Below are 114,834 nucleotides of genomic sequence, written 5' to 3' on the forward strand. Positions count from 1 at the left end.
AATTGGTCATCAAATTTGATCTGATCTTCATTTAGGTCACAACAGTAGACAAACACAGTCTGCTTAAACTAATAACACAAACAATTATACCTTCTCATGTCTTTTCTGAACACACTATGTAAACATTCACAGTGTAGGGTGGGAAAAGTATGTGAACCCTTGGATTTAATAACTGGTTGACCCTCATTTAACAGAAATAACCTCAACCAAATGTTTCTGTAGTTGTGGATCAGACCTGCACAACGGTCAGGAGGAATTCTGGACCATTGCTCTTCACAAAACTGTTTCAGTTCAGCAATATTCTTGCGATGTCTGGTGTGAACTGCTCTCTTGAGGTCATGCCACAGCATCTCAATCAGGTTAGATCAGGACTGGGCCACTAAAAAAGGCATATTTTATTCTGTTGTTGATTTACTTCTATGTTTTGGGTCGTTGTCCTGTTGCATCACCCAACTTCTGATGAGCTTCAAATGGGGGACAGATAGCCTAATATTCCCCTGCAAAATGTCTTGATAAACTTGGGAATTCATTTTTCTGTCGATGATAGCAAGCTGTCCAGGCCCTGAGGCAGCAAAGCAGCCCCAAACCATGATGCTCACTCCACCATACTTTACAGTTGGGATGAGGTTTTGATGTTGGTGTGCTTTTTTTGTCCACACAAAGTGTTGGGTGTTCCTTCCAAACAACTCAAATGTAGTTTCATCTGTTCAGAGAATATTTTGCCAGTGGAACATCCAGGTGCACTTTTGTAAACTTCAGATGTGCAGCAATATTTTGTTTGGACAGCAGTGGCTTCTTCCGTGGTGTCCTCCCATGAACACCATTCTTGTTTACATATCTTAGACTTGTCAACAGAGATGTTAGCATATTCCAGAGATTTCTATAAGTCTTTAGCTGACTCTAGGATTCTTCTTAACCTCATTGAGCATTCTGCGCTGTGCTCTTACAATCATCTTTGCAGGACGTCCACTCCTAGGGAGAGTAGCAACAGTGCTGAACTTTCTCCATTTATAGACAATTTGTCTTACCGTGGACTGATGAACATCAAGGCTTTTAGAGATACTTTTGTAACCCTTTCCAGTTTTATGCAAGTCAACAATTCTTAGGTCTTCTGAGATCTCTTTTGTTCGAGGCATGGTTCACATCAGGCAATGCTTCTTATGAATAGCAAACTCAAATTTTGTGAGTGTTTTTTTATCGGGCAAGGCAGCACTAACCAACATCTCCAATCTCGTCTCATTGATTTGACTCCAGGTTAGCTGACTCCTGACTCCAATTAGCTTTTGGAGAAGTCATTAGCCTAGGGGTTCACATACTTTTTCCAACCTACACTGTGAATGATTAAATGATGTATTGAATATAGACAAGAAAAACACAATAATTTGTGTGTTATTAGATTAAGAACACTATGTTTGTCTATTGTTGTGACTTCAGATCAAATTTGATGACCAATTTATGCAGAAATCCAGGTAATTCCAAAGGATTCACATACTTTTCCCACTGTATATCACCACCACTGTCTGCTGTGCTGGTCTGATGCAGTCAGGTGACTCCATTCCTATCACTCATTAACCCTAATGATAATGGGTTACTAGTGTAAACTGGCTCTAACTAAACTGGGTTACATTCAGACGCTGTGTGTGACGCAAGCACTATGGCCTGAGGTTTTCAACATTTGCGAGAAAAAGGATACAGTTGAGTCACAGTGACTGTCCCTTGTATTTTAGTGACCCTGCTCTGATGACTACCACACAACAAACTGTGTGAAATGCCAATACTATTAGCAGAGTTGTAATGTCCTAACTTAACCTGTGTGGTTGCTACAATACGAACATTGGTACAACTATGCCCCAATCACCTGAGCTATTATCATAATTTGTCATTAATAAATGGCGGTAGCACAAACCTGCAATTTGTGTGCACCTTGAATAACTTTCCTGCGAAGGTCAGTACAGTTAATTGACCAATATGATGACAATTATTAAAGATACACTATGCAAAAATCACTCCACTATTTCCTGGTTGCAAAAATTCTAATAGTTTGCCTAATTTCAGTTTGTTATATATATAAAAATTTTAAAAAAGCAGTCATTGTGGAGGGAATCATTGTACCATCTAAACTACTTTGAAATATATTGTCTATACCCAAAAACATTGTTTTTTCAGCTGTTTGAATCTGGTGTACAAAACTAAAAGTAAAAGACACAAAAACTCAACTTAAGAACGGAAGCATATTGTAGAAATAGAATAGATCTACCCTGTCTTAGACTTGCTTTCAATGATAATGAAATATATATAACTCACATTTCAATGTGAATTTGGTTGGGGTGCCCAAAAAGTTACATGTTGTAGCTTTACCTTTATTGACATTTGCAGGAGTTTATGGTAAATGGGAGTGGTAAACTAAGCCATAACCTACTGACCATTGCTGTCCTATCTTTCTGTCTCTATAACAACCTGTTTTATGGTATAGATATGAACCAATGAGGAAATTATCACATTTTAGAGACTGTCATAAACTTCTGTCATAAACTATACCACACACACTTCTCAACTGGTCTGGGAAAAGTATGATTCCATATAAAGTTATACTGAAAAAATATACCATACACTGATTAAGTTTACGACCTCCCCTTGCGGCTAGACCGCCCTATCATATCACACGATTTCAACTGTTGTGTAATTCCTAATGGCTGTTACAGTCGCTCACATGCAGCAACCAGCCTTCTGACATTCTCGGCCCGAAATAAAGAGCAACGGTGTCCACACGATCCCTCTATGCAAGCCAGTAGGGGAGACTTTGGCCAGCATTAAAGTAAGGATAATGATCATTTTTAATATTCAACTGCATATGTGTATGTGTTGAGATTTGCTATCTCGAGATTGCACAGTGCACACTGTTCTACAATTTGACGTTTGTTTCTGGGTCGCGCGCCTAGCTTTACGTATGTGACATCGTTGTGTTTATACATTACTTTATAAAGGTTTGCAACGTTGCCAACCTGCAAGGTAGCTTGCTTACACTGTAATAAACTCATATGACGCTGTCAGAAAAGTTATCACTTTGTGGTGTAGCAACTTTCATTTGTGTTTTCTATCGGAGAGTTTATTGCAAAAGTGAAACTTCACAGTGCATCATTAAAAATGTATTCAAAGATTTGTTTCGGCACACTTTTCATTGTAGGGAAGATATATTTAGGCTTTTTGCACGTAGAAGTCTAGTGTACTGTAGAGCTTCGTCGATTCTATTGGCCAATCCTCCATAGGCAGGGATCTGCTCTGCAACGTGATTGGTTGAAATAAGTGCGACCCCAAGGTATAAAATATGGAGAAAAAATACACCTTTTGAGTGAAAGTCATTGAGCGTGTTCAAGCGGATCACTTTTGCCCAGCCGGTGACCATCGTTGGAAAAGTGTGTTGCATTATTGCATTATTGGGAATAAAAAAATAATCTGATTTGCATCTACATGTCGACTGTATGAACTTTACAAAAATCCTGTGTTCACAGGTCATGCAGTTTTGATTGCAGTCGACTGCAAGTTTCTGCAGTTGCTATTCACCAAGTTAATCCTGCAACCATGGCCTGCATTGTGGGAGGCTCTAATAATTAGGCTGTTTTGTTTGACCCATGCAAACGTGATAAAAGACATGACTGAAACAAGAACCAACTTTGTCACAATTTGTGTATACAAATGCAGTAGATATACATATAAATGAATGTGATATGAGTCTTTCTCTCATTAACTGATTGTACAACATACACACATATATGTTCAGTTTGTGAGTGTGATATGGGGGTTGGAGAACAGCTTGTATTAATAATGGCAACACTGACATATTGATCTGAGCCTTGCTGTTGGAAAACCACATCAGTGTCTGACCTTCGGCTGTCGCAGTTGAACCTCTAACAAATTGAATCCTCGACATTCGTATACAGTCGGTTGCTTGAGCCTTACCATTCAAACGTGCCCACTGTCAACCACTTGTCATGACCTTACTAACAAATGGATCTGATATTTGCTGATCAATTTGCCTGATTTTACACAAAGGAAAATGGAAAACTTCTGGATAACATAAATATCATTAGGTTATTTTGAAATTGATCATATTCAAATGCTTCTGTTATAAATCTCGAGAAGTGCTTGAGGAAAGTAAAATGCTCTTTTGCTGTTTTTCTGTGGTGTTGCCTTTTTGTGCCAGTAGTTTGTGATCGCTCATGATGAGGATAGCTGTGATTGGTCAGAGTGTTTTTGGCCTGGAGGTGTACAAGGAGTTGAGGAAGGAGGGCCACACCATCGTTGGAGTGTTCACTATACCTGACAAGGATGGCAAAGCCGACCCTCTAGGTGAGCAGGCATGACAGCACCTTTTTTCCTCAGCAATAACTACACTGCTATAATGCAAAATTAATTTGCATATGAAACACAAAAGAGATATTCTCATAGTGGTGGGAGTCTTACTTTTTACCGAAGGACATTTGACTTGGATATCAAGAACCCGCTCGAAGCCTTTGGATAAACAGTATGCATATTGAATTTTCTACCCTTTTCTATCATATATAATAATATATGCCATTTAGCAGACGCTTTTATCCAAAGCGACTTACAGTCATGTGTGCATACATTCTACGTATGGGTGGTCCCGGGGATCGAACCCACTACCCTGGCATTACAAGCGCCATGCTCTACCAACTGAGCTACAGAAGGACCTATCAGGTTTTGTCCTCACACCAGAGTACATAAAGTAAACCAAAGAGTACACAGAGAACACATATTGTGAAGGCAAACATAATATAATCTTTTTAATGTCAAGGGAAGTTTGAACTCGCACATTATCAGTCAAAGAACAGCCCTGTCCCAAACTATAAGAGAAAATCAATGGATTCTTCTTAAAATGTTGAAAGGAAACAGGGTCCTTGACCATGTCAACTGAACACTGATAAAAGTTGTGCCTGTTGTTCACCCCAGACCAAAGTAGACATTAGATACATTCCACTAGGCGCACACTGGTTGTATCAACGTTGTTTCCACGTAATTTTGATGAAATTACGTTGAACCAACGTGGAAGAGACGTTGTGCCCAGTGGGATCACATCAATCCTTTCCCCCCATGTCCTCTGTCCTCAATGCATTTTCATAATCAACATAAACAAGTATAAACATACAGCCCATGGTAATTACCATTTACATTTGGCTCTATTGAAAATGTTGATGCCTACAGCCAACCTGTGAAATTCCCCCTACCTAAAAGGAGCGAAGGGCCCAGTTTGAATATATTAAATACGTGTCCCTTGATGTAGCTTGATCTGACATGATTGACTTTGTGAACTCTATTCAGTGGCACACTTACTTTTACCCAAACAAACTGAACCAGAACCTGGGCTTGAGGAGATGATGAATATGACGGGATCTCCTCTGACACCAAGGATCCATCAATTCAAAGTCCTATTAAGCAGCTCTGCAAACGTTATAATGTAAATATGGAGTTTCGCAGAGCAACTACAGTCATTACTGCCATTACTCATGGTATGTACTTCCAAAGAAAAGTCTAAATAAAAGAAATGATATTTCGGGATACTGTAATGCTGGATAAGCCGACCTGTGCATGGCAGTAATGAGTGGTTTTATTGGAGGTGCTCATGCACACTTGGTTAAAAATAATAGATCATTGTTATTTAGATCTTTTTTGGAAGTACACACTGTGTGTAACGGCAGTAAGGATGACAGTTGCTTACAAAGAACTTACAAAGGGCCAAGGACAAAGGGTAATTCCATGGTAACGGAATTACGCTGCGACTCTGATTTTTCACTTTAAACAAAAAAACAACATTGATTTCAAAGTTTAACAAACCATACAACTCTATGCAAAATGACTACTTTGAACAATAAAAAAAAGATAATTAATGCCACCAAACTTTGTATCTGCACAGTTCTTCCTAAAAATGTGTTTTTGTAAAATGTTCTGTGGACATTGTTAAAACTAGTACTTGTGCATAGAGTTGTATTGTTTGGTTAATGATGGAATCAATGTTTTTCTTTGTTTGGTATACATTTTAAAGTGAAAAATATATGTCTTGGCGTAATTCCGTTTCCATGAAATTGGCACAAACAGCCCAGTACATCACTGGAGGTACATCACTGGGGCTGAGCTCCCTGCCATCCATGACCTCTATATCAGGCTGTGTGAAATCAATAAAGACCCCCACCACCCAAGCCAAGGAGTGTTATCTCTGCTTCCGCACGGCAAGTGGTACCGGTGCATCAAGTCTGACACCAACAGGCTACTGAACAGCTTCTATCCTCAAGCCATAAATAGCTAACAAAATGGCTACACAGACTTTCTGAGTTGGCCCTTGTATTTATATTCTCTATCCACACTCACATGACTACACACTCACGCACACTGACACTTCAACACACACATAACATGTACACACATTTATACTGACTCTATACACAACTCACATACAATCTTAATTTACACTGCTACTACTCTGATTATCATACATTCAGATGCCTAGTCACCTTACCCCTATACATATCACTCCAGTATCCCTGCACATTGTAAATATGGTACTGGAACTGATCCTGTATATAGTCACCTTACCCCTATACATATCACTCCAGTATCCCTGCACATTGTAAATATGGTACTGGAACTGATCCTGTATATAGTCACCTTACCCCTTATACATATCACTCCAGTATCCCTGCACATTGTAAATATGGTACTGGAACTGATCCTGTATATAGTCACCTTACCCCTATACATATCACTCCAGTATCCCTGCACATTGTAAATATGGTACTGGAACTGATCCTGTATATAGTCACCTTACCCCTATACATATCACTCCAGTATCCCTGCACATTGTAAATATGGTACTGGAACTGATCCTGTATATAGCTTCTTACTTTCCTGTGAATTTTTTTCTACCTTTTTATTGTTTTGTACTACATTGACATTGATCACTGCACTGTTGGTTTTAGAGCTTGCAAGAAAGGCATTTCACATTTGATATTAACTTGAAATCATGGAATTACTATAATGGTTGGGCAAGCCCCTTAGACCATGGCAATTCGACTTGAATTACATACGGTATATGGGAGAAACATCCCTCCTGTCTTCTCCCCTCTACACCCACAGGCGCGGAGGCTGAGAAGGATGGCGTGAACGTCTTCAAGTTCCCACGCTGGCGCCTGAAGGGGAAAGGCATCCCGGAGGTGGTGCAGGTCTACAAGGCCACAGGGGCCGAGCTCAACGTCATGCCCTTCTGCTCCCAATTCATCCCCATGGAGGTCATCGACCACCCGGCTCACGGTTCCATCATCTACCACCCCTCCCTGCTGCCCCGACACAGGGGGGCCTCCGCCATCAACTGGTGAGTCGAGTCGGTGGCTGCTTGGACAAACGGATGGATGTTGGTTGGGTGGATGGACAAACGGATGATTGGTTGATTGATGCGAGGCTTGCATGGGTAAACTAAAAAACGTCAAGTAGCTTGAGTGTGTTAGGCTTACTTTACCCTCTCCATGGGTTTGACAACAGGACCTTGATCCACGGGGACAAGAAAGGTGGGTTCACAGTGTTCTGGGCGGATGACGGACTCGACACTGGACCAATCCTGCTGCAGAGGGAGTGTGATGTGGAGCCTGATGACACTGTCAACACCATCTACAAGAGGTTCCTCTTCCCTGAGGGAGTGAAAGGCACAGTAAGTCAAAGAGATACAACAAGGCCACACTTAAGTACTCTGAGGAATGCAGAGTTTTCTCTGTCTGTCACATAGGGCCAGCCAAATCAACAAATATTGTTTGAAACAGAGTTTCATGTATGCAAAAATACAGTGCAGCATAGTACAACAACACATGGAGGCTGAGACCATTCCGTACTGTTGGGAATCTTTGAGCATGTTTGTCAAGATTACCTGATTCACAGGTGGATGCAGTGAGGCTGATCGCAGCAGGGAATGCCCCAAAGATCGTCCAGCCAGAGGAGGGAGCCACCTATGAGGGGATTCAGAAGAAAGACAATGCCAAGGTAGGCCAAGACCTTAACTAAATTCTCTACACACACTGCTCCTGCCATCTTGCTTCTAAACACAAGTTCAGTGGACCGCTCAAGCACTCCTGTAACACTATGTTTGAGATGACATATTACATAGGACCACATATTACATATTACATAGGACCACATATTTCATATTGAGATTACATATTACATAGGACCACATATTTCCTATTGTTTGATTCAGATATGCATGTCTATGTTGATTTCAGGTAATTAGTTATTATGATTTGTGTTTTTCTGTAGATTGACTGGAACCAGTCTGCACAGGTCCTACACAACTGGATCAGAGGAAATGACAAAGTGCCTGGAGCCTGGGCAGAGGTTAATGGACAGGTAAGAATATAAGGCTAGGCATAATACTGCCCCCTTTGGATGAATTGCGTGCCCATAGTAAACTAAAACTAAATCTGTCCAAAATTGCTAATATATGCATATAATAATTATTATTGGATAGAAAACACTCTAAAGCTTCTAAACCTGTTTAAGTATAGCAGAACTCACAGGGCAGGCAATCTCCCAAACTAGTTTTGGAAGCCTGAAACTTGGGGCAACTTTGACGTCATCGCCCCCACCCTTCCCAACCAGCTATGGATCTGGAGACACTTTCTATGTCTTCCACTAGATGTCCTCATTCAGTAGAGCATTTAATTGTGCAAATTCCGCAAGCTTTGACCCTTTCGGAGGCAAAACAGTGGGTGTCGTGAGAAAATACATGTGCGTTAGGGCACGAATTGGACACAGACCTTCCTCTGTTCCAGCTTGCCTGAGAAGAAGTATCATTGTCCGGTTGAATTGAGAATTGTTTTGTACGTTTATAACATCGTAAAGCTTGATTCTGCACTTAGTTTGACCAGTTTAGTCGACATATAATATGTAATTTTGAAGATTGTTCGGGACCAGAAGTCATTTTGGATGCATTTCTGCTGAAAGTGGTAGCAGATGCTACTATAAGGACACACGAACTGAAACAAAACAATGTATTGGGTAAGTATGACTCCTTCCACTACATTCTGATCGAAGACCATCAAAGGTAAGGGAATATTTATGTTGTAATTTTGTATTTCTGTTGACTCCAACATAGTGGAGAAATATTGCTTACGTCTGAGCGCCGTCTCAGGTTATTGCATAGTCAACTAATTCTGTAACGTTAAAAACAAATCTGACACAGCGGTTGCATTCAGAACCAGTGTATCTTTCTAACTATATGTAAAACATGTATCTTTAGTCAAAGTTTATGATGAGTATTTCTGTTATCTGGCATAGCTTTCCATAATTTCTCCGGACATTTTTGATAATTTTATGAACATGGCGTCAATGTAAACCGTGATTTATGGATATAAAATGCATATTATTGAACAAAACATAAATGTACTGTGTAACAAGTCATATGACTGTCATCTGATGAAGATTTTCAAAAGGTTATTGAATGAATTATTTTTTAATACTGCTTTTATAATTTTATATTTTCTGGGACAAAATGGCTGCCTCTTGTCTTTGTTTCGGTGGTGGTCTAATATAAATATGTGCTGTGTTTTCGCCGTAAAACATTTAACAAATCTGACATGCTGGGTATATGAACAAGGTCAATCATTTGGGGTATTGGACTTGTTAATGTGTGGAGGTTAAATATTTAGAAGAATATTTTTGCATTGCCTGCGCCACCGTTTCAGCTGAATGGGGGGGGGGGGGTGGCGGACCCTGAGAGGGACGCCTCGCTTAGTGTATTGATTGTTGGTTCAGTAATGCCACTGTCAGCCAGCCAAAAGAACATGCTGAGAAGGATAATCACCACAGCAAGCAGGGTACTTGAAGTCAAACTGACAGGCTTGATGAGATCTTCAAGGTCAGGACCCTCAGCAAGGCTCACAAAATAATTTTAGACCCAAGCTTTCACCTGTACCTGGACTTTGAACTATTCCCCTCTGGGTGCAGGTATAGGGCACCCCCCTGCAGTAAAAACTGCACTAAACAATCATTTTGACCAAATGCGATATCCCTTTGGGGGCGGCAGGTAGCCTGGCGGGTAGGAGCTTTGGGCAAGTAACCGAAAAGTTGCTTGATCGAATCTCCGAGCTGATATGGTAAAAATCTGTCGTTCTACTCCTGAGCAAGGCAGTTACCCCACAGTTCCTCGGGCGCCGATGATGTCGATTAAGGCAGCCCCCCGCACCTCTCTGATTCAGAAGGGTTGGGTTAAATGCGGAAGACACATTTCAGTTGAATTCATTCAGTTGTACAACTGACTAGGTATCCCCCTTTCCTTTCCTAAATAGCTCAAGCTAATGTCCCTATCCATTCACTGAGACCACTATCCATTCACTGAGACCACTATCCATTCACTGAGACCAGCAGGCTGGGCTTCTTACTGTATCTAGTGTGTATACATGTCATGAATGTGTATTGTCCTTTTCTTAAACAGCATTTTGAAACAAGTACGTGATACGGCAACACATTTTCCCCAAGGGTACAATAAAGACAGTAAAGTACATGCAGAGCCTGTGGTCTAACTGTAATGCTCCTACTCCCCCCGGAGACCGGTGTTCAAATCCCTGTGTCCACCCTTCCTGTTTCTAACTGTCTAATAAAATGTGAATCATATAGCCGTGTTCTCACCTGTTCAGTCACATCAGTGCAGATGAGGTATAGGAGAAAAGGAAAGGAGGCCAGTCTAGACTATTGAGCTCCACCCAAAGGCTGATTCCACTGCGGTCTCTCCTGTCTCTCCTCTAGAAGGTGACGTTCTACGGTTCCTCTCTGCTAGACAGTGGTGCCACTGCTATTGGTCAGCCCCTGGAGATCCCTGGTGCCAGTCAACCCGGTCTGGTCTCTAAGGCGGGCCTGATGCTGTTTGGCAACGACGGCAAAGCGGTAGGTCGTTTAATGTTACACAGACATCTTTTAAAGATTATAATTATATTACTACCACTACCAGGGATTCTTGATTGTTTTTAAAGCCTAATGTCATATTATCACAATTTCATAGGACCACAGCTTTTCCTTTGGTTGTAAGCTTTGGAAGACGAAACATTTGTTTCTAACTTTTGAGCTATATGTATGTAGCATCCCTGCATGCAGACATGCTATACTACCTGGCCTTCAGGTCAAGGCTTTTATAGCACAGTTTGTAGTATTTGTATGTGTATTTATTATGGATCCCCATTAGCTGCTGCTTTTCCTGGGGTCCAGCAAAATTAAGGCAGTTTATAAATTTTAAAACATTACAATACATTCACAGATTTCACAACACACTGTGTGCTATCAGGCCCCTACTCCTCCACTACCACATATCTACAGTACTAAATCCACGTGTATGTATAGTGCATATGTTATCGTGTGTCTGTGTATGCATGTGTCTGTGCCAATGTTTGTGTTGCTTCACAGTCACCACTGTTCCATAAGGTGTTTTTTGAATCTGTTTTTAAAATATAATTTTACTGCTTGCTTCAGTTACTTGATGTGGAATAGAGATCCATGTAGTCATGGCTCTATGTAGTACTGTGTCCCTCCCATAGACTGTTCTGGACTTGGGAACTGTGAAGAGAACTCTTGTGTCATGTCTTGTGAGGTATGCATGGGTTTCTAAGCTTTGCACCAGTAGTTCAGACAGCTCAGTGCATTCAACATGTCAATACCTCTCATAAATAAAAGTACTGATGAAGTCAATCTCTCCTCTACATTCAGCCAGGAGAGATTGACATGCATATGATTCATTTTAGCTCTCTGTGTACATCCAAGGCCCAGCCGTGGTGCCCTGTTCTGAGCCAATTGCAATTTTCCAAAGTCCTTTTTTGTGGCACCTGACCACACAACTGAACAGTAGTCAAGGTGTGACAAAACTAGGGCCTGTAGAACCTGCCTTGTTGATAGTGTTGTTAAGAAGGCAGAGCATCGCTTTACTATAGACAGACTTCTCCCCATCTTAGCCACTACTGCATCAATATGTTTTGACCATGACAGTTTACAATCTAGTGTTACTCCAAGCAGTTTAGTCATCTCAACTTGCTTGATTTACATATTATTTATTACAAGATGTAGTTGAGGTTTAGGGTAAAGTGAGTGTTATTTTCCAAATACAATGCTTTTAGTTTTAGAAATATTTCGGGCTAACTTATTCCTTGCCACCCACTCTGAAACTAACTGCAGCTCTTTGTTGTGTGTTGCAGTCATTTCAGTCATCATTGTAGAAGCTGACGTGCATAGTGTTGAGTCATCCGCATACAAAGAAACTCTGGCTTTACTCAAAGTCAGTGGCATGTCGTTAGTAAAAAAAATTAAAAAGCAAGGTGCCTAAACAGCTACCCTGGGGAATTCCTGATTCCAACTGGATTATATTTGATAGGCTTCCAATAAAGAACACCTTCTGTGTTCTGTTAGACAAGTAACTCTTTATCCACATTATAGCAGGGGGTGTAAAGCCATAACACATACATTTTTCCAGCAGTAGACAATGATCAATAATGTCAAAAGCTTCACTGTTTACTGTAAAATAGCATTGTATCTGATCAAACACATTTTTCCCCAGAAGTTTACTAAGAGTTGGTAACAGGCTGATTGGTCGGCTATTTGAGCCAGTAAAGGGGGCTTTACTATTCTTGGGTAGCGGAATGACTTTAGCTTCCCTCCAGGCCTGAGGGCACACGCTCTCTAGTAGGCTTAAATTGAAGATGTGGCAAATAGGAGTGACAATATCGTCTGCTATTATCCTCAGTAATTTTCCATCCAGATTGTCAGATCCTGGTGGCTTGTTATTGTTGATAGACAACAATCATTTTTCCCCTCTTCCACACAGACTTTATGGAATTCAAAAGTACAATTATTGTCTTTCATAATTCGGTCCTATATACTTGGATGTGTAGTGTTAGTGTTTGTTGCTGGCATGTCATCCCTAAGTTTGCTTAACTTGTCAATGAAAAAGTCATTAAAAGTAGTTTGCAATATCAGTGGGCTTTGTGATGAATGAGCCATCTGATTCAATAAATGAAGGAGCCGAGTTGGCTTTTCCCCAAACAATCTCATTTAAGGTGCCCCAAAGCTGTTTACTATCATTCTTTATATAATTTATTTGTTTCATAGTGTAGTTTCTTTTTATTTAGTTTAGTTTTGATTTCTTAATTTGCAGTACATTTGCCAATCGGTTGGGCTGCCAGACTTAATTGCCATACCTTTTGCCTTATCCCTCTCAACCATACAATTTTTCAATTCCTTATCAATCCAAGGGGATTTAACAGTTTTTACAGTTATTTTCTTAATGGGTATGTGCTTATTAGTAACAGGAATAAGTAGTTTCATAAATGCGTCAAGTGCAGCATCTGATTGCTCCTGATTACACACCACAGACCAGCAAATACTCTTTACATCATCACCATATGAATCACTACAAAACTTCTTGTATGACCTCTTATACACTATATTAGGCCCAGCCTTTGGAACTTTGGTTTTCCTAGATATGGCTATTATATTGTGATCACTACATCCTATGGATTTAGATACTGATTTAAAGCAAATATCTGCAGCGTTAGCAAAAATGTGATCAATACATGTTGATGATTTAATTCCTGTGCTGTAACTAGTTACAGTTTGACGTTTTTTCCTGAGTGGGCAGCTTGATGATTGCCAGTCAATATTTAAATCACCCAGAAAATATACTTCTCTATTGATATCACATACATTATTAAGAATTTCACACATATTATCCAGATACTGACTGTTAGCACTTGGTGGTCTATAGCAGCTTCCCACAATAATTCGCTTTAGGTGAGGCAGATGAGGTGAGGCAGATTGAGGCAGATGAGGTGAGGCAGATTAACCTGTCTGTTAACATTTACATTACATTTACATTTAAGTCATTTAGCAGACGCTCTTATCCAGAGCGACTTACAAATTGGTGCATTCACCTTATGACATCCAGTGGAACAGTCACTTTACAATAGTGCATCTAAATCTTAAAGGGGTGGGGGGATTACTTATCCTATCCTAGGTATTCCTTAAAGAGGTGGGGTTTCAGGTGTCTCCGGAAGGTGGTGATTGACTCCGCTGTCCTGGCGTCGTGAGGGAGTTTGTTCCACCATTGGGGGGCCAGAGCAGCGAACAGTTTTGACTGGGCTGAGCGGGAGCTGTACTTCCTCAGTGGTAGGGAGGCGAGCAGGCCAGAGGTGGATGAACGCAGTGCCCTTGTTTGGGTGTAGAGCCTGATCAGAGCCTGGAGGTACTGAGGTGCCGTTCCCCTCACAGCTCCGTAGGCAAGCACCATGGTCTTGTAGCGGATGCGAGCTTCAACTGGAAGCCAGTGGAGAGAGCGGAGGAGCGGGGTGACGTGAGAGAACATGGGAAGGTTGAACACCAGACGGGCTGCGGCGTTCTGGATGAGTTGTAGGGGTTTAATGGCACAGGCAGGGAGCCCAGCCAACAGCGAGTTGCAGTAATCCAGACGGGAGATGACAAGTGCCTGGATTAGGACCTGCGCCGCTTCCTGTGTGAGGCAGGGTCGTACTCTGCGGATGTTGTAGAGCATGAACCTACAGGAACGGGCCACCGCCTTGATGTTAGTTGAGAACGACAGGGTGTTGTCCAGGATCACGCCAAGGTTCTTAGCGCTCTGGGAGGAGGACACAATGGAGTTGTCAACCGTGATGGCGAGATCATGGAACGGGCAGTCCTTCCCCGGGAGGAAGAGCAGCTCCGTCTTGCCGAGGTTCAGCTTGAGGTGGTGATCCGTCATCCACACTGATATGTCTGCCAGACATGCAGAGATGCGATTCGCCACCTGGTCATCAGAAGGGGGAAAGGAGAAGATTAATTGTGTGTCGTCTGCATAGCAATGATAGGAGAGACCATGTGAGGTTATGACAGAGCCAAGTGACTTGGTGTATAGCGAGAATAGGAGAGGGCCTAGAACAGAGCCCTGGGGGACACCAGTGGTGAGAGCGCGTGGTGAGGAGACAGATTCTCGCCACGCCACCTGGTAGGAGCGACCTGTCAGGTAGGACGCAATCCAAGCGTGGGCCGCGCTGGAGATGCCCAACTCGGAGAGGGTGGAGAGGAGGATCTGATGGTTCACAGTATCGAAGGCAGCCGATAGATCTAGAAGGATGAGAGCAGAGGAGAGAGAGTTAGCTTTAGCAGTGCGGAGCGCCTCCGTGATACAGAGGAGAGCAGTCTCAGTTGAATGACTAGTCTTGAAACCTGACTGATTTGGATCAAGAAGGTCATTCAGAGAGAGATAGCGGGAGAGCTGGCCAAGGACGGCACGTTCAAGAGTTTTGGAGAGAAAAGAAAGAAGGGATACTGGTCTGTAGTCGTTGACATCGGAGGGATCGAGTGTAGGTTTTTTCAGAAGGGGTGCAACTCTCGCTCTCTTGAAGACGGAAGGGACGTAGCCAGCGGTCAGGGATGAGTTGATGAGCGAGGTGAGGTAAGGGAGAAGGTCTCCGGAAATGGTCTGGAGAAGAGAGGAGGGGATAGGGTCAAGCGGGCAGGTTGTTGGGCGGCCGGCCGTCACAAGACGCGAGATTTCATCTGGAGAGAGAGGGGAGAAAGAGGTCAGAGCACAGGGTAGGGCAGTGTGAGCAGAACCAGCGGTGTCGTTTGACTTAGCAAACGAGGATCGGATGTCGTCGACCTTCTTTTCAAAATGGTTGACGAAGTCATCTGCAGAGAGGGAGGAGGGGGGAGGAGGATTCAGGAGGGAGGAGAAGGTGGCAAAGAGCTTCCTAGGGTTAGAGGCAGATGCTTGGAATTTAGAGTGGTAGAAAGTGGCTTTAGCAGCAGAGACAGAGGAGGAAAATGTAGAGAGGAGGGAGTGAAAGGATGCCAGGTCCGCAGGGAGGCGAGTTTTCCTCCATTTCCGCTCGGCTGCCCGGAGCCCTGTTCTGTGAGCTCGCAATGAGTCATCGAGCCACGGAGCGGGAGGGGAGGACCGAGCCGGCCTGGAGGATAGGGGACATAGAGAGTCAAAGGATGCAGAGAGGGAGGAGAGGAGGGTTGAGGAGGCAGAATCAGTAGATAGGTTGGAGAAGGTTTGAGCAGAGGGAAGAGATGATAGGATGGAAGAAGAGAGAGTAGCGGGGGAGAGAGAGCGAAGGTTGGGACGGCGCGATACCATCCGAGTAGGGGCAGTGTGGGAGGTGTTGGATGAGAGCGAGAGGGAAAAGGATACAAGGTAGTGGTCGGAGACTTGGAGGGGAGTTGCAATGAGGTTAGTGGAAGAACAGCATCTAGTAAAGATGAGGTCGAGCGTATTGCCTGCCTTGTGAGTAGGGGGGGAAGGTGAGAGGGTGAGGTCAAAAGAGGAGAGGAGTGGAAAGAAGGAGGCAGAGAGGAATGAGTCAAAGGTAGACGTGGGGAGGTTAAAGTCGCCCAGAACTGTGAGAGGTGAGCCGTTAACCTGTAAAGCTTGTCTCTAAGCTTTACAGGAATGTGGTTCTGAATATAGACCGCAACACTGCCTCCGTTGGCATTTCTGTATTTTCTGTAGATGTTATAAGCATGTATTGCTACCACTATCATCAAAGGTATTATCTAAGTGAGTTTCAGAGATATGGATATGAATGTTATCTGTTACAAGCAAGTTATTGACTTCATGGACCTTGTTTCTTAGGCTACATATGTTAATATGGGCTATTTTTAGCACTTTTCTGTGTTGCTTGATTGTTTTTAATGATTTACTGGGGAGCTTATCAGAGGTAGACTTACTCATGTTATTTACATTGGAGCTGATAGTGCAGGGTGAGCTGCATAAAGTGGTGATCATACCCTGCCATCTCATGGTGACTGGCTGTTCCCCCTCATTAGCAGGGTAAATAACTGGTCTGTTAGTACTGTACTTATTTTTTGTCAGAGCTGGGCCAATGACCTTTGGCCTGCGCTGAAAAGCTCTTTGTGTGGTGTTATGTAATATGTAGGAGTAACAGAGATGGTAGACAGAGACTCTTCACTTTTAGTTTATTTCACTTTTGTTTATCCATTTCACTTGCTTTGGCAATGTAAAAATATGTTCCTGTGCCAATAAAGCTCCTTGAATTTTAATTGAGAGAGAGGATAGAGGGGTTTTGAGTGAGAGAGTGTGTTAGAGACTGACTGAATGAAAGAGAGAGTTGAGAGGCAGCCCAGTGTTAATGAATCATAGGGAGACTAATGTGTTTAGTAGCTCCATTGTCTTACCTCTTTTCAGTCAGCTCTATGGGCTGAATGCCATGGAATTACCAGGAAGATGAATTAGTTCCGGGGACTTCTCCTCAATCAGCTCTAAATTTGTTTGTTCCCCACGATCTCACATTACTTTGGGGGAAATAGTATAAGGACATACTGTATGTGTTTTACACGTTTACACATTCGGAATATATTTTTAAGCCCATATTTGTCATCATGTTATACTATTGGGTTGTAAATATGCATTCAGGGTATATATGCAGACGTAATGTATCGAAGCCCAGAATGAGTCCTGCAAAAAAGTGTTTTATTTGACCAATCTGGGTTGACCATAGACCGTATAGGATATGACCCGAGTCTACTATTACGGTGGATATTTCTCGTCCGCCTGCCGCTAACTCTAGCAGGCATGTGGCTAGTCAAACTCTTCATTGAGACAATGCTGAAACATCAATCCATGTCAGTGCTGAAATCAAAATGAAATAAACTTTTAACATTGCCATCTTTATTTTCTTACTTTGGTGTTATTAAGGCTGTGTAAGGGAGGCGAAGTCAGGTGCAGGAGAGCAGAGTAGAGTAAACAGGCGCACTTTTATTCCGTTCAACAATAGGCACAAAAAATGACATAAGTGCCCAAAAACATGGAACATAAACTATCATGCGTGAACATACACACAAAGACATGATGGGGAACAGAGGACTAAATACATGTAGATTGATTGGGGAATGAAAACCAGGTGTGAAAATCAAGACAAAACAAATGGACAGTTGAAAAATGGAAAGCCGGTGATGTCAATCGCGAACGCCGCCTGAACAAGGAGAGGAGCCGACTTCGGCGGAAGTCGTGACAGTAACCCCCCCCCTTGACGCGCGGCACCAGTGGCACACTGGCCTCGGGGAAGACCCGGGGGGTGAGGCGCAGGGCGATCCGGCTGGCAACGGTAAAACTCCCGCAGCAGTTCGGGATCCAAAACATCCTCAACCGGAACCCAGTACCTCTCCTCCGGACCGTACCCCTCCCACTCCATGATGTACTGAAGGCCCCCCGCCCATCGCCTCAAATCCAGGATGGAACAAACGATGTACGCCGGGGCCCCCTCGATGTCCAAAGGGGGCGGAGCTCAGATTCCTGGAGCGGACCAGCCACCACCGGCTTGAGGAGAGACACATGGAACGATGGGTTAATACGAAAATCAGAGGGAAGCTGTAATCTGTAACATACCTTGTTCACCCTCCTCAGGACTTTGAAGGGCCCCACAAACCGCGGACCCAGTTTCAGGCAGGGCAGGCGGAGTGGCAGGTTTTCAGGTCGAGAGCCAGACCCGGTCCCCTTGGTGTGTGCCCAGCCTTACACTGGGCACACACCGAGCAGGAGGAAACATAGATCCTCACGTCCTTAGGCAAGGTCGGCCACCAGTACTTCCCAGTCAGACAGATCCCCGGATGACGTGTGGGCCCAATAGATCAACTGGTCACGGACAGCAGACGGAACGTACATACGTCAGACCGGACACTGGATGGGAGCGGGTCTGTACGCAACGCCTTCTCAATGTCCGCGTCCAACTCCCACACGACTGGCGCTACCAGACAAGAGGCCGGGAGTACAGGAGTCTGATCCATGGGCCGCTCCTCTGTGTCACAGCCGGGACAGTGTGTCTGCCTTCGTATTCTGGGAACCTGGTCTGTAGGACAGGGTAAACACAAAACGGGTAAAGAACATGGCCCACCTTGCCTGATGAGGATTCAGTCTCCTCGCTGCCCGGATGTACTCTAGGTTGCGGTGGTCAGTCCAGATGAGGAAAGGGTGTTTAGTCAAGCCAATGTCTCCATGCCTTCAACGCTTTAAGCACAGCCAACAGCTCCCGGTCCCCCACATCATAGTTACGCTCCACTGGGCTGAGATCCTTCGAGAAGCACAGGAGCAGAGTTTTGGTGGCGTACCCGAGTGCTGAGAGAGCACGGCTCTTATCCCAGCCTCGGATGCGTCCTCCTCCACTATGAACGCTAGAGAGGGATCCGGATGGGCCAACACAGGAGCCGAGGTAAACAGAGCTCTTAGCTGCCCAAAAGCCCTGTCCACCTCAGCCGACCTCTGCAACCGTACCAGTCCCCCCTTCAGCAGTGAGGTAATGGGAGCAGCCACCTGGCCAAAACCCCGGATAAATCTCTGGTAGTAATTGGCAAACCCAAAAAATCGCTGCACCTACTTTACCGTGGTTGGAGTCGGACAATTACGCACGGCTGCAATGCAGTCACTCTCCATCTCCACCCCTGATGTGGAAATGCGATACCCTAGGAAGGAGATGGCATTCTGAAAGAACAGGCATTTCTCAGCCTTGACATACAGGTCATGCGCCAACAGTCGTCCATGTACCCTGCGTACAAAGGACACATGGTAATTGAGTCGCCGCCTTTTTTCAGAAGGCGAGAGCCAAAACGGCATATTCTGGGGGAATGCGCACGGTGGAGACCTGGTCTGAACTTTCCACCGTGGTAGCACCAATGGAAACCCCTACACACCTCCCCGAGCACTCTCGCGGCCACCCCGTGATAGCCCTCTGTTGCCAGGAAATAGTGGGGTTATGAAGAGCTAACCAAGGAAGGCCTAGTACCACGGGAAACACAGGACAGTCAATGAGAAAGAGACCTCGTGACCCCCCCTACGTCTCCATGGTAAGGGAGATGGTGGCTTCCCTGATTAGCCCGGACCCTAATGGTCAACTACCCAGAGCGTGAACCGGGAAAGGTCTAACTACAGGAATAATGGAGATCCCTAAACTAAGGGCGAACGCTCTGTTGATAAAATTCCCAGCTGCGCTTGAATCAACGAGCGCCTTATGCTGGGAATGTGGGGGGAAAAAATCAGGGAAACAAATGGATACAAACAGGTGATCAACAGAGGACTCTGGATGAGTGTGGTGCGAACTAACCTGGGGTGACACCAGAGTGCCCTGCCTGTTGCCTCGACTCCCAGAGGAACCAACACGGCACCGACCAGCAGTGTGCCCTCTTGGGCCACAGATGGTGCACGTGATGGCTCCTCCTCCAGTCTCCCTACGAGCAGCCCCTCCCAACTCCATGGGAACCGGAGCGGGGGTGCTGGAAGATGGCACCGACAGAGCCCCCTCTGGACGTCCGCGGGTGACCAGCAGAATCCTGGGCTCTCCTCGTCCCCTGCATTAAATGGAAGAGCCGTTCCTCAGCCGCTCTACCCTCGTGCGGATGGTCGAAGACCGCCCGGATGCGACGTGTGAACTCCTCGAAGTTGTCTAACGCTGCGTCTCCTTCTTCCCACACGGCGTTTGCCCACCAGAGCTCTTCCTGAGAGGCATGAGACGAGGGCAGAAACTCTCTCCCTACCCGAGGGAGCTGGATGCATAGTGGCCAGGTAGAGGTTCTGTTGTAATAGGAATCCCTGGCACTGTGCTGCCGTCCCATCATACTCCCTGGGAAGGGAGAGGCGTATCCGGATGGGACGGTTAGAGGGAACCCCGGTTGTGCTGGTCGAGGCACTGGGGAGACCTCCTGTCTCTCCCATCGGTCCATGGTCTGGACAACGCGATCCATCATGGCACCAAGATGATTTAACATAGCTGAATGTTCCTGGACGCGCTCCTCGACTCTAACTGGGGTACCTGCTCCTGCTGACTCCATCGTTTGGTGTGTAATTCTGTTAAATCTGTGTAATGGAGACGAAGTCAGGTGCAGGAGAGCAGAGTAGAGTAAACAGGCACACTTTTATTCCATTCAACAATAGGCACAGAAAATGACATAAGTGCCCAAAAACACAGAACTTTAACTATAAAAGTATCGCGCGTGAACATACACCGTTAACAATGAACAATTACACACAAATACATGATGGTGAACAGAGGACTAAATACATGTAGATTGATTGGGTAATGAAAACCTGGTGTGTATGGAACAAGACAAAACAAATGGACATATGAAAAATGGAGCGGTGATGGCTAGAGAGCCGGTGACGTCGATCGCAGCCCGAACAAGGAGAGGAGCCGACTTCGGCAGAAGTCGTATCAGGTGTGGTTATCAATGCACAATCAACTTATTTCCCACTCATATGATAAAAATAATTGTTAAGTCATATGTTTTACTGTGTATGAAGTTTCACATGCATTTGTAATTATTAAGTGTAATGTGCTAGGTATTTTAACATGACAATTTATTTTTTACAAATACAATATTTAATCAGTTGTCCTCAAATTATTGAATTGGTCTTCGATTTGCAGCTCAGACACTTCATTCAGAATAAATGTATTTAGCCTGCCCCGGAGGAGGTTACATCTGAAAGACTCAATGCCAAAGAAATTTACCAGGCTAAAATGTGAGCCACATTTGTGGTACTGGTTATCCCAAGTTGAACTCAGTATTGACCAAAGTTACCTCTCTAACCCCTCAAACTACATTTGTAGTATAGGGCTCAGGTCTAAAATCTACAGTATATGCCTCTGGCTTTAAAAAAACGTTATATACAGTATAATCACACTTTTTCCCCCTACCCTATCATCCCTACTCTGATTGGAGTAAATTAACGGACAACAATACTTCTACTGCTATTTACAGCTATTGTCGCTCACATCTACGTTACCTGTAGTTAAATCATTTTACATATATTCCTAATTTCCTCTGTCTTCAAGTGATGGATTTCCACCACAGTAGCCGATCCACCATTCATTAACTCCAACCCTGCGATGTCCACAGATTTGATTTATTTAACCTTTATTTAACTAGGCAAGTCAGTTAAGAAGAAAAATCTTATTTACATTGACGGCCTAGGAACAGTGGGTTAACTGCCTTGTTCAGGGGCAGAACGACAGATGTTTTACCTTATCAGCTCAGGGATTCGATCTAGCAATCTTTCGGTTACTGGCCAAACGCTCTAACCACTTGGCTGCTGCCCCAGATTTTTCCCAGTATGCCATTATGCTATTTATTTTTTGCATGAAATCCATCCATTTTACTGAATTACAAGGGTCCATAACTTCCCTATTTGTAACATTTCTACCAATAGTGTCCTAAATAATAATGATATTTCCCATTCACTGATCATGGTTTTTCAGATCCTCTAACAATACACAGTTTGCAGGTCCATCTGAACCCTGATATTATGATAGAACAATCATTCCTGGACCAGACTCCAAAAGCAAGCAACCGAGGAACAGTATCAGAAAATCTTTATTCTGTTTTCTCGTGGCAGAGTCTGCACAAGGCTGAATATTGAATGCCCCATATATTGAGCATTATTTTTGTAGCAAGTATTTTATATAATAGCTTAAATTGAAATGAATGAAATGTCTCAATTGTTGTGACACATGTTTTTGTTGTTTTGGCACTCTAGTCCAGCACTTTGGATTTGAAATGATACAATGACTGTCAGCTTTAATTTGAGGGTATTTTCATCCATATTGAGTGAACCGTTTAGAAATTACTGCACTTTTTGAACATAGTCCCATTGTAGGGGACCAAAAGTATTGGGACAAATTCACTTGTGTATTAAAGTGTCAAAAGTGTAGTATTTGGTCCCATATTGCTAGCATGCAATGATTACATCACGCTTGTGACTCTACAAACTTGTTTAATGTATTTTCTGTTTGTTTTGGTTGTGTTTCAGATCATTTTGTGCCCAATAGAAATGCAATGGTAAATATATTATTGTGTCATTTTGGAAATAAGAATAAAATGTTTCTAAACCCTTCGACATTCATTTGGATGCTACCATGATTACGCATAGTCCTGATTGAATTGTGAATAGTGATGAGTGAGAATGTTACACTCACAAATATCTCATCACCAAGACATTACAAGAATGGAAGGTTATAATTGTTTTGGGGGGAGTATGGTATTTGTGAAAGTGATGTTGTTTTCACGTATGATTTGAAAAAGGATTCTCCTGGAGTCAGTAGATCCAAGAATAAATATTTAAACTGCGATATCACTAGATAATTATTCAGGGTAATATTATTGTAAATGGATAGATTTTTCCCTTCACAGTTTCAAGATTCTGTTTTTTTAATCAAAATGAGTTGCTTAACTTTTCCAGGATATGCACACAGGCCCATTAGTATACTGCTTGTGGTGTCAAAGGTTGTTGAAAAGTGTGTAGCAAAACAACTGATTGCCCACCTCAACAACAGCCCCTTCACATTACACTCCATGCAGTTTGGCTTCAGAGCGAAATACTCCACATAAACGGCCAACTGCTTTCTTCTGGAAAATGTGAAGTCCAAGATGGACAAAGGTGGCGTTGTTGGGGCTGTGTTTCTGGACCTAAGGAAGGCTTTTGATACTGTTAACCATGAGATTCTCATCACAAAATTGTCCAAGTTCAACTTTTCCCTTGATGCCTTGAGATGGATGAAATCTTACCTTGAAGGCAGAACTCAGTGTGTCAGAGTGAGCAATGAGCTGTCGCCCACTCTTAGCTATGATGTGGGCGTGCCCCAAGGATCTCATTGTGAAAAAAACTGTTTGCATGTTCTTCACAAAGAGGGCAACAGATGCTACTGACCCAGATGTCTGTGTCAGGGGAGAAGCACCAGCTGGTATCGGATTTTAAGTACCATGGCATCATACTTGACTCCAACATCTCTTTTAAAAAGCATGTGAAAAAGGTCATTCAAATAACCAAATTCAAACTAGCTAATTTCCGATTTATACGAAATTGTTTGACTACAGAGGTAGCAAAAATGTACATCAAATCTGATACTCCTCCAATTAACATACGGCTTGACTAGTTGGGCCCAAGCTTGCTGTACAACATTAAAACCTATTCAGTCTGTCCACAAACAGGCTCTCAAAATGCTTGATAGGAAGCCCGATAGCCATCATTGTTACATCCTCAGAAAGTATGAGCTCCTGAGTTGGGAAAATCTTGTGCAATACACCGACATGTCTTGTATTCAAGATCCTAAATGGCCTGGCTCCCCCTCCACTCAGTATTTTTGTTAACAGAAAACCCAAACATATGGCAGCAGATCTACAAGGTCTGCCATGACCTTAGTTTCCTTAAGGAAAAGCACCTTTAGTAAATCCACTTTCTCTGTGAGAGCTTCCCATATCTGGAATACACTGCACCACATATCACACTTTCACAAAATGCATGAAGACATGGCTAAAGGTCAATCAGATGTATGATAATCCCCAGCTGTGTATTGCTGCTTTCCATGTTGTCTGTAGCTTGTGAGGTGTGGAAACACTTTGTTGCTTTTATGAATTTTGTCTTGCTGCTTTTTGCTCTATGTTGCTCTGTCTGTATGCTACGTATTGCTTGTCCTATGTTGTTCTGTGTGTGCTCACTGCTCAATGATTGTCTATATCGTAATGGTTTTTAATAACCTGCCCAGGGACTGCGGTTGAATATTAGCCGGCTGGCTAAAACCGGCAATTTTACTGAAACGTTGATTCATGTGCACTATCCCTGTAAAAATAAAATAAACTCAAACACCAAGCACATCAACTTCACCAACTGCCCATTTAATTGGGAGACCACAAAACAATTTAAAGTTTATTTTAGAGACCCAATCCATAATATAACACTTTTTAGTCCAGAGAAATTGGAGAAGTTATCCAGGTCCTCAACAAGGCCCTTCAAGGTTGAAGATTGAGGACTCAAGATAGCTTTAAAAGATAACATTAAGGGGCTAAAAATGAAGGAAATGGAGACGAGTATCAATAGGCCAATGATTAAAGTTAACAGTTCAATGGCCATATAAATAGTTATGGTGATAGAGGGCAACCTTGTTTTACACCTCTTGACAATTCAAAGTTCTCAGAAGTAACCATTTATTTATTAATTGTACATAAAGGATTGTTGTACATTACTTTTACCCATCTTATGATAGATTCTCCAAAATTGAGAATGTCTTCCACTCTCACAAAAACACATAGAAAGCTAACAGGAGGGGAGAAATGATATCCAAGATATACAGGATATTATTGATATTAGACACAGCCCACAAAATTGGTCACATACCTCTCAATCAGGGACTCAAAGTGCTCCACAAATATTTTGGGGTATATTTATACAATATGAGGCACCAGAGAACTACTTACATTGACAACTATTTCTCAAGGGACACAAACTTGCCAACCACCACATACAGACAACCACATAGGCTACATTTTTTCTGGAAACTCCCTCCCATTTATGAATTTTGACAAATATAGGAGATGCTCTCTCAAACCTTTATACATTCTTCCTTTGTTTGTTCAATAACACATTTGAATGGTCCTTATCATGGCTGAAAGTCTAAAACATCCTGGTCACCGAAGGCATCAAGGGAGTGAAAGTTACATCAAATTTGGGCCCAGAACAATTGGACCACAGCACACTGTCCTATGCACTTGCATCTCTCCCATCTGACTGAAGCTTTCGCCACAATCATGGCATCTGTATGGTTTCTCCTTGTGAGTCCCCCTCAAATGTCCTTTCATATGGGCGTCCTGCCTGAACGCTTTCCCACAGACTGGGCAGACAAAGGGTTTCTCTCCTGTGTGAACCCTGATATGCTCTTTCAGATGACTCTTCACTTTGAAACCTTTCCCACAGAGGTGACAGCTGTGTGGTCTCTCCCCTGTATGAGTTGTCATGTGGTCTCCCAGACCATTCCTTGCTGGGAACCCTTTTCCACAGACATGGCAACGAAATCGCTCATACAAAGCACGTCTCTTCTTAAGTTCAGACAGCGTTCCTATATGTCTGAATGGTCTTCCTGTCTTTGTTTTCCGTTGCAGAGGGCCTCCAATCTCTGTTCCATGCATGTTTTCACTCGGAGCTGCTGAACAGTGTGCGTTTACTGCAAACATGAGCTGTGGGTCACTCGTTAGTACTCCATAGTCCTCTCCATCAGGTTCTGTTTTAATGTGTTCCACTAGGGTGCCTGATAGATTATTCGTCTCATTGTCTTCCACAATTTGGGTTTGGAAAAGGTGTGAAGGCCAAGGGTCCTGGACAAAATCACCTTTCACACAAGGAGGAGTGAACCCGAACTCTATGTTATGACCATGAGTCTCAGGCCCTTGCATTTGCTCTTCTCCCAGATCGGTCCTGAGGTCCTGTTCCTCTGTACTTTGTGTGAGCTCTGAACTTTCCCTCCTCCACTCCTGCTCAAGGGGAACCTCTTCTTCAGAGTCATGGAGCTGCCTAGGGTCTGGAAGGAAGTACAGGCAAATACATGTTATTCAATCGATAGACATTCATATTTTCAATGTTTAAAGGCCAAGTGCGTTCAAAAATGTGATTTTCCTTTATTTTATATATACTGAGTGTACAAAACATTTAGGAACACCTTCCTAATATTGAGTTGCACTCCCCCTTTTGCCAATAGAACAGCCTCAATTCGTAGGGGAATGGATTCTACAAGGTGTCGAAAGCATTCCACAGGGATGCTGGCCCATGTTGACTTCAATGGTTGCCACAATTGTGCTAAGTTGGCTGGATGTATTTTGGGTGGTGGGCCATCCATGATACACACGGGAAACTGTTGAGCGTAGGGCTGGGCATTATGGACAAAATATCATATCATGGTATTTTTCAAATTTGACAATATTTGATGTTTTTGATTAATAATAAAAGTTCTACATTTGCTTTATGAGTAGTGCGTGACCCTGTGGTGGCAACACGTATTCTAATTTATTTCAATGGGTCTTTCTCCATTCTGATGGTTTTATACTGTTCAATTCAACTTCAACCTAAAATAATTTCCCGAATTTCCATCAATTTCTGCATTTCCTGTACTCATTTGAGATTATTTCCACACTGCCATGATATGGGCAAAAATACTAGGTGTTATTTTTAACCAAATGTTGCAATTGCAATTTAAATCAAAACACTTGGGCGAACTTTTGGAATCATGGAAATAGAATGTTTAGTCTAATTCTATAGTTAGAATATAAATAATAGTGGGCACTTTCAATACAGTCTTGTTTGAAAAAAATGCCTTGGATGAGTTATTGTGACAGGGTAGGAACCAAGGTGATGTACGGTGTTTCCTAGGGGACCCTATAATCTTTGGCTACATTAAATCTTTATTCATATAGCCAACATATTATTATACCTTTATTTCAACAAGGAACACAGACTGAGACTCTCTTTTACAGCTGGGCCCTGCGTATACATGTTTACACATACAGTTTAGGTACAATGATTAAGAAACTACACAAGACCAACAAAGCGATCACAAATAACACACAAAAATACAGAAGCAGATTACATTTACACATATGGGAATAACCTAACAGCACAAGACCTTGCATTACCCGAAACAGTTATAATCAATACAAAAATAAAATCCTCCAATAAATATTTAAAATGGGCGACAAGTTTAAGTTTAGTCTGCAGGCTATTCCATGGGCAAGGAGCGTAATAGGAAAAGGCAGCCATACACAACTCTGTTCATGCTTCGTCTATTCCTCTTTGATTTAGAAGATAGTTGCACAAACAACATGCTGATTTTAAGCCTCCACCAGTACTTGTATCAGGCTGTATTAGCTAGCTATGTTTGCTCTGACTCAGTACTTTTATTAGCTAGCCAGCTAACGAGCGATTAGCATTAGTGGCTAACACGAATTAGCTTAACTTGCTAAGAAAATACAAACTAATATTGTAATCATAGAACGCTTGTGGATTTATATTAAGATCAAAGTGGAAACAATATCATTGTCATCAACATTGTTGTATGTGCTGCATTGACCATGCAGAGATGAACGAAAGTGTCTCATGGTCAAGCAACAACAAATTCGCTCCTGGAGTGACAGGTCTGTGCGGAAAGCGGCATGGCGAGAGAGACCGGAGAGGGATGACTCAAGTACCGGAATAAACTATAAAAGTGGACATTACACACAGTGTATCACATTTAACAAACCAAACATTTCAATACCGTTATAGAAGGTAAAGTAAAAACCAATGCCGGTCCGTGCATAAATACCGGTATATAGTAAAATATTGTATACCGCCCAGCCCTAGTTGAGCGTGAAAAACTCAGCAGTATTGCAGTTCCTGACACAAACCACCGACTACCATACCCCGTTCAAAGGCACTTCAATATTGTGTCTTGCCCAGTCACCCCCTGAATGGCACACATACACAATCGGTTTGTGTCAAGAACTGCAATGATGCTGGATTTCACGGTCAATCGCTTCCCGTATGTATCAACAATGGTCCACCACCCAAAGGACATCCAGCCAACTTGACACAACTGTAGGAAGCATTGGTGTCAACATAGGTCAGCATCCCTGTGGAATGCTTTTGACACCTAGCTTTTGTCACCAGTTCCATGACCTGACGAATTGAGGCTGTTCTGAGGGGGGGGAGGGGTTAAGTGTATATTTCCACACTATGGCGTTGGAATAATACTGTGAAATTATGAAAATGATAAATACCTTCTAGCAAGTTGATTGACCGGTAACAGGGGACAAGTAAAGTGACAGACATTATAGGTTTGCAGCAAGCTCGCCATTACAAATACAGCCATTGTAAGTCGCTCTGGATAAGAGCGTCTGCTAAATGACTTAAATGTCATGTAAATGTAATTGTTACTGTTCCAGGTTGCTGATCGGTGTTATGAAGTAGGTTAAGCGTAGCACTGGATATTTTTGATGTATCTTTACTTGATGAGACTTCCCCAATTCCTTACTTGGAAGACAACATACAGTACCAGTCAAAAGTTTGGACACACCTACTCATTCCAGGGTTTTTCTTTATTTGTACTATTTTCTACATTGTAGAATAATAGTGAGGACATCAAAACTAAGAAATAACACATATGGAATCATGTAGTAATCAAAAAAAGTGTCAAACAAATCAAAATATATTTTATATTTGAGATTCTAGAAAGTAGCCAGCCTTTGACAGCTTTGCACTCTCTTGGCATTCTCTCAACCAGCTTCATGAAGTAGTCATCTGGAATGTAATTTCAATTAACAGGTGTACCTTGTTAAGTTAATTTGTGGAATTTCTTTCCTTAATGCGTTTGAGCCTATCAGTTGTGTTGTGACAATGTAGGAGGGTATTCACAGACGATAGCTCTATTTGGTAAAAACCAAGTCCATATTATGGCAAGAACAGCTCAAATTAGCAAAGAAAAATTACAGTCCATCATTACTTTAAGACACGAAGGTCAGTCAATCCAGAACATTTCTAGAACTTTGAAAGTTTCTTCAAATGTAGTCTCAAAAACCATCAAGCGCTATGATGAAACTGGCTCTCATGAGGACCGCCACAGGAAAGGAAGAGCCAGAGTTACCTCTGCTGCAGTTGATAAGTACATTAGAGTTAACTGCACCTCAGATTGCAGCCCAAATAAATGCTTCAGAGTTCAAGTCACAGACACATCTCAACTGTTAAGAGACGACCAAGAATGAGAGTGATGGAGTGCTGCAACAGATCACCCGACCTTAAACCAATTGAGATGGTTTGGGATGAGTTGAACCGCAGAGTGAAGGAAAAGCAGCCAACAAGACCTCAGCATATGTGGGAACTCCTTCAAGACTGTTGGAAAAGCATTCCTCATGAAGCTGGTTGAGAATGCCAAGTGTGTGCAACGCGGTCAAGACAAAAAAGGGTGGCTACTTTGAAGAATCTCAAATATTTTGATTTGTTTAATACTTTTTTGGTTACTATATGTTTCCATGTGTGTTATTTCATAGTTTGTTTTCACTATTCAACAATGTAGAAATTAGTAAAAAATGAGTAGGTGAGTAGGTGAGTCCAAACTTTTGACTGATACTGTATGTGTTCTAAACATCCATGTCTAGCTGCAGGAGTTTCGTTTGAACTTAGAAAACGCTCCATTATTAAACCAAAATTTGCTCCATGAAGTAATCCAACATTGTGGACTCTGCCATCTTGTCTATTTCAAATATTCTCTCACTGAGGGAGTTCTATTAACCTTGATTCATACGGGTGCACCGGCCTATGGCCAGTAACAAAAGTGGTGAGTGAGGAGCGCCCTTCTCAAATCAAACAGTAATCTAAGCTGCTCGGTCATGTTGTCACCAAGACACTATTGTTCATCGTCCACTCACATGCATCTCTAAATAGGGTAAAACAACGTTGGAGGCGGCTTATGGTAGAGAACTGAAAAGTACATTCTCTGCAAACACCTCTGGTGGTCATTCCTGCAGTCAGCATGCCAATTGCACACGCCTTCAAAATTTGAGACTTCTGTGGCATTGTGTTGTGTGACAAAACTAGACACGGCACATTTTAGAGTGGCTTTTTATTGTCCCCAGCACAAGGTGCAACTGTGTAATGATCATGCTGTTTAATCAGTTTCTTGATAATCTGTCCACCTGGGAAGTGTGGCATATCTTGGCTAATGAGAAATGCTCATTACTAGGGATGTAAACAAATTTATGCACTAAACTTGAGAGAAATACACTTTGTGCGTATGGAAATTTTCTGGGATCATGTATTTCAGCTCATGAAACATGGGACCAACACTTTACATGATGCGTTTTATATTTTTGTTCAGTGGATTATAAAGTCACCATTGTCCTCATGGTGAAATCCCTGAGCGGATTCCTTCCTCTCCGGCAACTGAGTTAGGAAGGAAACCTGTATCTTTGTAGTGACTGGGTGTTTGTACACCATCCAAAGTGTAATGAATAACTTCACCATGCTCAAAGGGATATTCAATGTTTTTTTTATATATTTTTTTTACCCATCTACCAATAGATGTCTTTCTTTGCAAGGCATTGGAAAACCTCCCTGGTGTTTGTAATTTAATCTGTGTTTGAAATTCACTACACAACTGAGGGACCTTACAGATAATTATATGTGTACGGTACAGAAATGAGGTAGTCAGTCAAACATCCTGTTAAGCACTATTATGTGTGAGTCCATGCAACTTGTGACTTGTAAAGCACATTTTTGCCTGTTAACTGAAGTATAATGTCCCGATAACAAAAGGGTTGAATACTTGTTGATTCAAGACATTTCAGCTTTTAAATGTTTTATTTGTAAAAATGTCTAAAAACATGATTCTGCTTTGACACTATGGGGTATTGTGTGTAGGCCAGTAACACAAAATGTTAATTTAATCCATTTTAAATTCAGGCTGTAAAACAACCAAATGTGTAAAAGGTCAAGGGGTGTTAATACATTCTGAAGGCACTGTTCCAGCCAGCTGGAACAATAATGTCTGACTAGGCCAGGGTTCCCCAACTGCCCTCCCGTGGGACGAATTTGGCCCGTAGGTGATTTTATTTCCCCCGCCCCCCGCACAAAAACGTACATTTTTTACAAATGTTGGACATTTGGGTTGAATTGGAATGCCGACTGCGAGCCAGGCCTAATCGCCCAACCTCACAAATGCTCTTGTGGCTGAATGGAAGGCCCTGCAGCAATGTTCCAACATCTAGTGGAAAGCCTTCCCAGAAGAGTGGGGGGACTAACTCCATATTAATGCTCATGATTTTGGAATGAGATGTTCGACGAGCAGGTGTCCACATACTTAGTCATGTAGTGTAGATATGATCGTACACAAATGTACAAAAGCAATGTTTGAAATGATTATGTTTTAGTCAAGTATTATCTGTTTGGGCTTCTTGCGGTTGAGTTGCAGTCTACAAATTATTTGTAATTAAGTTCCAGCCCCCTGACCAATAATCGGCCCGCGGCTGAATTCAGTTGATGATCCCTGACCCTGGGGACGATATTTTTAATCATAGCAAGCATCGCGAGGGCAGTGACATAGAGTAGACTAAAAGCCAGTCAAACAGTACATTGAAATAGTCGCCGTTACAAACCTGTTCTATGTAACTTGACATGAGGTTTAATGACCATATCCAACATTTTCTGTAAACGTTCGTTCTCTTCCTTCGAACGGGTGATTTCTTCTTGATACTCCACTATCGTCTTTTCAACTACTCCAAATATCTCAACAGCAGTCGCTGTCAATCTCTCGCGCAGAAACATATTGAGCAATTGCATTTTTGACATATTGTAAATACACTGTTGCTTGTATTTTATTAGCAAGGTAAATAAATGGAAAGCTTTTTATTTTATTTTAATCCTTGTGAAATGTGTCAGTCCGAGATCCCGGAAGTAAACACTGCTAACTCTACTATTTTACAGTGCGTGCACGGCAACCCAATACCGCACTATATCGCCACCTGTTGTCCGGAGCGGAAAATAAGTATTTTTATTTTTTATTTAACATTTAACTAGACAAGTCAGTTAACAATGACTGCCTACCAAAAGGCAAAAGGCATCCTGCGGGGATAGGGGCTTGGATTAAAAATAAAATATAAAATAGGACAAAACACACATCACGACAAGAGAGACACCACAACACTACATAAAGAGAGACCTAAGACAACAACATCGCATGGCAGCAACACATGGTAACACAGGATGGTAGCAACACGACAAGACAACTACATGGTAGCAACACAACATGGCAGCAGCACAACATGCTAGCAGCACAAAACATGGTACAAACATCGACAAGGTTTCTTCGACTTCCATTTCTCCTCCTGTCTTTGATCCTGCTCAATCTGCTTACACTTTTCTACCATTCTTCTTCAACTAAACCATCTCCCCTTTTTCTTTACCAATTCAGCCTCACCCTCTTCCTTCCTCTCTCTCTTCGACCTCCTCTGCCCAACTCTTTCTCTCCATTCCTTCTCCGTAATCCAAGTACACGCCTCCTTATCTTTTATTTTTGGCTCAAATGTTCAGCACAGACGGACTCTCAAATCGCAATTTCTTCCAAACCCACTACCCAGACATGAACTTGTGCTGCACTATGGCTATTGGTTAACATTATGGTAGCTCCAAAGACAGTAAGAACCTCTCTGGTCACTGTCCTAGTACTGCATGACTAGGTATCCCCCTTTCCCTAATGTGAAGCCAGCTGAATAGATAGTTGAATCCTGATTCAGTGTATTATAATGGCATGGACTGTTTGAAACAAACTAAACCAGTGCATGCAGACATGTTGAACAGCATGATGTCTGTCTGTCCAGTTGCTAGTGAAGAACCTGCAGTTTGAGGATGGGAAGATGATCGCGGCGGCAAGGTACTTCAGCTCTGGGAGCTGCGCTTCTGTGGAGCTCACTGAGGAGGAGAAGGCCTTTGCTGAGCAAATGAGGGTAAGAAGATAAAAAAGTACTAACTCTTTACTATTGAATCTATCTGTCTTACACTGATTTTTCAGCAAATGTGAACAAGGTTGTAAATGTAAATGTTTATCTCTCACCTTAACCCTTGATAAACTGACTCCAGACCAGTGTTTACAGTGTTGTCTTGTTCCATTGACAGGGTGTGTGGAAGAGCATCTTGACTAATGTGGATGCTATCGAGGACTCCACTGACTTCTTCAAGTCTGGGGCTGCTTCTATGGACGTGGTCAGGTAAACAACACACCAGCATCTAAAAGGTCAAAGGGTCAAAGGGTGCAAGTCAATGGGTTTTAGACAGTACACCAAGTGGGAAATGTTTTTTCTATCAATGATTACGATGAAAAGGGAAACACATTACAGAAGCTGGAGTTGAATGCCACCTCTTCCCCATTCCTCACTCCCTTCATCCCTACCTCACCTCTACCATCTCCTTCACCCCTACCACCTTCTTCATCCCTACCACCTCCTTCATCCCTACCTCACCTCTACCACCTCCTTCATCCCTACCTCACCCCTACCACCTTCTTCATCCCTACCACCTCCTTCATCCCCACCTCACCCCTACCACCTTCTTCATCCCTACCACCTCATTCATCCCTACCTCACCCCTACCACCGACCTCACCCCTAGCACCTTCTTCATCCCTGCCTCACCCCTACCACCTCCTTCACCCCTACCACCTCCTTCATCCCTGCCTCACCCCTACCATCTCCTACATCCCTACCTCACCCCTACCACCTCCTTCATCCCTGCCTCACCCCTACCAACTCCTTCATCCTTGCCTCACCCCTACCATCTCCTACATCCCTACCTCACCCCTACCACCTCCTTCATCCCTGCCTCACCCCTACCACCTCCTTCATCCCTGCCTCACCCCTACCACCTCCGTCATCCTTGCCTCACCCCTACCATCTCCTACATCCCTACCTCACCCCTACCACCTCCTTCATCCCTGCCTCACCCCTACCACCTCCTTCATCCCTGCCTCACCCCTACCACCTCCATCACCCCTACAATCTCCTACATCCCTACCTCACCCCTACCACCTCCTTCATCCCTGCCTCACCCCTACCACCTCCTTCATCCCTGCCTCACCCCTACCACCTCCTTCATCCTTGCCTCACCCCTACCATCTCCTACATCCCTACCTCACCCCTACCACCTCCTTCATCCCTGCCTCACCCCTACCACCTCCTTCATCCCTGCCTCACCCCTACCACCTCCTTCACCCATATCTCACCCCTACCACCTCCTTCAACCCTACCTCACCCCTACCATGTACTTCATCGCCACCTCACCCCTATCACCTCCTTCACCCCTACCTCACCCTTACAACCTCCATCCCTACCTCACCCTTACCACCTCCTTCATCCCTGCCTCACCCCTACCACCTCCTTCATCCCTGCCTCACCCCTTCCACCTCCTTCATCCCTGCCTCACCCCTACCATCTCCTACATCCCTACCTCACCCCTACCACCTCCTTCATCCCTACCTCACCCCGCCCACCTCCTTCATCACTATCTCACTCCTACCACCTCCTTCACCCCTACCACCTCCATCACCCCTATAAACCCCCTCCCCCTACCACCACCTTCACCCCTACCAACTCCTCCATCCCTACCTCACACTTACCACCTCCTTCATCCCTGCCTCACCCCTACCACCTCCTTCATCCCTGCCTCACCCCTACCACCTCCTTCATCAATACCTCACCCCTACCACCTCCTTCATCACTACCTCACCCCTACCACCTCCTTCATCCCTGCCTCACTCCTACCACCTCCTACATCCCTACCTCACCCCTACCCTCTCATTCATCCCTACCTCACCCCTAACACCTTCTTCCCTCCTACCTCACCCCTACCAACTCCTTCACCCCTATCAACTTCTTCATCCCTGCCTCACCCCTACCACCTCCTACATCCCTACCTCACCCCTACCATCTCCTTCATCACTACCTCACCCCTACAACCTCCTTCATCCCTGCCTCACTCCTACCACCTCCTACATCCCTACCTCACCCCTACCACCTCATTCATCCCTACCTCACCCCTACAAATTCATTCACCCATACCTCACCCCTAACACCTTCTTCCCTCCTACCTCACCCCTACCAACTCCTTCACCCCTATCAATTTCTTCATCCCTGCCTCACCCCTACCACCTCCTACATCCCTACCTCACCCCTACCAACTCCCTCACCCCTACCACCTCCTTCATCCCTGCTCACCCCTACCACCTCCTACATCCGTACCTCACCCTACCAACTCCCTCATCCCGACCACCTCCTTCATCCCTGCCTCACCCCTACAATCTCCTTCATCACTACCTCACCCCTACAACCTCCTTCATCCCTACCTCACCCTTACAACCTCCTTCATCTATACCTCACCCCTACCACCTCCTTCATCCCTACCTCACCCCTACAACCTCCTTCATCTATACCTCACCCTTACAACCTCCTTCATCCCCACCTCATCCCTACCACTCCCTTCATCCCGACCTCACCCCTACCACCTCATTCATCCCAACCTCACATCTACAACCTCCATCATCCCTACCACCTCATTCACACCTACCACCTCCTTCACCCCCTTCATCCCTACCTCACTCCTACCACCTCCTTCATCCCTGCCTCACCCCTACCACCTCCTTCACCCCTACCATCTCCTACATCCCTACCTCACCCCTACCACCTCCTTCATCCCTGCCTCACCCTTACAACCTCCATCCCTACCTCACCCTTACCACCTCCTTCATCCCTGCCTCACCCCTACCCACTCCTTCATCCCTGCCTCACCCCTATCTCCCACCTCACCCCTTCATCCCTTCCCTCACCCCTACCATCTCCTACATCCCTACCTCACCCCTACCACCTCCTTCATCCCTGCCTCACCCCTACCACCTCATTCATCCCTACCTCACCTCACACCTCCTTCATCACTATCTCATCCTACCACCTCCTTCATCTATACCTCACCCCTACCACCTCCTTCATCACTACCTCACCCCTACCACTCCCTTCATCCCTACCTCACCCCTACAACCTTCTTCATCCCTACCTCACCCCTACAACCTCCTTCACCCCTACCAGCTCCATCACCCCTATAAACCCCTCCTCCCCCTACCACCTCCTTCACCCATACCAACTCCTTCATCACTATCTCAACCCTACCACCTCCTTCATCTATACCTCACCCCTACCACCACCTTCATCACTACCTCACCCCTACCAACCCCTTCATCCCTGCCTCACTCCTACCACCTCCTACATCCCTACCTCACCCCTACCACCTCATTCATCCCTACCTCACCCCTACCAATTCATTCACCCATACCTCACCCCTAACTCCTTCTTCCCTCCTACCTTACCCCTACCAACTCCTTCACCCCTATCAATTTCTTCATCCCTGCCTCACCCCTACCACCTCCTACATCCCTACCTCACCCTACTAACTCCCTCATCCCTACCACCTCCTTCATCCCTGCCTCACCCCTACAACCTCCTTCATCACTACCTCACCCTTACAACCTCCTTCATCCCATACCTCACCCTTACAACCTCTTTCATCCCTACCTCACCCTTACAATCTCCTTCATCCCCACCTCACCCCTACCACTCCCTTCATCCCTACCTCACCCCTACAACCTTCTTCATCCCTACCTCACCCTTACAACCTCTTTCATCCCTACCCTCACCCTTACAACCTCCTTCATCTATACCTCACCCCTACCAACTCATCCCCCTTATCCTTCATCACTACCTCATCCCTACCTCCCTACCACCTCCTTCATCACTACCTCACCCCTACAACCTCCCTCATCCCTACCTCACCCTTACAACCTCCTTCATCTATACCTCACCCCTACCACCTCCTTTATCCCTACCTCACCCCTACAACCTCCTTCATCTATACCTCACCCTTACAACCTCCTTCATCTATACCTCACCCTTACAACCTCCTTCATCTATACCTCACCCCTACCACCTTCATCACTACCTCACCCCTACCACCTACATCACTACCTCACCTCTACCATCTCCTACATCCCTACCTCACACCTACCACCTCCTTCATCCCTGCCTCACCCCTACCCACTCCTTCATCCCTGCCTCACCCCTACCACCTCCTTCATCCCTGCCTCACCCCTACCATCTCCTACATCCCTACCTCACCCCTACCACCTCCTTCATCCCTGCCTCACCCCTACCACCTCATTCATCCCTACCTCACCCCGCCCACCTCCTTCATCACTATCTCACTCCTACCACCTCCTTCATCTATACCTCACCCCTACCACCTTCTTCATCACTACCTCACCCCTACCACTCCCTTCATCCCTACCTCACCCCTACAACCTTCTTCATCCCTACCTCACCCTTACAACCTCCTTCACCCCTACCAGCTCCATCACCCCTATAAATCCCCCTCCCCCTACCACCTCCTTCACCCATACCAACTCCTTCATCACTATCTCAACCCTACCACCTCCTTCATCTATACCTCACCCCTACCACCACCTTCATCACTACCTCAACTCCTTCCCCTACCAACCCCTTCATCCCTGCCTCACTCCTACCACCTCCTACATCCCTACCTCACCCCTACCACCTCATTCATCCCTACCTCACCCCTACCAATTCATTCACCCATACCTCACCCCTAACTCCTTCTTCCCTCCTACCTTACCCCTACCAACTCCTTCACCCCTATCAATTTCTTCATCCCTGCCTCACCCCTACCACCTCCTACATCCCTACCTCACCCTACTAACTCCCTCATCCCTACCACCTCCTTCATCCCTGCCTCACCCCTACAACCTCCTTCATCATTACCTCACCCTTACAACCTCCTTCATCCCTACCTCACCCTTACAACCTCCTTCATCTATACCTCACCCTTACAATCTCCTTCATCCCCACCTCACCCCTACCACTCCCTTCATCCCTACCTCACCCCTACAACCTTCTTCATCCCTACCTCACCCTTACAACCTCTTTCATCCCTACCTCACCCTTACAACCTCCTTCATCTATACCTCACCCCTACCAACTCCCTTATCCCTACCACCTCCTTCATCACTACCTCACCCCTACAACCTCCCTCATCCCTACCTCACCCTTACAACCTCCTTCATCTATACCTCACCCCTACCACCTCCTTCATCCCTACCTCACCCCTACAACCTCCTTCATCTATACCTCACCCTTACAACCTCCTTCATCTATACCTCACCCTTACAACCTCCTTCATCTATACCTCACCCCTACCACCTTCATCACTACCTCACCCCTACCACCTACATCACTACCTCACCTCTACCATCTCCTACATCCCTACCTCACACCTACCACCTCCTACATCCATACCTCAAACCTACCACCTCCTCCATCCCTACAACCTCCTTCATCCCTACCAACTCCTTCACCCCTATCAACTTATTTTTCCTACCACACCCCTATCAACTCCCTCACCCCTACCTCAACCCTACATCACATCCTCACATCTACCACCTCCTACATCTCTACCTCACCCCTACAACCTCCTTCATCCCTACCAACTCCTTCACCCCTATCAACTCCCTCACCCTTACCACCTCATTCATCCCTACCTCACACCTACCAACTCATTCATCCTTACCTCACCCCTACCACCTTCTTCCCTCCTACCTCACCACTACCAACTCCTTCACCCCTATCAACTTCTTTTTCCTACCTCACCCCTATCAACTCCCTCACCCCTACCTCAACCCTACATCCCTACCTCACACCTACCACCTCCTTCATCCCTGCTCACCCCTACCACCTCCTACATCCGTACCTCACCCTACCAACTCCCTCATCCCGACCACCTCCTTCATCCCTGCCTCACCCCTACAATCTCCTTCATCACTACCTCACCCCTACAACCTCCTTCATCCCTACCTCACCCTTACAACCTCCTTCATCTATACCTCACCCCTACCACCTCCTTCATCCCTACCTCACCCCTACAACCTCCTTCATCCCCACCTCATCCCTACCACTCCCTTCATCCCGACCTCACCCCTACCACCTCATTCATCCCAACCTCACATCTACAACCTCCATCATCCCTACCACCTCATTCACACCTACCACCTCCTTCACCCTCTTCATCCCTACCTCACTCCTACCACCTCCTTCATCCCTGCCTCACCCCTACCACCTCCTTCACCCCTACCATCTCCTACATCCCTACCTCACCCCTACCACCTCCTTCATCCCTGCCTCACCCTTACAACCTCCATCCCTACTTCACCCTTACCACCTCCTTCATCCCTGCCTCACCCCTACCCACTCCTTCATCCCTGCCTCACCCCTACCACCTCCTTCATCCCTGCCTCACCCCTACCACCTCCTTCATCCCTGCCTCACCCCTACCACCTCATTCATCCCTACCTCACCCCGCCCACCTCCTTCATCACTATCTCACTCCTACCACCTCCTTCATCTATACCTCACCCCTACCACCTCCTTCATCACTACCTCACCCCTACCACTCCCTTCATCCCTACCTCACCCCTACAACCTTCTTCATCCCTACCTCACCCTTACAACCTCCTTCACCCCTACCAGCTCCATCACCCCTATAAACCCCCTCCCCCCTACCACCTCCTTCACCCATACCAACTCCTTCATCACTATCTCAACCCTACCACCTCCTTCATCTATACCTCACCCCTACCACCTCCTTCATCACTACCTCACCCCTACCAACCCCTTCATCCCTGCCTCACTCCTACCACCTCCTACATCCCTACCTCACCCCTACCACCTCATTCATCCCTACCTCACCCCTACCAATTCATTCACCCATACCTCACCCCTAACTCCTTCTTCCCTCCTACCTCACCCCTACCAACTCCTTCACCCCTATCAATTTCTTCATCCCTGCCTCACCCCTACCACCTCCTACATCCCTACCTCACCCTACTAACTCCCTCATCCCTACCACCTCCTTCATCCCTGCCTCACCCCTACAACCTCCTTCATCACTACCTCACCCTTACAACCTCCTTCATCCCTACCTCACCCTTACAACCTCCTTCATCTATACCTCACCCTTACAATCTCCTTCATCCCCACCTCACCCCTACCACTCCCTTCATCCCTACCTCACCCCTACAACCTTCTTCATCCCTACCTCACCCTTACAACCTCTTTCATCCCTACCTCACCCTTACAACCTCCTTCATCTATACCTCACCCCTACCAACTCCCTTATCCCTACCACCTCCTTCATCACTACCTCACCCCTACAACCTCCCTCATCCCTACCTCACCCTTACAACCTCCTTCATCTATACCTCACCCCTACCACCTCCTTCATCCCTACCTCACCCCTACAACCTCCTTCATCTATACCTCACCCTTACAACCTCCTTCATCTATACCTCACCCTTACAACCTCCTTCATCTATACCTCACCCCTACCACCTTCATCACTACCTCACCCCTACCACCTACATCACTACCTCACCTCTACCATCTCCTACATCCCTACCTCACACCTACCACCTCCTACATCCATACCTCAAACCTACCACCTCCTCCATCCCTACAACCTCCTTCATCCCTACCAACTCCTTCACCCCTATCAACTTCTTTTTCCTACCACACCCCTATCAACTCCCTCACCCCTACCTCAACCCTACATCACATCCTCACATCTACCACCTCCTACATCTCTACCTCACCCCTACAACCTCCTTCATCCCTACCAACTCCTTCACCCCTATCAACTCCCTCACCCTTACCACCTCATTCATCCCTACCTCACACCTACCAACTCATTCATCCTTACCTCACCCCTACCACCTTCTTCCCTCCTACCTCACCACTACCAACTCCTTCACCCCTATCAACTTCTTTTTCCTACCTCACCCCTATCAACTCCCTCACCCCTACCTCACCCCTACCACCTCCTACATCCCTGCCTCACCCCTACCACCTCCTTACATCCCTACCTCACCCCTACCACCTCCTTTGTCCCTGCCTCATCCCTACCACCTCCTATTGTTATGCAGGTGAATGAGGACCCAAAAGCGACTTGGCGAAAACGGAGTCTTTATTCCAGTAAAGGAAATAGGCAATACTCCTAGACAAATCAGAGCAGAAAACAAAACATAAAAAACTAATTCCACTCGTAGTGACGAGGACAGACTGGAGACTCGACCATAAACTGTAGGTTGCCTCGGGAAGGCACCGACCGTAGCAGACTCAGACACCTGCTCACACGCAGCATCTGAGGGAAACAAGACACAGCACGGCGAACAATATACAAGGATCCGACAGGACAGAAACGGAAAACAAGGGGAGAAATAGGGACTCTAATCAGAGGACAAGATAGGGAACAGGTGTGGAAAGACTAAATGAGTGAGTAGGAGAATGAGGAACAGCTGGGAGCAGGAACGGAACGATAGAGAGAGGAGAGAGAGGGAGGGGGAGAGAGAGGGATAGAAAAAGGGAACGAACCTAACAAGACCAGCAGGGGGAAACGAACAGAAGGGAAAGCATAATGACAAGACAATATAAGACAAAACATGACACCTATATCCCTACCTCACCCCTACCACCTCCTTTGATCTCTGCCTCATCCCTACCAACTCTTTCATCACTATCTCACCCCTACCACCTCCTACATCCCTACCTCACCCCCACCAACTTCTTCAACCCTATCAACTTCTTCACCCCTACCTCACCCCTACCACTCCCTTCATCCCTGCCTCACCCCTTCACCTTCATCACTACCTCAACCCTACCACGTCCTTCATCACTACCTCACCTCTACCATCTCATACATCCCTACCTCAACCCTACATCACTACCTCACCTACCACCTCCATCTCTACCTTACCCCTACCACTTCCTTAATCCCCACCTCACCCCTACCACTCCCTTCATCCCTACCTCACCCCTACAACCTTCTTCATCCCTACCTCACCCTTACATCCTCTTTCATCCCTACCTCACCCCTACCACTTCCTTCATACCTACCACCTCCTTCACCCCTACCACCTACCTCACTCCTACCACCTCCTTCACCCCTACCACCTACCTCACCCCTACCACTCCCTTCATCCCTACCACCTCCTTCACCCCTACCACCACCTTCATCCCTACCTCACCCCTACCATGCCTTCATCCCTACCTCACCCCTACCACCTCCCTCATCCCTATCTCACCCCTACCACCTATTTCACCCCTACCACCTCCTTCATCCCTATCTCACCCTTACCACCTATTTCATCCCTACCCACCTCCTTTGCTTCCCTCCCTCACTCTCGCTCTCCACACCCTCTCACCCCCCCACCTCGCCCTAGCCCCATCCCCCTCTCTCTGCAGTAAGTAAATAACTCCAAAGCATACATAAAATTAGACGTTGATGAAGAAGTATGATACTTTACTTCTGGTACAATAAAGTTAATCCTATGTTATGTTGTCAGGCTGGTAGAGGAGGTGAAGCTGAGGGCCAGTGGGTGTCAGCTGCAGAATGAGGACGTGTACATGAACACCACCTTCCAGGACTTCATCCAGAAGTGTGTGAGGAAGCTCCGAGGGGAGGACGACGAGGAGGAGCTGGTCGTTGACTACGTAAGAGTCACCATCATCATCGTCATTATTACTATGATCCTCTATCTTCATCATTATCATAACCATCATCATCATTATTACCACCAGAAGCAGCATTATCCTCAATACTCTAATCTAATGTAGGCCGTTAGGTTCAGGAGTGAAACTTTGGAGGGCGTTCCAGTTCTTATTTCAGTCTCCTGCGTTAGTAACATGATCACTAAGGAAGAACACAACAAGCCTGAAAAGGCCTTTGGATTAGGTAGCATAATGTAAATGTCCTGTAACTAGGTGGAGAAGAACATCAACAACATGACCATCCGGATGCCCCACCAACTCTTCGTGAACGGGGAGTTTGTGGACGCAGAGGGAGGGAAGACGTACAAGACCATCAACCCCACAGATGGAACAGTAGGGAGCTAGCTTTCACTTGTCCATTAATGTCTGATCCATGGTTTTCCTAAAGGTCTTAATAACTTGATCTGATCGCACCAATTTGGTGACGATGACAACTTAAGTGACGATATCACTCTTACAGTATGTGTGTTTGTGTGTGTCTGTGTTTCCCATCTCTCTCGCTCTCTCTTTAGGCTATCTGTGATGTGTCTTTAGCTCAAGCCAGTGACGTGGACCGAGCTGTAGCGGCCGCCAAGGAGGCGTTCGAGGAGGGAGAGTGGGGAAAGATAAACCCCAGAGACAGAGGCAGACTCCTATATAAGTCAGTCTATTAGAAACAAGCATGTAAAATAGCATCCTATTATAGCGCAGTACTTTTAACCTGGATCCATAGGGAATAGGGCCCATAGGTTCCATATCAAGTAGGGCTCCAATTCTGATGCAACACAAGACTAAGACCCAGCCACATACAGGTGGTCTTTGAAACATTCAAATGCAGGCAACTATACAAGGCATTCAACCATGTATCGCTGGGTCTATAAGATACACAGGATTATATATTTTCTATTTTCCAGTGTTAAATCACTAACACGTTGCTGTAGCAGATGTTTAAATGAAACCATTTAACCCTTCACTGCCCCCTACAGGCTGGCTGACCTGATGGAGGAGCACCAAGAGGAGTTAGCCACCATAGAGTCCATGGACTCTGGGGCCGTATACACACTGGCCCTGAAGACCCATGTGGGCATGTCCATCCAGACCTTCCGCTACTTCGCTGGCTGGTGTGACAAGATCCAGGTGAGAGAGTGGGGGATATCACAACATTGTCCATATTGCCCACTGTTTTTCATGTTGTGCAACAAAGAAGCAGGTGCTTTAAAGAGCCAATGCAGCTGTTTTTTTTATCTCAATATCACATTGTTTCTGGGTAACAATTAAGTACTTTAATTATTAAATGGTCAAAAAGAAACAAAAATAGGTTCTTAACAAAGGGGCAATTTCTCAAGCAATAATTTAGCTAGGACTGTCTGGGAGTGGTCTGAGTGGGGAGGGAAAACTGTGAATGAGCTGTTATTGGAAGACCGGTTTGAAACTCTTTCTTATTGGTCTATTAACTAATTTACCACATGGCGATGTCACCATCGAAGGCCAAACCTCCATCCCGCCAAAACAGGCTGAAATTTCAGGCAGTCTTTTGAAACAGCTTGTACACTAAAATGGCATTATCATAATTTTCACACAATTATTCTAACCTAATAGTGTGGAAATATATATAAAACACTGGAAAATCATGTTTATGACTGCATTGGGCCTTTAATTAAAGACTTGTTACCTACTGTGAATACCACAGGTAAGGGGCCAGTCATTCCTAAGTGCCTTATTATAGTTTCATAATGCTTTGACTGCATCTATAAAGGCTTTATACATTGAGTGTACAAAATATTAAGGACACCTTCCTAATATTGAGTTGCACCCCTCCCATTTTACCCACAGAAGAACAGCCACAATTCATTGGGGCATAGACTACAAAGAGTTGAAAGCGTTCCACAAGGATGATGGCCCATGTTGACACCAAAAATCCTTCATTAACCTGTCTCCATTCATCTACACTGATTTAACAAGTGACATCAATAAGGGATCATAGCTTTCACCTGGATTCACCTGGTCCGTCTATGTCAAGGAAAGAGCAGGTGTTCCTAATGTTTTGTACACTCAGTGTATATGTTTATAAGGCAACATAACACTCACTTTATACGCTTCTAATTATTCTTCTGTGTTATTTGGATTGTAATATGAATTTGTTCTGATATTTCTAGATTTTTTTATTATTCTTTTGACATTCTACTGCAGTGTTAACATCCACTTAACTTTCTATGCGACCAAGAAACTTAGATTTTATGTTTAAGTTTATGTTCCTGATCAGTGACTGTCTCCTTCTACAGGGCTGCACCATCCCCATCAACCAGGCCCGACCCAATCGCAACCTTACCTTCACCAAGAAAGAACCAATCGGGTGAGATACACCAGCCACATGCAAATACATAGCTAATCAATTTTTGGGTCAAAACAAGATTTTGAGAATAAGCATATTTGTCATTTTAACTCTCAGAGTGTGTGCTATCGTAATTCCCTGGAACTACCCTCTCATGATGTTGGCCTGGAAAACAGCTGCCTGTCTGGCTGCTGGTAACACTGTGGTCCTCAAACCTGCCCAAGTAAGGAGCATCACAATCCTGTTCATATTTTTTCACTAAAGAGGGGAACAAAGGGATATTGTAAAATGTTCTGTACTGTACTGTGCACTAGGGGGCAAGGCATTTCCCTCTGCATTGCTTGCTCTTTGGGGTTTTAGGCTGGGTGGCTGAAAAGCACTTTTTGACAACTGCTAATGTAAAATGTGCTTTATATAATACATTTGATTGATTGGGCCTATGGGGTTTAGCCAACTCCTGACTATTGTTAGCGTGTCCTTCAATAAAGTTACAGAAGCAGTCTTTTTACAGGGGTACAACTGATTTCAATCCATTTGATACAGTATGCCTGAGATACAGTGGGGCAAAAAAGTATTTAGTCAGCCACCAATTGTGCAAGTTCTCCCACGTAAAAAGATGAGAGAGGCCTGTAATTTTCATCATAGGTACACTTCAACTATGAAAAAAATCCAGAAAATCACATTGTAGGATTTTTAATGAATTTATTTGCAAATTATGGTGCAAAATAAGTATTTGGTCACCTACAAACAAGCAAGATTTCTGGATCTCACAGACCTGTAACTTCTTCTTTAAAAGGCTACTATGTCCTCCACCTGTTACCTGTATTAATGGCACCTGTTTGAACTTGTTATCAGTATAAAAGACACCTGTCCACAACCTCATACAGTCACACTCCAAACTCCACTATGGCCAAGACCAAAGAGCTGTCAAAGGACACCAGAAACAAAATTGTAGACCTGCACCAGGCTGGGAAGACTGAATCTGCAATAGGTAAGCAGCTTGGTTTGAAGAAATCAACTGTGGGAGAAATTATTAGTAAATGGAAGATATACAAGACCACTAATAATCTCCCTCGATCTGGGGCCCACGCAAGATCTCACCCCGTGGGGTCAAAATGATCACAAGAACGGTGAGTAAAAATCCCAGAACCACACGGGGGAAATGGATTATATTGTCTGTCACCACAACACACGCCGGCTGCTTGGACGGTGTAATCGCTTCTGTTAAGTAATGTTACACATAGAAATGCTAGCTCCTTTGCTTATTAGCCAACCTTCCACATAAAGTGAATGACCTGCAGAGAGCTGGGACCAAAGTAACAAAGCCTACCATCAGTAACACACTACGCCACCAGGGACTCAAATCCTGCAGTGCCAGACGTGTCCCCCTACTTAAGCCAGTACATGTCCAGGCCCGTCTGAAGTTTGCTAGAGAGCATTTGGATGATCCAGAAGAAGATTGGGAGAATGTCATATGGTCAGATGAAACCAAAATATAACTTTTTGGTAAAAACTCAACTCGTCGTGTTTGGAGGACAAAGAATGCTGAGTTGCATCCAAAGAACACCATACCTACTGTGAAGCATGGGGGTGGAAATTACCTAAAGCTAACATGTTCAATCATTTTGGTTGTGTGTATATTCCTATGGTCCCTAGGTGACTCCACTGACAGCGATGAAGTTTGCTGAATTGGCTGCGAGGGCAGGATTCCCCAAGGGAGTGATCAATATCCTCCCTGGATCAGGTAAACATGCTTTTATGTTTTTGATCGTTGTTTTATACAAATGTTCATATCGAAAGAGTTGCTCCTATCTTTTCTTTACACACCTGTTTTTTTGGCTGCATGTCAGTTGTCCTCTCACCCCCTGCAATAGAGAATCTGGGAAGGTGCACCATTTTTTCTCAGATGACTGAAAAGTTGACTTATAGGAGATACAAGGTTTTGTTGTGGTGCTGACGGTGTGCTGGTTCTTCTTCTGCTGTCTCTCAGGTGCTCTGGTGGGCCAGCGTCTGTCCGACCACCCGGACGTCCGGAAGCTTGGCTTTACTGGCTCCACTGAGATAGGGAAACACATCATGAAGAGGTGAGTGGTCACTGTTGTGGCAACCTCAGTCCAGAGAGGTCATGACTTTAGGCTCGCGGTGGTTGGCCAAGACTTTGGCCAATAATAGCATACTGTTTATGTGTATGTAGTATAGCAGTGGTCACCAACCTTTTCTAAGTCAAAATCACTTTCTGAGTCAAAATTCAATCTACCGCTCAGATTATATATATTTTTAATGTGACTTAAAACCCCCTAACATGCTGACTACCCCGCTAACATGCTGACTACCCCGCTAACATGCTGACTACCCCGCTAACATGCTGACTACACCGCTAACATGCCGACTACACCGCTAACATGCTGACTACCCCGCTAACATGCTGACCACACCGCTAACATGCTGACCACCCCGCTAACATGCTGACCACCCCGCTAACATGCTGACCACACCGCTAACATGCTGATCACACCGCTAACATGCTGACCACATCGCTAACATGCTGACCACACCGCTAACATGCTGACCACATCGCTAACATGCTGACCACACCGCTAACATGCTGACCACACCGCTAACATGCTGACTACACCGCTAACATGCTGACTACACCGCTAACATACCGACCACATCGCTAACATGCTGACCACCCCGCTAACATGCTGACCACCCCGCTAACATGCTGACCACACCGCTAACATGCTGACCACACCGCTAACATGCTGACCACATCGCTAACATGCTGACCACACCGCTAACATGCTGACCACACCGCTAACATGCTGACTACACCGCTAACATGCTGACCACACCGCTAACATGCTGACCACACCGCTAACATGCTGACTACACCGCTAACATGCTGACCACATCGCTAACATGCTGACCACCCCGCTAACATGCTGACCACACCGCTAACATGCTGACCACCCCGCTAACATGCTGACCACACCGCTAACATGCTGACCACACCGCTAACATGCTGACCACACCGCTAACATGCTGACCACATCGCTAACATGCTGACCACACCGCTAACATGCTGACCACACCGCTAACATGCTGACTACACCGCTAACATGCTGACTACACCGCTAATATGCCGACCACATCGCTAACATGCTGACCACCCCGCTAACATGCTGACCACCCCGCTAACATGCTGACCACCCCGCTAACATGCCGACCACACCGCTAACATGCTGACTACACCGCTAATATGCCGACCACATCGCTAACATGCTGACCACATCGCTAACATGCCGACCACACCGCTAACATGCCGACCACACCGCTAACATGCCGACCACACCGCTAACATGCCGACCACCCCGCTAACATGCCGACCACCCCGCTAATATGCTGACCACACCGCTAACATGCTGACCACACCGCTAACATGCTGACTACCCCGCTAACATGCTGACTACACCGCTAACATGCTGACTACACCGCTAACATGCTGACCACACCGCTAACATGATGACCACAGCGCTAACATGCTGACCACACCGCTAACATGCTGACCACACCGCTAACATGCTGACTACCCCGCTAACATGCTGACTACATGCCCACACTGCTCGCGCGCACTAACGAGCGTCTGCATTGACGAGTGTTAAAATAGAAGTCAGTTCTATTTGTGACACTGAATCCTACCTCTCCCATCTCCTCATTGGTTTATACAAGCTGATACACACGTGCCATCACCTCCTTGGTTATACCCACGTGTGTGACTGAAAGACGAACGGAGGTCAGTGGTGATAATACAACTTACGAAAGTTAGTTGCCAATCGCAATATAAAGTCCAAAGAAGAAAAAGCCTGGATGGGGGAGAGACGACTAGAAATGATTCGGTGGACAGTTTTATGTGTGGATTCATTGTCGGAGTAGAAGACCTTGTGTAAATAAATTGCCATACATTTTTAATCTTCAACCTATTTTTCGACCTGTCCCCAAATTAATATAATTGGTTCGGAGTTTGTTTTGATATTTTAACCTGCGTGTCGTGATCGCGTTTGGTGTGCGGGGGCAAAATCAATTTGTGCACGATGGCGCACTCGCTCGGCTGGTTTGGGTACGGTGTAAAAGGTCGATGGGAACACTTTGCCTTCCCGGCGTTAGGGCTGTTGAATAAAGTGGAGCTACCAGAAACAGCGCGAAACAAATAAAAAAAAATAGGAATGCCTAAGGCCTTAACAGAAATGTTTTGTGAGAATGGCTTGGAGATCTACCAGTTCATCGCGATCCACTAGTTGGTGACCACTGTAGTGCAGTGTTTGTGTGTTTGTGTATTAACACCTGTTTTTGTGTGTTCCTCTATCTCAGCTGTGCAGTCAGTAATGTGAAGAAGGTGTCCCTAGAACTGGGGGGTAAATCTCCACTCATCATCTTCAGTGACTGTGACATGGACAAGGCCGTCCGCATGGTCAGTGGGCCTTCAATTCAATGCTGGTCGCTACATAACATTAATACAAAAATATGTATATCAAAGAATATAAAATATGAATATTTCAGAATATTGTAAGGCATCAATTTCACTGTATTTATTTTTGTATTTTAGGGAATGAGTGCTGTATTCTTCAACAAGGGAGAGAACTGCATTGCAGCAGGCAGACTCTTTGTGGAAGAGAACATCCATGACCAGTATGTCAAGAGAGTGGTACGTGTCTCAATGTTAACTTAGTCACCCACTCGCTACCTTATCTCACAGTGCTATGCTAACTTAGCCACCCGCTCGCTACCTTATCTCACAGTGCTATGCTAACTTAGCCATCCACTCGCTACCTTATCTCACAGTGCTATGCTAACTTAGCCACCCGCTCGCTACCTTATCTCACAGTGCTATGCTAACTTAGCCATCCGCTCGCTACCTTATCTCACAGTGCTATGCTAACTTAGCCACCCGCTCGCTACCTTATCTCACAATGCTATGCTAACTTAGCCACCCGCTCGCTACCTTATCTCACAGTGCTATGCTAACTTAGCCACCGCTCGCTACCTTATCACACAGGCCTATTTTAACTCAGCCATCCGTTAACTTCTCACAGAGCTGTGCTAACTTTTAGCCATCCTCTTCCTTATCACTTCTGTCATCATGAAGTGATTTGAGAGGCTAGTTAAGGATCATATCACCTCAATCTTACCTGACACCCTAGACCCACTTCAATTTGCATTACCGCCCCAATAGATCCACAGACGATGCAATCGCCATCGCACTGCACACTGCCCTATCCCATCTGTACAAGAGGAATACTTATGTAAGAATGCTGTTCATTGACTATAGCTCGGCCTTCAACGCCATAGTACCCTCCAAGCTCATCATTTAGCTCGGGGCCCTGGGTCTGAGCCCCGCCCTGTGCAACTGGGTCCTGGACTTCTTGACGGGCCGCCCCCAGGTGGTGAAAGTAGGAAACAACACCTCCATTATGCTGATTCTCAACATAGGGGCCCCACAATGGTGCGTGCTCAGCCCCCTCCTGTAGTTCCTGTTCACCCATGGAGGCGTGCATGGCCACGCAGTCAACTCAATCATCAAGTTTACAGACAACACAACAGTTGTAGGCCTGATTACCAATGACAAGACAGCCTACAGGGAGGAGGTGAGGGCCCTGGCGGAGTGGTGCCAGGAAAATAGCCTCCCCCTCAACGTCAACAAAATGAAGGAGCTGATCGTGGACTCTGGGAAGCAGCAGAGAGAGCATGCCCCTATCCACATCGACAGGACTACAGGAGAGAAGGTGAAAAGCTTCAAGTTCCTCGGCGTACACTGACGATCTGAAATGGTCCACCCACATAGACAGTGTGGTGAAGAAGGTGCAACATCGTCTCTTCAACCTCAGGAGGCTGAAGAAATTTGGCTTGGCCTCTAACACCCTCACAAACTTTTACAGATGCACACCGCCTGGTACGGCAACTGGACTGCCTGCAACTGCTGGGCTCTCCAGAGAGTGGTGCGGTCTGCCCAACGCATCACGGGGGGTACAATGCCTGCCCTCCAGGACACTTACAGCACCCGATGTCACAGGAAGGCCAAAAAGATCATCAAGGACATCAACCATCCAAGCCACGGTCTGTTCACCTCGCTACCATCCAGAAGGCGAGGTCAGTACAGGTGCATCAAAGCTGGGACCAAGAGACTGAAAAACACCTCAAGGCCATCAGACTGTTAAATAGCCATCATTAGCCGGCCTCCACCCAGTTACTCGACCCTTTACCTTAGAGGCTGGTCACTTTAAAATGGAACACTAGTCACTTTAATAATGTTTACTTACTACTGTGTTACTCATTTTATATGTATATACTGTATTCTATTCTACTTTATTTTAGTCAATGCCACTCCTACATTGCTCGTCCTAATATTTATATATTTCTTATTTGTTTTACAGTAGATTTGTGTGAATTGTTAGATACTATTGCAGTAGAGCTAGGAAAACAAACATTTCGCTACACCCGCAATATCATCTGCTAAATATGTGTATGTGACCAATACAATTTGATTTGAATCTCACAGTGCTATGCTAATTTAGCCATCTGCTAACTACCTCATCTCAGGTGGAGGAGGTTAAGAAGATGAAGATTGGAGATCCTCTGGACCGCTCCACAGACCACGGACCCCAGAACCACAAGGCCCACTTGGACAAGCTGGTGGAGTACTGCCAGACAGGCGTGAGGGAAGGCGCCACTCTGGTGTGTGGGGGCAAACAGGTCTCCCGCCCAGGTTAGACTTCTTTTTTCAGTTCATAGCGCTGTAGATTTGACTAATATTAGCTGTGAGGCAGAGTTAGGGGCAAATGTCACTCTAATTCCAGTCTGTTTAGAAATGGAATTTGGATGTCATACTGTGACCATTTGTGGTGTTACCATTTCTCAGTTCAAGGGATGACTATCAGCTACAAAATGACTAATATAGTAAATAAGTTGTTTACTATATCTTTCCCTGTGGTTCCTTTCTCCAGGATTCTTCTTTGAGCCCACCATCTTCACCGATGTTCAGGACCACATGTTCATTGCTATAGAGGAGTCGTTTGGCCCTGTCATGATCCTCTCCAAATTCAAGAGCGGGTCAGTGTTTGCCATTGTCAAATGGGTGCCCTGTGTGGTTCAGCTGACCCCAGAACACTTACATACCTGAGTCGGCATGGGTTTCAAATCTTGCGCATTGCTCCTCTGACTAGCTCTCCTCCGACCTCTCTCTCTTAGGGATGTGGACGAGGTTCTTCAGAGGGCCAATGCCACTGAGTATGGTCTGGCATCAGGAGTGTTCACCCGTGACATCAGCAAGGCGCTGTATGTCAGCGAGAAGCTCAACGCCGGCACCGTCTTTGTCAACACCTACAACAAGACGGACGTGGCTGCTCCCTTCGGCGGATTCAAGCAGTCCGGCTTTGGCAAAGACCTGGGTAAGACTTGCTGATTCTGGGACATTGTTTCCACACAGGTTAGATTAATCATAGAAGCCCACATGGAAAAATACTACAGTTTACTATAGAATACAACAGTACTTACTATAGAATTCTCTAGTAAACTGTAGAATATTATAGTAAACACAGCAAAAACACTACACTTTTTAAACTATAGTAAATACTACAGTATTTCATTTGTATATACCCTGCTGATTCCCCTCCCCCATATCCCAATTTGTGCCACCCATAAGTGAGAAACCTACATGCTAAGTATAGACCATATTGTGTTCCCTACAGGTTATAGAAATAGGGCAGAAGCTCTGAAGGTTCAGACCTACCTACCTACCTACAGGTTATGGAAAATGAGCTCTTTTAGTATTTCTCCAGTAGGTTTCCTCAAAGAGAAATCAAATCAAATCAAATTTTATTTGTCACATACACATGGTTAGCAGATGTTAATGCGAGCGTAGCGAAATGCTTGTGCTTCTAGTTCCGACAATGCAGTGATAACCAACAAGTAATCTAACTAACAATTCCAAAACTACTGTCTTATACACAGTGTAAGGGGATAAAGAATATGTACATAAGGATATATGAATGAGTGATGGTACAGAGCAGCATACAGTAGATGGTATCGAGTACAGTATATACATATGAGATGAGTATGTAGACAAAGTAAACAAAGTGGCATAGTTAAAGTGGCTAGTGATACATGTATTACATAAGGATGCAGTCGATGATGTAGAGTACAGTATATACGTATGCATATGAGATGAATAATGTAGGGTAAGTAACATTATATAAGGTAGCATTGTTTAAAGTGGCTAGTGATATATTTACATAATTTCCCATCAATTCCCATTATTAAAGTGGCTGGAGTTGGGTCATTGTCAATGACAGTGTGTTGGCAGCAGCCACTCAATGTTAGTGGTGGCTGTTTAACAGTCTGATGGCCTTGAGATAGAAGCTGTTTTTCAGTCTCTCGGTCCCAGCTTTGATGCACCTGTACTGACCTCGCCTTCTGGATGATAGCGGGGTGAACAGGCAGTGGTTCGGGTGGTTGATGTCCTTGATGATCTTTATGGCCTTCCTGTAACATCGGGTGGTGTAGGTGTCCTGGAGGGCAGGTAGTTTGCCCCCGGTGATGCGTTGTGCAGACCTCACTACCCTCTGGAGAGCCTTACGGTTGAGGGCGGAGCAGTTGCCGTACCAGGCGGTGATACAGCCCGCCAGGATGCTCTCGATTGTGCATCTGTAGAAGTTTGTGAGTGCTTTTGGTGACAAGCCGAATTTCTTCAGCCTCCTGAGGTTGAAGAGGCGCTGCTGCGCCTTCTTCACGACGCTGTCAGTGTGAGTGGACCAATTCAGTTTGTCTGTGATGTGTATGCCGAGGAACTTAAAACTTGCTACCCTCTCCACTACTGTTCCATCGATGTGGATAGGGGGGGTGTTCCCTCTGCTGTTTCCTGAAGTCCACAATCATCTCCCTAGTTTTGTTGACGTTGAGTGTGAGGTTATTTTCCTGACACCACACTCCGAGGGCCCTCACCTCCTCCCTGTAGGCCGTCTCGTCGTTGTTGGTAATCAAGCCTACCACTGTTGTGTCGTCCGCAAACTTGATGATTGAGTTGGAGGCGTGCGTGGCCACGCAGTCGTGGGTGAACAAGGAGTACAGGAGAGGGCTCAGAACGCACCCTTGTGGGGCCCCCCGTGTTGAGGATCAGCGGGGAGGAGATGTTGTTGCCTACCCTCACCACCTGGGGGCGGCCCGTCAGGAAGTCCAGGACCCAGTTGCACAGGGCGGGGTCGAGACCCAGGGTCTCGAGCTTGATGACGAGCTTGGAGGGTACTATGGTGTTGAATGCCGAGCTGTAGTCGATGAACAGCATTCTCACATAGGTATTCCTCTTGTCCAGGTGGGTTAGGGCAGTGTGCAGTGTGGTTGAGATTGCATCGTCTGTGGACCTATTTGGGCGGTAAGCAAATTGGAGTGGGTCTAGGGTGTCAGGTAGGGTGGAGGTGATATGGTCCTTGACTAGTCTCTCAAAGCACTTCATGATGACGGAAGTGAGTGCTACGGGGCGGTAGTCGTTTAGCTCAGTTACCTTAGCTTTCTTGGGAACAGGAACAATGGTGGCCCTCTTGAAGCATGTGGGAACAGCAGACTGGTATAGGGATTGATTGAATATGTCCGTAAACACACCGGCCAGCTGGTCTGCGCATGCTCTGAGGGCGCGGCTGGGGATGCCGTCTGGGTCTGCAGCCTTGCGAGGGTTAACACGTTTAAATGGCTTACTCACCTCGGCTGCAGTGAAGGAGAGACTGCATGTTTTCGTTGCAGGCCGTGTCAGTGGCACTGTATTGTCCTCAAAGCGGGCAAAAAAGTTATTTAGTCTGCCTGGGAGCAAGACATCCTGGTCCGTGACTGGGCTGGGTTTCTTCTTGTAGTCCGTGATTGACTGTAGACCCTGCCACATGCCTCTTGTGTCTGAGCCGTTGAATTGAGATTCTACTTTGTCTCTGTACTGACGCTTAGCATGTTTAATAGCCTTGCGGAGGGAATAGCTGCACTGTTTGTATTCGGTCATGTTGCCAGACACCATGCCCTGATTAAAAGCAGTGGTTCGCGCTTTCAGTTTCACGCGAATGCTGCCATCAATCCACGGTTACTGGTTAGGGAATGTTTTTATCGTTGCTATGGGAACGTCATCTTCAACGCACGTTCTAATGAACTCGCACACCAAATCAGCGTATTCGTCAATATTTTTATCTGACGCAATACGAAACATGTCCCAGTCCACGTGATGGAAGCAGTCTTGGAGTGTGGAGTCAGCTTGATCTGACCAGCGTTGGACAGACCTCAGCGTGGGAGCCTCTTGTTTAAGTTTCTGCCCGTAGGCAGGGATCAACAAAATGGAGTCGTGGTCAGCTTTTCCGAAAGGGGGGCGGGGCAGGGCCTTATATGCGTCGCGGAAGTTAGAGTAACAATGATCCAAGGTTTTACCACCCCTGGTTGGGCAATCGATATGCTGATAAAATTTAGGGAGTCTTGTTTTCAGATTAGCTTTGTTAAAATCCCCAGCTACAATGAATGCAGCCTCCGGATAAATGGTTTCCAGTTTGCAAAGAGTTAAATAAAGTTCGTTCAGAGCCATCGATGTGTCTGCTTGGGGGGGGATATATACGGCTGTGATTATAATCGAAGAGAATTCTCTTGGAAGATAATGCGGTCTACATTTGATTGTGAGGAATTCTAAATCAGGTGAACAGAAGGATTTGAGTTCCTGTATGTTTCCTTCATCACACCATGTCTCGTTAGTCATGAGGCATACGCCCCCGCCACTCTTCTTACCAGAAAGATGTTAGTTTCGGTTGGCGCGATGCGTGGCGAAACCCATTGGCTGCACCGCATCGGATAGCGTCTTCCCAGTAAGCCATGTTTCCGTGAAGCAGAGAACGTTGCAGTCTCTGATGTCCCTCTGGAATGCTACCCTTGCTCAGATTTCATCAACCTTGTTGTCAAGAGACTGGACATTGGCAAGAAGAATGCTGGGGAGTGGTGCGCGATGTGCCCTTGTCCGGAGTCTGACCAGAAGACCGCTACGTTTCCCTCTTTTTCGGAGTCGTTTTCTTGGTTCGCTGCATGCGATCCATTCCGTTGTCCTGTTTGTAAGGCAGAACACAGGATCCGCGTCGCGGAAAACATATTCTTGGTCGTACTGATGGTGAGTTGACGCTGATCTTATATTCAGTAGTTCTTCTCGACTGTATGTAATGAAACCTAAGATGACCTGGGGTACTAATGTAAGAAATAACACGTTAAAAAAAAAATGCATAGTTTCCTAGGAACGCGAAGCGAGGCGGCCATCTCTGTCGGCGCCGGAAGTCTGAAAGCCTCCACTTCTATGTCAAAGATAATAAAACTAAAACACTGTTGTAAATACTCCAGTAATATTGGCAAAAACACTACAGTAAATACTATATAATATGTATTAGAGGTTTTGCATTGCGCTGTTTATGACTTCAAGCCTATCAACTCCCGAGATGAGGCTGGTGTAACCGAAGTGAAATGGCTAGCTAGTTAGCGCGCGTTAATAGTGTTTCAAACGTCCCTCGCTCTGAGCCTTCTAGTAGTTGTTCCACATGCTCTGCATGGGTAACGCTGCTTCGATGGTGGCTGTTGTCGTTGTGTTGCTGGTTTGAGCCCAGGGAGGAGCGAGGAGAGGGACGGAAGCTAAAGTGCCTATAAGAACATCTAATAGTCAAAGGTTAATGAAATACAAATGGTATAGAGGGAAATAGTCCTATAATTCCTATTACCTGGGAATATTGAAGACTCATGTTAAAAGGAACCACCAGCTTTCATATGTTCTCATGTTCTGAGCAAGGAACTGAAAAGTTAGCTTTCTTACAAAGCACATATTGCACTTTTACTTTCTTCTCCAACACTTTGTTTTTGCATTATTTAAACCAAATTGAACATGTTTCATTATTTACTTGAGGCTAAATTGATTTTATTGATATATTATATTAAGTTAAAATAAGTGTTCATTCAGTATAGTTGTAATTGTCATTATTACAAATACATTTTCTTTTTAATCAGCCGATTAATCGGTATCGGCTTTTTCGGTCCTCCAATAATCGGTATCGGCGTTGAAAAATCATAAATCGGTCGACCTCTAATATGTATACCATAGTATACTATAGTATTTTTTCATGTGGGAGTATAATTACTAGAATGGGAAAAGTCCAAAGATGCATTTTCTAGGAATGCCAATTCAATTGCATTTATATCCTGTCTCAACATCACTGGCTTTCTCCAACAGGACAAGAGGCTCTTAACGAATACCTGAAGACCAAGACTGTCACTGTAGAGTACTAAATATACAGCTCTGGAAAAAATGAAGAGACCACTACAAAATAATCAGTTTCTCTGGTTTGACTATTTATAGCTATGTTTTTGGTTAAAATGAACATTTTTGTTTTATTCTATAAACTACTGACAACATTTCTCCCAAATTCCAAATAAAAATGTTGTAATTTAAGAGCATTTATTTGCAGAAAATGTGAATGATCAAAATAACAAAAAGATGCAGTGTTGTCAGACCTTGAATAATGCAAAGAAAATAAGTTCATATTCATTTTTAAACAACATAATATTGTTTTAACTTAGGAAGAGTTCAGAAATCAATATTTGGTGGAATAACCCTGATTGTCAATCAGACTGATCCTCCACCAAATTTCACAGTGGTTGTGCGACAGAGCATGCCAAGCCGCATGAAAGCTGTAAAACCAGAGACATTGATCATTTTGCAGTGGTCTGTTAATTTTTTCCAGAGTTATAGAGAGATGTGTGGTAGCTACCCACTGGGCACAGACGTCAGTTCAACATCTAGTTTTGATTTTACATTTGGTTGAGTTGTCAACTAACACAAATTCAACCCAAGAAATTCACCATGTCATTGGATTTAGGTTAAAAGTTTGGTAAAAAAATCAAATTAGTTTTTCTGTTGTTTCAACGTTATCACATTATTCTATATTTTTTTAAATGGCTTGGAAACAATGTTGATTCCAAACAGTTTTTGCCCAGTGGGTTTTCTCTCTTTATAATCAGACCATATGTCACTAAGCAAATTCCTGAACTAAATGTGAATGACAGACGAGGCAGAAAGGAAACCTAATACCTCCACATGCCCTGATGAACAATTTTACTTGTAATTCAGTCTTTCTGAAATGTGATTAACCCTCTAATATTTCTTAGTGCTGTTTAGCACAATTACTTATGAAATTGAATATTTTTATGGATGAGAAATACAATGTGAAATGATTTCCCCCTCTTAGAAATAAGAAATATGTTGTTATGTTTTAGCAGTGGTCAACACTGGTAAATCTACTAACAATATTTGAAATTGTCTACACCAGTGGTTCCCAAAGTTTTATAGTCTTGTACCCCTTCAAACATTGTACACCCTCTAGCACCCGGCTCAACGCACTCTCAAATGTTGTTTTTTGCCACCATTGTAAGCCTGCCACACACACACTACAATACATTCAACATAAGAATGAGTGTGTACTTTGTCACAACCCGGCTTGTGGAAAGTGACAAAAGACCTCTTACAGGACCAGGGCACAAATAATAATATAATAGTCAATCATTTTGCTCTTTATGTAACCATTTTACATATAAAACTCTATTTGTTCATTGAAAATGGTGAATAACTCACCACAGGTTAATGAGAAGGGTGTGCTTGAAAGGATGCACATAACTCTGCAATGTTGGGTTGTATTGGAGAGAGTCTGTCTTAAATCATATCCCACACACAGTCTGTGCCTGTATTTTGTTTTCATGCTAGTGAGGGCTGAGAATCCACTCTCACACAGGTACGTGGTTGCAAAGGGCATCAGTGTCTTAACAGCGCAATATACCAATGCAGGATAGTCTGAGCGCAGCCCAATCCAGAAATCTGGCAGTGGCTTCTGATTAAATTAAATTCTCACCGAACCTTGTTGCAATTTTGATGAGGCTCTATCATTCAGATATCTGTAAGTGGACTGGAGGCAGGGCATGAAAGGGATAACGAATCTAGTTGTGTCATCCGTTTCGGAAAAGTATGTGCTTAATTGCATACCCAACTCACTCAGGTGCTTCGCTATATCACATTTGACATTGTATGTAAGCTTGAGTTTAAAAAAACATCACCCAGATAGGCCAGTCATGTGAGAAACTTGTTATTATGCAAGTGCTCAGACAAGTGAAAATTATGGTCAGTAAAGAAAAGTTTAAACTCGTCTCTCATTTAAAAAAAAACTTTCTATACTTTGCCCCTTGCTAACCAGCGCACTTCTGTATGTTGTAAAAGCATTACATGGTCACTGCCCATATGATTGCATAGTGCAGAAAATACACGAGAGTTCAGGGGCCTTGCTTTAAGAAAGTTAACCATTTTCACTGTAGTGTCCAAAATGTCTTTTAAGTTGTCAGGCATTCCCTTGGCAGCAAGAGCCTCTCGGTGGATGCTGCACGGTACTCAAGTGGCATCGGGAGAAACTGCTTGCATGCGTATTTACCACTCCACTATGTCTCCCTGTCATGGCTTTTGCACCATCAGTACAGATATCAACATGAGCAGCAACTACGTTTGGCTACATACGGACCGTTAGTGAAATTCCAGCAAGAGAGTAACGGTTAATGTGATTGGATGTTCATTATTTGACTAGGCTACCTGTATTTGACATTGTGTTGTTATTTCGCTGAACACTAGATGGTTTCATTTAATTTTGGGCAGTGAAACAAGGCAACTCAGACGATTAAAAAAAGCTCACCCAAATGTATAGCCCTGTTGGAAAATATAAATCGACTGTTTGAAAATGTGGAGAGAAAAAAAGTAAAATGTTTATTTTTTTATTTTATTAATGTTGATCACATTTTTATTTGACGTACCCCCGACGGCATTGAACCCCAGTTTGGGAATACCTGGTCTACACAATATATGTGTTGTGTTCATGGACAATACTGGATGACAATTTAATAGAACTTTATGAATGATGATCTCCATGTCAGAGCTTGAACAAGCACCTTTTTACTAGTTTTCCTGATTCATTAAAATCACAAAGGTTTATACAGTAATATGACTGGTGTCGTGTCTTTACTATCATTAAATTGAAGACTTAGCTTTTATCAAAGATTCTCTGTAATTACATTTACATTTAAGTCATTTAGCAGACGCTCTTATCCAGAGCGACTTACAAATTGGTGCATTCACCTTAAGACATCCAGTGGAACAGTCACTTTACAATAGTGCATCTAAATCTTAAAGGGGGGGGGGTGAGGGGGATACTTATCCTATCCTAGGTATTAGTATTACGCGATTAAACTGATTAATCATGTAACTGTAATTAACTAGGAAGGCAGGGCACCAAGGAAAATATTCAGATTACAAAGTTATAATTTTCTAATATAACTTTTCAGATATTTCAGATAATTTTCTAATATAACTTTTCAGATATTTTATATCTGATCAATTAGTCTTCGAATGAATGAATTATTTATTTTACCTCACGTTAGTCTCATTCCAAACGTCGTAAATTGTTGGTTATCTGCACGAACCCAGTCTTCACTATGAGTCATCCATACATCAATTGTCTTAAATCATTTATTTTCTAACTAAGTAATTCACAGAAATGCATAAACAAACAAAATAAATATGGTTACAAGAAATGATAGGGGAATGCTAATTCAATTTAACAAATGGTGGACTGTATCCAAGGGACTGTATCCAAGGGACTGAATCCAAGGGACTGAATCCAAGGGACTGAATCCAAAGGACTGAATCCAAGGGAGAGGGCAGGCTGAAAAGACAACACCGGTCATGGAGGAATCGTGGTTGGCAGCAAATGCGTGAGTGTTTGTTTGTGCATACTTGCGTGTTAGACAGTTTCACACACCAAGAATGATCTTCAATGGAGGTCTCCTGCCCTGTCTTGGACTAATAATAAGATAGATGAGGAGAAAGACAAGTCCAACAGAGAGCTCCAGGAGGATCTGTCTACAGGTGGTGGCGCCGTAACTTGGGGTCGGGCTGGGGATGATGACTGCAGGCATAGTTCTGGATGCCGTACAGGTGGGTGAAGGGAATGTAAGGGCTGCATTCAATCCGTATCGCGGAAGATCCACATTAAAATGTAAAGGTCGCAGCTCAGAGAGAAGCTGGGACATTGTGGGGGGTCACAGGGTCCTCAGTGGCACGCCACCACTAGGAACATGTCAGTCTTGGCATAACGGGATGACATAAGCCTATTAGTGTGGACAGTTACACTTCTCTCCCTTTTTTCCCCCTCATAAGACTGGCCCACCGGCCTAAAGATGGACTGGCCCACTGGGCATTTGCCCGAACTGCCCTTTGGCCAGTCCTTTTCAGGTTGGAAATGATAAACAGGCTATCCGTGTTTTTACTCAGCATTGTTGTCCATCTTAATGAAGAGTTTACATATGTCAAAGCATTAAACTTTTGACAGACCACAGTCCGACAGAGAAGGTAGTACAGTATAACATACACAAATGCATCACATTCGCCTCGATCTGTACAGTTCCTAATAAAAAAATGCAACCACGTCTACAAAAACCTTGGTCTAAAGACAAGCTGTGCATAGCAAGTGCCAGAGAGTCTTTCCTTGGATTTCATTATGTAATCCTGGATCCAACTCAAGGTGTGTAATGGGTTGTCTAGCCTGTCACATTGAGTCCCATAGACTTGCCATATAACAACAAACCCGAAAGGCCATTGCTATCAATATGTCAGTGTGGACTACTACATGTATAGCTTGTAAGTTTCACTAAACTTTGTTTTCACTGCACACACACTGAGGATTATATGGCTCAAATAGGCCAGGTTCACACTCAATTTGTACAACTGTTGTACCGCACATTTGACAGTGGTTTTGATCGTTTTTCTTCACAAAAATAATTACACAAGCATTGTGGGGACTGCACAATGGTTGTGTGTATACAACTGAAAGCTTGGGTTCCATGTGTTTGATGCCATTCCATTAGCTCCTTTCCAGCCATTATTATGAGCCGTCCTCCCCTCAGCAGCCTCCACTGCTACTCATGGTATTAAACTGTGTCTGTTATCCATCCACTGTGTCTGCATTGTGACCAGACTTCCTGCTTCCTTCCTTTATGCAAATGTGTTCACAGCTATTCATTCAATGTCAGATTTATTTACTGTAAGACACTTGTTGATGCAATCAGTTAATAGTGCCATCTGTCAATGATTTTAGATGGCAGAATAATGATGATGATTTAAATGGTTTCTCTGTCCAGATCTGTCTACACCTGTAAGATACCCAGACACAATGTGTGAATGACTACGTCCGGAGGGGGGCAGGATGATCTGATCGCAATGTGTCTTTTGATTGTGTCCACATTTTTAGACAGGTGTAGACAATCAAAATGTGTACAAGATCAGGACAAAGGACGCAAGTTAGAACCAGGTATAAACGGGGCTTCTAAATTCCAACAAGGTGTCAGTGGCGGAGCAGGAGGCAACAGATTGTCCACGCCACGTCTCAGGGACGCCTCAGCTGAGTCACTTTCAGTGTGTGCGTGTGTGTGGGGGTGGGACAAGGAGGGATAAAGGCTATAGGACAAGGAGGGATAAAGAGCTGAACTCGGTTCCTTCTCTCCTCTCTGGATAACAGCATGCAGGTCTCAAATGTCGGTCATGGTCATGAATGATTAAGAAGCTATTGATATTTACGTCACTTCCAGTGTTTGGCAAATATTTACTAAATGTCTCTCTAGTCAATGTAGTGTTTCAATCTGAATTGAAGTGAGAAGGGGGATAAATAGAGAAAAAGACAGGGGGTGAGAGACTGGCTAATAATACTAACAGGTAGAAAGAGCCAAAACCCCATAAGCTCATAAGATGTTACGCAAATGGAGGGGAGACAGTCAGAAAAGAGAACAGATGTCCTTTAGAGGGGACCAGGCTAATGCCACATGTTGGTGACAGGTACAACACATGCTGGCACTGAGGATGGAGCAACGAGGAAGAAAAGAGAGGAGAGAGAGGAACAAGATGGAGTTATCATGAGACAGAGGAAAGGTAGAAAGAAAGAAAATAGAAAGAGCAAAGGAGAGAGAGGGATAGAAAGAGAGAGATAGAGACCCCGTTTCAGTCTGATAGCCCTGCTCACACAGACGACAGCGGGCACCCCCTCCTTCCCTCCCACCCGTTTCAGTCTGATAGCCCTGCTTGCACAGACGACAGCAGCACCCCCTCCTTCCCTCCCACCCGTTTCAGTCTGATAGCCCTGCTCGCACAGACGACAGCAGCACCCCCTCCTTCTCTCCCACTTGCACAGAAATACCATCACGACCCAATTTGTTTGCTTCCCAGAGGAGAGGAAACCCCTGCCAGCGACTGGACAGGTACTCTTAATGCTTCGCCTCGGGACTCACACCTCATCACCCCCACTCAATGTCACCCTGCAGTCCTTCGCCTTCCGAGCCTTAGAACCACGGACCGTCATCTATTATCACCTCGTTTTTCATCTGCGACTCACCAACCAGCGCCCCACGTCACTTCTCTCCAACCCAACATGAGAAAGGGACTCCAGGCCAGCCAGGCTGCTCACACAGGGCAGTGGGACGAGCAGAGGCATCACGAGCAGCAGCTGGGGAGGGCAGAGAAAAAGTTAGCAGCCTTCTGGTTGTTCTTGTCGCAGAGGACGTGGACGTTTTTCAGGCCCAGCGGCGGCAAATGCACCGGCTGCTTCCAGCGGAGCTCCTCGGCAGCTCGCCTACTGAAGAGTGAAGCGTGAGGACTGTGTGTGTGAGTGTTTGTGTCTGTCTGTCAGCGGCGGGTGTCAGAAGAGTCCTGGCAGACACCCCTATCTGGAGGACCCATATCTGCGTGTGTATGTGACCTCCATCCCAGAGGTCAAAGGCAGTCTATGTCGTTCTTCAGCCTTCTCCACCATTGGCATTTTTTCTTGGTTGTGTTATCTTAGCAACGTTGACTAAAGATGAAAGGACAAGCTGCCATTCTAATGTCATTGTCATTCAGAAGGACAAACAAACTGTCATTCTAAAGCCCCTGAAATACGTTGAGCCCAGTGGATTGGTTGAAGAGCGTTTGGCTATTTTCTGCTGTCGACTGGAAGGAATCTCCACATTCACTAAACTAAACTATCAAAGAGGAGACCATACCACAGAGAAGATATTAGTGGTGGAGATTGGTGTGAAAAGGGCAGCTGTCACTCCCTTAACCCCTACTGGGGACTTTCCAGATGGGGTAACTGCGACCTGCGAAGACCATGGTGGTCACCCATTTAGAGCTAGAGCTGTGCTACCAGGGGAAGAAGCTGAGGGGCTTCACCTGTAAGCTGACCCGCTCCCCCCATGGATATCTGCCTGAGAGTGCCTGGCTCATCTTGGCTCAGATCCTACTGCCCTACCTGGTGGCCGGCCTTGGCATGGTGGCGGCAGGCATAGTCATGGACTTGGTTCAAGTATGGGCTAACTTTGAGTGTGTGTGTATGTGTTTGTTTGTGTGTGTGTTGTATTCATCTGGGCATGCTGTGATGTGTTGAGTAAATCCCCTTCAGTCTAAGAAAAAAACAGGTGAGATAGATGAGCTGCCACAGAGGTTTAGGTGTCTACGTTGGCAGATTGCTTTGTATCAGCGATCCCCTTTATAGTGCACTACTTTTGACCAGGGACCAAGTAGTGCACTATTTAGGGTTATGGTTCCCATTTGGGACGCAGGCACTATTGAGTCATCTCCGGCAACGTGACACTTGTGTCACGAGAGGAGCCGAGCTGTTTGCTATGAAAAGTGTATGAAGAAACTATCAGGAAAGCATTGAGAACTGTGGGATATGTAGCATAAAATGATAAAGAGGCCAATTTAAAATGTAGGAGGTGCTTTGACATGCATGGTATGGAAAATATAGGAGAGACTGATAAACAGACGACAGGAGGATAGCAGCAAATCTATCTGGGGACTTCAAAGCTGTTTTAAAGAGCAGTCAGAAGACCCCTGGCTATAAATTACAGCTAGAAAGAGCATCCACGACACGAGAGTGCTGCAGCCATTTGAAAATGTGTGTCAATATCGACAAAATCATGCACTTGAAGCTTAGCCCGAGTCCCAGATCTGCTTGTGCTGTCTTGCAAACTCCTATGTCATTGTCAATAGGAGGTGGCACGACAGCGCAAACAGAACTGGGACTCAGGCTAACTTGTGGCAATACTCTGTGGTACATTTTGAGGATGGATGACCCACTTGACTGATGAGGTCAGTACCTTGCCCTTCAAAGTGCATTCTATAAAACATGCAGATAGGCATTGTGTATAGATAGTAGAGAAGCACAAATGCCATATAGGCAAATAAGTATAGAGCAGCAAAATAGCTCTTTCCCTGGTTCACCTTTTGGAAAGATCCCAGCAGTCGCATGGCGTGACTGACTCCCTGAATAATGGAATAGTTTGGTGGGTTGGGTAGTGACTTTTACTGAAGTCAGCCTTGAAAGATCAGGGATTTAGTTCCTTTTCAATTGGAAATGAAAACGTGAAGAAAGAAACAAATGTTCACCTGTAATCAACAAGAGTTATTGTATGCCACTAAGTTACAGTAAGACTGTCATTTTAGTGTCACTAATACTTAACATGTTCAGGTTATTATTATTAGGTTATAATGGGATGACAACAGCAAAAGATTATGGTTTTAATCTGAATAAAGAAATGATATAATAGCGGTAATAGTATTTTCCTGTTACAGTGAATTATTCTGGTTGCCAGATCTGTTTGTGCTTGATCCAACTCCTTTCTATTTTGGCATGACAACGACCAAGCAGTTGGCTAAAGCATGAGTACTGTATATTTGGCAACCAGGCTGGCAGTGTTGGGAGGGATTGTTATGTTTCAGCACTGGGAGGTGCTTGTGGAGATCATTATTCATGTTTTAGAACTGGGACATGTTTAAAGAGGACATTGTTATGTTTCAGCACTGGGAACTGTTTAGGGAGATCATTATTCATGTTTTAGAACTGGGACATGTTTAAATAGGACATTGTTATGTTTCAGCATTGGGAACTGTTTAGGGAGATCATTATTCATGTTTTAGAACTGGGACATGTTTAAAGAGGACATTGTTATGTTTCAGCATTGGGAACTGTTTAGGGAGATCATTATTCATGTTTTAGAACTGGGACATGTTTAAAGAGGACATTGTTATGTTTCAGCATTGGGAACTGTTTAGGGAGATCATTATTCATGTTTTAGAACTGGGACATGTTAAAGAGGACATTGTTATGTTTCAGCACTGGGAACTGTTTAGGGAGATCATTATTGAGGTTTTATAACTGGGACATGTTAAAGAGGACATTGTTATGTGTCAGCACTGGGAACTGTTTAGGGAGATCATTATTAATGTTTTAGAACTGGTACATGTTTAAAGAAGACATTGTGTATGTTTCAGCATTGGGAAGTGTTTAAGGAGATCACAGAGGTGTTTATCTTGGTGCCAGCCCTGGTGGGACTGAAAGGCAACCTGGAGATGACACTGGCATCCAGACTGTCTACAGCAGTAAGTGTACACACACACACACACACGCATGTACACACACACACACACACACACACACACACACACACACACACACACACACACACACACACACACACACACACACACACACACACACACACACACACACACACACACACACACACACACACACACACACACACACACACACACACACACACACACACACACACACACACATGTAGGCATGCATGTACACACACACACACACACACACACACAAAAACGCATGTAGGCATGCATGTACACACACACACACACACACACACACACACACACACACACACACACACACACACACACACACACACACACACACACACACACACACACACACACACACACACACACACACACACACACACACACACACACACGCATGTAGGCATGCATGTACACACACACACACACAAACGCATGTAGGCATGCATGTACACACACACACACACACACACACACACACACACACACACACACACACACACACACACACACACACACACACACACACACACACACACACACACACACACACACACACACACACACACACGCACGCATGTAGGCATGCATGTACACACACACACACAAACGCATGTAGGCATGCATGTACACACACACACACACACACACACACACACACACACACACACACACACACACACACACACACACACACACACACACACACACACACACACACACACACACACACACACACACACACACACATGTCTCAGTGTTATGCCTCATTCTCCCTCCCTCCTCTATCCCCCACACACACACGCATGTAGGCATGCATGTACACACACACACACACACACACACACACACACACACACACACACACACACACACACACACACACACACACACACACACACACACACACACGCATGTAGGCATGCATGTACACACACACGCATGCATGTACACACACACGCACGCATGTAGGCATGCATGTACACACACACACACGCATGCATGTAGGCATGCATGTACACACACACACACACGCATGCATGTAGGCATGCATGTACACGCACACGCACGCATGTAGGCATGCATACACACACGCACAGACACTGCTGACACACACATACACACACTCAATGCTGCCACAACATGTTTGAATGTAAAACTAAATCTAGATTTTACATACAAACTCACACGCACACCATTTAAAATGTTAAATATTTCTCCCTATCAGGCGAATACTGGGCAGCTGGATGATCCAAAGCAGCAGTGGAGGATAGTGTGTAGCAACCTGGCTCTCATTCAGGTGACATTGACCTCTCCTTCAGCTAACACAGCCAGTGGCATTTTATCAAACCAGTGCTGTCACTTTGGCTAGCCTGTAATGTCAACCACACGTTATTATAAAGTATGTTTATCTGTGAATCCAACAGAGGGCACAAGAGGGTTCACTGTATCACTGTGTCCCCCTGACTTTCTGTCCAGTCAAAAAATATATATAAAAGTAAGAAAGGATGTTTGACATCTAATAGGCCCAATGTTATCTGAACCTTAACCCCTATCAATGACTAGGCATATATTGTTGATTCCTAGGGCTGGATGCAATATTGAGCAAAGCCTTGGTGGAGACATTTCCATTATGCCTGGGTTCTGATTCCCTACACTTCCCCTGAGATGGGCACTTGTTCACTCCCACTCATGGATTTAAACATTTTGATGTATGCATGGGGTGGACTAGATGGAGTTTCCACAATATTTCTTAAACTAATCCGTTCCATTTAAATCCATGAAGAACTCTTTGACGAGAAGGGTAAAGAATCAGACAGTAGGCCAGTTCTTTCAAATGTTCAAAGTATTTAGTAGAATGTGTTGGTTTGAAACTGATCTCTCATTATTTCCAACTGGAAAAGACTATGAGAACCAACAAGATATCTTACATAACTTCACCATTATTTCATTTCACATTAATTTTCCTTTCCAGGCATAAAAATAAATATATGGATCTTTGTAGTCAATAAAACATATTTTATTAGTTTCCAAATGAAATATCCTCAAATCTCTCGAAAGAAAATTCATATTCGGTACTTCAATTGTGTCTTCGGTAGAGGGCAGCACAGTTTCTTTCACGACTAGTTATTTCAGGTCTGCTTAATAAATGTCCAACACAGTACAATTGGGTGGGCTCCAGTAATTACCATTCAGGTCTGCCCAGATTATAGAATAATTTTATCATGTTGACATACAATGTCTACCTGCATAGAAAATGTGCCCACTTTCCCTCTCTCTCACATACACACACAACCTTTCTTGTCTTCCAGAGATGTGGTACCTGCCTGCTCTGGTGTGTGGCTTTTTCCTGGTTCTCATTCCGCTATGGGTGGTCATTGCCCGGCACTCTCCTCCAATCAGAGAGGTACTGAGGTCTGGGTGGCAGCCCGTCATCATGGCCATGTCCATCAGCAGGTAAATGCCTGGGGCTATCAGCATTCAACTAGATTTCGAAGAAACAAACATGCTGTATATTAATATATAATAATATATGCCATTTAGCAGACGCTTTTATCCAAAGCGACTTACAGTCATGTGTGCATACATTCTACGTATGGGTGGTCCCGGGGATCGAACCCACTACCCTGGCGATACAAGCGCCATGCTCTACCAACTGAGCTACAGAAGGACCATATTCACTTGCAGTTACGATCGCAACTTGAAGGCCTTTTGTCACCTTTATCCAAACTGATTTTACAGAACTGGACAGGTGACAGCTACTACTCAGTAGGCATAAATGTACCAGATCACTTATCACCTATCCTCTCCTTTCAGATCAGTGCAGATGGAGGACACAGAGTGGAACGTATCACTTGCCCCTTAGACAATCTACAGCTTTGAACATGTTATGTGACGTTTGTGTCCCATTGTATCCTTGTAAACCACAGTATTGGGGGCCTGATACTGGATAAGACAGTGAGCGACCCAAACTTTGAGGGCATGGCGGTGTTCACTCCCGTAATCAACGGTGAGTGGACCGAACCTAACTCCTCAGATCAAAGAGTGGGGCATGTGTGTAATTCAATGCTCAGATTTACATTTTGTCTCAATATTATTTACATGTTGAAGAGTTCTTACTTCCTCCTAACAAATATCCTCAAGGAGCCATCTAAGAAACAGCTGCATGGGAAAAACTAGAAACAGGTTTACCCCATTTGCAATGCTGCTTACCATTGCTAAATATGTATCTTGTAAAATCGCCATGACATCTCATTTGGACATGGGTACGAGTCGAGAAGCCATAGCTTTATTGGTCTCAAGTGGTTCTGAAAAGAGTATTAAGTTCCACTCATCCCTAGCCTGTCCACTACTATAACATATGATGTAAGCTTAAATGTCAAATCTGGTACTCCTTTCCTTAGAAGACAACATCTGGTTGTCTTGGTGGAAAGATAGATGGCATGTTTGACAAAATAATAGACAGGCGTGGTTCTTGTCCTGTTACATTTAAACAGTCTTTGAAGTATGACAGTAAATTACTATAACTTGTGGGACTAATTACTTGAAGCCACTGCGCTATTGTAAACAATGTCATTTTAAAGTTGAATGTTTTAAGGGCAGCAGGTAGCCTAGCGGTTAAGGGCGTTGGGCCAGTAACTGAAAGGTTGCTGGTTTGAATCCCTGAGCTGCCAAAGTGAAAATAATCTGCCGTTCTGCCCTTGAGTCAGGTAATTAAACCCCAACAACAACTGCTCCCTAGGGGCTGATGACATCAATTAAGGTAGCCCCCCCCACACGTCTGATCCAGAGGGGTTGGGTTAAATGCAGAAGACACGTGAATGCATTCAGTTGTGCACACTGAATAAGTATCCCAATTCTGATACATTTTCCACTCATTGGTCTTTTGACCAATTACAGCAGACCTTTTCACAGCATATTTTTTTCAGAGCTGATCTGATTGGTCAAAAGACCAATTGGTGAAAAAAAGATCAGAATTGGGCTGCCTGTGTAAACACAGCCTAAGACTAGCATGGCAATGTTTGTTGCCCACGGCTAGCCACCATCGCTGGAGAAGACTAACAATAAGGTTTACATAAACCTCTTCAGAATGACAACTATGTACTGTCTGCTTCAGAGGATTTCCTCTATATCTTTGCCAGCCTCAGCTAGCGCTAGCAAAGCTTTTCGCATTAATCGGCATTTCAAGACAGGAAGTACATTTGCATTGCCATTCAGTGTTTTTTTCTCTCTCTTACGCACTCTCTTTTTCCCTCCCTCCTTGTTTATTCTTCTCTTACCTTTCTCCCTCTGCATCCCAATATTGTTCTATCTTCTTCCCTCTTTCTTTCTGCCTATCAATCTTTCTCTTTCTCCACCTCTCCCTCCATCCTCCTTACCTCCAATGGACACAAGATCATGCAATCTCTGCGCACAAACTCACTTTAAAGATATGCCATTACATTCACATCAGAATTATCCCTACATAATTAACTAGAAAGAGTTGCAGAAAAACAAAATAAACTAAAATTACCTTGAAGACGCTTCATCATAACCTTGAAAATACCTATAATTTACTAAACCCAAAGCTCAAGCCTAAATATGTAAATAACTAATTATAATATTCCATATAGCAGACACTTTTATCTAAAGTGACTTACAAGTCATGTGTGTTTAGATTTTGCATATGGGTGGTCCCAGGAATCAAACCTAGTATCCTGGTGTTAGAAGCACCATGCTCTAACAACTGAGCTACAAAGGACCAACAGACAAATTGAACAAAATATGATTATAAAAATGCCTATGGTATTTCAACGACTGTTCGGCTCCTTCCCTTCACCCAGGTGTGGGAGGTAACCTGGTAGCCATCCAGGCCAGCCGCATCTCCACCTACCTACACTACTGGAGTATGCCAGGGACCCTGCCCTTCCCGATGACACAACACTGGCCTGGGCCCTGCCTGACCTTCTGCTCCTCAGGTCAGCAGTCAAAACACACTTCAACTTCAAACACACAGGATGACACAACACTGCCCTTGCCTCAACTTCAGCTCACAACACTTCCCTGACCCCTACCTGACCTTTAGCTCACAACAATCCCCCTGCCTGACCTTCAGCTCACAACACTTCCCTGACCCCTGCCTGACCTTCAGCTCACAACAATCCCCCTGCCTGACCTTCAGCTCACAACACTCCCCCTGCCTGACCTTCAGCTCACAACACTCCCCCTGCCTGAACTTCAGCTCACAACACTTCCCTAACCCCTGCCTGACCTTAAGCTCACAACACTTCCCTAACCCTTGCCTGAACTTCAGCTCACAACACTGCCCTGACCCCTGCCTGACCTTCAGCTCACAACACTTCCCTGACCCCTGCCTGAACTTCAGCTCACAACACTCCCCCTGCCTGACCTTCAGCTCACAACACTTCCCTAACCCCTGCCTGACCTTCAGCTCACAACACTGCCCTGACCCCTGCCTTAACTCCAGCTCACAACACTTCCCTGACCCCTGTCTGACCTTCAGATCACAACACTGCCCAGACCCCTGCCTGACCTTCAGCTCACAACACTTCCCTAACCATTGCCTGAACTTCAGCTCACAACACTGCCCTGACCCCTGCCTGACCTTCAGCTCACAACACTTCCCTGACCCCTGCCTGAATTTCAGCTCACAACACTCCCCCTGCCTGACCTTCAGCTCACAACACTTCCCTAACCCCTGCCTGACCTTCAGCTCACAACACTGCCCTGACCCCTGCCTGAACTTCAGCTCACAACACTGCCCTGACCCCTGCCTGACCTTCAGCTCACAACACTGCCCTGACCCCTGCCTGACCTTCAGCTCACAACCATGCCCTTGTCTGACTTTCAAACCACAACACTGTCCTTGCTTGACCTTCACAACACTGTCCTGACCCTTGCCTGTGCTTCACAACACTGTCCTGACCCTTGCCTGTTCTTCACAACACTGGCCTGACCCCTACCTGACCTTCAGCTCCTCAGCTAACCAGTCAAACAAACTTAACACAAAAGAAGCAGAGGGGTCAAATGAACACTGCACAGATCTACACACAATATTGCTAACCCGTAACAGTCGTCAGTACCCTGCCCGCTCTTGTACACTTCCTCCTAGACATTAAAAGGCTTTTGGAAGTTTAGCTTATTTTCTGCTTACTTTTAAGATGTCCTCTAAGTCTCCTGTTTACATCAACAGGGGTCAACTCCAAGTCAGCGAGGGTTCTAGTCTTCCTGGTAGTTCGGGTCACCTGCTTTTCCTCTACACCATCCACTTACTGAATGGCGGCCATGGCGCCCTCACGCCTGCCTTTGTCTGCCTCTACCTGTGTGCGGCCCTGCTACAGGTCAGAGGTCAAACTGATATGTACCACAGACATGACCCACTGTACCACTCCTACTTTAAAAGGTGACATATGGTGAAAAATGAATTTAAAAAAAGGTTGTGACCTTGGTGAAGACTGAATATGGCCCCTGGGGAATGTTATAGCAGCACAGCATTGCTTAGAATTAAGGGCAATGGTGACATCATTGAGGACCTTTAAGGTTGCAGTGACACATCCATAACCTGAACGGAAACTAGGCCTATAACAGTTAGGATCAGCTTGATCTCCCCCTTTAAATAAAGAACGAACTGTGGCTGCATTCCAAGCAATGGGAACCTCCATAGAAAGGAGAGACAGGTTAAAAAGGTCAGAGATAGACTTGGCGATGACAGGGGCAGCAACCTTAAAGAAAAAAGGGTATAAACCATCTGACCCAGATAGTTTTTTGGGGTCAAGTTTCAGGAGCTCCTCTAGCACCTCAGACTTAGTGACTGCCTGCAGGGAGAAACTTTGTATCAAGGCAGGGGTAAAAGAGGAAGAAGCATTGGGGATAGTCGCATTAGAAGGGGTGGAAGATGAGAAAATGTTGGATGGGCAAGGAGTCAAATAGAAATCCTGACTTGATGAAGTGGTCATTAAACCACAACCACATCAATAACAACCACAACATCAACTTTAAGAGACATGGGCAGCTGTGAGGAGGGTTTATTCTCCAGGTCTTTAACCGTTTTCCAGAACATCTCAGGGTTAGACCCACAGAGAGAGAACTGCTCCTTAAAGTAACTCACTTTGGCCTTCCGGATAGCCTATGTCCACTTCAAGGACAGATGTTCCTTAATACTACGCCTCTCTTTTGTTTGGATCTCACACATTGAGGGTTTGGGTCGAGTAAATCATAGTTTTACACTACGAGAGCCATTGCCGATATAAACAACGGCCTTAGTATAAATGTTAATAAAAGATTTACTGTTTTCAGCCCTCTTGCCAAACTGGCGCTGCAATTCAAACCACACGTCGCTGAAAATGCTGACCAGTATACCGATACATCTGTAGAACACCAGCCCACTGTTTTAGTCCTGCTACTTATCAGATTAAACAGATTTTTCAGAGTTGATATGACCTGTGGTGTCATTAGCAACTTTTTAGATACTTGAAAAAACAAAAATAAATGTACACAGACAGTGTGAACCATGTACGCGTTTTTGCCCTTAATGTTTATTGTTCACATGACCTCAACTTCTTTTTACTTGTTCACATACAGTGTGGGTTGCCAGTAATCTACATAATAATGGGATGTTGCTAGACAGTATAACAGAGAAGCTATTGAACATGGCCTATACATCTTTCCTAGGGTGAAAGGGACATTGTATTACAGCTTCTGCACTGTCCAACTTCCCTCAGTTACCTGCACTAGTGAGTTACTCATCGTGCTGTCAACTGATTCACAGGTTGTGATTCTGCTGTACCTGGCTGACCTGATGGTGCGCTGGATGTGGCGGAGGGGGCTGGACCCGGATAACTACTCTATCCCGTACCTCACGGCTCTGGGGGATCTGTTGGGGACCGGCTTCCTGGCCCTGAGCTTCAGGGCCATTCAATCTATACCAGCCCACCATGTCTAGTGCAACTGAAATTAAGATATAACAACGTGGCCTACACACTGTAGTTTCACAGGCCTCCGACAACTACCAAGCTTGACTTCACATAGAAGCCCTGTTTATGCCTGCCATTAACATGCGTCCTTCGTCCTGATCTTGTCCATTTACATTTAAGATCTGATCACCATGCGTCTTTTAAAAGTCTACACAATCAGAATGTGGAAAAGATCAGGGAAAAGGCGTCATGTTAGAACCAGGTGTCAACAGGGCTTAAGAAATTAATGCTGCTAAGGGAATACCTATATACTGTAGCTCGACAGTTTTTCAGCGCCCAGTTACCACATAGAAGCTGTTGAGATGTGAACGCTTTAAACGCTTTAATGGTCAAATGGTAAATGCACTGTTCTAAAGCAATAATATTGTCTGCGCGTGTTTGTTTGCTGACTGTCTATACATGTATCCTCATGCTCAAAAATGGTTCACTTGTGAGTTTAGTCACAATAAATGTACTAATGCACTCATAAACACACTATAAACCAATAGAGGACATGGGATTAATCCATGTGTCACAATGTCAATGATCGACCACTGCTATTTTCATTTGTGCCTCCAAACCATTACTGTACAAACTACGGGAGTCATGTGGGGCCTTTTAAGTCAATTAATATATACTTTAAAAAACAGCATATTTGATGCGCTGCAATGACACAAACAATATAACTTTCACCAAAGATTTCAACAGTTAGAATCATGTTTTCAATTGTACAGGACACATGTTGACTTAGTATGTATGTTACTGTGTTAACAATAGTCAGATTGTACCTAGAGAGCACTTGCTCACTTGCTCTTATTTTAGTAACCCAATTTGTATCAATGTGTTCCATTGTTGGAGTAAAACCATTCACATACAATGCCTGTCTTCCATTTTATGACCCCACATATCTTACAGTAGAATCAATGCATGTCATGTGATTTTACAAAACAGATCAATAAAATGTGACCTCACCACCAGCAACATTCAAACACGTCCTTGTGACAACCCTGCATTTCAACACCACGGTACCCAGGCCGATCTTCTGCTACGGGGGGGGGGGGCATAAATACCTGTGCTGATCACCCCAACAGTTATTTCTCACATACACACGGTAAAACATGACCAAAACCACAGATTTCATAAAGCGATGCCCGTGCTGTAGGGATAGAACCGTGTCGGGGTCAAGGTTCGTGTCTCTTGGCTGTGGAGCACATACTGTAGAAGTGCCGTGTTGACATTGTGTCAGAGAACATGGCAGGTATCCAGATTAAGTGAAGCCTATGACAAATGGCTAGACCTTTACTTAAAGGGATAGTTTGGAAAAAAATGACATGTTACGATAGTTATTTATTTACATTGAAAGCGGTTTGTGGACAAGGAGTGACAGCATTACACACTTTTGGTTTTGTTAAACTAGCCACTGCCAACAAATGTAATTTCACTGAACTATCAAAGTAAGCCCCATGTTGCAGACTTGTCTTAGGTAGACTTTATCAAACAGGTGTCCAAGCCTCCAGAAGGGTCACTGTTGGTACTAGCATAATGTGAAGAGTATTGACATCAAGACTGATAAAACTATTGCCTATATAATTGGACACAACTCTGTTTTGAATGCAGTGAAAGGGCTCTCTTCTCATACCTTTGTTCACAGGACCTATAAAACTGCATGATTTGACCTCAATATTTCAAACATACACAGTAAATTCAACATATTGCACAGATGGATTCTTACCCTTTGTGTTGACTGCTACGCCAGCATTCCAGACACAGACACACACAAACTGCTTAGATGTGTTTATTTGACTGATGTTATGGTAGTTATTCCTAATGTCTAAATGTGTGCTCTATCTGCAGTTTGTTGACACTGGGACACAAATATCACAATAAATAAACCGTCCAATGAGAGTCAACTCTCTACAGTATAAGGAAAACACTGATGTCACATTTCCAGAGGATGTCATGCACCTTTAAGTCATAAGACCCACTCAAAGGCACTGATAGAGATACTTTCAGCACCCCTATTACTTCAGATAGTTTGCGTTCCTTTTAGTCTTACTGTAGAATGGTGGTGACAAAATAAACTTTGAAAGAAAAAATTATAATTGAAACCAAAGTTTGTTGGTGGTGTCAAAGTTTGGTCATTTTGAGTTAATGTGCACTTGAGGTGCATTTTACACATACAGAGGCAATTATTTAATCTCCATTGGCTCATTGCTAACAGTACAACATCTTCATCTTAAGTGTCCATTCCCCGTTGTCTCATCTTAAAGCCACTCTCACTTTTGATATGAAAGATATCTTTAGTTCCTTAGATTTCACCAGGTTAGTCCTCTCCGTAAAACATACCTGTGCTTTGAAGAGTTCCAGTACCCATGTTAAAAGTGTCTGTACCACTTCTTTTGAACCCTCTGTCAGAGGTTATACATAATGTTGTTATAAGCAACAGCTGTTAAAAGCCGCCAGAATAGCTGACATCAGCTATACATCACAAGTAATAAGCTAGTGGGGCCGGGCACAATGTCACGCTTCCAACTACTACGTTCCAACTACTACGTTCCAACTACTACGTTCCAACTACGTAGTGCTTATGATAGATGGTTCAAACTAAGGCTCCCCCTAAGAAGCGTAACGTCATCAAAATTTCAGGTACTCCGGCGTGGTGTAGTTGAACAGCAGGAAGTCCATGTGGTAGAGGTTATACAGCTTCTTCTGATAGAAGGGTCTGATGTTGTTGAAGAACTGAGCGGCCATGTCTCCCGTAGTCCTGGTGTTCTTGGCCGAGGCAGGGAAAGTCACCTGGCCCTCCACCCCAGCCAGCTGCAGCACGTAGCGGGAGTCCTGCTCCAGCGTCTCGTACTTGCCCACCACGTCGTAGTGGATGAGGCAGGGGTGGCACAGCGAGTGCACACGCTCCCAGTGCTCATTGAAGGGCTCCTCGCGCTGTGTGGCCGGGTCCACCAGGTAGTACACAAACTCCTCGAAGGAGACGTCGTCTCCCCGCTCCAGTGCTTCGGCCTGGGGGTTGGGCCGGTGCCGGCGGATGATCTTGGTGCCGTAGCGCTTGTGGAAGGCTGTGTTGTAGCTGCGTGTGAACTTGTTGCGGTAAGCTGAAACGAGCCGCTCAAAGGGCTCACGCACGAACACAAACTTCAGGTAGGAGCGCAGCCGCTGGTTGATCTGAGAGGTGGAATACTCAGAGAGGGTGCGCAGGTTGCCAGGCACGTGGGCCTCGTTGGCGGGGATGGCGAGGGGGTCGCGGTGGGGGCCAGCGGCTCCTGTCAGGACCATTAGGACACGCTTCCAGTTGGTGCAGGCCACCTTGGGCACGTAGCAGTAGAGCAGGCCATGCTGGTCATCCACAATGACGTGCTTGAGGTCCTCGGGGACGAGCACGCGACGCTTGCGCGTGTATGAGCGGCAGGCGTCCTCCAGCAGCTCCCGCCGACCCTGGTGGGTCACCTGCACCGTCGACTGCTCCAGCTGTAAGAGAGGAGAGGATTCCAGACACTGACACAAATGGTAGATGGCTCAGTGTGGTTTAACAGTTAATTGAGCTTGAGGAGAGTAGGAAATGAGATGGCAAGTGGTTATTGCTCGGGGATACATTTTTATACCCATGTCACTGAAGACATTGACATATTTTAACATGTTTTAACAAGTTTCAACATTGTACCTCATTAGATAGGAAACTGATCTGGAGAACACCAAAAATATGTCATGTCAGGAGGCTGAGCACAAGCGCTGAACAATCTATAAAGGGTTTTGTCTCCAGAACTAAAATGTTTTGTCTCCAGAACTAAAGTGTTTTGGCTCCAGAACTAAATGAGTTTGGCTCAGGAACTAAATAGTGTTGGCTCCAGAACTAAAAAAGTTTGGCTCAGGAACTAATGGAGTTTGGCTCAGTAACTAAATGGTGTTGGCTCCAGAACTAAAAGAGTGTTGGCTCCAGAACTAATCCCTATGGCACTTCATGTACAGTGCATTCGGAAAGTATTCAGACCCCTTGACTTTTCCACATTTTGTTACGTTACAGCCTTATTCGGAAATTAATTAAATAGTTGTTTTCCTCGTCAATCTACACACAATACCCCATAATGACAAAGCAAAATAAGGTTTTTAGAAAATGTTGTTAATGTATAATTTTTTAAAACTGAAATATTACATTTGCATAAGTACTCAGACCCTTTACTCAGTACTTTGTTGAAGCACCTTTGGCAGCGATTACAGCCTTGAGTCTTCTTGGGTATGACACTATAAGCTTGGCACACCTGTATTTGGAGAGTTTCTCCAATTCTTCTCTGCAGATCCTCTCAAGCTCTGTCAGGTTGGATGGGGAGCTTTGCTGCTATTTTCAGTTCACTCCAGATATATTCAATTCCGGGCTCTGGCTGGTGCACTCAAGGACATTCAGAGACTTGTCCCGAAGCCACTCCTGCGTTATCTTGGCTGTGTGCTTAGGGTCATCAAATCAAATCAAATTTTATTTGTCACGTACACATGGTTAGCAGATGTTAATGCGAGTGTAGCAAAATGCTTGTGCTTCTAGTTCCGACAATGCAGTGATAACCAACAAGTAATCTAACTAACAATTCCAAAACTACTGTCTTATACACAGTGTAAGGGGATAAAGAATATGTACATAAGGATATATGAATGAGTGATGGTACAGAGCAGCATACAGTAGATGGTATCGAGTACAGTATATACATATGAGATGAGTATGTAGACAAAGTAAACAAAGTGGCATAGTTAAAGTGGCTAGTGATACATGTATTACATAAGGATGCAGTCGGTGATGTAGAGTACAGTATATACGTATGCATATGAGATGAATAATGTAGGGGAAGTAACATTATATAAGGTAGCATTGTTTAAAGTGGCTAGTGATATATTTACATAATTTCCCATCAATTCCCATTATTAAAGTTGCTGGAGTTGGGTCAGTGTCAATGACAGTGTGTTGGCAGCAGCCACTCAATGTTAGTGGTGGCTGTTTAACAGTTTGATGGCCTTGAGATAGAAGCTGTTTTTCAGTCTCTCGGTCCCAGCTTTGATGCACCTGTACTGACCTCGCCTTCTGGATGATAGCGGGGTGAACAGGCAGTGGTTCGGGGGGTTGATGTCCTTGAAGATCTTTATGGCCTTCCTGTAACATCGGGTGGTGTAGGTGTCCTGGAGGGCAGGTAGTTTGCAGACCTCACTACCCTCTGGAGAGCCTTACGGTTGAGGGCGGAGCAGTTGCCGTATCAGGCGGTGATACAGCCCGCCAGGATGCTCTCGATTGTGCATCTGTAGAAGTTTGTGAGTGCTTTTGGTGACAAGCCGAATTTCTTCAGCCTCCTGAGGTTGAAGAGGCGCTGCTGCGCCTTCTTCACGACGCTGTCAGTGTGAGTGGACCAATTCAGTTTGTCTGTGATGTGCACAGCAGTGGCTTCTTCCTTGCTGAGCGGCCTTTCAGGTTATGTCAGTATAGGACTCGTTTTACTGTGGATATAGATAATTTTGTATCCGTTTCCTCCAGCATTTTCACAAGGTCCTTTGCTGTTGTTGTCATTTCTAGGAGACAGAACGCGTCTCCTTCCTGAGCAGTATGACGGCTGCGTGGTCCCATGGTGTTTATACTTGCGCACTATTGTTTGTACAGATTAATTTGGTACCTTCAGACAGGTCATTGTCTTGTTGGAAGGTAAACCTTCACCCTAGTCTGAGGTCCTGAGCACTCTGGAGCAGGTTTTCATCAAGGATCTCTGTACTTTGCTCTGTTCATCTTTCCCTCAATCTAAATTCATCTACCAGTCCCTGCCGCTGAAAAACATCCCCACAGCAAGATGCTGCCACCACCCTCTTTCACCGCAGGGATGGTGCCATGTTTCTACCAGGCGTGAGGCTTGCCATTCAGGCAAAAGAGTTTAATCTTGGTTTCATCAGTCCAGATAATCTTGTTTCTCATGGTCTGAGTCTTTAGGTGCCTATTGGCAAAATCCAAGCGGGCTGTCATCTGCCTTTTACTGAGTGGTTTCCGTTTGGCCACTCTACCATAAAGGCCTGGTTGTTGGAATGATGCAGAGATGGTTGTCCTTCTGGAATGTTCTCCCATCTCCTCAGAGGAACTGAAGCTCTGTCAGAGTGACCATCGGGTTCCTGGTCACCTCCCTGCCCAAGGCCCTTCTCCCCGATTGCTCAGTTTGGCCGGGCAGCCAGATCTAGGAAGAGTCTTGGTAGTTCCAAACTTAATCCATTTAAGAATGATGGAAGCCACTGTGTTCTTGGGGACCTTCAATGCTGCAGAAATGTGTTGGTACTCTTCCCCAGATCTGTGCCTCGACACAATCCTGTCTCGGAGCTCTACAGGCAATTCCTTTGACCTCATGGTTTGGTTTTTACTCTGACATGCACTGTCAACTGTGGGACCTTACAGTTGAAGTCGGAAGTTTACATACACCTTAGCTAAATAAATTAACTCAGTTTTTCACAATTCCTGACATTTATTCCTCATAAAAATCCCCTGTCTTAGGTCAGTTAGGATCACCACTTTATTTTAACAATGTGAAATGTCAGAATAATAGAAGAGAGAATGATTTATTTCAGCTTTTATTTATTTCATCACATTCCCAGTGGGTCAGAAGTTTACATACACTCAACTAGTATTTGGTAGCATTGCCTTTAAATAGTTTAACTTGGGTCAAATGTTACAGGTAGCCTTCCACAAGCAAATGTTGGCCCATTCCTGACAGAGCTGGTGTAACTGAGTCAGGTTTGTAGTCCTCCTTGCTCACACACACATTTTCAGTTTTACCCAACAATTTTTCTAGAGGATTGAGTTCGGGGCTTTATGATGGCTGCTCCAATACCTTGACTTTGTTGTCCTTAAGCCATTTTGCCACAGCCTTGGAAGTATGTTTGGGGTCATTGTCTATTTAGAAGACCCATTTGCGACTGATGTCTGATGTCTTGAGATATTGCTTCAATATATACACAATTTTCCTACTTCATGATGCCATCTATTTTGTGAAGTGCACCAGTCCCTCCTGCAGCAAAGCACCCCCACAACATGATTCTGCCACCCCATGCTTCACGGTTGGGATGGTGTTCTTCGGCTTGCAAGCTTCCCACTTTTTTCCTCCAAACATGACGATGGTCATTATGGACAAACAGTTCTATTTTTGTTTCATCAGACCAGAGGACATTTCAAAAAGCACAATATTTGTCCCCATGTGCAGTTGCAAACCGCACTCTGGCTTTTTATGGTGGTTTTGGAGCAGTGGCTTCTTCCTTGCTGAGCGGCCTTTCAGGTTATGTCAGTATAGGACTCGTTTTACTGTGGATATAGATAATTTTGTACCCGTTTCCTCCAGCATTTTCACAAGGTCCTTTGCTGTTGTTGTCATCTCTAGGAGACAGAACGCGTCTCCTTCCTGAGCAGTATGACGGCTGCGTGGTCCCATGGTGTTTATACTTGCGCACTATTGTTTGTACAGATGAATGTGGTACCTTCAGGCATTGGAAATTGCTCCCATGGATGAACCAGACTTGTGGAGGTCAACAATTTTCTTTCTGAGGTCTTGGCTGATTTCTTTTGATTTTCCAATGAAATCAAGCAAGGGGGAAATGAGTTTGAAGGTAGGCCTTGAAATACATCCACAGGTACACCTCCAATTGACTCAAATGGTGTCAATTAGCCTATCAGAAGCTTCTAAAGTCATGACATAATGTTTAAAGGCACAGTCAATTTAGTGTATGTAAACTTCTGACCCACTGGAATTGTGATACAGTGAATTATAAGTGAAATAATCTGTTTTGTTGGAATATTTACTCGTGTCATGCACAAAGTAGATGTTTTAACCGACTTGCCAAAACTATAGTTTGTTAACAAGAAATTTGTGGAGTAGTTGAAAAACGAGTTTTAATGACTCAAACCTAAGTGTATGTAAACTTTCGACTTCAACTGTATGTAGACAGGTGTGTGCCTTTCCAAATCATGGAAAGGGCACATCTCAAGGATGATCAATGGAAACAGGATGCACCAGAGGTCAATTTCTAGCCTCATAGCAAAGGGTCTGAATACTTACATAAATAGGGTATCTGTTTTTTATTTTGTATAAATTTGCAAACATTTCTTAAAAACTGTTTTTGCTTTGTCGTTATGGGGTATTGTGTGTAGATTGTCGAGGGGGGAAAATGATTTAGTCCATTTTAGAATATGACTAAAGTAACAAAATGTGGTAAAAGTCCAGGGGTTTGAATACTTTCCAAAGGCACTGCATATCTAAAGTCATTTGATAGATAAGCAATATGGTTGTAGTGCCACCTTGTCCTCAGATAGGCTAGCTGAGAGGAAGATATTAGCACTATGGTTGTAGGGTAAAACCTTATTTGGATAGTCCATCTATAGATGCTCTACATACTATCTACAGACTATTAGTAACATTTAAGCTAACTATCTACAAACCCTAACCTTAACCCTAATCCTAACCCTAAACTTAACCCTTATTCTAAACTTAACCCTCGGATAGGCTAGCTGGGAGAAACAAAAATGGTTGTAGCTCCACCTTTCCCTCAGACAGGCTTGCTAGGAGGAACATATTGCTTATACCCATCCAATCCTTTCTGATCTACCTGTGCCTTGTAGAGGCTGGGGGTTGTTTCTGGACGGGGGCCTTTGTCTATGACTATGAGAAGAAGAAAAAACACCCTTCAAAAGTCAGGCTTGGACCTCCTGTTTATTGACATTACGAAGTTACTTACAGGGGCTGAAACACTCCTCCCATTCCAATGTCACTTCATATAATTAAATCAACACCTTGACTTTACCCCCACGGGAAAAAATGTATTCTGAAAAGGAATTAGCTACATGCTTATGCAGTAGTATACATGTCTGGGAGATTAACCAAACTGGGCATAATCTGTCCAATGTAGTTTACCTCCAGAACATTGAGAGTTCAGGTGGGTCTTCATGCATCAGCATACAAAGGAAAGGAGGGCCTTCATGCTTCAGCATACAAAGGAAAGGAGGGCCTTCATGCTTCAGCATACAAAGGAAAGGAGGGCCTTCATGCTTCAGCATACAAAGGAAAGGAGGGTCTTCATGCTTCAGCATACAAAGGAAATGAGGGTCTTCATGCTTCAGCATACAAAGGAAAGGTGGGCCTTCATGCATCAGCATACAAAGGAAAGGAGGGCCTTCATGCTTCAGCATACAAAGGAAATGAGGGTCTTCATGCTTCAGCATACAAAGGAAAGGTGGGCCTTCATGCATCAGCATACAAAGGAAAGGAGGGTCTTCATGCTTCAGCATACAAAGGAAAGGAGGGCCTTCATGCTTCAGCATACAAAGGAAAGGTGGGCCTTCATGCTTCAGCATACAAAGGAAAGGTGGGCCTTCATGCTTCAGCATACAAAGGAAAGGTGGGCCTTCATGCTTCAGCATACAAAGGAAAGGAGGGCCTTCATGCTTCAGCATACAAAGGAAAGGAGGGCCTTCATGCTTCAGCATACAAAGGAAAGGTGGGCCTTCATGCTTCAGCATACAAAGGAAAGGTGGGCCTTCATGCTTCAGCATACAAAGGAAAGGAGGGCCTTCATGCTTCAGCATACAAAGGAAAGGTGGGCCTTCATGCTTCAGCATACAAAGGAAATGAGGGCCTTCATGCTTCAGCATACAAAGGAAAGGAGGGCCTTCATGCTTCAGCATACAAAGGAAAGGAGGGCCTTCATGCTTCAGCATACAAAGGAAAGGAGGGCCTTCATGCTTCAGCATACAAAGGAAAGGAGGGCCTTCATGCTTCAGCATACAAAGGAAATGAGGGCCGTCATGCTTCAGCATACAAAGGAAATGAGGGCCTTCATGCTTCAGCATACAAAGGAAAGGAGGGTCTTCATGCTTCAGCATACAAAGGAAAGGAGGGGTGCTCAACAACAATGACAAAAATCATGAAAAAGGCTTATCAAGAAACATTTCCAAAAGAACAAATTCGAGGTAGAAAGGAGTTGGAGCACTCAAAAAAAGCAGAGATGTATTTCAATTAGCTCACTTGAATCCATTGTACAGGATACGAACAGGTGACTGTCGTTTTGACGTCATGCTGACGTCTTCTAAGTGATTTAGAGAATATGAGGAGAGGGTGAAAATAAGATGAAATTGTGTGCATTACGGAGTCTGCAACCAAGAGAAGAGTATGTTCGTCCTGAATGACACTAAATAACAGCTTCTCTAAATGATCTTATTGTTTGTCAAACTTCATAGTTGAGTTTTATTGACCCATCTCTCTCCCTCTTGTAACACACACACAAACACTGCAGCTGGATGTCCTAATCACATTCAATCTCTCCCATCCACACACCACTGCACTAACTCTTCAGTTCAGCCAGTTCAACGTGGCTTCCTTCCTGTACAAAACCTGTATTTACTCTCTCCTGTATTTACGCCTTCCATTTACTCAGCCAAATGCGGTCCAACGTGGCTTCCTTCCTGTACAAAACCTGTATTTTCTCTCCTGTATTTAGTGTCAGCCAAGTGGCATGCCTCAGTGTCTAGTGGCATGTGTCGTCCTCTGTCCTGGTTTGAGAAGACACTGTTGACACTGAAATGTCAAGGACACACTGGAGCAGGCAACACCGATGCTAACGGAGGCTTCACTCACTGTGTAGCTGGGTAGTTACATCTTTCTATCAAACAATTTTGTCACGGCAGAAGTTAAAGTAAAACCTCAAGTAAACTATTACTTGATCTTTGTCATCAGTGAGGCACAAGGTAACTTGCCAATGTCATTCATTATCCCTGATAGTGTAAAGACGATCTTCCATAAAAATCTTGATCTTAATTTGTGGAGCAAAATGTATTTTGATGGCACATATTCTTATCTGGAGTCGTCCCTGTCGGCTACGATTTACCTCAAGTAGATACTAATAGGGCCACTATTGTTCCTGTTCCCAAGAAAGCTAAGGTAACTGAGCTAAACGACTACCGCCCCGTAGCACTCACTTCCGTCATTATGAAGTGCTTTGAGAGACTAGTCAAGGACCATATCACCTCCACCCTACCTGACACCCTAGACCCACTCCAATTTGCTTACCGCCCCAATAGGGCCACAGACGTTGCAATCTAAACCACACTGCACACTGCCCTAACCCATCTGGGCAAGAGGAATACCTATGTGAGAATGCTGTTCATCGACTACAGCTCAGCATTTAACACCATAGTACCCTCCAAACTCATCATCAAGCTCGAGACACTGGGTCTCGACCCCACCCTGTGCAATTGGGTACTGGACTTCCAACTCAATCATCAAGTTTGCGGACGACACTACAGTGGTAGGCTTGATTACTAACAACGACGAGACGGCCTACAGGGAGGAGGTGAGGGCCCTCAGAGTGTGGTGTCAGGAAAATAACCTCACACTCAACGTCAACAAAACAAAGGAGATGATTGTGGACTTCAGGAAACAGCAGAGGGAGCACCCCCCTATCCACATCGACGGGACAGTAGTGGAGAGGGTAGTAAGTTTTAAGTTCCTCGGCGTACACATCACGGACAAACTGAATTGATCCACCCACACAGACAGCGTTGTGAAGAAGGTGCAGCAGCGCCTCTTCAACCTCAGGAGGCTGAAGAAATTCGGCTTGTCACCAAAAGCACTCACAAACTTCTACAGATGCACAATCGAGAGCATCCTGTCGGGCTGTATCACCGCCTGGTACGGCAACTGCTCCGCCCACAACCGTAAGGCTCTCCAGAGGGTAGTGAGGTCTCCACAACGCATCACCGGGGGCAAACTACCTGCCCTCTAGGACACCTACACCACCCGATGTCACAGGAAGGCCATAAAGATCATCAAGGACAATAACCACCCGAGCCACTGCCTGTTCACCCCGCTATCATCCAGAAGGTGAGGTCAGTACAGGTGCATCAAAGCAGGGACCAAGAGACTGAAAATCAGCTTCTATCTCAAGGCCATCAGACTGTTAAACAGCCACCACTAACATTGAGCTCATTTCTCTCACGCTCTCTCCAAGTCTTAGTTCTGGAACAGTCCCTATGTAATGTCATACTGTATAATTGTAGAGAGTTTGTGGGCCAGGGCTTATCCTTTGGCCTCAGAAATTTCAATCCGTCGTAGTGACACACTGACTGTACACATTTGTTTTGAAGTTGAATGACATGGGACACTTAAGTAGTCTATTCAACTCTATCGGCTTCATACACGTAGTGTACAAAACATTAAGAACACCTACTCGCTCTTTCCATGACAGACTGACCAGGCGAATCCAGGTGAAAGCTATTGTCCCTTATTGTCATCACGTGTTAAATCCACTTCAATCAGTGTAGATGAAGGGGAGGAGACGGGTTAAAGGATTTTTAAGCCTTGAGATTATTGAGACATGGATGGTGTATGTGTGCTACTCAGAAGGTGAATGGGCAAGACAAAATATTTAAGTGTTTTTGAATGGAGTATGGTAGTAGGTGCCAGGTGCACCGGTTTGAGTGTGTCAAGAACTGCAACGCTGCTGGGTTCACGCTCAACAGTTTACCGTGTGTATCAACAATGGTCCACCACCCAAAGGACACCCATCCAACTAGATACAACGGTGGGAAGGAGAGGCGGGAGATAGAGACAAATCCTGGCAAAATGAAAAGGTCAGGGTTACATTTTTTTTTATAAGAGACAGTTTTATATTTTTCAATCAAGTGCCTGTCCAAAATAATTAGATTTTGCTAACCAATGTCTGACTGCAGTCTGGAATCGTCAAGTCAGGGCTTTTGTTTGATGAGGAACTTCAAAGTACTGTAGTTGATTCCAGGAATTATCCAACCAGGATTTCTGGAAAACCTGGGCATTTTGGAAAAGTTACTGGAATTTTCCAACCCTAACTAGACGGTAAACAAAAACATAAGAAAGGTCAAGGGTTGCACCTGTATCAATCACTGACAGTCACTCGTAACTACAGGAGACAGTTTGAAAGGCTTGAAATTAGTACAGATTGTGAGACACCCAAAACCTTGGAGCGTGAGGAACATCTGTAGTAGCAATGGGGGATTAATAATGATAATCTAAATCTGTTTTTATAGACCAGTAACTTCAGAAAAAGAATTATTCTAAACATGGATTGGAAATGTATTTTATTAGGGGCTTACACTGACAAAATTCCCATAGATGCCAAAGATGTTAATCATCATTCTGCAGTTGCTTGAAAAATGTAATATTGGTTGAGGAAAGCTGACAAGAGAACTCTTATTTCAGTTGTTAACACCATGTCACACCCTGACCTTAGTTCCTTTTTATGTCTCTATTTTGGTTTGGTCGGGGAGTGAGTTGGGGTGGGCATTCTATGTTGTGTTTCTATGTTTTCTATGTGTTTGCTTCCCAATCAGAGGCAGCTGTCTTTGGTTGTCTCTGATTGAGAACCATACTTAGGTAGCCTGTTCCCACCTGGTGTGTGTGGGTAGTTGTTTCCTGTTTTGTCACCTTTCAGGACGGTTTCAATTGTCGTTGTTTCACTTGGTTATTTTGTATTTCGTGTTCAGTTATATTACATTAAAATGGACACCTACCATGCTAAGGCAGCTAAATTTATATTGGGGAAACACTGATAAGAGACTTTCAGCAAGTAAGCAGTAAGTACTGAATAGCTTACCAATGATTTTATTTTCACAAATCACCTATTGTAACTCATAAAACATGACCAAAAAGAAGTTCAGTGGTCATCAACGTGAATCCTACCTGGTAGTGGGCAGGACTTACCTGGTCACTGTCATAGAGCATCTGGAGTGGACTCCTCCATGACTTCCCCTGGCCGCTGCTCCTCCCACGACCCTGTGCTGAGGCTGAGAAAACACAGACGGGTACACACGTCAAGGTCAACACAGACAAATTACCTACAGTACACACTCAAGACCATCGGAGTCTGTATCTCTCCTGCCTTCTGATTTGGTATATACAGTCCATGGGATGCCATTGTGGCAACCCATGAGGTATGGCAGGTTAATACTGATTATCCCATCTAAATGCAAATGTCATGTCAATTTTATGTTGACCCAAATGCTTGATAAGCGAGCTAAATTACAACTTTCTAAGGGGGATAATCATTAACCATGTTAAATGTAAAGGTATGAATGCAACAACAACTTGACACTTTCATACATCCTAATAACAAAGAAGTCACAAGACAAGTACCATTGAGAATCTCAGGTAAACCAGAGGAGAAACTCGCCAATGGGTCATTTATTACATATTATAAACTGGGTGGTTCGAGCCCTTAATGGTGATTGGCTGACAGCCATGGTATTTCAGACCGTATACCTAGGGTATGACAAAACATTTCATTTTACTGCTATAATTACGTTGGTAACCAGTTTATAATAGCAATAAGGCACCTCAGGGTTTGTGGTATATGGCCAATATACCATGGCTAAGCTCTGTATCCAGGCACTCCGCATTGTGTTGTGCATAAGAACAGCCCTTAGCCGTGGTATATTGGCCATATACCACACCTCCTCGGGCCGTATTGCTCAACTGTACACACCTGAGGGTCATTAAACACCAACACACAGGTGCACACCCAAAACGACATCTTATACAACACTACAGGTTGTCATAGAAACACACAAAAGAGAAAGAGAAGAAACCAGGCCTCAAAAAAAGACTGTGCATCCATTCAGACTACTAATGTACCTCTTACTGTCCGCTAAACATACAACGCAGCAACACTGCAGAAAACAGCTCTCCTTTATGGAAGTAACTGAGGAGAGGCAAAAAAGGGAAAATCCCGAAACCACATGGGTACTGAGGCATAGCAATGAGAGAAAACCAAGGGGGCAGATGGAGTATAAACAGAGGTAGAAAACCTCTGACTACTTTAGAGTTCCTTTAAACAACATGACATGGTGTTTAAATTGTTGTTGTTGTCATTTCATATGCTGTTGCTCTTTTAGTTCCTTGGTAGTTGTGGGAGCGTAAGCTTTTGTTTCCCCATTGGTTCTGGGAACGGAGCCATGAGTTTCCTGACCAGTAAAACTTTTTTTTTTTACGTTCTGAGAATGGAAGTGAAAATCTGGGACTTTTGTTTTTCGGTTGCTGGGAGGTTCTGAAAACATTATAATCGGGTTCCTTTAAAGTTTTCCTGGGAGGTTTTAATAACGTTCTGAGAATGAAAATTCTCTTTTTTTTTAGTGTTTTGAATATCTTAACTTTCACTGAATGTTTCAATAAGACTTTCAATAACACTGCTGACTGACAGTGCATTCTGCTGAAGTAATGAAATACCTTATTTAACCTATTAACACTGACTGACAGTGCATTCTGCTGAAGTAATGAAATACCTTATTTAACCTATTAACACTGACTGACAGTGCATTCTGCTGAAGTAATGAAATACCTTATTTAACCTATTAACACTGACTGACAGTGCATTCTGCTGAAGTAATGAAATACCTTATTTAACCTATTAACACTGACTGACAGTGCATTCTGCTGAAGTAATGAAATACCTTATTTAACCTATTAACACTGCTGGCTGACAGTGCATTCTGCTGAAGTAATGAAATACCTTATTTAACCTATTAACACTGCTGACTGACAGTGCATTCTGCTGAAGTAATGAAATACCTTATTTAACCTATTAACACTGCTGACTGACAGTGCATTCTGCTGAAGTAATGAAATACCTTATTTAACCTATTAACACTGACTGACAGTGCATTCTGCTGAAGTAATGAAATACCTTATTTAACCTATTAACACTGACTGACAGTGCATTCTGCTGAAGTAATGAAATACCTTATTTAACCTATTAACACTGACTGACAGTGCATTCTGCTGAAGTAATGAAATACCTTATTTAACCTATTAACACTGACTGACAGTGCATTCTGCTGAAGTAATGAAATACCTTATTTAACCTATTAACACTGCTGGCTGACAGTGCATTCTGCTGAAGTAATGAAATACCTTATTTAACCTATTAACACTGCTGACTGACAGTGCATTCTGCTGAAGTAATGAAATACCTTATTTAACCTATTAACACTGCTGACTGACAGTGCATTCTGCTGAAGTAATGAAATACCTTATTTAACCTATTAACACTGCTGGCTGACAGTGCATTCTGCTGAAGTAATGAAATACCTTATTTAACCTATTAACACTGCTGGCTGACAGTGCATTCTGCTGAAGTAATGAAATACCTTATTTAACCTATTAACACTGCTGGCTGACAGTGCATTCTGCTGAAGTAATGAAATACCTTATTTAACCTATTAACACTGCTGACTGACAGTGCATTCTGCTGAAGTAATGAAATACCTTATTTAACCTATTAACAATGCTGACTGACAGTGCATTCTGCTGAAGTAATGAAATACCTTATTTAACCTATTAACACTGACTGACAGTGCATTCTGCTGAAGTAATGAAATACCTTATTTAACCTATTAACACTGCTGGCTGACAGTGCATTCTGCTGAAGTAATGAAATACCTTATTTAACCTATTAACACTGCTGGCTGACAGTGCATTCTGCTGAAGAAATGAAATACCTTATTTAACCTATTTCAAAATAATGTCATTTTGTCAGGTTTCTTAAATATGCTGAGAATGTTACAAAGCTAAGCAATTATCTTGCACCATTCCCAGAACATTGTGGGAAGGTTATATGCAAAATAACCAAAGGACAACCATGCTCCCACTAAGCTCTAAGAAACATATGGTTCTCAGAACATTATCTGTTAGCTGGGAAGAGACAAAGAGTCACAGATATGGTCCCTCAGGGCAAGGGGAGGGGTAGGTGAGGGTGTCTTCTGAATTTTGGTACCATCAAGCATAACTTCAAAAACCCTAAATAATAAATGGCATTGAAGACCAAATGTGTTACCTATAAGGGAATGTACAAGAATGGAGAATTCAGCTACTGAGATGCTTATTATTTAACATTCAATTAGATAGCAAGACTTCAGTAACTATACTGAACAAAATGATAAAATGATAAATATTTTTACTGAGTTACAGTTCATAGAAGGAAATCAGTCAATTTATATAAATTCATTAGGTCCAAATCTATAGGATTTCACATGATTGGGCAGGGGCGCAGCTATGGGTCGGCCTTTTGAGGGCATAGGGCCAGCCACTGGTAAGCCAGGCCCAGCCAATCAGAATGAGTCTTTCCCCACAAAAGGACTTTATTAAATATCAAACCAAAGTTTATTTGTCACCTGCTCCGATTACAACAGGTGTAGACAGTGAAATGCTTACTTACAGGTTCTAACCAACAGTGCAATTTCTAAGTTAAAAAAGGTATTAGGTGAACAATAGATAAGTAAAGAGATAAAAACAACAGTAAAAAAAGACAGTGAAAAATAACAGTAACGTGGGTGAAGAGGGAGTACAGGAGGGGACTGAGCACGCACCCTTGAGGGGCTCCAGTGTTGAGGATCAGAGTATCAGATGTGTTGCTACCTACCCTCACCACCTGGTGGTGGCCCGTCAGGAAGTCCAGGATCCAGTTGCAGAGGGAGGTGTTTAGTCCCAGGATCCTTAGCTTAGTGATGAGCTTTGAGAGTACTATGGTGTTGAATGCTGAGCGCAGGGCAGTGTGGAGAAAGGGAAAGGGCAGTGTGGAGTGCAATAAAGATGGCATCATCTGTGGATCTATTGGGGTGTTGTGCAAATTGGAGTGGGTCTAGGGTTTCTGGGATAATGATGTTGATGTTAGTCTTTACCAGTCTTTCAAAGCACTTCATGGCTTGGGATGTGAGTGCTACGGGTCTGTAGTCATTTAGGCAGGTTGCTTTAGTGTTCTTGGGCACAGGGACTATGGTGGTCTGCTTGAAGCACGTTGGAATTACAGATTCGATCAGGGCCGGTGGAGCCGGTGTAGCATGATTAAATCTTAGCCCTGTATTGTAGCTTTGCCTGTTTGATAGTTTGTCTGAGGGCATAGCGGGATTTCTTATAAGCGTCCAGGTTAGAGTCCCGCAACTTGAAAGTGGGAGCTCTACCCTTTAGCTCAGTGCAAATGTTGCCTGTAATCCATGGTTTCTGGTTGGGGTATGTACGTACAGTCACTGTGGGGACGACATCCTCAATGCACTTATTGATAAAGCCAGTGACTGATGTGGTGCACTCCTCAATGCCATCGGAAGAATCCCGGAACATGTTCCAGTCTGTGCTAGAAAAAGAGTCCTGTAGTTTAGCATCTGCTTCATCTGACCACTTTTTTAATAGACTGAGTCACTGGTGCTTCCTGCTTTAATTTTCGCTTGTAAGCAGGAATCAGAAGGATAGAATTATGGTCAGATTTACCAAATGGAGGGTGAGGGAGAGAGAGCTTTGTATGCGTCTCTGTGTGTGGAGTAAATGTGATCTAGAATTGTTTTCCTTCTGGTTGCACATTTGTTGATGTTGATAGAAATTAGGTAGAACTGATTTAAGTACCCTGCATTAAAGTCTCCGGCCACTAGGAGCGCCGCTTCTGGGTGAGCGGTTTCCTGTTTACTTATTTCCTTATACAGCTGACTGAGTACTGTCTTAGTTCCAAGCATCCGTCTGTGGTGGTAAATAAACAGCCACGAAAAGTATAGCTGAAAACTCTGTGTGGTCTGCAGTTTATCATAAGATACTCTACTTCAGGCGAGCAAAATCTAGAGATTTCCTTAGATTTTGTGCACCAGCTGTTGTTTACAAATATGCACAGACCGCTCCCCCTTGTCTTACCGGAGTGTGCTGTTCTATCTTGCCGGTGCAGCGTATATCCCGCTAGCTGAATATCCATGTCATCATTCAGCCACGATTCCGTGAAATATATGATATTACATTTTTTGATGTCCTGTTGGTAGGATATACCACGTACCTCTTCGAATTTATTGTCCAATGATTGCACGTTGACGAGTAATATTGACAATAACGGCAGCTTTCCCACTCGCCTTCTGCGGATCCTTACGAGGCATAGCACAATTGGTTGGGCGCCCGTAAAACTGCTGCCATTTCTTCCGGTGCCATTTTATCCTTAAAAGACGGAAAAACACCAATGTTGGAGGCGGCTTATGGTAGATAAATGAACATTCAATTACCTGCCAACAGCTCGATTGGACATTCCTGCAGTCAGCATGCCAATTGCACCCTCCCTCAAAACAAACTTGACATATGTGGCATTGTGTTGTGCGACAACTGCACATTTTAGAGTGGCCTTTTATTGTCCCCAGCACAAGGTGCACCTGTGTAATGATCATGCTGTTTAATCAGCTTCTGGATATACCACACTTGTCAGGTGGATGGATTATCTTGGCAAAGGAGACATGCTCACTAACAGGGATGTAAACAATTAAGGTTTTTGTGCGAATGAAACATTTCTGGGATTTTTTATTTCAGCTCATGAAAAATGGGACCAACACTTTACATGTTGCGTTCACTTATTTTTTCAGTATAATTAAATACTTTCAGAGGGAAGAAACTTCAATAACTAATCTTACTAGGTTCTGTCAGATCCAGACATATCCCAATTTTCAAGATTTTTATCTTTTCTTTTGGGCCATCCATATTACATGGTCTTGTTGAAATGGACAGATTCCACCATTCTTCTGCGACTGGGCAAAACCGACTGATGTGTCACTAGCGCTACACACACACACATGGTACAATATCAAACAGAGAACAACATCTCCGACTCATGCACCCAACAGTACACACCAGTCTGGTGGAGATATTTAGACTGAAGAGCCTGCTACTGATTGCACAAGGTCTTCCTACATACCCAACTGTCCTCTGACCCAACCATGGTAGATTGGTCTAAAATGAAACGTTATCATTCTAGTCACTAGTGCTTGATTCAACCAGTATTGCATGTGTAGTCTAGTCACATCACACCCGAGATCCATCAACACAAGAGGACATCAACATTCAGAAAATATGTTTATATAGTCATCCCATATGTTCCTATATGTTCCGCTCATTTGGCAAAAGCAAGATGGTTAATGTTTATGTTAAGTTTGAGGGGTATTGCAAACAGCAGAAGCACATACTGTAACCAGACAATGAAATCTAGCAGTACGAAGGACATATAGTGTGGTCTATATCCTTTTATAAACTGGGTTGTTCGATCCCTGAGTGCTGATTGGCTGATAGACATGGTATATCAAACAATATACCACAGGTATGACAAAACATTTATTTTTACTCTTCTAATTATGTTGGTAACCAGTTTATAATGGCAATAAGGTACCTCAGGGGTTTGTGATATATGACCAATATACCTCGGCTAAGGGCTGTGTCCAGGCAATCTGCGTTGCGTCATGCATAAGAACAGCCCTTAACCGTGGTATATTGGCCATATACCACACCTCCTCGGGCCTTATTGCTTAAGCATAGGCTTCACAATTGAAAATTCCAAAATTATTCTTAAAGCAGCAAAGTCAAATCATTCTCAGCTCGTTAGCCAGGTACACAAGGTTTCAGTTCCTTTTAATATCTTCTCCCCTGCTTTAATGACCTGCACTGTTCCTGTCAATATGACTTGTACTAACTCGGTCCTGTTAAGACTTTAAAAGCAGTCAGTCTCAAGTTCAAAGGCAAAGAGTTTAAATAGGAACGCTATACAGAGGCGCTTCTCAAACCTGTTTCAACTCTAGAGTAAAGCTATACGGAGGCACTTAAGCCTTGTTCACAGTGCAGGCCTTAATGCTCAAATCAGTTTAGTTTTTAAAATCAGTTTTGGAACACTTTTAAAGCCTCAAAGGATAAAAGCATCATACTTTCAGAATGAGTCCTTTTTGGCTAGCCACAGCAGTCAGCTAGCTAGGTAGCGGTTTAGCTATCTAGCACATTCACAAATTTATTCGTTAACTAAACAATTAATGAGGTAGTTAAATACCATGTGTTCTTCTAAAACTGTCAACAGAGTAGCTAGCTAACCAATAAGATATGAGATATGCCAAATAAGTCTAAAAACCACTTGAGGGCAAATAAATCAGATTTGAGTCAAATGGCAAGGAATCAGATTTCTATTCATAGGTGGTTTGAAATGTGGCTTGAAATATCTGATTCCATGTGTTTTTTGGCTGTTCAGACTGCCAGGAAGAAAATAAACGGATTAGAATTGGACATGCAAAAATATATATATCTATATAAATATATATGTCACTGCCAATGTGAGCAGGGCTTTAGAGACCTGGCTCATATGATATGATGCAAAACTCATCATAGTGGCTATATTTCTGCCTCCTTGAACAGTAATCGCTCAGAGATGCACAAAAAAGATAAAGAAAAGATTTCCCCATTTTGAATTAAGTGGCATCTGTATGTGGACCCAACACTAGCCTTGATTCCACGCTTGTGAGTATGGTACTGCGACACTAACCCAACGCAAATGACTATGCAATTTACCCGTATTAAGAGCAAATTTTATGAGCCTTGCTTTAACTTTCACATAAAAGTTATCGGAAGGCAGTTATTGCATGAGTCAGGGTATGATTTCATGGTAACTGTTGTGTTTATTCTGGAAAAATTACTTCCGGACAACATAAACCCGCAAAGCCCCAAGGATTTCTCAAATAGACTTTTTACCTCAACAGTTCTGTAAACAACACAACTCAATGTGCTGTAGACGGATTAACCCAATAAGCATACATTTAGAGAGAGGGAGGAAAGTTACACCTAACTGCTGTGTGGATTAAGTTAAACACACACAGAAGAGGAAGGGCTGGGTGCATCAATAATTCATACAGATGTTTTTTTGTCACATACACCGGATAGGTGCAGTGAAATGTGTTGTTTTACAGGGTATGCCATAGTAATACAGTGCCCCTGGAACAAATGAATATGTGAAATTAAATTTGGCTTAAAAAAGAGGTAAGGACAATGTTAGTCTTGTTAGCATTCATGCTATCGCATCAAATGGCCCGGCTCTAATAGCTACCGTAATCTTGCCCGAGCCCAATCCAATCAACCATTCAAATGCCATCACAATATTTACAACACAGTTGAACTCCAAGCTCTTTAAATACCCATACGGTTAAGTATCATTATATCCAATTGGATGATGCTGCTGTGACATGAAAAGAGTCAATAACTTAAAACAGTTCTCTTTTCAATGGGAATTGAGTCATATTTTACAATGTAAAACTGTCACAATCAATTGAGCTATTTGCCTTCGGAAAACTGCAGACAACTCCTTTGGACTATCCCTGGTGAATGCTAAACATACTATAACAGTTAGTTCAAAACTGATTTGAGTTATTAGAGGGTAACATCCAGCAGACCAGGGTTTAAACTCACAACCCTTGCAGTTATGCACACACACCACCTTTTGGCAGAGGCCAAATTAAAGGTTACAATAGCACTGCCAATGATAGACTTTAGTTTGTAAAAAAATTACAAATATTGCTTGGCATGTGGAAATGTTGTATAATGACCCTTTAACATAAAATAAAATATAAACGCAACATGTAAAGTGTTGGTCCCATGTTTCATGAGCTGAAATAAAAGCTCACAAAAATGTTCCATAAACACAAAAAGCTTATTTTATTAATAAAATAACATTTATTTAAAATGTTGTGCACAAATTTGTTTACATCCCTGTTAGTCAGCATTTCTCACTTGCCAATATAATCTATCCACCTGACAGGTGTGGTATATCAAGAAGCTGATTAAACAGCATGATTATTACACAGGTGCACCTTGTGCTGGGGACAATAATTAAAATCTAAAATGTGCAGTTTTGTCACACAATATAATGACACATATGTCTCAAGTTGAGGGAACATTTGAGGGAGGGTGCAATTGGCATGCTAACTGCAGGAATGTCCATCAGAGCTGTTGGCAGAGAATTTCATGTTAATTTCGCTACCATAAACTGGCCTCACAACCGCACACCACGTGTAACACCGCCAGCCCAGGACCTCCACATCAGACAGATGATGAAACTGTTGGTTTGGACAACCGAAGAATTTCTGCACAAACTGTCAGAAACTGTCTAATGGAAGCTCATCTGCGTGCTCGTCGTTCTCATCAGGGTCTTGAACTGACTGACTTCAGTGGGCAAATGCTCACCTTCGATGGCCTCTGGCACGCTGGAGAAGTGTGCCTTTCACAGATAAATCCCGGTTTCAACTGTACCGGGCAGTATGGCATCGTGTGGGCGAGCGGTTTGCTGATGTCAACGTTGTGAACAGAGTGCTCCATGGTGGCGGTGGGGTTATGGTATCGGCAGGCATAAGCTACGGACAACGAATGCATTGTTTAGGGTTACGTGACAGACACCATGGTCTACAAGGCTGTATAAGCCTTTTGTGGTAGTTCCACCATGTATAAATGTAACGTAATACTATTTGTAAGATCAATAGAGAGTATGGAGGGAAAATGTAGTGTGTGTGGCAAGGAAAATGGCAGACAGGCGATGTGTGTGTCTCTCCCTCTCCACACACGTGTGAGACTTGGCAAGTCTGAGTGCCAAGCCGCGTGTGAACAGTGAACCCACTGACACGCTCCATGCCACAGCAAGGCATGCATGAAATATATATACTGTAAACTGTAACCCACTGTACCTGGGGATAACCTGAGATATGCACCACCATGAGGGAGAGGGGAGTGTGAGAAGCAATAGATGGAACGATACATATTAAACCAAGTCTCTAGATTTGCCATCTGCTGTCCATCTGCATTCAACCCAACAGCTGCTAATTTGGCAAACTAGATCTGAATAACTGCATGCCAATTTTAACTTTCTCATTGTACAGATGTCTTACTAATAGCAATGAAATGTTATTGTGTAGAGAAACAACTATTTCCACGTTTATAGGTTATGTTTATAGGTTACTTTCTCAACAGACATGGGTTTACTATTTGTTGGCTAATCACAAAAACATGTTGCCTCATTGTCCAAGGAAGGGGATTTGTCACTTCAGCCTGGCCCTTGCTCAGGATTTGCGAAAGTGTGTGGCATTTTGTGGTGAAGTGTTACTGTACATATATTTTTTATTGTGTTTTCTAAACACATTAAAACCTCCTTATGGAAACTGCGGCTGTGAGTAAAGGCAGCAGACATTTTAAATATGACCACTCCCAAACCTTTTATTTATTTTTTCTAATTAAAATGCCAGAAGTACAAGCAACGTCAGTACTATTTTTGAATGTACTGTCAGTCTAAATAACCTGGCAGAAAGTGACTTTAGCTACTGTTCTCCAGGAACAAGCAGAGATGACACATTGAACCAATAAGTGCTCTTAGTACCTTACCTTACTGTTATTATCATTCAACAAACATGGAAAATTACACACAAAAAAAGTATTCAAATCACTGTTTGTAGCTATTCCTCTGATGCATAAGCTAATTACAGAGTAGGTACACATTAGAGCCTAGCACTTACAACTGTTCATATGTCGTTTCATTGGCAAGCAATGCAAGCCGAACTGCTGAAGATCTAAGTCACGGACTATCACTCAGAATAAGATCATCTACTAGCTAAGTGAGAAAAATGTAAACAGTGAAAGCCAAGTAGACACCCGTCTACCCTACAAAGGGGTTTATAGCACTCCCCCTAAACCTATTTAATGCCAGCTGTTAAGTGCTATTGGTTTCCTTTTGACTAGGCCCCATGCTGATTCCCTCTTTCCCTCTCTGGTACATTAGTAATGGCTTAGTAGATGCAGAATATAGAAAGGCCAATCTTGCGTTACTCCTGTCCCTGCCATGAACACTGCTCTGTGTGGAAGTCCCTCTGGAAGCAGGGGCCCCCCTCCCCCTCCACAGGCTCTCCAGGTCTGCCAAAGAGAGTGCGCTTTAGTGAGAGACACACTGTGCTGTGTGGAGGCCGATCCCTGCTGTTGCCGCAATGTGTGTGAAGGGTGTTTGTGCGTTTGCAAGGGCGCATGTGTGGTATCTGTTTAACAAGAGTGAGAGTCTTAAAACAGAGTGTTAGCAGATGTGGTACAGGTATCTTCTTGGTCTTGGTCCTAGAGACACACTGTGTGGATTACAGAACATGTGCGGGCTGTTTTCCTATAAGAAAATTTGCTGGGGTAAAAAGAGTAGCAAAGCTGCTAGGCAGCAAGAGGCCCAAAAAGCAAATCAGGTCATGGTGTTCCACAAGGAGGGTCTTCCAGGAGGTGATTGGGTCATCACCAAGGTTTAAGTCTTTAATTCATGGATTGATTGCCCGCCAGGCTGTCCTGGGAACACCGTGTGTGCTATGCCCGCCAGGCTGTCCTGGGAACACCGTGTGTGCTATGCCCGCCAGGCTGTCCTGGGAACACCGTGTGTGCTATGCCCGCCAGGCTGTCCTGGGAACACCGTGTGTGCTATGCCCGCCAGGCTGTCCTGGGAACACCGTGTGTGCTATGCCCGCCAGGCTGTCCTGGGAACACCGTGTGTGCTATGCCCGCCAGGCTGTCCTGGGAACACCGTGTGTGCTATGCCCGCCAGGCTGTCATGGGAACACCGTGTGTGCTATGCCCGCCAGGCTGTCCTGGGAACACCGTGTGTGCTATGCCCGCCAGGCTGTCCTGGGAACACCGTGTGTGCTATGCCCGCCAGGCTGTCCTGGGGACACCGTGTGTGCTATGCCCGCCAGGCTGTCCTGGGAACACCGTGTGTGCTATGCCCGCCAGGCTGTCCTGGGAACACCGTGTGTGCTATGCCCGCCAGGCTGTCCTGGGAACACCGTGTGTGCTATGCCCGCCAGGCTGTCCTGGGAACACCGTGTGTGCTATGCCCGCCAGGCTGTCCTGGGCACACCGTGTGTGCTATGCCCGCCAGGCTGTTCTGGGAACACCGTGTGTGCTATGCCCCCCAGGCTGTCCTGGGAACACCGTGTGTGCTATGCCCGCCAGGCTGTCCTGGGAACACCGTGTGTGCTATGCCCGCCAGGCTGTCCTGGGAACACCGTGTGTGCTATGCCCGCCAGGCTGTCCTGGGAACACCGTGTGTGCTATGCCCGCCAGGCTGTCCTGGGAACACCGTCTATGCCCGCCAGGCTGTCCTGGGAACACCGTGTGTGCTATGCCCGCCAGGCTGTCCTGGGAACACCGTGTGTGCTATGCCCGCCAGGCTGTCCTGGGAACACCGTGTGTGCTATGCCCGACAGGCTGTCCTGGGAACACCGTGTGTGCTATGCCCGCCAGGCTGTCCTGGGAACACCGTGTGTGCTATGCCTGTCATGTGCTGATCAGGAGTCAAGTGTTTCGCCAAGTGAGGAGAGGCTCTTAACCTCTTAAAATGTATCGAAATGTAATCGAAAATATAACGTAATCGAAAATATCCCCAAAAGTAATTATTTATCATGAGAGGTCTATAAACAATAACTAGTCATGCTACATACTCCAAGAAAGGTTCAAATCTCAACTTTCTGGAATTTAAAAAAATAAATGGCTGAGAGGTAGCCACTTTTGAGGACACAAGCTCAAGTACACAGTATAAATATAATTAAAACAATATGAAAATAACATTTTATGATGTATTGCCTATTTAACAAAGCTGTAAAAATCAGGCTTGAAATTACATAATTTTTCTAAATACAACATAATATAATAATAATAATAATCAATTTATAAACGACTTACAGTCATGTGTGCATACATTCTAATGGGTGGTCCCGGGATTGAACCCACTTCCCCTTCCATACAAAGCTACAGGACCATAATCAAACATAATCAATTTATAAACGACTAACTATACAATTTCACCTTCCATACAACTGTAAAATACATATTTGTATATTTAGTGTTAGAGAAAATGTGCATATTTTCTAATAGTCTCTTGGTCAAAACGTCTGCCCCCACTGCTGTGAATGTCACACAGAGCTTTAGCTTGGCTTCCTGAACTCGTTAGAACCATGCCTTTCATCTCATTCTAACCTTGTCCATCTATGCCAAATTTATGAATGATTTTAGATGAATGGCTATAAATCGATCTCTGAATGTGCTGCCGCGACAAAACCACTTTCTCCTGTTGTGTTACGATGTAAGGATTCCAGGCATATGCGTTGTTGGTGGCTGTAACGTAAGGTCCAGCCAGGGGTTGAAGGATAGTTGGAAGAGTGAATGAAATGGTAGGAGGGACATCCCAGCTTCAAGTGGTGTCAGATTTCCCATCCTGCTTCACAAGGGCAGAAGAGACATACTCCTGTGTCAATGAGAATCTATGGTGTCCACATATCGATTTATACTGTAAGTGAAAATGTCAGTCAGAACATGTACCAGAACCACGCAGATCCCCAAAACAGGAAATTTACATCTAATTAACGCACTCAGCAATTTCCCAGATCAAGGTTAAGTCAGCGTAGGCAGATAAGGTGACCACAGATCTTGGAACATTTTTAACGCCAAAACTAACATTTGGATGACAGTGCAAGACTGACCGTAGATCAAAATAAAAAGCTTACGAAGCACATACAAATTATGCAAGACAAAAATCTGGAGAGAATTCCTTTTGGCAATCCCAGCAGTCCTCTGTGTGTGAGAAGATAATCAAATCCTACGTGGGGTTTGTGCCTTGGTGAGAGCAGCTGGAAGTAATGGAGGCCAATTACGAACCAAGCCGAGAGTGAGCGAAGAAATACGTCTTCCGGAATCACAAAATAATCTAATCCTGGAGTGCTTGGTCATCATGAATATACAGCTGGCAGGGGGGGCCTAATCGAGCTGTCATCAATATCCCAAGATGGCTACAGATCTGATGGAAATCCCAGGCAGGACTGATTTCATCTGGGACACTGAGTGCCATCGAGATTTACTTAATGAGAGACAGTCAGTCGTTATCGCTTCTGGGACACTACATTCTAGACTGAAGTCAAACAATGCCAAACACTTCAAGAATGAGAATCTAGAAACAGAATGTACAGATTTACCCCTAAGGGATTTTTATTAGTGTGTGGTGCTGCAGTTGTTCTTGACACTCGCGTGTCGAGCAGGTACATCTTATATAACCGCAATGCCTTTGAGTCAAGCCCAGGCAAGGCATGTATGAGGTGGGGACCAGCTTCATTGTGTAAGCTGATAGAACCAAAACATTTTTTTTTGGGGGGGGGTACACAACACTAAAAAACACATGAATTGCACTATAACAGTGACTTACGGTACCCACAAACTGTTAGGGTATACATAAAGCTGTCCCAACAGCAGAGCTTTCTTTTCAACACCATGGAATGAATCCTTACCACCGCTACACCTAGCTATCAGCGGAGCCTTGTCTGGCAGCGAAAAAGTTAATTCAGCCTCATTTACTGCTTTTGAAAAAAACATAGCTGACAGGGCTGACTTGCTTACACAAATGTGGTTTCTACAGATAATTGAGATGTACATAGTACATACTATGGCATAAGGGAAAGTTGAGTGGATAAGAGGCCATCAGTAATTTTGATTAAGACATTAATGAGTGAGCTAAGATGGATATAATCAATATAACTATTTAAATCAGCACTTTTCTACTGTATTGCAACAGAATTCAGAACATGGGCTGTACACCCAGTCACGACCGTAGGATAAATAAAGGGGACATATAAGCAGACAATGAAAGCTCTTATAATATTAAATGATTACATTTCTCTAAAACAGGTTATAGGCTACATGTGCACCACCAAGTCAGAACAGTAGGCTAAGTTATGAGGGGAAATGGACAACATTATTAGGGTGAGGCACATGGGCTACTACCAGCTTACTACACAACACATACCTATTACTATCTTAGGTACAATATACATATCTCCCTGGCATATTACATAATTTATGTAGCAGCATACAATACATTTTTGGACTCCCCTTGTTGTGCTGTAATCACTTTACCAGGAAGGTGGAAGGTGGTCCATATTGTGGGAAAACTTTGTCAAAGTCTGGCATTCTTTAGATTTACGGTGCTTTCAAGAGAACTGGAAAAAAAACACGGTTGAATCATGACGTCAGTGATCTTCAGGTCAGAGCTCTAGAAAGAGGCCAGAGTTCACGACTTGGAATTCCAAGTTGGATGGCAGTTCAAAACATTTTCCAAGCCGGAGCTAGTTTTTTCCCCCCGAGTTCCCAGTTGTCTTGATCTCACTTGAAGTCTGAGAATTCCCAGTTGTTTTGAACGTGGCAGAAGTCATGCTGGTTTGACAGAATGGCCAACCTCTTCTGGCCCATGGTGTTGCATGTGAATGTTTATCATTTTTAAGCTTGGAAAAGAGACCCTTAAAACCAGACTTGGACCACACACCCTCTCCACTGAATAGCAGGCTAGTGATTGCTTTGCAAAACTTGCAGTTAGCCACTGATTCCTTCCGAACCACTAAATTTCCAACTTGTTGTGTAATGTTTATGTCCAATGGCCGATGAGCACCGATACCTTTCATCTATAATTTATCTTCATATGACAAGGGTTGAAAAGGATTTGCCAGGAGATTGTCGACTTGACTCATGATGATAACTGCTTGTTTAGCTTGCTAACTAAGATTTTGAAAGTATGATGTTGACATGATCAGTCCAATTAAATCTAAAGTAGATATATGATTTGAGATCATTTTATCTGTGACCAATGACCTTGAGCCTTCATGGGATGGGCACTTCTAACGTAAATCTATAGCAACATCCAAGGGTCTTGAATTTTCAAGCTATTCCCGTAGATTTTGTGGTGATGTTTGAGGACCCATGCCAAATCTTTTCAGTCTCCTGAGGGGGAATAGGTTTTGTTATGCTCTCTTCACGACTGTCTTGGTATGCTTTGGACCATGTTAGTTTATTGGTGATGTGGATACCAAGGAACTTGAAGCTCTCAACCTGCTCCACTGCAGCCCCGATGAGAATGGGGCTGTGCTTGGTCCTCTTCTTCCTGTAGTCCACAATCATCTCCTTTGTCTTGATCACATTGAGGGAGAGGTTGTTGTCCTGGTATATAACGGCCAGGTCTCTGACCTCCTCCCTATAAGCTGTCTCGTTGATGTCGGTGATCAGGCCTTCACTGTTGTGTCATCTGCAAACTTAATGATGGTGTTGGAGTCGTGCCTGGCCGTGCAGTCATGAGTGAACAGGAAGTACAGGAGGAGACTGAGCACGCACCCCTGAGGGGCCCCTGTGTTGAGGATCAGCGAGGCGGATGGGTTGTTACCAACCCTTATCACCTGGGGGCAGCCCGTCAGGAAGTCCAGGATCCAGTTGCAGAGGGAGGTGTTTTGTCACAGGGTCCTTAGCTTATTGATGAGCTTTGAGGGCACTATGGTGTTGCACGCTGAGCTGTAGTCAATGAATTGCATTCTCACATAGGTGTTCCTTTTGTCCAGGTGGGAAAGGGCAGTGTGGAGTGCAATAGAGATTGTATTATCTGTGGCTCTGTTGGGGTGGTGTGCAAATTTGAGTGTGTCTAGGGTTTCTGGGATAATGGTGTTGATGTGAGCCATGACCAGCCTTTCAAAGAACTTAATGGCTACAGACGTGAGTGTTGCGGGTCGGTAGTCATTTAGACAGGTTACCTTTTATTTCTTGGGCACAGGCACTATGGTGGTCTGCTTAAAATATGTTGGAATTACAGACTCGGACAAGGAGATGCGAGCATGCGCTGCCAGTTGGTCAGCGCATGCTCGCAGTACACGTCCTGGTAATCTGTCTGGCCCTGCGGCCTTGTGAATGTTGACCTGTTTAAAAGTCTGCATAGAGTGTGATCACACAGTCTTCCGGAACAGCTGGTGCTCTCATGCATGTTTCAGTGTTCAAGGTTTTACTGCTAACCTACAAAGCATTACCTATCTCTCTGATTTGGTCCTGCAGTACATACCTACACGTACGCTACGGTCACAAGACGCAGGCCTCCTAATTGTCCCAAGAATTTCTAAGCAAACAGCTGGAGGCAGGGCTTTCTCCTATAGAGCTCCATTTTTATGGAACGGTCTGCCTACCCTTGTCAGAGACGCAAACTCGGTCTCAACCTTTAAGTCTTTACTGAAGACTCATCTCTTCAGTGGGTCATATGATTGAGTGTAGTCTGGCCCAGGAGTGGGAAGGTGAACGGAAAGGCTCTGGAGCAACGAACCGCCCTTGCTGTCTCTGCCTGGCCAGTTCCCCTCTTTCCACTGGGATTCTCTGCCTCTAACCCTATTACAGGGGCTGAGTCACTGGCTTACTGGGGCTCTCTCATGCCGTCCCTGCAGGGGGTGCGTCACCTGAGTGGGTTGATTCACTGTTGTGGTCATCCTGTCTGGGTTGGCGCCCCCCTTGGGTTGTGCCGTGGCGGAGATCTTTGTGGGCTATACTCAGCCTTGTCTCAGGATGGTAAGTTGGTGGTTGAAGATATCCCTCTAGTGGTGTGCGGGCTGTGCTTTGGCAAAGTGGGTGGGGTTATATCCTTCCTGTTAGGCCCTGTCCGGGGGTGTCCTCGGATGGGGCCACAGTGTCTCCTGAACCCTCCTGTCTCAGCCTCCAGTATTTATGCTGCAGTAGTTTGTGTCGGGGGGCTAGGGTCAGTTTGTTATATCTGGAGTACTTCTCCTGTCCTATTCGGTGTCCTGTGTGAATCTAAGTGTGCGTTCTCTAATTCTCTCCTTTCTTTCTCTCTCTCGGAGGACCTGAGCCCTAGGACCATGCCCCAGGACTACCTGACATGATGGCTCCTCGCTGTCCCCAGTCCACCTGGCCACGCTGCTGCTCCAGTTTCAACTGACCTGAGCCCTAGGACCATGCCCCAGGACTACCTGACATGATGACTCCTTGCTGTCCCCAGTCCACCTGGCCATGCTGCTGCTCCAGTTTCAACTGTTCTGCCTTACTATTATTTGACCATGCTGGTCATTTATGAACATTTGAACATCTTGGCCATGTTCTGTTATAATCTCCACCCGGCACAGCCAGAAGAGGACTGGCCACCCCACATATGCTCTCTCTAATTCTCTCTTTCTTTTCTCTCGCTCTCTGAGGACCTGAGCCCAAGGACCGTGCCCCAGGACGACCTGACATGATGACTCCTTGCTGTCCCCAGTCCACCTGACTGTGCTGCTGCTCCAGTTTCAACTGTTCTGCCTTGTTATTATTCGACCATGCTGGTCATTTATGAACATTTGAACATCTTGGCCATGTTCTGTTATAATCTCCACCCGGCACAGCCAGAAGAGGACTGGCCACCCCACATAGCCTGGTTCCTCTCTAGGTTTCTTCCTAGGTTTTGGCCTTTCTAGGGAGTTTTTCCTAGCCACTGTGCTTCTACACCTGCATTGCTTGCTGTTTGGGGTTTTAGGCTGGGTTTCTGTACAGAATTTTGAGATATCAGCTGATGTACGAAGGGCTATATAAATAAAATTTGATTGATTGATTATTTGCATTGAAGTGATGATAGAAGTAGTTTAGCTCGTCTGGTAGGCTTGTGTCACTGGGCAGCTCTCGACTGTGCTTCCCTTTCTAGTCTGTAATAGTTTGCAAGCCCTGCCAAATCCAACGAGCGTCAGAGCCGGTGTAGTACGATTCGATCTTAGTCTTTTATTGGCGCTTTGCCTGTTTGATGGTTCGTCGGAGGGCATAGCGGGATTTCTTATAAGCTTCCAGGTTAGAGTCCAGCTCCTTGAAAGCAGCAGCTCTAGCCTTTAGTTCAGTGCGGATCCATGGCTTCTGGTTGGGGTATGCACGTACGGTCACTGTGGGGACAACGTCATCAATGCACTTATTGATGAAGCCAATGACTGATGTGGTGTACTCCTCAATGCCATCGGAGGAATCCCGGAACATATTCCAGTCTGTGCTAGAAAAACAGACCTGTAGCTTAGTGTCTGCCTTATCAGACCACTTTTTTATTGATGGTGCTTCCTGCTTTCATTTTTGCTTGTAAACAGGAGTCAGGAGGATAGAATTATGGTCAGATTTGCCAAATGAAGGGCAAGGGAGAGCTTTGTACGCAACTCTGTGTGTGTGGAGTAAAGGTTGTCCAGATTTTTTTTCTTCCTCTGGTTGCACATTTAACATGCTGATAGAAATTTGGTAAAACCGATTTCGTTTCCCTGCATCCTACTAGGAGCGCCGCCTCTGAGTGAGCGTTTTCTTCTTTGCTTATGGCGGATAATAGCGTATAACCAGCCAGCTGTATGTTGATAGTGTCGTTGTTTAGCCACGACTCCGTAAAGTACAAGATATTACAGTTTTGAATGTCCTGTTGGTAGGTAATCGATTGTATTCTCCAAAGATTACAAATTCTCAGAAGGCAGCCCACCCTCTGGTCCCTTTTTCTGTGCCTCACGCAAATCACGGGGATCTGGGCCTGTTCCCGTGAAAGCAGTATATTGTTCGTGTCGGGCTCGTCAGACTTGTTAAAGGAAAAAAAGGATTCTGCCAGTCCATGGTGAGTAATCACAGTCCTGATATCCAGAAGTTATTTTCGGTCATAAGAGATGTAGCGGCAACATTATGTACAAAATAAGTTTTTAAAATATGTTACAAACAACGCAAATAAACAAACAAAAAACACAATCGGTTGGGGACACGTAAAACATCTGCCTTCTTCTCCGGCACCATTTTTACTGATAAATGGGAAAAGTTCTTAAAAACAATGTTGTAACAAGTAGACGAACAGGCAGAGGTGACCATTATTTTCGAACGTTTGATAAAAAGCCCCAAAATGTACTCTTTTGGGCTTACTTGGTCTCAGTATGGCTGGGCATGTCTGAATATGGCAATTGTATTGGCAAAGAAGGACCAAAGTGGGATAGGCCTCGCAGTAAAATAAATGCAGCAACAGCTGGAAACTCTCACCACATTATTCCACATAGCAGAGGAAACACTGAACCAATCAGACTGGTAATCAAAGTTTTCCTCCATTCTGGTCCACATCCCAAAGGGAAATGGAGACAGGTTTTGCCAGGAGGTAAAATATTAATGAAAGCTGTTGAGAGTGGGGTGGAGACGCAATACAACAATAACACACACTGTAAACACACCATCTCTGTGGTTTACTCAGTAACAGCAAGGCATTGGAAGATGTGTTTATATATGTAGTGTGGTGTAGGCCAAGTCTGCAAAATGACCAACTTTCTCACTTTAGTCAAATTACTAAGTAAATGGGTATACAGTCACTATTTGGCACACCAAGAAAAAAAATATCTGTCAAATATTTTTTGTGTAAAGTGTGTATTTAGCCTCAGTATAGGTCATAAATGAAGATTTTTTGTTTGCATGATAAATAAATAAATAAATAAATAAATAATGCATCGCAAACCATCTCAACCAGCCCGGCTGAGTTGCCCAATTAGAGTAAACAAATGTTGTATTGGAATTTGTTTTAAATCATCTCAAATATGATACATTCATTTACATTATGTCTGCTTCATGTAGGCCTAGTAAATGAGGACAAACTTCAAATAATAAAATTATACTTTTCTGTCAAAATATAAATATTAGAAAGCATGTAAATTAATGTGTTTACATTTTATATGCTTAGAATAGCAATAAAATGACATGTACTGAACAATATTGTGAAACATATTGAAGATAACAGACAGACAATGCAGAATGTTATGAATTTGAAAGGAGTTTTGTATTTGCACAAACAAGATCTAATTACAACATTTCTCCATTATCACTAGATTTAACTTAAAGCTGCAATATGTACGTTTTTGTGCGACCCGAATTTGTGCGACCCGTTTTTGTGCGACCCGAATTCACATATAAATATAATTTATAGATCTGTCCATCTCATTGAAAGCAAGTCTAAGACACTGTACATCTGTTCTATGTGCCTAATCTCTATGCTTTCTGTTCTTATGTTTTGTTTTTTAAGCCTTTTACTTCTGGTTTTACACACCAGCTTCAAAGAGCTGAAAAAAATATATTTTTGGTTATGGAAAATATATTTTACAGCGGTTTAGATGGTACAATGATTCCCTACTCTATATTCACTTGTTTTGTCACAAACTGAAATTAGGCGAACTTGTCATTTTTGCAACCAAGAAATGGTGTAGCAATTTCTGCATAGTGGACCTTTAACTAGGAAAGTCAGTTAAGAACAAATTCTTTATTTTCAATGACGGCCTAGGAACAGTGGGTTAACTGCCTTGTTCAGGGGCAGAACGACAGATCTGTACCTTGTCAGCTCGGGGATTCGATCCTGCAACCTTTCGGTTACTAATCCAACGCTAGTTCCACTAGGCTACCTTTATATATATATATATATATATATATATATATATATATATATATATGTGGGTAATTTAATACAAAAAATGTAAAAAAGAGCTGCCTGATAAATACTTAGTGGTAGCACCTTTGGCAGCCATGACAGACAGCTGTGAATCATTTTGAATACGATTCTACCAACCTTTACTCTCTTACGGCAACATTTGTTTTAGTAAACATTGCCCAAGCTCAGTACATTTGGTTCGGAATCATTCATGAGCAGCAATATTCAAACATTCTCTTCAGTTTTGAAGTCGGGGCTGAGACTGGACCATTCAGGAACACTATGAGAACACAGAGGGCAGGAATGAATTGCTGTTGGCAAATATTGAGTGCCTATTACTGTACAATTAGGATACTTATTAATACGAAGAAGAAGAAGAAAAGATCCCAATGTAGGGCATGCCATTTGAGAGCTTTAAATATACATACTGTATGTTCAAAAATTACTCTGTATGCACAACACATGGTGAAACTATGAACCCTTATTAACGTCGAAATATAAAACGCTCATGCAGGTTATTCGACTCACCTGGTTTCAAGTTGCTCTGAAAATAGAATATAACCATTATAAAACACCCCAAGCACATCGCAAGAACCATCCGATTAACTTTGGGTTTTCTCATCCTGAATCTTAAGGAACGACAAAGCCGACCCAAATCCGTTTGTAATTCATGCGAAAAAAATGACCGTTCCACGCTCAAGTAATGTTAGGGATTTGGACATTCGAGAACATTGCCCGGGTACATATAGAACAGCCTCTTCTTCCAATAAAATTGCTGGTTGTTACTTGTGCAATTCGTCATGTTGATGTACATCCACGCATGTTCTGCGCGGTTGAAAAGTTGCAACTGTTCAACCACAAAAGGAGCGACACTTTACGGTACGTGAAGCCAGCAAATAATGAGTTGCAGACACAACTGGCCAGGGGAAAAACACAAATGTATTTTTATGATGAAGGGTTTTATATGCCCGTTGAAGCTTCTTTCCAAACGTTTGGTTTTTTGTTAACTCTTTACTTTCCAGAAACATGGCTGGCACGTGGCATGGGGTGAATCATATGCTATACCGAACAAAAATATAGCAACATGAGCAAAAATAACAAATCCAAATCCATAAAGCCATTTTGTGGGGGGAAATTAATTCAGATTGGATGCACCCCTGGCCAGTCATGTGAAATCCATAGATTAGGGCCTAATGAATTTATATAAATGGACTGATTTTCTTATATGAACTGTAACTCAGTAAAATCTTTTAAATTGTTGCATGTTGCGTTTATATTTTTGTTCAATATACATACACCCACAAGAGTTGTTGGTGAAATTGGAAAAGAAATATGATGTATATTCAGTGAACCAATGCAAATTAATTCCTTGTATAAAATTAATGACTACAGTGATATTGGAATAGGCCTGGGTTTATTTTTTCTGCAGTTAGATACTAATGATCTAGCACCTATTGCACACAAGCTATATAAGCAAGTAGGGTAATTACAATTACACATATGCAGGTAAAAATCAGTTCTGGGCCATACACCACCGTTCACTACTACAGTGATATTTCAAATAAAATTTTATATCACATGTGCCGAATACAACACGTGTACACCTTACAGTGAAGTGCTTACTTACAGGTCAAGAAAGTATTTACTAAATAAACTGAAGTAAAAAAAAATAAAAAGAACAAATTATTAAAGAGCAACAATAAAACAACAGTAACGAGGCTATATACAGTGGGGCAAAAAAGTATTTAGTCAGCCACCAATTGTACAAGTTCTCCCACTTAAAAAGATGAGAGAGGCCTGTAATTTCCATCATAGGTGCACTTCAACTATGACAGACAAAATGAAAAAACAAATCCAGAAAATCACATTGTAGGATTTTTTTATGAATTTATTTGCAAATTATGGTGGACATTTGGGAAAATACTGCTGTGAGGAACTTAAGGGAAAGTGTAATTGTAATGGGAGAGATTATTAAATACAAGGTTACATTTCTTAACCAATAAACATGGTTGGTGGGAGAACAAAGTAATGAAGCCATGATAGATTCTCAAAAAACTGTAAATTGTTCCCGCTCCACAATCAATAATCTGTTTGGCTATTTAAAACTAAACAAGACTTATGAAATAAAAACAAAACCACACCATACTGTACAGTATGTGCTTTAAAAAGTAATGCGCTTGTTCATTTGGACTACCCTTCGTGTAGCTTTCCCTCACAGAATTTCAATGATTTGACTGTTATAGACACTAAACATCACATAGGTGGAGCATACAAACGTTTCTAACATATACTTTACCTTTGACCTGCCTCTAAAGTCGACCTGTTACATAACACAAGAGAGACAAAAAAAAATGATAAGTGGCTTCGATATTTGACATTTTTGTTCTTGAGAATGTAAATCTCTAACATTGTTTTGGGTATTGGCATGATAGACTAGCAAGCCAGGGCAGTGTCTGCATTCCACCGTAATACTTATTGTCAGTGCTTCATTCTGTTGTGTCAGACGACATCTGTCAGAGAACTGGAAGCGGCGAGAGAGCAGGGACGAGGAAAAAAAGACAACTGCAAACCAGTTTCAGATACACAGAGAAAAAAAGAGGTCAATCATTAATACTGTTTTTGCCATCTTTACTGAAGAGCAAGCAGTATTTTATATCATCTCAGTCAGCTACAACATCCCTTTTAGAGAGGATTTGGGCATGAAATATGAGTTTGCTAATTGGGGGACATTGACTAGCACTGGCCTTTGGTTACAAAATTGTAATTTTAGCAGTTGGTAGCAGTAGCTAGTTTAACTAAGCCAAAGCATGCATTGCACTCTCTCTTTGTCCATAGACATTTCACGTATGGCCCAATCATCCCTATAACCCTGCAAGCTTGTATTTGAAAACGAAGGCCATGATTGTAAGGTGTAACTGTCACTCAAATGACAAGAAGGACAGCATCTGCTGTGGCAATAGTAGGGCAAAGGAGAAAATTACAGCAAAGTGACACACACACACAGAGAGAGAGAGAGAAAGACCCAGAGAGAGAGAGAAAGACCCAGAGAGAGAGAGAAAGACCCAGAGAGAGAGAGAAAGACCCAGAGAGAGAGAGAAAGACCCAGAGAGAGAGAGAAAGACCCAGAGAGAGAGAGAAAGACCCAGAGAGAGAGAGAAAGACCCAGAGAGAGAGCGCGCTCCCTGGCATGGTCTCTCGCTCTGTGCTTGACACAGATCTGAGGCTGAGCACCCTTGTGATATTGTCGGGACGTAAGAGCTCACTATCTCCCCTCCCTTCTTCCCTCCTCACCTCCTCCATCAAGCCATCCCTCCTTCTCTAAAGAATGACACTCTGTCCCAGGATTCATTGCAAACACATTTTTGTCCAGATGAGGTGAAGGGTCCATTTGCTTATGGGTAATATGTTCCCAGACAGTACAACAAACTGAGTGAATGGCTCCACATAAAATGGGTAAATAAAAACAAACTCAGTAGGATTGCAAATATGGGGATGGTTTGGTCTCTATGAAAATAATTGTTCAGCTCTTCGTGGACACCAGGGACTAGTGAAACTGTACTGTCCCCTACTGGACAACAATGATAAAACGGTGAAATGTTGAGATGACAGGGGACATACAGAAAACAAGAGGAGAAACAATGATTCTCCTTGTTCATACTTCCAAGTTTGAACTGAATTGTTACTCCTTTTACATCTGTACTTATCTGCTATTAGTCATCTAACGTGCACATAGAATGGTCGGTAGAATGGTCCCACTTTAAAGCTGTAATGTGTAACTTTTTGGGCCACCCAACCAAATTAACTTAGAAACCGGAATTATAGATCTGTCACTCATTGAATGCAAGTCTAAAGAAATCAGTAGATCTGCGCTATTTCTATGATTCCCGGCTTTGTACAACAGCTTCAAACAAATGAAAATATTTTGGGTTACTGAAAAGACATTTCCCAGCGGTTTGCACAATGATTTTCTACGCATTGCTTGTTTTGTCACAAACTGAAATTAGGCAAACTATTAGAATTTGATCAACCAGGAAATGGCAGAGCGATTTATGAATATTGCTCTTTTAAACTAGCGTATAAATGCATCATAAAGACAAAAGAAAATGCATCAAGGAAGCCTTCGTAAGATCTTTATTAGGCCTATATAAAATGCATCACTCTATATAGCACCTTGACTTTTCATGAGCAAGTTTGATCATTCAAAGCACCAGCAGAGGACACTTGAGTCCATACCCCGCACCATGCCATTGTTCGAACCATAGAGAGAATCATAGGGAGAGGTACATTACGCTGAAATAAGAAATTATCACTCCACTCATACTAGATATAAACTCAGCAAAAAAATAAATGTCCTCTCGCTGTCAACTGCGTTTATTTCCAGCAAACATAACATGTGTAAATATGTGTATGAACATAACAAGATTCAACAACTGAGACATAAACTGAAAAAGTTCCACAGACATGTGACTAACAGAAATGGAATAATGTGTCCCTGAACAAAGGGCGTGTCAAAATCAAAAGTCTCGTCCTCATGAACAGCACCAGATCTGCCAGTTCTTGCTGTGAGATGTTACCCCACTCATCCACCAAGGCACCTGCAAGTTCCCAGACATTTCTAGGGGGAATGGCCCTAGCCCTCACCCTCCGATCCAACAGGTCCCAGATGTGCTCAATGGGATTGAGATCCGGGCTCTTCGCTGGCCATAGCAGAACACTGACATTCCTGTCTTACAGGAAATCACTCACAGAACAAGCAGTATGGCTGGTGGCATTGTCATGCTGGAGGTTCATGTCAGGATGAGCCTGAAGGAATGGTACCACATGAGGGAGGTGTTGTCTTCCCTGTAACTCACAGCGTTGAGATTGCCTGCAATGACAACAAGCTCAGTCCGATGATGC

General features: G+C 44.0%; 3 protein-coding genes and 1 pseudogene across 6 annotated transcripts; 2 read left to right on the forward strand and 2 right to left on the reverse strand.

The window, feature by feature from the left end:
• Window positions 1-2,679: 2,679 nt before the first annotated feature.
• On the forward strand, window positions 2,680-60,420 carry LOC124026926 (cytosolic 10-formyltetrahydrofolate dehydrogenase-like). 3 transcript variants are annotated; one of them, XM_046339556.1, is made up of 23 exons: window positions 2,680-2,815; window positions 4,202-4,347; window positions 7,147-7,381; window positions 7,549-7,714; window positions 7,939-8,040; window positions 8,314-8,403; window positions 10,801-10,938; window positions 33,205-33,330; window positions 33,500-33,591; window positions 42,830-42,977; window positions 43,248-43,367; window positions 43,547-43,674; window positions 44,000-44,150; window positions 45,296-45,366; window positions 45,463-45,568; window positions 47,002-47,089; window positions 47,336-47,429; window positions 49,717-49,816; window positions 49,952-50,050; window positions 51,943-52,108; window positions 52,347-52,452; window positions 52,591-52,790; window positions 57,620-60,420. In XM_046339556.1, the coding sequence occupies exons 2-23, from the start codon at window positions 4,218-4,220 to the stop codon at window positions 57,673-57,675; spliced, it is 2,712 nt and encodes a 903-aa protein (XP_046195512.1). In that variant the 5' UTR covers window positions 2,680-2,815; window positions 4,202-4,217; the 3' UTR covers window positions 57,676-60,420. The 3 variants fall into 3 exon arrangements, with proteins under 3 accessions (XP_046195512.1, XP_046195513.1, XP_046195515.1); XM_046339557.1 differs by having other exon boundaries at window positions 4,205-4,347; XM_046339559.1 differs by lacking the exon at window positions 4,202-4,347.
• On the reverse strand, window positions 24,688-32,317 carry LOC124026963 (zinc finger protein 227-like). The gene is made up of 2 exons (XM_046339560.1): window positions 31,984-32,317; window positions 24,688-26,384 (listed from the first exon to the last, which is right to left on the reverse strand). Exons 1-2 carry the CDS (start codon window positions 32,174-32,176, stop codon window positions 25,525-25,527), a joined length of 1,053 nt encoding a protein of 350 aa, XP_046195516.1. The 5' UTR covers window positions 32,177-32,317; the 3' UTR covers window positions 24,688-25,524.
• A 3,201-nt stretch (window positions 60,421-63,621) lies between the features above and the next one.
• LOC124016453 lies at window positions 63,622-75,869 on the forward strand (annotated as a pseudogene).
• A 754-nt stretch (window positions 75,870-76,623) lies between these two features.
• On the reverse strand, window positions 76,624-110,892 carry LOC124026978 (carbohydrate sulfotransferase 11-like). Of its 2 annotated transcripts, XM_046339573.1 has the most exons (4): window positions 110,464-110,892; window positions 110,074-110,215; window positions 88,581-88,663; window positions 76,624-78,321 (listed from the first exon to the last, which is right to left on the reverse strand). In XM_046339573.1, the coding sequence occupies exons 3-4, from the start codon at window positions 88,599-88,601 to the stop codon at window positions 77,476-77,478; spliced, it is 867 nt and encodes a 288-aa protein (XP_046195529.1). In that variant the 5' UTR covers window positions 88,602-88,663; window positions 110,074-110,215; window positions 110,464-110,892; the 3' UTR covers window positions 76,624-77,475. The 2 variants fall into 2 exon arrangements, with proteins under 2 accessions (XP_046195529.1, XP_046195523.1); XM_046339567.1 differs by lacking the exon at window positions 110,074-110,215.
• Between the last annotated feature and the right edge of the window lie 3,942 nt (window positions 110,893-114,834).

Source organism: Oncorhynchus gorbuscha, linkage group LG03 (assembly GCF_021184085.1).
Source record: "Oncorhynchus gorbuscha isolate QuinsamMale2020 ecotype Even-year linkage group LG03, OgorEven_v1.0, whole genome shotgun sequence".
NCBI lineage: Eukaryota > Metazoa > Chordata > Actinopteri > Salmoniformes > Salmonidae > Oncorhynchus > Oncorhynchus gorbuscha.

What these genes read in the sequence shown, in the direction of transcription:
- LOC124026926 (XM_046339556.1), top strand. Translation starts at nt 4,218, where the DNA reads ATGATGAGGATAGCTGTGATTGGTCAGAGTGTTTTTGGCCTGGAGGTG. An exon ending in AGAAGAAAGACAATGCCAAG is followed by an intron (nt 8,041 to 8,313) that starts GTAGGCCAAGAC and finishes GTTTTTCTGTAG; the next exon opens with ATTGACTGGAACCAGTCTGC. An exon ending in CTCTCCAAATTCAAGAGCGG is followed by an intron (nt 52,453 to 52,590) that starts GTCAGTGTTTGC and finishes TCTCTCTCTTAG; the next exon opens with GGATGTGGACGAGGTTCTTC.
- LOC124026963 (XM_046339560.1), bottom strand. Translation starts at nt 32,176, where the DNA reads ATGTCAAAAATGCAATTGCTCAATATGTTTCTGCGCGAGAGATTGACA. An exon ending in TGTCAAGTTACATAGAACAG is followed by an intron (nt 26,385 to 31,983) that starts GTTTGTAACGGC and finishes ACTTCCTTCCAG; the next exon opens with ACCCTAGGCAGCTCCATGAC.
- LOC124026978 (XM_046339567.1), bottom strand. Translation starts at nt 110,557, where the DNA reads ATGAGAAAACCCAAAGTTAATCGGATGGTTCTTGCGATGTGCTTGGGG. An exon ending in TCAGAGCAACTTGAAACCAG is followed by an intron (nt 88,664 to 110,463) that starts GTGAGTCGAATA and finishes GTGTTTTCTCAG; the next exon opens with CCTCAGCACAGGGTCGTGGG. An exon ending in TGCTCTATGACAGTGACCAG is followed by an intron (nt 78,322 to 88,580) that starts GTAAGTCCTGCC and finishes CCTCTCTTACAG; the next exon opens with CTGGAGCAGTCGACGGTGCA.